The 120,611-nt window shown below is 33.2% G+C and overlaps 9 protein-coding genes, 3 long non-coding RNA genes, 2 other non-coding genes and 3 pseudogenes across 28 annotated transcripts; 11 read left to right on the forward strand and 6 right to left on the reverse strand.

Moving 5' to 3' along the window:
• Positions 1-3,287: 3,287 nt before the first annotated feature.
• Positions 3,288-3,369, reverse strand: TRNAS-CGA (transfer RNA serine (anticodon CGA)). The gene has a single exon. It is a non-coding gene; the product is annotated as a tRNA-Ser (tRNA).
• Positions 3,370-3,803: 434 nt separating this feature from the next.
• LOC146939156 (gamma-interferon-responsive lysosomal thiol protein-like) lies at positions 3,804-6,740 on the reverse strand (annotated as a pseudogene). Its single transcript, XR_015031567.1, has 5 exons — positions 6,461-6,740; positions 6,296-6,361; positions 5,652-5,792; positions 4,392-4,484; positions 3,804-4,278 (listed from the first exon to the last, which is right to left on the reverse strand). The product of XR_015031567.1 is annotated as a gamma-interferon-responsive lysosomal thiol protein-like (transcript).
• Positions 6,741-7,760: 1,020 nt separating this feature from the next.
• Positions 7,761-11,172, reverse strand: LOC146939157 (gamma-interferon-responsive lysosomal thiol protein-like). The gene is made up of 5 exons (XM_085752939.1): positions 10,895-11,172; positions 10,585-10,650; positions 9,787-9,927; positions 8,345-8,437; positions 7,761-8,151 (listed from the first exon to the last, which is right to left on the reverse strand). The coding sequence occupies exons 1-5, from the start codon at positions 11,144-11,146 to the stop codon at positions 7,942-7,944; spliced, it is 762 nt and encodes a 253-aa protein (XP_085609065.1). The 5' UTR covers positions 11,147-11,172; the 3' UTR covers positions 7,761-7,941.
• A 4,261-nt stretch (positions 11,173-15,433) lies between these two features.
• Positions 15,434-21,488, reverse strand: LOC146939158 (putative lipid phosphate phosphatase 4). 2 transcript variants are annotated; one of them, XM_085752940.1, is made up of 8 exons: positions 21,343-21,487; positions 20,043-20,243; positions 19,740-19,827; positions 18,125-18,234; positions 17,683-17,776; positions 17,387-17,575; positions 17,193-17,252; positions 15,434-15,795 (listed from the first exon to the last, which is right to left on the reverse strand). In XM_085752940.1, exons 2-8 carry the CDS (start codon positions 20,232-20,234, stop codon positions 15,665-15,667), a joined length of 864 nt encoding a protein of 287 aa, XP_085609066.1. In that variant the 5' UTR covers positions 20,235-20,243; positions 21,343-21,487; the 3' UTR covers positions 15,434-15,664. The 2 variants fall into 2 exon arrangements, with proteins under 2 accessions (XP_085609066.1, XP_085609067.1); XM_085752941.1 differs by lacking the exon at positions 17,193-17,252 and having other exon boundaries at positions 21,343-21,488.
• A 3,096-nt stretch (positions 21,489-24,584) lies between these two features.
• On the reverse strand, positions 24,585-27,644 carry LOC146939159 (uncharacterized). Of its 4 annotated transcripts, none has more exons than XR_015031570.1 (5): positions 27,195-27,644; positions 26,906-27,043; positions 26,677-26,726; positions 25,699-25,912; positions 24,585-25,099 (listed from the first exon to the last, which is right to left on the reverse strand). It is a non-coding gene; the product is annotated as an uncharacterized LOC146939159 (long non-coding RNA). The 4 variants fall into 4 exon arrangements; XR_015031569.1 differs by having other exon boundaries at positions 26,906-27,083; positions 27,195-27,618; XR_015031572.1 differs by having other exon boundaries at positions 26,677-26,793; positions 27,195-27,568.
• A 4,471-nt stretch (positions 27,645-32,115) lies between these two features.
• Positions 32,116-36,267, forward strand: LOC146939160 (O-Glycosyl hydrolases family 17 protein). Its single transcript, XM_085752963.1, has 2 exons — positions 32,116-32,548; positions 34,926-36,267. Exons 1-2 carry the CDS (start codon positions 32,202-32,204, stop codon positions 36,019-36,021), a joined length of 1,443 nt encoding a protein of 480 aa, XP_085609089.1. The 5' UTR covers positions 32,116-32,201; the 3' UTR covers positions 36,022-36,267.
• Positions 36,268-36,954: 687 nt separating this feature from the next.
• Positions 36,955-47,585, forward strand: LOC146939161 (uncharacterized). The gene is made up of 18 exons (XM_085752962.1): positions 36,955-37,154; positions 38,420-41,560; positions 41,943-42,476; positions 42,569-43,286; positions 43,388-43,536; positions 43,622-43,720; positions 43,814-43,915; positions 44,018-44,119; positions 44,219-44,350; positions 44,688-44,775; positions 44,866-44,894; positions 44,979-45,146; positions 45,279-45,371; positions 45,569-45,649; positions 45,741-45,872; positions 46,083-46,154; positions 46,476-46,596; positions 46,691-47,585. Exons 2-18 carry the CDS (start codon positions 38,420-38,422, stop codon positions 47,332-47,334), a joined length of 6,405 nt encoding a protein of 2,134 aa, XP_085609088.1. The 5' UTR covers positions 36,955-37,154; the 3' UTR covers positions 47,335-47,585.
• A 2,286-nt stretch (positions 47,586-49,871) lies between these two features.
• On the forward strand, positions 49,872-53,747 carry TAF15B (TBP-associated factor 15B). 6 transcript variants are annotated; one of them, XR_015031578.1, is made up of 7 exons: positions 49,872-50,230; positions 50,326-50,434; positions 50,954-51,641; positions 52,273-52,423; positions 52,525-52,606; positions 53,025-53,213; positions 53,328-53,747. XR_015031578.1 is itself a non-coding variant. In XM_085752964.1 (6 exons), exons 1-6 carry the CDS (start codon positions 49,927-49,929, stop codon positions 53,119-53,121), a joined length of 1,431 nt encoding a protein of 476 aa, XP_085609090.1. In that variant the 5' UTR covers positions 49,872-49,926; the 3' UTR covers positions 53,122-53,747. The 6 variants fall into 6 exon arrangements, 4 of the variants coding, with proteins under 4 accessions (XP_085609090.1, XP_085609091.1, XP_085609092.1 ...); XR_015031579.1 differs by having other exon boundaries at positions 49,872-50,224; XM_085752964.1 differs by having other exon boundaries at positions 53,025-53,747.
• Positions 53,748-57,461: 3,714 nt separating this feature from the next.
• Positions 57,462-57,622, forward strand: LOC146939163 (U1 spliceosomal RNA). The gene has a single exon (XR_015033609.1). It is a non-coding gene; the product is annotated as a U1 spliceosomal RNA (small nuclear RNA).
• An 849-nt stretch (positions 57,623-58,471) lies between these two features.
• On the forward strand, positions 58,472-61,567 carry LOC146939164 (protein DOUBLE-STRAND BREAK FORMATION-like). Of its 3 annotated transcripts, XM_085752970.1 has the most exons (7): positions 58,472-58,899; positions 58,980-59,187; positions 59,283-59,426; positions 59,612-59,759; positions 60,639-60,837; positions 61,162-61,199; positions 61,290-61,567. In XM_085752970.1, exons 1-6 carry the CDS (start codon positions 58,841-58,843, stop codon positions 61,163-61,165), a joined length of 762 nt encoding a protein of 253 aa, XP_085609096.1. In that variant the 5' UTR covers positions 58,472-58,840; the 3' UTR covers positions 61,166-61,199; positions 61,290-61,567. The 3 variants fall into 3 exon arrangements, with proteins under 3 accessions (XP_085609096.1, XP_085609095.1, XP_085609097.1); XM_085752969.1 differs by having other exon boundaries at positions 61,162-61,567; XM_085752971.1 differs by lacking the exons at positions 61,162-61,199; positions 61,290-61,567 and having other exon boundaries at positions 60,639-60,841.
• A 1,389-nt stretch (positions 61,568-62,956) lies between these two features.
• Positions 62,957-65,895, forward strand: LOC146939165 (uncharacterized). Its single transcript, XM_085752968.1, has one exon. The coding sequence runs from the start codon at positions 63,418-63,420 to the stop codon at positions 65,638-65,640; it is 2,223 nt and encodes a 740-aa protein (XP_085609094.1). The 5' UTR covers positions 62,957-63,417; the 3' UTR covers positions 65,641-65,895.
• Positions 65,896-68,406: 2,511 nt separating this feature from the next.
• Positions 68,407-70,408, forward strand: LOC146939166 (uncharacterized; annotated as a pseudogene).
• Positions 70,409-73,448: 3,040 nt separating this feature from the next.
• On the forward strand, positions 73,449-88,028 carry LOC146939167 (uncharacterized). The gene is made up of 2 exons (XR_015031580.1): positions 73,449-73,578; positions 86,851-88,028. It is a non-coding gene; the product is annotated as an uncharacterized LOC146939167 (long non-coding RNA).
• An 859-nt stretch (positions 88,029-88,887) lies between these two features.
• On the forward strand, positions 88,888-91,561 carry LOC146939168 (uncharacterized). Its single transcript, XM_085757913.1, has one exon. The coding sequence runs from the start codon at positions 89,318-89,320 to the stop codon at positions 91,382-91,384; it is 2,067 nt and encodes a 688-aa protein (XP_085614039.1). The 5' UTR covers positions 88,888-89,317; the 3' UTR covers positions 91,385-91,561.
• Positions 91,562-97,618: 6,057 nt separating this feature from the next.
• LOC146939169 (protein DOUBLE-STRAND BREAK FORMATION-like) lies at positions 97,619-100,783 on the forward strand. 2 transcript variants are annotated; one of them, XM_085757915.1, is made up of 7 exons: positions 97,619-97,758; positions 97,886-98,093; positions 98,189-98,332; positions 98,565-98,712; positions 99,607-99,802; positions 100,332-100,364; positions 100,481-100,783. In XM_085757915.1, exons 1-6 carry the CDS (start codon positions 97,700-97,702, stop codon positions 100,333-100,335), a joined length of 759 nt encoding a protein of 252 aa, XP_085614041.1. In that variant the 5' UTR covers positions 97,619-97,699; the 3' UTR covers positions 100,336-100,364; positions 100,481-100,783. The 2 variants fall into 2 exon arrangements, with proteins under 2 accessions (XP_085614041.1, XP_085614040.1); XM_085757914.1 differs by lacking the exons at positions 100,332-100,364; positions 100,481-100,783 and having other exon boundaries at positions 97,649-97,758; positions 99,607-99,983.
• Positions 100,784-105,638: 4,855 nt separating this feature from the next.
• Positions 105,639-107,038, reverse strand: LOC146939170 (uncharacterized). Its single transcript, XR_015031574.1, has 3 exons — positions 106,522-107,038; positions 106,298-106,442; positions 105,639-106,215 (listed from the first exon to the last, which is right to left on the reverse strand). It is a non-coding gene; the product is annotated as an uncharacterized LOC146939170 (long non-coding RNA).
• Positions 107,039-109,859: 2,821 nt separating this feature from the next.
• On the forward strand, positions 109,860-111,227 carry LOC146939171 (LOB domain-containing protein 12-like; annotated as a pseudogene). The gene is made up of 2 exons (XR_015031573.1): positions 109,860-110,040; positions 110,809-111,227. The product of XR_015031573.1 is annotated as an LOB domain-containing protein 12-like (transcript).
• Positions 111,228-120,611: the final 9,384 nt, after the last annotated feature.

Genomic DNA, 120,611 nt, shown 5'->3' on the forward strand with positions numbered 1-120,611 from the left:
TCCACTCCTCCATCATGGAAAAATCATCATCAATCTTTTCTCCTTGTACACACAACCTTTTCCAATGAGGGTATATATCATCCAAGACTAGAGGCAATTTTTTCTTGCTCTTCATGGCAATAATACACGCACAAGGTAACCCGTACGATGTCTTATGCACACAACCACAATCTTCCTCACCAAAGCAATGTCTTGGAGCGTTTCAATTCATCATAGATAAATCTCAATGCTTTTCTAGAAACATGACCCTCCAACTCTTTCATCATCTTGATTTTTTTTATTTGTGTTCAAAGACCGTTTTGTTCCTCCCAAAACTTCCTTGTATCTCACCAAATTGCACGACCAACATCTTGTGAATTTCATCCCAACATGATGCCAAATCACCCATGCTAATCCTCAAATATCTTTTCAACACTCCATGAGCCGATTCAACAATGTTGGTGGTTCTACACCCTAGATGCAAGACTTTATTCATCCATGCCCTCACAAATTTTTCCTTAAGGTTCAAAACCGTGGTTTCAACATATTTAATGAATTCCGAAAATGGCATGCATACCTCTTTGAATTTCAATAAATTACTTGCATATGATTCCTCCGTAGTAGATTCGACCAACTCTCTCCAAGCGATCACGACTTTCTCAACAACTTCTCTATTCTTCACCTTGTTCTTCTTCAATTCTTTCTTGTCAACTTTTGCACCCTTAGGAGGCTTTGGGTGAAATTTACAATTTGTGATGCACTTAGTCCTTACATTCTTCCCAATATGAAAATAACAAAGCATGGTGTATGTTTCAGGGAAAACTGTGCCAACGGCATTCATCAAAGCACCATCCCTATCGGTGACAATCACCTTATGCATGTTGTCTTTTGAGGACAAGAGACCTTTGAACATCGTAACTGCCCAAGCAAAGTTATCCTCTAGTTCAAAGTGAAGAAAGGCGAAACCAACGGAATACGTCATTTTTGTAGAGGTGCAACCAACTATCTCAAACAACGGCATTCTGTAGTTGTTGGTTTTGTATGTAGAGTCCATGACCAAAACGGTCGGAAAGGTGTTGAGCAATTTAATTGACTTCGGATGAGCAAAAAAGATGTCTTCAAGAGTGGTTTCCTCACTATTGCATCTTGTGTAATAGACGTATTTATGCTCCACCAACTTCAAAATCAAGAATTGCAACTCCATCATGTCACCTCTTTCCCCCTTGCGCCATCTTGTTCGCACATTGTACACTTGCTTGATTGTTGTCACACTTTCGTTGTTATTTTTTTTCAAATTGGTGAGAATATTCTGAGGCACCGTCAAGTTCTTTGTCATTTTGATAACTTTTTTCTTCTCCTCCGCACTAAGTCTACCCGCAATTAGGTGTCCTTGTAACTTTCCCTCCAAGTCATGGTTGTGCATTCCACAAAGCATTGCAAGCCACCAATCATTTGTATCTTTATCAAAGAAACCTTTCAACCTAAACGGACAATTACATTTCCCTGAGCCGATGCCTTCAAGGTTCGGTTTCTTCCTTGTCTTAGGTGGCTTGTATATCCCACTCCTTTCACATTGCATCGTCAAGTACGACCTTTTTAAAACAGATTTATTTATACAAACACCAAATCAGGCCTTTACCCCTTGTCGACGAACCCAAGTAAGCAACTCTTCTCGCTCTCTCCATCTTGCATTTGTTGTAAAAAATGAGGTGGTGTCGCGAGCTTCACAAATAACACCGATAGGTACCGGTTTAGGTTCTTCAATTTTACCAATTCGAGCTTGAATTGGAATTTGGACTTTAAACGGTTTCAAATTAATGGTTGGTTTGACATCGCCGGAACCTTCATTTTTGGCCGGTTTCGGTTCAACGTCATCATCCGCGACATTGTCAACCATCTCCCTATATATCTATTGAATAAAAAAGATTACAAAGGAAGAATAAATAAATTACTTGCGGAACAAGCTAACCAAGAACAAATGTGGCGCAAAAAATTCAAAAAACATGACTGCACAGTGGCGTGACTTAAGTCACGCAACACTTTAACACTTGTGGCAGTTAAGTTGCGCAGCCTTTACCACTTGCGCAAGTTAACTTGCGCACCTAGCCCTATTGCCTACGAAAACCAGACGAACCAAGTACAAAAACCAGCAAAATGAGATGAGTTTTGATGATACAATACCTGATATTTGGTGCTTGATGAGCGTAGAAACTTGCTTCCTGACGATTTGCAATTATTTGGGATGAGGATTTTGACCCACAAAATCGCACTTTTTGGGTTTTTGAAGGTGGAGGGAAAGAAAATGGTGCTTGGAGTTTGGACTGATGGGTTTTGTACGAAAACAGTAACACTGCGTCACTTAACTTGCGCATCGTGAGTTAAAGTGCGCAGCGTTACTTAAGGTGCGCAAGGGTAAATTTGGAACGGCTGCAGAGCGCAAGCAAAATGTGCTGGGTGAAGAGCAGAATTCTTGCAATAAACATAAACATAAGCCTTGGTATCATTTAAAATATTTTTGTGAATGTGTTTTTTTTTTTTGGTAGTGTTTGTGAAGGTGTTTCTATAAATTACAGCTTCAGGTTAATTTTATGTTTTCATTTTCTTGTACCCTACTATTTTGGTGCTTGATTTTGTGAACTTGTGACCTAAATGGCAGTTAAGACTTGAGTGGTGATCAAACACAGAAGCCTGTGTGTAAATGAATTAATGATATTGATAGTGGTATACTGGTATACATTTTCGAAAATCTTTATCCTACTTTTCCGGATTTGTTTCGAAAAAGATATTGATAGTTTTTCATGTTGTATCCAGAAATTTTGAAAGTGGGAGTAAAGAATTAAGGTGCAAAAATTTAAATGAAAAACAATTTTCATCTTTCATTAGTCCAATACAAACAATTTCATTGAATCACTGTTTTTGTCCTCTAATATATAAGAATCAAATAATTATATTCTAAATATTTTATAGTAAATATTTAGTTCTTCAAAATAAAGATTATTAGTCAATTTTATTCCTTCATCAAAATAATTTTATTTCTGTGCAATTTTTATTATTATTTTTTGGAATGTTCATGTAAGAAAAAATACAATTTTTATCATTATTTTTTGGAATGTTCATGTAAGAAAAAATACATTTCAAAAATCTCAAAATTTAAATTCTATTGAATAATAATAGATTTATTTTGAAAGAATTACAAACAAAAAAAATTATAATTTTGATAGTGGCACAATCTTTAAAGATATAATAAAGGGGGTTGGAAAATTGAAATAACGAGAAACTAAAAATAAATGAAAAAGGTAATAAAAAATCGTCGACAGCAGGATTCGAACCTGCGCAGGCAAAGCCTAACAGATTTCGAGTCTGTCTCCTTAACCACTCGGACATATCGACGTCTTGTTTGTTAATCCCTCGCTTATAGTATTATTAACAGGATAAACTTATTTAATTGTAGAAAAAAATAGCATTAACATTTTCTTTTGGAAACCTGTATCAAGATGTCTGTTTTAGTCACCATTTTACGTCAACGACACGTGGTTCCATTATTTGAAATCTTCATTTTATGTTTTTGAAAATTATCAAATTAATAATCATTTCCAATTTCATATTTATATATTTTTATAGTAAAAAGAAGTTCATATAATAATCCTTATTATTTAATAATGAATGTGCCAATTTTTCATTCCATGGAGGAATGGTTTTGCAACATTTTGCACTTTCTTTCATATCAAGCAACAGCAGCTGAAATTTTCAGTGGCCTATGGTATCTAAATATTTTTTTCCTTCTTATGAAACAACTCAATGTTCTTGGCTTTAGCCAGCCCTTTCTTTTGAATCTTTCAGTCTTTCCCATTCAATATTTGCACCCTTTTATTTCCATATGAGGGAGGTTCTTACAACTGAAACTAGGTAATAAGCAAAATATAGAATTGCACTTACAAATATCATGAAAATACATTATACACAACAGTGTTTAACTGCAAAAGTACTAGTAATTCATACTCATGACAAGTTCTATTTGCAGTTTCAAGGGATTATTACATGAGAACATGAAGAAACTAATTTTGAGTCACACACCGCATTGGAGCGTCTAGACTTCACCTAGAAAGTTCATCTGGCTCATCCATGAGGCAACGGTTGACCTTATTATTTCCCATGTTGGCATCACTCTTTCCATAACGCAAAACGAATGCTTAGCCTTCGCTTCCACTCCTCGAACAGTACTAAGTCCAAGATATGATGCTTGGGTGCATCGGTGCCTTGATAGGCCTTACAAATATAGGTTAAGAAGTTTTCATAATCCTGCAGCAAAAGAAATAAGCAAATTCATGTAAGTTCCAAGCATAGCGTTGTGTAAATTTCAAGCACTGAAATAAGCATTTGTGTCATGCCAGATACCGAATTGCAAGACTAACCTCGTAGAGTGGTTGTCCATCCACAACTACCCATGGAACATACTCGTGAGGAGGCTGAAGAGCATTTGTTTCATCTGCATACTTTAGCTCCAACTGCATCGAGATAGTAATTGCAGCTTGTGAGATAAAAAAGTTCAGCCAAACAATGAAATGGCTCAAACACTTGTCTATCATATCTTTATTTAGCATAAAAATACACAGAACTTTTTTCAAGATTATCATGAAGAAAGAGCCAAGTTAATTAAGAAGCAATAAATTGGTAGATCTGTAGTATACTTTTGTAGTGGTTGCAGCAAAGAAACACTTATCACCAATATTATAATACTTCAGAATTCCGTTGTAAATCAAAACTAGAGGAATCTCTACTATAGCAGGTTTTGAATTGATTTAAATGCTTCTTTAGATATATGCCTGATTAGCAGTAGACAAGGATACCATAAGGCTAGATAAAAGCATTGCCACTATCACTAGATTAACCATCACAATTTTGCTTGAGATGGTAATTGTTCCTGAATAAATAAACTTCAACAATGATATATAGACTCAGCCCATCTATAACAACTTAGTTACTGCCTGGATAACATTTTGCAAGTTAGGGATATGGAATATATCGAAAAAGGGATTTTTTCCAAATTATCATGAAGAGATATGACTGACTGTTCAGAAACTATAATAAATTGGCAGTTCTATTATATCTTTTGGTAGTAGAAGTTACAGCAAAGAAGCCACAAGTCATTTTACACTGCTAGTGTCCTGTAAAAAGCAAGGTTAGGACCAATTTCTTGAGATGATTATTGGAATAAGTAAAAAGAAACTGTCATTAGTTATTTTATTTTGTTGAATCAAAGAAAAACAAGCAGTAAATGAGCACATAACAAATGCCAGATCAAAGCATTGTCATTAGCACCAAACCACTATCCAAGTGAGGAGTGTATCCAACACACTATTTTCAACCACTTTTTATCATTGGGTGAAATTCAAAGTCGGGGGGTCCTCTCCCTAATCGGTAATACCTAAATGGGTTTCACTCAACGTAGTGCGTTGCTAGTGTCACTTCAATCCAAGTTTCACATGATAGAACCAGTAACAGCTAGTTGGCACTTGGCATCCGTACCGAGTTTTCAATTGAACATTCTTCTTTGTGCGAGTAAGACTTCAAGGTTCATACAAAAAATTATAGAATGACAGAAAATGGGAATTTACACACTATTATCTCAATGAGATCATGGTATTTCAAGGGAAACAAAATAAAAAACTAACCTCGTTTCCGCGTTCACTACGATAACAATCATTAACAAGTTTTGAATCCAGACCCAGTTTCTCAAAACAAGATTCCCACTTTGTGCGCTTACCCTGATACACCAGATCCTCAACACAATAGATGAAAGAGAAATGTTTTTCCTGCAAAAAGGAGACAATCATATAAATAAAATACCTATACGGCTATAATAATGAGATACATTATAATGAACCAAAAGAAAAATCTGATTAAGAAATATCTGCAACATTAAAAAGGCTTAATTCTTACTTTGGTCCCCTTTTTATCATGCTCACAAAAATTGAATGAACAATGAGGTACTATAATCAACTTAATTAAGCGTTAATGGCATAAACACTTATCATATGAGTGCTTATATATAAGCTTTTTCTATAACAAAAGATAAGATAAACTCAAATATTTTTCGTATAAGCTATAAGTTATTTTCGTAAGTTATCCTAATATGAAAATAAGCTGAAATCAGCTTACGAATATGTCATAAGTTCTTTCCATAATCTCTGTCAAACAATCTCACATGTACTTGTGCCAGTAGGTAAACTCAAATAAGTCAATCCACACATAATTTCCAGGTAACATATTTCATAGTTTTCACAATTCAATTGTTAAAGGGCAGAGAAATTGTTACCAATTGAGGCCAGATATCAATAGCACAAGCCTCAACCGTGTTCAACAAACACTCAAATTTACCATGCTGCAAACATTCAAATCCATCATCAAACAAGAATAAAATTAATAAATTAATAATCAAATATATAAAAAATTGGAGATGAAGGGAAATTGAAGAGTGTACCTGACAATCAAAGGTGGAATTACCTTTGAGTTTAGCATTACCCCATGGAACAAGTTTAAGGTCAACTATTGAGAGAAGATCATGTTTGAAGATTTTAGGTAGGTAATTAACAATGAAATTTGCACTGTAAGGACACAAACTTTCATAGTATAATTCTAAGGAAACTTTGTTGTGAGATTGAGAGGGAGAGAAGAAGGAAGAGAAAGAAAGGAATAAGATCAGAGAAAGAGAAAAAGTGTTTGAAGAAGAAGAAGAAGAAACCATAGCTGAACAGTGAACTGAATCTCAAAGTAGTTGAGAAGAATAACTATATTTTTTGCATACGTGGTACGAGTAGGACCCAACATTAAACACCTGGAACAACATTTTTCTTCTTTTTTGTCTTGTTTCTGAACCACACAAGATAGTGTTTTTTTTTTTTGAGTAATGATATTTTGACATCCATTTGATGACAACTTTGTTAACAACCTTGTTTTTCTCACTTCTTATTGGTCAAAAACAATGGAGAGAGAAAAAGGAAGAGAGAGGATAACAACATCATGTGAGTATGAGAGAGAAAGTTGTCCAAAAGTTGTCAAAAAGTGGTTGTCAAAATATCATTTCTCTTTTTTTTTAAGGTAATTTGTGTTTTTTTTAAGGTAATATGGTCATTTTTGTAGTTTTAACTTGTAATCATTTAGTAAAAATTTACTTTTTAACTGCATTCCTGTAATTTATGATTCATGTTGTTTTAGTCTCTATGCGTGTGTTTGGTTGTGCAGTATGAATAATTGTGCAGTATGAATAATTGATTTTGATATAATTAATTAGGTAGAATTGATTTTGGTTAAAAGTCATTCTCATTAAAAGTGATTTGTGTTTGGAGACAATCATGTAAAAATGAGCTGAATTATAAATTTGTCTGTGAAAATCAGTTTTAGAACCAAAAGTTGCAAATCCTAACTTCAAGGAAAATCAATTTTACTCGACGTCAACCAAACATGTTAGAATCAATTTTACATATCCAGAAATAATTTTGGTCCCTCTATATATCCAGGAACAACTTTGGTCCTCTAAAAGTGGAACCAAACATGCACTATGTCATGTTCTTTTTTTTTTTATTGGCTTTCACATCGGTTTCCGACCCACCAAAGGTGGGCGACTAATCCGGCTCGTGCGTAGAGGCATGCGCACTAGCCAAGTGTTGTACCCCCTGGGAATCGAACCCGGTACACTGATGATGTGGTACACTGACATGGATACCATGTTATCCTTGCAAACATCATGTAAATACATTATTCGCAGCAATGTACAATATATCTAACTGAGAAATATCCAAATTATTGAATTTCCCTTGCAAACATCATACATTATTTATACACAACAATGTTTAACTGAGAAAGTACTACTAAATCACGACAAGTTTTATTTGCAGTTTTCTAAGGATTATTACAAGAGAACATGAACAAACTGATTCTATGTTACACACAACATTGGCACATCTAAACTGCACCTACAAAGTTCATCCATGAGGTAATGGTTGACCTTATTTTTTCCAATGTTGGCATCACTCTTTCCTTAGCACAGAATGAATGCTTAGTCTTCGCTTCCACTTCTCGAACAGTACTAAGAAATGATGCTTCGGTGCAAATTTGTGGTGCATCGGTGCCTTGGTAAGCCTTACAGACATAGCTTAAGAAGTTTGTATAATCCTGCAACAAGAGAAATATGCAAATTCATGTGAGTTTCAGGACATATGTAATATGATCCATTACATAATATACACCATATATGTGTGAAATCAATTTTAATTGTCATATTATTTATTAGATGTATAGCGTTGCGAAAATTTCAAGCACCGAAATAAGGTGTATGTTTAGCTAGATATCAAATTGCAAGACTTACATCATAGAGTGGTTCTCCATCCACAACTACCCACGGAACATACGTGTGAGGAGGCTGTAGAGCATTTGTTTGAGCTGCGTACTTTAGATCCAACTGCATTAAGATGATAACCGTTAGTTACTTGTGAGCGAGAAAAAATTCAGCCAAACAATGGTATATAGAATCAAAAGCTCATCTGTCATATCTTTATTTAATCATCAAGATAGAGTGTTAACATTCTGCAAGTATTGTACAACACTGAAAAAAGGACTTTTCAAGATTATCATGAAGAGATATCCATGTAAAGAAGCAATTAACTGGCAGATCTATAGTATCTTTTAGTAGAAGTTGCATCAAAGAAGCGCTTATCACCAATATTACACTGTTTCGGAATTTTGTAGGAAATCAAAACCAGAGGAAGTTCTCCTATAGTAGGTTTAATATAGAATTGCCTTAAGTGCTACTTCATTAGATATGCATGATTAGATGTAGACAAGGACATTATAATGCTAGATAAAAGCATTGTCAATAGCACAAGATTGACTATCACAATTTTGCTTGAGATAGTAAAAATTTCCTGAAAAAATTTCAGCATTGATAACATTTTGCAAGTTAAGGAAGGACAGGCAATATACTGAAAAAGGATTTTGCAAAATTATCGTGAAGAAATATTAAATTATCTAACAGTTCTATCATATCTTTTGGTAGTAAATCACAGCAAAGAATCCACAAGTCCTCTAAGAATACAACGGAACTCAAATATCATATATTTCACTGCTTCAGTGTTTTGTAAAATTCAAAACAAGGAGAAAAACAAGCAATCTTGCCCATGTTTACTTATCTCCCGGCCAAACTCCGGATTACTAGGGCCCCTTTCCCCTAGGAACCGGAGGGTAAACACTGAAAAAAGAAGAAAAACAAGCAGTAGATCAGCAGAGAACAAATGCCATATTAAAGCATTGTTACTAGGACCAAATCTACTATTCAAGTGAAGAGTGTAACGAACACACACTCTCTTAACACACTATTTTCAACACACTTTTTATCATTCGGTGAAATTCATTGTTGAGTTCGCTACCTATTCGGAGAGACCTACCTGCATGGATTTCACTCAATAATAAATAGTATGTTTAGACTTCAATCCAAGTTTCACGTAATAGAACCAGTAACAGCTAGTTGAAATAAAGAATCACGAAGACCGCACCAATTCTACATTCATATGATCATTCAAACATTCTTGTTCTCAAGTTCCATAAGTTAGTTTCATTTAGCATTGTTAGTAAAACTTCAAGACTCATACCAATAATTATAGAAGAGAAGTTTTTCAAAATAATCCGCAACACCCAAATACATTTCAGAATGGCAGAAAATGGGATTATACACACTACTACTATCTCTGCGAGAGCATGGTATTTCAAGGATAAAAACTAAATCAGAAAAAAAAAAAAAAAAAAAACACTAACCTCTTTTCCATGCTCACTATGATAACAATGATCGACAAGAGATGAATCCAGACCCAGTTTCTCATAACAAGATTCCCATTCTGTGTGCTTCCCTTGATACGACAGATCCTCAACACAATGGATAAAAGGAAAATGTTCGCTCTGCAGAAAGACAAGAATCATATAAATGAAATTGCCATAACAATGAAATAAACACAAAGCATTGTTATAATGAACTAAAAGAAATAAGACCATTTAATTTCCCATTAGTTTGCATGCAAGACAAAACAGACACATAAAGAGATAAAGAACATAACTCCAAAGTCATTTCCAATATTAATTGGCCTTGAATGGATTATGAATTATACTATACACAACTTAATTAAGTGTTAATAGCATACATGCTTACCATAAAAATACTTGTGTATAGTTATAGTATATTTCTTTAGCAAAGGAAGAATAAAGTCAAACTGGCTTCTTATACTCTATAATTTGTATGCATAAGCTATCTTGTAAAGCTTATGGAAATAAGTTGAAATTAAAATATGGACATGTCATAAGTTGTTTCCACGAGCTCCACCAGACAGTCTCACAAGTGCTTATGACAGTAGGTAAACTCAAGTCAAATCAGTCAGTCCAAACAAGTCATAAGTTTATGAAAATTATGAATTACCAACCAACTGCTCTTTTTTTTTTCCAACTATTAATACTAATTATCATAGTTTATTTTAGAGAGAAATTATGATTAATAAAAGTAGCACTAATAACAGTCTCTATCTAGTATCTCTCTAATTATTGAAGGGGCAAAGCAATTGTTACCAGTTGAGGCCAGATATCAATAGCACATGCTTCAACCCTGTCCAGCAAGCACTCATCTGGACCATGCTGCAATTCTCATCAATCACCAAACCCAAATTAATTAATTAAATCATATATAATATACTACTCTCTCAAATATAAACAAAGAAAAAGTCAAACAAAATTGATGTATCTGGTTAAAAATTTGAACCAATACACTATTTTGTTTGACTTTTTTCTTTCTTATATTGGAGACCAGAGCGCAATATATATATATATATATATATATATATATATATATATATATATATAGGAGAAGAGAGGAAATTACCTGGCAAACAATGGTGGAGTTACCTTTGAGTTTTGCATTACCCCAAGGAACAAGTTTAAGGTCAACGATTGAGAGAAGGTCATTTTGGAATATTTGAGGTAAGTAATTGACTATGAAATTGGCACAGTAAGGACACAAGCTTTCATAATACAATTCTAAGGAAACTTTGTTGTGGGATTGAGAAGGAGAAAATAAGGAAGAGAAAGAGAGGAATAAGATTAGAGAAAGAGAAAACGTGTTTGAAGAAACCATGGCTGTAATAGTGAATCTTGAAGGTTGAGTTGAGGTAGATTAATTCGAGAAGTATAAGAAACTAGATTTTTGCATGTCAAGTGGGACCCGACGTATGACTTGAGACAAAGAAAGCAGGATGAAAATATATACGTGTCAATGAATTTGGTCCACATTAAGGGTGTATTCAATTCAGGATATTTTGTGACAAATTCAATATGATAATAGATGGATGATGTGAAATGAAATAAAGAATAGAATATTATCTAAATATTGCTAAAAGAATCACTCTAAAATATGAAAATTAGTGTAATAATGTGTCCATTAAGAAGATGTTTATATTATTGGTCCTCTCAAAAAATAAAAAGGAGATATTTATTGGCTTTCAGATATTTTTATAAAAAAAAATATCTTTAAAAATTTGTTTTTTGAAGAAAAATTTGTTAGTTGTACTAGTATATAATATTTACTACTCCCTCCGGTCTCAAATATAAGAAACTTTCCACTTTCTAGGTTCATTCAATAATTGATGTATGTGGTATATAATATGGACCACATACATCAATTATTGAATGAACCTAAAAAGTGAAAAGTTTCTTACATTTGAGACCGGAGGGAGTACAAAATAATCACCTATATTTACGAAATAAGAGTTAATATAAAATTCTATTTAACATGGACATTCAAAATCAACATTTTTTTAACTTGGCGATTCGGTAGCCTTTATAAGCTATTCAGAAGATGAAAGACGACGTGATTCATGAAATTTACTTCGTACTTTAGCACAAGATAATTCTCTTCTATAGTGTATTATGAGAGAATTCAATGATACTTTATCAAATAAAGAGAAAATGATCACAATGGGACACCCATCATGGCTTATAAGAGGGTTTAGGGAGCTGGTGCAGGAAAGCGGTTTAGTTGATATCCCGCTTATATGATATTAGTTTACTTGAGTGCATAGGAGGGAGAAGAGGGATAGGGTGTATGAGAGATTGGATAGAGCAATGGCTACACAATCATGGTTTCACATATTTCCAAATTCACAATTATCTAATCTGGTGGCATATAGGTTCGATCAATCACCGATCATTTTGCACTTATTTGAAGGCAATATAAGGAGAATCTAAATACCTGTCCGATTTAAGAACAAATGGATGAAGGAGGAAGGGTTGCATAGACATAGAGTAGTTACAGATACTCGAGCTAACGCTAGGGGTCAACATGTCTGGATCGTTTGAATCAATCCAGGACATAATTAGAGAAGTGGAGTAAGCAAATGCGAATGCGGTTTAGAAAGATAAATGTCGTAGAGAGTTAGAGAATTTAAGGGAGACTAAGGAAGATTGTTATAAATACTTGATTAAAAGTGTTGGAACAAAATATGTTGAACACTACCCTTTAGAGTTTTGATGATAACAAGGTATTAAAAATTGTCAATTGGATATGCTAATATTTGTTCAAGTGTACAGGACAATAGACAAAAATTTTATATCTTCATAAAGTTCTGAAAGAACAAAAGAGAGCAATGGAATCAACAAAATGAAGCTTGAAGCATCTGAAGTCAAAGTGCATCTGAAGTTAAAGTGCTCATGAAGTGATGTGATGACGTCATCAGAAGCAAGTTCATCAGAAGCACCTCATCAGAAGCTGAAGATCACCAGAAGTTGAAGTTCATCAGAAGATGAGAGACTTAAAGCTTCAAAGGTTGTTCAATGGATTTGATCTCATCTAAGCATTGCAGAAGACCAGAAGAGTGAAGCAACAACTATTTTGAAAGGATTTGAAGGCATTAGATGCTTGTTCTTTGAAGAGCGTTGACAAAGTACAATTGTACGAAGTGTACAACCACTACCTCCACTACTCTGTTTTTGTCACTGCTACAGGACAAGAAAAACAGCTATGCCTGCAACGATGTTCCTTCAGACTTGGAATGGATTTGAAATTGATCCTTCATAGGACAATAACCATATCAGGCAAAAGATCATTGGTGATTGATCAAAGCTTCAAACGACTCTATTTTGATGTGCTGGCAATTTCACAACGTCTCTTTCACACCTCTATATAAAGGAGTGAAGACTTAGAGAATGGCAAGGACTCAACAACAATTTACAAGTGCCAAAACTCTGTCAAAATTGTTCTGCATCAAAAGTTCACTTAGAATTTCTTAACAACTTTCATAGCTTAAAAATTCTAGAGTCTTAAGAGTCTGTATCTGATTTGTATTGTGAACACCACTGACTGTATATCAAGTGTTCAACCTCAAACATTTTTCTTTGTAATTCTGTTTGAATAGAAGTCTCTTGCAGTTGTGCTTGAGCATATGAAGTCTCTTGATTGTGTTCAGGAGCATAGGAAATCTCTTGCAGTTGTGCTTGAGTAGTTTTAAGTCTCTTGCTAGTTTTAGCAGTGAGCATTTGTAATCAGATATTACATTTTAGTGAACTCTTCTTGGAAGTGCAAGGGGACAGGACTACTTCCGGTTTGTGGAAGGAACCTGTATAATTGTTTTGTGTCTTTCTTCTCTCTCTCTCTCTCTCTCTCTCTCTCTCTCTCTCTCTCTCTCTCTCTCTCTCTCTGTTTTATCCGCTGCATTTAGTTCTGAACATCACTTCAGAAGTAGAACTCTATCTGCTTCTGATCAGTGTTTTCAGCTTAAGAGAAAACGAAGAAAAAGCTAACACCATTCAACTCCCCTTCTTGTGTTTTTCTCACCTTCAAAAAGAGACAATATGATTCATCTATTGGCTCAAAAGGATGCATTTTGGAGCATATAGTGTGTGAATTGAAAATAAAAACTATTGTTCCAACAATCTTTTAGCAGTGAACGAGAGTTCAATGCCGTTGGAGGAATTTTCAAGAGTTTGAGGTGCTTGTGAGCAATCATAGGTGCCTAATGATCAATTTTATTGAGGGGGGAGCCTTATTGGGTTTGCACAATCACATTAGGCATAGAGAAATCACACAAGTGAGATTGGACACCGAAGCCTTAAGGCATTGAATTTATGTGTCCTCTCACTTATACGTTATTCAACCTCGACATGTGAGACTTTAGCTCACATCTAACAAATCATATCTTTCCCTTAAGTGTGAGACTCTCCGTGTCCATGATCGAGCACCAGAAATCTCTCTCACTCGCCCACTTGGTTGGATCATCATATTGGACAAGAGCAACCACTCAAGTAAGATTGGACACCACATATTTACGTTAAAACCTTAAAGAATTTGATTAATGGATCCTTTCACTCTTATATTTCTCAACTTTAACTTTTTCATCAAATGTGGAACTTTAACTCACACTTGACATATCATACATGTTTATAATAAAAATTGTACATTGATTAAAATAATTAAGACTTAAGTGTTTATAGAAAGGTGATTCTACTTAATACCTTTCTCTTTCCACCCAACCTCGTTATATCATACTTCCCTCACAGAATTCATTTCACATTTATCCCTTCTCACTCTCATTCACATGGATATTTCCATTTTGTCTTTCCCTATTTCTCTGAGCATAAACCCCTGCACTCTTGGTCTAACCAATTGTTGTGCTAATTGTCTTTATTCAGTTCAAGTCTATAATTTAAAAGAAATGGCCAAAAAAACAAAGATATGGAAGGAAAAAAAAAGATTGGGGGAAATAGTGAAGACTTAAGCAAAATGTATCAATTTTTTTATTATAGGATCAATTTTTGAATCGACACTGATTTATTTATACCATTAGCAACTTAAACGAAATGTTAAAGTAATAGGACTAATGACTAAATTAAATGAATATTAAATAGTGAGTCCAAAATTTTATAGGGTAATGCTTGATTCAGCGAAACCAAAATTCTTGAAATTCCACTAATGAGCTGGCCAATTTCTATCCATTTGATTTTGCATGATGATTCAATGCTGCTTGATAATTATTTGACTGCACCGCTTAGTAAACACAGCACCCCGTTTTTTCCGGACAACACTCATTTTATATGGCCAAACAGTGATTCGGGACCATTTCGTGGGATATTCTCTCGGGAAATATAGCACTGCCCAATTTTATATTTATCGATATTTATTGAACAAAGTTATTTTAATGAAAATGTTTATTGTTATGAGAAAGTATTGACAAGAAAGACAAAAATCCTATGTGGAAGCATGGAACTCTTATTTTAATATTATGTAAATTGTAGGGTGGATATGTTTAATTAATGTTTTAATTAAGGTACAAATAAAGTAAGATTGAGAACACTCCCTTAAATAGTTGTTTTTTATGGAGAAAAAAAACTTGTCAAGTAATCTAAGTAATCTAGTGTAATAAGTGAAGTGTTTGGGATTCGAATCTCGATCCATATATATTTATACAATGTCTTTACCATTTGAGATAAATTCACTGAGACTTTATGAAAATATTTTAATAGTTATCAAAATGATGTTGTGTTTTTCATTTTTTAAGTTTAGAAGAAAAACGATGAAGATTTGTTGCTACTGCTATGCTATCATTAAACAATTAAGATCTCGTAAAAATAAAAATAATGAATAAAATCATAATCATGTACATTATTTCCCACGTTCCATTTTATCCATCTCTAAGGAGGAATCTTCTAGCCTTACAAATGATGGAGTTTGATTCTCTCTTTGGGAACTTTCACCCTCTTTCAACATGTAAAAAAATGCATGAGGAGCCCAACCTACACATTTAGATAAGACAATTGAAGTAAGAAAATCAACTATTTGATCACTATTTTAAAAAACTTATTCAATTTTTAATTTTTTTTCAATAAATAGTTATTAACAAATTAAAAAGAAAAAAAAATTGAGCCCAGAAGTTAACTTGTATTGTAAAAGTGTTTCATATTTTTAAAACAAAATAAAAATAGATAAGGTTTTATTTTATAAAACGGTTTTTAAAATTTATTTATTTACACCTTTTTGAGGAAATTTATTTATACATATATATATAAGGTGGATACATGGTTTTGAGATGGATTTTTCACCTTCAATTATATCCTTCATTTAAACTATTAAATATACAATTTTATCCTTTTACTTCATTTTTCAAATTGTTAATTAAAATTATTAAATCCCGTTAAAATAGGAACAACGCTACTATAATAAGAATTTAAAATAATTAAAAATTAGTTATTTTTGAGGAATTAAATTGAAAATTTAGTCAAATCCCATTAAAATAGGAACAATATTTGAAACAATTAAAATAGTTTATTTTAATCTTATTTTTCAAATATTTGATCATAGTATTTGCTCAAAATGATATCACATTTTGTATGCAATTAAGCGTACTAGAAAAACTGATAGATGGACATGCTAGTGTCCATCTTTCCGCTAGATTATATTAAAGTTTTTTTAGTTTTGGATATTTATTGTTCGTGTAAAGCAAATTATCACTAATATCCAATAAAAATCATTGACTTTTTAAGTCATGCACTTAATTTGAAAATACCCTTTTTTTTAAAACTCGGTATCGATCCAAGAACCGACTAATCTGAGGGGACCAATCCACCACTTGCGGGTGCCCCGTTCTAAACCAGAGCAAAACTCTGTATGGACTTGCCCACCGAAATTGACACCAGAGGGAATCGAACCTGAGACCTTGAGAGGAACACACTCCAATATCCCAAGCCAACCGCTAGATCAACCCAAATGGGTGAAAATATCCTTTTATTAGTTATGTGATATGACAAAATATTAAACATTCATTTTAAGTTAGTGGCAAATTAATTTACATTGCCTAACTACCCTTATAATCTATAGTTTAAAAAATACATCAAAACATAGTCAAACAATTCACTTACTTAACTACCATCTAACATATATTTGTGTATTTCCTCAACAGAAGAAAAAAAAAATATTTGTGTATATTTGGTTATTTTTCTCTAGTTGTATTAGAGAGTACTCATATTAATATTAACAATAAAGAGTACTCATAATTTGAATATTTGGAGGTACTTTTCAATGGAGAAAAGAAAAACATGGTAAATAAGATACTAGTGAAGATAAATTAAACGATATAATGCCACCACCTTTACTACTGTATTTTGCATCAATTCTTGTTTACAATAATACGTACCATGAGCATAAGTGGGAAATGGAAAGAGTAGTAAATAACATGTTGAAGACACGGTAATTCCTAAAAAGCAACACATCAAATTAGCGAGTTAATAAAACTGAAATTATTATAGAGAAAAAATAAAGATCAAATGTAATGCATTATATTATGAATCTAATTATGATGTTACAAGATAAATTAATGTAGCTACTGACCTATAAGACCTCCAGTAAACACATCAGTCCAATGATGCCAGTAATCATCTACTCGAGTAATTCCAACAAGGGCAGCAATAAGTAAAGGAAGCAAGACTATACTCAATTTGCCAATATGGCCCCTACGATCAAACACTCTAATTTTTCCTGATAAATACCATGAAAGGAAACCAAGACCAGCAAATGACCCTACATTTGGTTAAATCATTAATTAATCACCAAATTAAAGATCAATTCATTCCATTACAATAACAAAAAACAATATATTTTTTTTATGGATATGATCTACTACTTACATGATGTATGACCGCTTGGAAAGCTTTTGTATCCTTCTTTTATAACTGACTTAATCCCAGTACAAAGAACATCACCAGTTTCTTTGTCAAACACCTGATGAACCAATAAGAGTAAATATTCAACTTAGTTTAGGAAATTATAGGTTTATTCGATTTGATCTATAAAATTATATAGATTGAGCACATTCAATTGCATCAGTCCTAAGACAATTTGTCTGTCTCCCGAGAAGTCACTTGGTTGAGAGTTTCTCTCTTCAACCTTCAGAAACTCGGTTTGAAACCCGGTAACCAAAGTCCTAAGACAATTTCAGAGACTAAACTTACCAACATCAAATAATAAATTCAATTCTTACTACCACACCCTAATAATATCAATGCATAAACTGATGATTTTCTTACAAAATAAGTTTTAGAAAGACTAAGAGTAAGAACAAAAACATACCGGTATTTTGTTGGGAAAACACCTTTGAAAAAAGTTTGGTCTTGGTCTACCAACGGCATCTTTAATGGAATCCGTGATAACTCCAGTTATTAAGCTAGCAAACAAGAGACCTAAGTATACCAAACCAAATAAGTGGTTTCAATGTGACACAAAGTGTAAAACATAAACAATATAATAATTTGGTAAAATTGCTCTTGCGGTTCCAATCCTTTATTTTTTTCCGATTTAATTATTTATTTTTAAAATGTCAACGTCGTTATCCTTTTAAAAAAATTCATCTAAAAACACATAAATTTATCTTCATAAAAAAAATCCCAAAATTACAAAAATATTTATCTTTTTCATTGTCTCCAATCTTCATCTTCATAATTTTTGTTATTTTAAGCAAAGGAAAACACACAAGTGTGGCACCCCTTTATTTCAATCATCATACTCATTCACATGCCTAATCATAGAGCTTCCTTTTCTTCATTTGGTACCAACATTTGATTTCTTCAAATCCTTTGGTGCCAATATTTGATTTTTCTACAACCCATAAACTAAACTCTTCAAACCATAAAAATTCTACTCCATCCGTCTCACAATATTAGTCGTTTAAGGTTTGTGCACGGTTATTAAGGAAATGATTAATTGTGTTGATTTCAATGGTAAAATTAGTTACATTTACTAAAACACCCTTATTAATTGTAGTTAGTGGAGTAGTTATGTTGGATGAAATTCAATAAATAAGGGTATAATAATGGAAAAAAAATAATAAATGCTGCATTGGTATTGTAAAGTGACAATTATTTTGAGAAAAAGAAAAAAATGTTAAAGCGACAATAATTGTGACACGGAGAGAGTTTGTAAGGTCATAAATCTAGCCTATATTTTTTTTTATGATCCTGAAAATCATAAATATAATACATCTATACATCTAGCCTATATTTTTTTTTATATATATTTCCCACCTTACTTTTCACTAATACCTTTTAATCCAACCACACAATACTATCCTTTTTTTTTATATATATTTTCCACTCTATTTAGAACACTTGAAAGAAATCAGCAAGAAGGAAAATATCATAGCATAACCCCATTGAGAGTGCTCGTTTAGATTTTGGGAGAAATTGAGAGTTCATATGTGTCAATCTTGCAATTTTGGTGTTTCGTTATTGTCCACAAAGAATAAAATTTAGGTCATGTATGAGGATCTAAGTTTATTTATGATTTTCAGGATGAGTTTGTAAGGTTTTTAGATTTTTTATATAAAAAGGGATATCATTGACATATTTAAAAAGATAAAGGATCAAAATCGAAAAAAAAAAATATGAATGACAAGAACGTTAACTGTTAATTGAAATTAATATAAGAGACTACAAGAGCAACTTTGCCTAATAAGTTTTAGGCTAATGTTAACTTGTGCCCTCAAGGCACAAGTTAAGAAGTAAAAATAGAAATGTTTTGTTGTAATTAATGTATTTGAATTTAACTTTTTGAATTTTAACTAATTGAATGCACAAAATTTGAGAAACAATTTCTACTTTTAGGTTGCTTAACATGTGCCCTAAGGGCACAAGTTAACATGACCCTAAGTTTTAATAAAAACAATAAAAAATTGAGGATAAGAAAATACCCAATGTTGCATGGTGTAAATCATAGATATCCCCTCGGACAAAGTAAAATGCAATAAAGATGAGAATTGGGATGAAAATTGACAAGATCTGTTTCAAGGAATAACATTTAATAAAGGTTGTTTCCTTAAATTATAAAGTACATATTCAAAATGACAATGAATTTAGCATAATCACGGTGTATCACTGTGATTTTATCAAAAACTACAATTTAAAACCTTATCCAAATCAAGATGTCACCGTGAGTTTGCTAAATTTATTGTTAATCCAAAAACATGATCATTGGAATCAAAATAAGTACTTACTGGGACACCCCACATGGGTATAGTGTCTTGTTTAAATGGAAACATAAGATCTTGCATCATGTCCTTACTAACATAACGATGAAAAGGTTCTATCATATTCAATAATCCATCCATAGCAGCAAGGGCCAATATAATCAACCAATCACGCATATGAGCTAATGCCAACTTTGCTCCTGGTGACTGTGAAGCCATCTTTTCCAACTTTATTACCAAAAAAATTGTCATTTGATATTTCAGTACTAATATATGTGTTATATGTTAGTATCATTGAAGTATCAAATAAATTTTTATCATTTTTATCTTGACAACATATTTTATTCTTACAATGAACAATAGAGGAAAAATAAAATGGGTTCTACAACATAATTTAAAATTACACAGGTTTGCTTCTAAGCGCTTCAAAAATCTACATATAAAGACAATAAATACAAAATTAATAGTAAAAATTTTCAAAGTCTAAATGAATTTTAAGTTTCTTTCATGTTTAGAATCATGACAAGTTCGACGAAATTTTAATGGCATATTAATCATCACTATGTTTGTATTTGTATCCAATTCATTTTTTTTCCTTGCATCACAATGAAATATCGTCGTTAAATTTAGAAGATTACAAATGAAGCTTCTATGGAACCATGCAGTGATTACGTGGAAAGGGATACCAACCAAACACATACTATTCTGAAGTTTTAAAATTTAGTTGTTGCTGAAAATACAATGCACATCGTAATTATGGTAAACTTGCAACAAATATAAACATGTATAATTGACCTAAATCAATTTCATATTATGGCACAAGGAGTCCGACTACAACATATCAATTATTAAAATAGATATTCTCATACATATCCTCGTAAATATTGATAGACATATATTACAAATCTCATGTCGATGATTAGTGAAATTATTGTTATAGATTGAATAAATGCTAAATGTATATCTGGATTGATGGTAGGATTATCAAAATCAAAATTAGCCACAGTGAAGCTCTATTTTGTAGCTTTTAAATGTCATGGTAAATTTGCATTATTCAGCCTTGAAAATGATATTGTTAACACTGCTCCAAACATGTTCTTTGTAGATTCAACAAAATCACAGTGTCGCCATGATTTTTCAAAACTCATCGCTCATCCAAAGATAATCGTTAAGAGACATGATGATGTATTACTCGCAGACTGTACGAAAAACAAATTCCTCCTATGGCATATCACGTAAACATTGATGACATTGAGATTCAAAAGCATAGAAATAATTAAAACAATAAAATCGAAAGGTATTGATAAATTAGTTAAGAGATGCATACCTTAAAGATAAAAACAAACCTTTAAACACAAAGCTTAAGGAGAAATCTAAGGGACATGCGCTCTGCAAACCGCAAGGCCAATGTCCAAAGTAATGATGTGATAGAACATCACATAATGAAATAGTCTAATGAATGATTAGAGAAATAATTGCATCTTATCATCTAAAATTAGAATAAAGTGTTAATTACTAATCTCGATTACTATGCATTTATATGATATCTATTAATTATTTTAATTAATTCTTAAACTACTTATAATCAAATAATTATGAGCATTATTAACTCCCTCCTCTAAGATTTTTTTACGTACTCTCTCTCTCTCACACACACATATCTCTCTCTGTGTGTGTGTGTGTGTGTGTGTGTGTGTGGGGGGGGGGGGGGGGGGGGGGGGACGGTATAAGCCATGCATCCACTTCTATAAAGATGTATTTTACCAATGAACACCTTTTATGTTTAGGCAAAAAAACACCAACCTTTTTCTTTTAAAAAGCAAGTAAGATGAAGGGCAATTATGTAATTTAATAATTTAATATTAACTCGTTTCCACCCAATCTACTTTACACCAATTAATTAAAAAAAACTATTTTACACCATTACAATACTCTTTTGTTTTTAGTTTTCAACTCATTCTTTTTTTTCCAGTTCTTGCAACCAATTTATGTTTCCTCTTCTCTTCACAAATCTCATCCTCGATCCTAAATCTTTCGTTTCGACATCCTTCACTTCCATTGTCTTCCTCGCCGCTGTGAGAAAGTTGATAAAAAGTAGATTTGTGATCTAATGGATACTCAGTCTCTGACAACGAAGACTCTCGCAGTTTCGATGACTTCCATAAATTCTACGCAGTCTCAATGACTTCCATTTGCGTCGAAAGACCTTACAACTTATCAAAGGATGCACCGCCTTCGGAAAACCTTACAACTTATCAAATTGGAAACTCTATCATGTTTTTAGAATTGGCAAGGAAGAAAAAAAACAAATTACTTCTCCTCATTCAAATTTCAAGAAAAGGTGGAATAAGAAATAAATAAATTAAATTATTGAATTGCATAATTGCCTTTCAGCTCACTTGTTTTTTAAAAGGAAAAATTGGGGTTGTTTGTCCAAATATAAAAGGTGTTCATTGCTAAAACCCACTTTCATAATAGTGGTTGAGTGTTATAACATTCCCCTATGTATGTGTGTGTGTAGAGAGAGAGAAGGGACCCCTCGACTCTAAGAGTAACTCTTTATAGTTACTCCAAATCATAACCCTTCATTTTAATAGTAATTAATGACTATGATTAATTATGATAATTGTTGCGGCGAGACTTTTTCTACTCCTTCTTCCTGAAGTCTAAAGTCAGACCAATAAACACCATTGATACAAATCAATTTGCCCTCGAATAATTTAGCACATGGCGATTAATAAACCTGATGTGTATGTCATCTCCTTACAAGATTTTTTTATTTTTATTTTTTGACAAAATACTTTCATGAAAGAAAGATGTAATTGTATAGATTAAGAGAATTACATGTGAAGGGAACCACATGCCACTTATGATAGAAGCACAAATTACAATTTACCGAAGACAATATCCTAACTCAATTCACAATATGTGTTAAATAAAAATAGCTAATGAAATTGAAGGCAATGTGGTAATCATGTTGTCTTGCGAATCGAAGATGATGAAACGAGGTCTTACAACACACATCAACTCAATCTGTAGAAAAATAAAATAAAAAATTGTTCATCAATTAAACCCTAACAAGAAGCATTGTCAAAGGTTGTAAAGAGGATAAATTGATTTTCGAAAATTGAAAAATCAAAAGCGTTAAGAGACTAAGAGTACAAATATAATAGAATTGGGAATACACATGTTTAGAGATGAAAGAGCCTCATTGTAACAATTATTATAATTAATCATATTAATTACTATTAAAATGAAGGGTCATGATTTGGAGTAACTCTAAAGAGTTACTCTTGGAGTCAATGGATCTCTTCTCATATATAGTCAGGATCCTCTGACACCAGGTGTTAAACTTAAGTTAGACACCAAATCTCATTAATTGATTTTGTTTAATCGAAAGGCTCACAATTATTCGTTTAAAAGTGCACGGTCTCACCGATTGTATTTTTCTCACTGTTGAAAGTGACTCAAAATTCATGGTTGCAGGAGGGCTAAAATCAGCAGCCGATTTGGCAAAAATGGCACCCGATTTTGCTCAGCTTATAAGACTTACACCTGCTGTCAACGGATCTCTTCTTTTATATATATATATATATATATATATAGAGAGAGAGAGAGAGAGAGTGTAACAAAAAAAAATATAGAGAGAGTTTTTTGAATAAAAAATCAAATGATTAAATAAGGAATCAAACATTCAAAAAATAGTAATGAAAAACATAGTTCCATAGACTCTTTTTTTTAAACATAATACTATAGATATTTTATGATAGAGAAATATACTCTAAATTGTTTTTAATTTGTCATAGTTTATGTTGTTACCCTCGTAAACTTCCTATCATTATTTTAGACATATAATTTCTCCTTTCTTATGGTTGAATAAAAATTAACACTGAATTGGTTGTTGAAAGTACTCATGAGCTTGCAGAGTTTGAGGGATTCTATTGGCGGAAGCACAAATTACTTTGATTTCTCTCTTGGAATCGCTTGTGCTTTTTAAGCAGAGTTATAGGCAGACCTGTTTGATATCAATCGTGTTCATCAGAAAATTTAGTAGAAGCTTTGGTTCAAATGTGAGTGATCTTTGATGGTTGTTCTTTTCATCATTTGACCTAGTTTCTTAGAAGTATTCAGCAAACTAGAACTTTTACCCGTGCTAACGCCCGGGTCATAAACAATGGAGCTTAATAGATAAGAAAACAATTTAACATAATCAATATTTTAGGACATACAATAGTTGTTCACACATTTTGGAATATCTCTTTATACACTACATTTGAAGTGGTGTTGATACAATCTCCATTGTCATCCGTTCTATCGCACATGTCTATTAGAGTTGAAGCGCTATTGTTTTTTAACGATTAATCTTTCTCGTTATTTTTTTTTTTTGGTTCTATTTATAAGAGGTAAACATTACTTTTTTGTAAATTTATGAATCTTGTTATTAATACATTTAAAAGTCAAATTGGCATAATCCAAAAGATCACATAAATTGTCTATATAGTAAAGTCAAGACATCAAAATTAAACCAAGACTACATGCATATAAAACTCAAATATATGTAGGATCTGATTTCACTCCAAGAACGGGAATTGTCATATATTAAATGAATGGCTTGCAAAAGAGTTCCATCACCACCAAGGTACACCTATGTCTATTTTTTTTAAAAACCACTTAGTTCCTCTGTACATGCAAATAGATTAAGGATCCTAACAATCATGCTCAGATGTCTTTCAAAATTCATCCATCCAGGATTCCATTAGAATAATATAGGCTTTCATGTCATTGGATACACAAACATTTTAGTTGCCGTCACTCAGTGGTTGAACAATGGTGTTGTGCCATGGGTTTGAAAGGTGCTGCAAGAGGTTATCAAATGGTTCTTTGACTGTGACATTGTGCTGAATGATAAATCCCAAGAATGCCATTGCCAATCTACCATTAGCAATTTCCTTCTCTTTAGCCTCCAAAGTTGGTGCAAACTTCAAAAGGGTTAAAAATTCCACCGGGGTAACCAACCTCACCCTTTGGCAAGCTGTATTGCTTGAAGATAGGATCTTCCCTTTCTATTTTCCAAGTGTTAAGTCCTGCAATTTTCAAGCAGAATTAAAACAATCACTATGCTACATATACCAAGACTATTTCAAAATATTTATCTTATTGGGTTCAGTCTTTTCTATCAAGCATTTTGCTAATACGATCATGCAGAGTAATATAGCCTTGCATATACTAAATTTGATCATTAGAATTCATTAGATGGAAAAGATAAGCATTACGGTAGCAGTGCACACCTCCTTCACTTAAGTGACATTGATATAGCATTAGGCTTAATATGACCACATATAGGTTTCATTTATAAACTTTGACAGCAAAGCATGGTCATTTATAACGAAAATGGTTTCAGCTACACAAAGTGACATACATGTGCAGAATTATATATTTTTAGAGTATTCCTTCTTTGTACTATATAATACTCTATAGCAAGCACTTTGGTTGATTTGACTTGGTCAAAATTAATATAGCAGCACTTTAATTCTTCAAAATTAATATAGCAGCACTTAGTTGATTACACACTATATAATAATAAACATGCAGCCACAGGTTTGTAAAAAAATAAAATAAAATAAACATGCAGCCACATGTATAAGTTCACTCATAGTATTTCATTTAGATCATAAAAAGTCACCTTTTATAGCCTTTGTTGTTTTCCTGCTTCAAGGAATGAACACCCTCAGTTAGTATAGCAATAATGTTGTTCATGATGCTTTGTTGTTCACCATTTGATGAATCACTCAAGCTTGGATGAATGCCATTTAAAGTCTTCCAAAAATCAAAATATTACTTCGGAAAAATCATTAATAGAACTGACATGCCATCTTTATTTTCTGCTGGAGCAAAATCTGTTTGGAGAGCAAAGGAAGCAATAGTAAGATAACACTTACAAATGAACTAAAAATATATGCAAACACCAGTATGTTGGCTAATTGCTGCTTCAGAGTGCCCTATTACTTTTTAATTGCAGAACTACATCAGTTAGTTGGTAATTATCTAGCAAATTCAATTAGCAGAATTCTTATTGTGCATAGGAGCAAACATGATATTTTGGAATCCTCAAACAAAAATTGCAGATTTAACCATAAAGAAAGAAGGAAATAATCGATCATAGAATCTAATAAAGTAATATAACATAACAACAAACACAGGGACAGCAAAATAAACATCTTCTACAACAAAGATATCTTCCTGTCAAACAACATTTGATTCTAAAACTATTGCTTCATCCTATGGTAGTGGTTTTAATTTTTTTAACATAGAACACCAAACTCTAAGAAGATTCAAAAAGCAAGTGAACTCAATGTTCTCATAGCATCTTTGTAGAGATTTTCAAGCTCACTTTGTAACACTAAACTCAAATTATTTGCCATGATTAGAACAAAAACCAAAACAACCACCATAAGTAACAAAAAAGACGGGAAATACAGAGTTAAACATCATGAACAAACACGCAAAAAAGACATAATTGCATATTAGAAATTATATATAAAACAAAAACTCACAACCCCGTTAAGTTCTTCAACTATTTTCAACTAAAGCAAAAAAAAATTAAAAACAAAAATTAACAAATGATGAATCGAGCAAATTGATTGGTTCAAAACTCCAGTACCTTGAAAACCCAATTGCTATATTTTGAGTCTTCACCAAATAGTAGCATTTCTTGCCAAAGAAAAACTCAGATTTAGAATCCAATTTGATAGAAACATTGAGTAAGAAAAATTATGACCTAATAGAAGAGGAATTCAAAATTCAATTGAGTTAAAAACAAAATGTTTCAAAAATATAAGGTGGTAGTAGAGAATTTTAAATGAGAGGAAACATAGTGAGAGAGGGAGTACCTACAACTGATACACCATGTTCCATTCCATGTTTCTGCTACAATCTTGTTCCATTTCATCCCATACTTCTTCCCTCAACGGTCGAAATTGAATCGTCGCCGAAACAGAGAAGATGAAAGTGAATCGTCAACTATGACCCTGTTCTCGTCAGATACCCAAATCTGATTATGTTGTGAGCCTAATTGCAAATTTATTACCAATAATGAATGGAGTTGAAGAAACAACTGAGAGGTGGAGAGTGATTAAACTCAAAACACAATTCAATTCATATAAAGGGAAAAGTGATTACCTTGAGAGCAATATTGTTGATGAAGGGAGAGAGCAACGACGGGAGCTTCCAATCGATCGAGATTGCAAATTTCCATGGCTTCTTTCTCTTTATTCGAAGTGGCATGTTTCTGCGCTTCTTTTTGCTTGTCTGGCTGATACGATGCCGCAGACGGTGGCGGGGAAGTCGACAACGGCGAAGGTGATGTCGGAGTCGAGAGCATTGGTGAAGGGGAGTGGGAGGAGAAAAGACAACGGTGAAAGTGGAGAAGACATGGGAGAGATTGAAATTTCTTCATGTATGGTTATGGTTCATTGGCAGAGAGAGAGAATGGCAAAAGGCTGAACATGAATCTAGGAGATGAAAAGGGAACAGATAAAGTGGCATGGATGGTTGGAATAAGAGAATGAATTGAAAATGAATACTTTGGAAAACAAAACGCGTTGGAAGATGATACACATTGAATCTGAAATATGTATGGGATGTGTGCAAGCCATCATTAAGATTTGATCAAGGGCTGATATGTTAACCTTGCCTAATGACATAGATCCAACGGCCTGGATTGTTTGGCGCCTAAATAATCTAGGTTTAGGGTTTGCAAAGGTATTAGCAATGTTAATTAGGATTAGATATAAGTAAGATGGAGAATTTTTTATTTTTGTTTTCTTCCATACAAGTAAATGTCATTCACATTTTTTGAGAAAGAAATTCTCGTGACAATAAGATGACTTTTTTTTTCTGAGGTTTCTTCTTAATGCTTCAATTGTTTAAATTCTATCCAATAGTTTATTGGTTTAGAATTTTGTTCGCCAATGACTTCCATCACCTTCTTTTTATTTTTAAAATATTTTTATTTCTTTTTATTCTTTTATTTCTTTTTATTCTCTGGGTCAAGTTTATTTCCCTAAGTTCCTTTGTTTTTTTTTTGTCAATAATATTTGTTTGTGATTTGTTAGTTTGAGGTAATGGTCAATCTAATTGAGAGGACTAATATTTTTCGATGTTGTTTGCTTTTGAATAAAAAATTGTCATAGTTCAATCTTAAAAAGTAATCATCAAGCTAATCGAATTACAGTTTCATCTCTACTTAAATTTAAATGTTTCTTTAAGATGGTACATATTGTTGGAATAATAAAGTTTTTAAGAAAATATCTGGTAACTGCTTCAGTGTTTATTAAAGCAATAAACTATACAACTAGAGATGCCATATTGTTTTTTTGTAAACACATTATTCATCCTTAACATGGGTGATTAGAGAACGACTTCAAATGAGTTATATTTGCCCTTAGTGTAACACTATTTTTACTTCGAATGAGTCATATTTGTCCTTAGCGTAACATTATTTGACATGGGTGATTAGAGAACGACTTCAAATGAGTTATATTTGCCCTTAGTGTAACACTATTTTTACTTCGAATGAGTCATATTTGTCCTCAGCGTAACATTATTCATCCTTAACATGGGTGATTAGAGAACGACTTCAAATGAGTTATATTTGCCCTTAGTGTAACACTATTTTTACTTCGAATGAGTCATATTTGTCCTTAGCGTAACATTATTTTTTTTCAGATCACTTTGTACACCTTAGTTTGCACACGTCAGATAAATTTAATGTTTTATAAATCATATTGACATCAAATCTATTTCAGATGAGATTAGGTTGAACCTAAGGACAATTTAAATAAAATTATAACATGGTAATTCAATACGAATCTAAAAGATAAAAGTGAAATATTGATTTTGTTTAGAATTTTTTCATGTTTACAAACTTAGAACACGAATCTTACAATACTTTATTGCCAGTCTTGTAGATAAACTAACATGTATTTTTGATTAAAAAAACATCATTACCAACGTAATAGAGCTAAAAACTAAGAGTGCGTAAATTATTCCTAAATGTTGGTCGAACCAATTCTTTAGACTTTAACACCTCTTTAGACTCAAATAAATCCAGTGCTTTTGAAGGGTTGATCTGTTAGGTCCTACTCGTCGCCTCCAACATGAGTTCAAATGTACATATTTTAAAAATCACTAATGTTGTGCCGCTTATAAATATATTTATATTATCCGAAATCACACTTTAAAAATATATATGATTTTATTTTCTAGTGAGGAATATAAAAAGTAGCATGCTAAATTTTTTCCTGTATGTCATAAACTAAGACAAATTTTCAATCTACTACCCTATATGCTAAAATGCACTACCATAAGCGTGCCACCTTCAATGTTTTTATTTGTCAAATTATCGACAAGATAATTGAACCACAACAATTTCAACAATATAGTTCAACATAATTTCAACAACAACAATAATAATAATCGTGATAACATAATTAAACACAAACCAAATCATGGATGAACCAAACAAATTTCTTCATTTGGTTAATCCATGATTGCTCTTATTTCTTCATATGTTCTGGGGAAAATCAAGCTTGCTCGAATAGCATGAACGGATATCACTAAGATAGTGTCTAACTCATGTGGTCCCTTTGAACAATACTGACCAAGTATAGAGAACATAGTTCATACATCATCGTCGCTCTAGAGTTTCATCTTGATGAACGCAAAGCCTCCATTTGAGTCGATCGAAAAACAATGATACTCAACACACCATCCTTTTCATGTCGTCGTGGTTGAAACGACCATTAATTTTGTCCAATTGATCCTTTAAGTATGAGAATGTGACATCAATACAAATCCAAAATAGATTGGGTGGTTCTATTGTATTAAACTACAACTAACTAATGTCCATTTCTAATAGGTAAGTGTTCATTGTTTTATGGTCTGGAGTGAAAATGTATTAAACACACTAATTTATAGAAGTTTTGTGTGTGTGGACCACATAAACTTTTTGTGCCTAGTAGGCCACATAAAATCATGTCTTTTACAGGTTCGGATCATAAAAACTAAAACGTACCAAACCCCCAATTCATTAAACAAATTAGGCTATAGTAAATTGACAAGTTTCAGATTCTATAAACCGAACATGTAAATGATGGTTCGATTAATAGAATTTGAACAAGGGATGCACATGATTTTGCAACTTTTCAAATTGTTCTAAAGATATACACTTTATGAACATAATATAACAAAATATACCACAATATAACCCATAAGACAATCCAAAAGGCACTAACCAGGCATTAACTTCCAAAACGTAATACACGAGCGTTAAAACAATATCATAAAGAATATAATACGCATGCGGTCAAATAAAATCTGAATGAGTCAAGATTAATCTAATAATAGCAACAAGACCAGCTATTTAGCCAATTTATCAAAAGTAAAACAAAGAATAAATGCTTATGATGGAGAAAACCTACTCAGAGGTATGCCTTTCGACAAAGATGTATCATCGTCTTCATCTTAACGAGGTGATGAAAGAACCGCTAAAATAAGGATGATCATTGCAAAGGGTGGTCATAGGGACAATCACATTTATTAGAGGATGTAATTGGGCAAGAACCCTTAAAGCTTGAACCTTCTTTTCTTGATTTAATCTCTCTGTACAATGTAGCAATGGATTCTTCTTCATAATGGGGGTGAAAGCCGAGGAGTAGTAGACTTAATTATCTTCTTTATAACAAGGGGAATCCTGGTCCTTTCATATGGCTTTAAGGTGAACATATACAAGGACAAAATCAGAAGAAAAAAAAAATTGGCATTTCTGAACGTTTGAATTGTAGAAACTGAAATGATGAAGAATCCATTTCATATTCTATATATTGCAGGACATCGAAAATTCATAAAAAGTTCAATCGAACCATAAAAACTTAAGAAAATATGTACTAACCTCGTATGTGGTTGAAAATTGACACAATGAGTGAGATTTGATTTTTTTTTTTTGAGGGGGGGGGGGGGGGGGGGGGGGGGGAGTTGGGAGTTTTTTAAAAATGGAAAATGAGGAAAAGTAATTGAGCACTGTATATATTGGTATGTTACAAATTTTATAACCTGAAAAGTATTTTCACGTTTCAAATTATAAAATCCGAATGAAAGTGAAATTGAAAATTTAAAAACACACAAGAAACTTAATATTATCCAAATTTTCTCCACCTTAAACTAGTTCATACCACACATTAAATTTATCCTTCCAATTCAAACACCACTTGCTCACTCACCACGGACAAAAAACCTAAACAAGTCACCAGCCTCCAATGTTTTTTGAATTAAAGTCCTTGGATAAACATGTTTATTCAACAATAAGGTGGTGTAAGTAATAGTGATTAGTGATATTAAAGTAAGGTGAGAGTGTGCTGACTCAGCTTCTCGTGTCTGGTTCCAAACTGTATCATCCTTAATTTCTTCAAAAAAAATAAAATAATGATATTAAAGTAACCCAAGAAAATGTAATAATGGTATAATAATAATTTTTATTAAAAAATAATAATAATAAAAATTCACTGTAGATCCATTTTGACGAGCTTATTATTAAGGTAAAAATAATAAATAAGGGTACATTTTTGTCATGACTATAAAATTAATTTTTGAGATTATAGTTTTCCTAAAATTCCTATTAACTGGAACATTATTTTCACAATTGTGTTTGGTAAATTCTTGATAATTTTAAAAACTTATCATTAAACAATTTTTGTATTTTTTTAAAAATTAAACATGCAACTTTTAAGACAAATTTTTTATATGTATCGTGTACATCCTCCGGTCATTATTATAAGCAAAATTTCACTTTTTAGGTTCATTCAATAAATGATGTATGTGGTCTATTTAATGGACCACATTCATCATTTATTGAATGAACTTAAAAAGTAGATTTTTGCTTATAGCAGTGACCAGAGGGTGTACTCTATTTAAAAACATGATATTCCTAACTAAATGTGTTAATGTTAAATTGCTAACCTCGTTTTCCCATGAAAATTTTATGTTATGGTGGTAACCCTTAATCTTATACAAAAATTAATTACATTAATAAATTCAAATACACTTGGAACAAGATTTTCAACAAGTACAACACTTTTAAAACACCAACAACAAAAGTACCACAAAAACAACCAAACATTTTGCAGAACAATGTCCACTGTTTCTTCCTTCCTCACATTCACCTTCTTCTTCTTCTTCTTCACCATTTTCAACATCGCTTCTGTATCTGAAGCCATAGGTGTGAACTGGGGAACCATGGCTTCACACCCACTACCACCCATGAAAGTAGTGAAACTTCTGAAGTCCAACAACATCAACAAAGTGAAACTGTTTGATGCAAAACCTGATGTTCTTCAAGCTCTTTCTGGGTCTAACATTGGTGTCACTGTTGGTATTCCTAATGTTTTGCTCAAAAGTTTGAATTCTTCTAGAAAAGTTGCTGATACTTGGGTTCATGATAATGTTACTCGCTATGTTTCTAATGGTGCTAAAATTGAGTATGTCACTTTTCTTTCTTCCTCTTTTAATTCTATATTTTCTTATTTTATATTATTTATTTAATTTTTAATACATTGTTGGTTTTTATTTTTTACTTTTTTTTCTTCTCATATTTGTTGTTATGTCCTTTGGTAATAACGTAAAGACTCAGTAAAGAGTGAAACAAGAATTAGTCACTGAATGAGGAAGTTTTATAGATTATAGAATAAATAATGTCACAGGTGTCAACTGAATGTGGTTTGAGTACTTGATCTCTTGATGGTGCCAAAACCTATTAAGCACTGACACATACTCGTACAAGAGACTAACATGTGTCGTCAACAATAATAATTTAGGAAAATGAATTAATAAAATGTAACCAAATGTGTCGGAAACCGACACATGTCATATAAGAGACATCAGACACACTTTTGATCAGAAGTGTCGTGGTAGATGCCAAAACCCACAATTATAGAACAGACAATGGCATAGGTGTCAACTGAATGGGGTTTGTGTTATTAAAAGTTAGGTTAGGGAAGAGGTATGTAGTAGAGTTGGAATGTGTCAAAGATAAAATGTAGGTACTTTGATAACTAAGGGATAAAAGAACTAAAATTAGCTAAGTCAATGTTCATTGCAAATGAAAGCAGTGAATCAAATGCAGCAGTTTGTTAGAAACAGAAACAGATTTACACTAACTATAGAGAATGCACAATTCACACATAAACTAAGGAAATAAGTTGTACACTATTACAAGACAATTGCTATCCGAAAAATTTGAGAGTCTTTCTCTATTTATTCCTAAAATTAAACAACATACATAACTGACATCATAACTGCCTATAACTGTCATAATAAGAAGTCTAACACAGTTATGATCTATGGCATGAAACAGATCTAAGAGGACTGCAATTGTTAGAATAAAATGCTTACATTTCAGTGTTGAAGCGGCTCCGCGATGTAAAATCTATAGATGGAATTTGATTTTAAAACAAATCATTTTTTTTTCTAAGTTGTATGAGCTGAGAAAATTGGAAAATCAAATCAGTTATAATGAATTTATCACCTTTGTGAAGGGGTAAGATGACACACATATTATGATGGTAAATTTTCTGGAAACAAGGGATTCTCTTCAGGGTTTTGGTCTCTTCTAGCCTGTAAAATAACCACATTATTTTTAACACAATATTCTTTCAAATGGTGGGACCCCTTCCCGGACCCTGCGTATGCAGGAGCTTCAGTGCACCGGGTTGCCCTTTTTTATTCTTTCAAATGCAATAACAAAAGGAACTTGATCAAAAAATAGTAGCAGAAGCAGAAAATTATAAACTAAGTAGTGTAAAATTTCTGTAGAAGTTTAATTATATTTTCGACACCTAACAGTAAGAATTATTTATGGATTTTGCGATGACTTAAAACACCAACTTATCCCTTCATCCCCATATTTCTGTTATAGAGAATAATTTTATTCAAAAATTTAAAATTAAGATCCAAAATGAATATAATTAACAGCTTGAGTTGGCATGACAGCGTGGAAATCATGACTCATGATAAGACACATCACTGTTAGCTAGCATGCTACTAGGATTGCTTTGTTGGACACTCTTAGTATTCTATGTTTGCATTCAAAATGTGTCGTAACTACTAAGTCCTAAGATGCTAGATTGCCAAAGAAATTATCAGCTGACATATTCAGGATCTGTTTGGTTTGAGAAAATAAGGAAGGAAATAATACGACAATAAAAGCTAATCATGAAACAGGACAGTTATACAAAATCAAATCCCTATGATTAAGACTACAGAAGGTGTGTGTTGTTTTTCAATAACAAAGATGAATCGATGGCTGTTCACGAAAGAAGCAATAACCGGAGGTAGTGTTGTGGAAGAGTAGATTAGTGATACTGGTGTACATGATTTGTTGATACGATGACACTTTCAGCCATGTTGCAACTTCATTTTCACTTTCTAAGTGGAGTTGGGTGAGGTATTTCAACAACAAAATTTGTCAAAACTCTTTTCTTAGTCCATATAAGGAGATAATGACAGGAGGAGTTCCTAAGATATGTTGAACTAAATTTTTGCTTATATTTTGAATACACATATTTTAGATGGAAACTTTAATTTGGTCATTTTTCTTTTAAGAGTTGATTTTTGAACAGAATTAATGTTACTGTTTTCTCAGTGGTGTATGCTAGGACCATGAAATGCTAGATCAGTTAAATTCACTAGCCATAGAGTATCAAATAAGTATGCTTTCTCAAAGGTTTAATCAGCTAAAATTTGAACAAGTAATTGAAACTTTTGAAAAAATTTACTCTTAGTTGAAAAAAAATGGATATGTATTTCTGAAGTATGAGTCACTTTACATATATTGTTTTAAATTTAACTTATGTGCAGATATGTTGCTGTTGGTGATGAACCATTTCTTAAAAGTTACGGTGAACAATTCCATCCCTTCACAATTGGAGCTGCTATGAATATTCAAGCTGCTTTAAAGAAAGCAAAATTGGACAACAAAGTAAAAGTTGTAGTTCCATGCAGCTTTGATAGTTTTGAGTCAGGATCCAACTCGTCCACCGAAGCGCATCTCAGGTCTGACATCAACAAAACCATGATCGAGCTACTCACATTTCTCGACAAGCACGAATCACCTTTCTTTGTGACCATTTCTCCATTTCTAACCTTCCTTCAGACCAAAAACATTTCACTTGACTTTTCACTCTTCAAAGAAACTGCACACCCTCATAAACTTGGCCACAAAACATACAAAAATAGCTTTGATATGAGCTACGATACAGTGATCACTGTTTTATCAAAAGTAGGATTTCCTAATATGGAAATCGTTGTTTCAAAGATTGGTTGGCCGACCGATGGAGCTGCAAACGCAACCTCTTTCTTAGCCGAAACCTTCATGAAAGGCCTAATGAACCACCTTCATAGCAACTTGGGAACACCACATCGGCCACCACATGAAACATACATTTATAGCCTTCTCGACGAGGATCAAAGGAGCATTGCTGCTGGAGATTTCGAAAGGCATTGGGGTTTATTCACCTTTGACGGCCAATCAAAATACCACGTGGATCTTGGCCAGGGTTCAAAGAGCCTTGTGAATGCTCAAAATGTCGAGTATCTTTCTTCCAAGTGGTGTGTTGTGAACAACAACGAAGACTTGTCTAATGCAACTGCAAAAGCTTTAGAGGCTTGTGCAAATGCTGATTGTACTGCACTATCTTCTGGTGGATCTTGCTTTAACATCACATGGCCTAGTAATATATCATATGCTTTTAATAGTTATTATCAGGAGCATGATCAAAGAGCTGAAAGTTGCGACTTTGGGGGGCTTGGCTTAATCACAACCGTTGATCCATCAGATGATCGTTGCAGGTTTCCGATTGAGATTCACACGTCTAATGCCGAACTTTACAGGGTGTGTAGTTTTCAGTGGTTGATTTTACTAGTAACAACCCTCTTGGCATCTTTGAAGGTTTGACTTAAGTAAATGTTAGGATCATTTTTGCAGATAATTTACTGCAGTAATTTTGTTGTAGATGTGTATCAGTGAATTAAAATGGTTAGGTCTTCCTAGAATTAATTTATTTGTGGAATTAAAGTATTAGTGCTATCACTTTGGTTTGCCTGCTTCATGGTTATTCACTGCATGTGATTTAACATGAGATTACTATTTCCTGAAATTAAGATGTACTATTTCTTAAAGAAGGTTCTGTTGATTGTTAAATTTTCTCGCCAATAGTGTTTTAACGCTACCACATGCCTAATGCTGAATTCAAACCCAAACTTTGGTTAAACTATACGAGATCCGCACCATCTCATCTAAGCGTTTTTGGGTCTAACTCATTTTTTTCTTCTGTTACTAGTATAACCTGACAATTGATTTGAAATGTGGAGTAGATCAAGATTTTGAAGATGAATAAATTTAGTATTACATCCAAAAAAATAATAAAATAAAAATTTACTAGTCTTGAGCTGCAAAAATTTGTCACTGGGTGAGTGATTTGTACTCGTAGTATAATTTTTGATAGTACGATGTAGTTGCATTATTAATTTATTATATTGATAGAGTTTATCGTTTGGGAAGCACAAAATAAATAACTAAAATACCATAAAAACCAAGAATCGAGGTTTGGGAAGTATAAACACGAGATTAAAAATTGATTTTACAAGGTTTTGATAAAATAATGGATTTTTAAAATGAATGACCAGTGTGAAAATGTGAAGTTCGAAATGGGATTAATTTAAAAACGAAAAAGGTACAAGTAGTAGTAGACCAAGACAGGACTGAGTTGGTATTCACAAGTATTCCTGTGACTTTAATTTATTTTTCTGTGAGTGTGTCTGAAAAAAAATTATTATAAGAATCGTGGAGTGTGAGTGAGTATAAAAAATAAAATTCAGTGGAGTGTAGACAAACTGGTTGCTTTTTCTAAAGCCAATACTAGATTGTGGTTAGAAATGTTATAGTGTCTCTCTATCTGCTGCTATTGTTTGAGTTTCATGCTTGTGTTGCCAGCCTGCCGATTGGATAAAGAAAGGGGAGGAAAGATTCAATGTTGTGTGTCTGCTGCTAGCTGAACGTAACGGAAGTCGGAAACGGTAAATCAAGAGGTAACAAGCATTTCATTCCGATCACATTTTCTGTCCATTATACTTACTCATCTGCTTCTTATTATAAGAGAAAAAAATAATTTATAATATTTTTCTTATAAAAGAGACAAGAGAAAGTCATGGTTTAACTCAGTTGGTAGAGACATTGCATAATATATGCAGGGGGTGGGGTTTAAACCCTAGACACCACACTTCTCCACATTTAAAATATGCAAGCTTCAACCACTAAGTTACTTCACAAAAAAGAGACGAGGGAGTAGCCGTTAAAATGAGCTAGTTAATGTAGGTTGGCTCACCAATCCCGATAAATTGTTTGGTTAGAGCAATAAATTTTTAACACGGATTTTTTTAGAGTGTTTCAGTGTGACCTTTATTAGTCTGCTATCCATTCAGATTAGTCCATATGAGTGATGAGAAACTCGTTTAACCTGCATAACAAAAAATTGATATATAAAATGGAAAAAATTTATGTACAATTCCTTAGGTGCTTTTCGTATGATTCTTAACTAAAAATACATATTTTTTGGATATAACAAAGTCTGAGAAAATTATGGATTTGAGAGAATCATGGTGAATTTAGTTAAGAACCATACGAAAAGCACAAGGAATTGTACATAAGTTTTTTTTTCAAAAATGAGTACAAGGAGTTATTTATAGCTCTCGAGTCTAACCAACTCTAGCTAATCTATGTAACTAACTTCAAACAACCTTGCTGAATGCCGAGTCAACATAACAGAAAAGATAAAGTTATGCTACTCTATGCTAATGCCCTTAACAAGCCTATGGTTGAGCCAAGATTCTAACTAGAACAAGTAGCTTTTATGACAAGGCATCTCTATGCTTCTTCTAATTGCAAATTGTTTAACAATGACCAACTTCGAAGGAGAGGCCTAGTGACGAGTTGAGATACGATATATTATGTAGGAAGTATAAGGTTCAATATCTTCTACTGATAAATCACCATCTCACTAACGAATTAATCACCAACAATTTGCATATAAAAAAAAATTAGAACTACCATCCACGAAAAGCAAAAACCGTTGGCTTCTGAATCAACTAAATACAAACAAACCAGTCTATTTAGCGGATTAGGATTCTATCATGTTGAAAAAGACATGTAGTGAATTGTTATCTACTGTGATCCTCATACCTTTCATTCTATCTTTATTGCTTATAGAACTTTGCCTAAAAAATAAATCATGTCCATTTGAAGTTGGCAAACATTTATATAAATGCCTAACTTTGTTTTATTGAAAATGATTTAGATGGCGAGTTTTCTGTGTGATTTAGTGAAGCAATATGTGGAAAGAATGATAAATGGGGCAATAACAGAAGCGCGTCATGTATTTTGCTTTACATGCATTGTTAAGGATTTTGAAGAAGGAAGGGCTAGGTTGGAGCAAGAAAGGATAACTATGGGGCAACGTGTCAAAGTGGCAAGGGGAAAAGATAAAGATATTCAAGCTAATGTTGGTTTTTGGGAAGAAGAAATTGATAAGCTCAATAAAGTGGACATCAAAACAAAACAAACATGTTTTTTTGGATTTTGTCCTGATTGCATATGGCGATATAAAAGGGGAAAGGAGTTGGCAAATAACTTGGAGGAGATTCAACGACTAATAGAAAAGGGAGAGATACTTGAAAATATTGAAGTCCCTCGCCGTCTTCCAGATGTTGAACGCTATTCATCCCAAACTTACATTTCTTTTAAAAGCAGAGAGTCAAAATACAAAGAATTGTTGGATGCACTAAAAGATGACAGCAACTATATAACCGGATTGCAAGGGATGGGGGGCACTGGTAAAACTACATTGGCCATAGAAGTGGGTAAAGAACTAAAGCAATCTGAACATTTCGCTCATGTCATTGATACGGCGGTGTCATTTACTCCTGATATAAAAAAGATTCAAGATGATATTGCTGGACCTTTAGGATTGAACTGGGAGGATTGTAATGAATCAGACCGACCCAAAAGACTATGGAGCAGATTAACAAATGGTGAAAAAATTCTTTTGATAATGGATGATGTGTGGGATCAAGACCCACCTCTTGATTTTGATGCAATAGGGATTCCAAAACATGACAATCACAAAGGTTGCAGGGTTCTTGTAACCTCGCGTAGTAAACAAACATTTAACAAAATGGATTGTGATAAGAGAATTGAACTGTATCCTTTGTCTGAAGATGACGCATGGATCATGTTCAAAATGTATGCTGGTATATGCAATAGCTCCCCGAAAAGATTGATCGATATGGGACGTAAAATTGCAAAGGAATGCAAACAATTACCAGTTGCAATTGCAGTTATTGCTAGCTGTTTAAAGGGCCAACAAGATCGAGTGCATGAGTGGGATGTGATATTAAAATCCTTGAAGAAGCCTGTATCCATGGATGATGTTGATGATGATATGGTTGAAGTTTATAAATGTTTAAAGTTTAGCTATGATTATTTGAAGGATGAAAAAGCCAAGGGATTGTTCCTCTTATGTTCGTTATTCCAAGAAGATGTACAAATTCATGTTGAAACTCTAGTCAGAATTTGCATTGGAATGGGTATTTTTAGGGATGATTATTGCAGCTACAATGATGCTCGAAACCAAGTAGTTGTAGCCAAAAATAAACTCATTGATTCTTGTTTGTTGTTGGAGGTCAATGAAAGAAATGTAAAAATGCATGATTTGGTTCGTGATGCGGCTCAATGGATAGGGAGAAAAGAGTTTCGAGCAGTAAATTTGTCTGATAAAATTGAAAAGTCAATAATTGAAAGGGAGACAAGTATTAGACATTTATTATGTGAAGGGGATGACAAGGATATGTTTTCTTGTAAGCTTGATGGTTCTAAACTTGAGACTTTAATTGTCTTCGCACATGGATGTCCACGTTGTAAATGTATGAAAGTCCCAAATTCTTTCTTTGAAAATCTTACCAAGCTTCGAGTTTTGTATTTTGGATGTCATCACAAACTACCTCTATCATTAGCACATTCAATTCAGTCATTGACGAATATTCGATCTATATTGATCAAAACTGTGGATTTAGGTGACATCTCTGCTCTGGGAAACTTGCCTAGTCTTGAGGCTCTTGATTTGTTTAATTGCACAATCAATGAATTGCCAAGCGAAATAGCAAAACTGGAGAAATTGAAATTGTTGTTCTTGGTTGGTTGTGTAATTAGAATGAATAATCCACTTGAGGTTATTGAAAGATGTTCTTCACTTGAAGAGTTGCGTTTCATAAATAGTTTTAATGGTTTTTGTCAAGAAATAACCTTACCTGAGTTGCAAAGGTATCTTATCTGTAAAGGGTGTTGTCATACAGTGAACGATTCACTATCAAAATCTGTGTTTTTTGATGTGAGTGGTGATGAATGTTTTTTTTCAAAAGAAACATTCAAGTACTGTATGCAAACAACAGAGTATCTTTGGCTCAATGGTATGAAGGGGGGATGGAGAAATCTCATGCCTGAGATTGTTCCTATAGAACTAGGTATGAATGATATTGCTGAGCTTCGCTTGAATCGGATTTCAAAGTTAGAACGCCTCATTGACAATATTGGTTCTCAAGTCCCAGATGTCTGCTTATCAAAAAAAAGGAAAAAGAAAGTCCCAAATGTCTTGTCCAAGTTGGTCGTACTAGAACTAGAAAGTATGGAAGATTTGGAAGAACTATTCAGTGGTCCCATTTCTTTTTACTCTTTGGAGAATTTAGAGGAGCTATCAATCAAGTATTGTCAACATTTTCGAAGTTTGTTTAAATGCAAGCTAAACCTCTGCAATCTAAAGACCATCATCCTGGTGAATTGCCCGATGTTAGTTTCCCTGTTTCAACTTTCGACTTCTCGAAGCCTAGTGCTACTAGAGACATTGCACATAGAAAATTGCGAGGGACTGGAAAACATAATAGTAGATGAAAGAAGAGAGTTGGAATCAAGAGAAGATATAGATGGCGATGATAATGATAACAAGAGTCATGGCTCTATGTTTCCAAAACTAAAATTTCTGATTATTGAGGGATGTCCCTTATTAGAATATGTATTTCCTTTCCCCTCTGCTCAAGACCTTCCAGTACTGGAACGTGTCGAAATTATAAGATGTGATGGATTGAAATACATATTTGAACAGCATGTGGAACTTGGTTCACTAACACATTTGCAGCTCAATTATTTACCAAGTTTCATTGGTATTTTTCGAGAATGTTATCATTCCATGTCTTCCTGTGTGAAGGGATCATCTTCAACTTCCAATTGTGGTTCCAAGGCACAAACAGAATCGGAACCTATCAAATGCAGTATCTTCTCTTGGACTCATATATGTTGTCATGGTAATAAATTCAGACACAAACTCGGGAGTGCTGCAACTACTACAATCCCATTGGTTGATGGCGATCAACCGCAGCAGGACTGCTTAGTAAGCCTCTAACTTTTTCTATTACTATTTTTTTTTTTGGTAATTGAAAATGTTAACAAATACCTATGGGACACTTGTTAAGGAACTAAATATACTAAAACTATTTTGGAAATATAGCCATTATATACCTTTTTGGGTATCATTACCACTAGAAGTTGAATACTTTTTCAAGTGTTTAAAAACATCGACGCAGTAAATTAATTATAGAGAATTTTAAGGCCACCATTAGGCGTCGTATAAGAGAAACACTATATGTTGCATTTCCTCAATATTTGTGCACACCACAAGAATGTATTTTTTATTTTTTTTTGAATAAACACCACAAGAATGTTTGGTTTTACTTTGAGTTCTTTTAAATTGGGATTTTATAATTATATTACAGGAATCAAATTCATACTGCTCTAACATAGGGGAATGTCCTCAATGTCTTTCAAGACAATCAAAGATGCTGAGAAATATTAAAGAGATGGAATTGTTTCATGTTCCAAAGATAAAATGGATATTCATCTCAAGCATGTTGTTGGAACTTTTGATATTTAGAAACTGTGATGAATTGAAGCACATAATAATAGACACCGGAGATCATGGCAGTGATGGCAATAGTTGGGACAATGTCTTCCCAAAATTAAGAAGTCTAACAGTTGATAATTGTGTGCATTTGAAATACATATTTGGAAACTACATTGATGATCATCAAAACCACACTGAGATTCACCTACAACTTCCAGCATTAGAAATTTTCAGTCTTTGCAACCTGCCTAATCTAGTGGCCATGAGTCCCAAACAATATCTTACAACACTTACACCATTTAAGCACCTTGTACTCAGTGAATGCCCCCAACTTTCTATCAAATCTATTGCCGATTTCATAACTCCTCATTCAACAACAAGATCTATGGACGGTACAATCATAAAGGTATCCCTCTTTTCATATATCTTTGTTGTTTGTGATATTATTTTTCTAGTCTTATTTTATGCACATATTTATTTCCCATTCTTTTATTGCAGGAATTGAATGGAAACATAGAGCATTTTATCGCCATGGAAAAAATGATGGTAAAAAATTCCAAAGTAGAAAGTATCTTTTATCTCGATCAAGTAAATGAACAGCAGTTGACCTTAAGTTTGACATACCTTGAGTTGCAAGATCTTCATGTGATGACATGTCTTTTTGTGGGTCCCAAAAATTCTTTTGCCCTCCAAAACCTAGGCTTGCTAAAAATAGTGGGATGTGAAAAATTGGAAATAGTTTTCTCCACTTCTATTTTAAGATGCCTACCAAAATTGCAATTTGTAATAATAAAAGACTGTAAAGAGTTGAAGCATATTATCAAAGATGATGTGGAGAATATAAAAGGGTCAAATTATGTGGCTTCAAGGACAAGCTTTCCAATGCTAAAATTACTTGTTGTCGTAAACTGCACCAAGTTGAAATATTTATTTCCAACCTCCGTTTCTAAAGAGCTTCCTGAGCTAGAGGTTCTGATGATAAGAGAAGCTGGTGAACTAGAGGAAATATTCAAAAATGAAGGTGATGATCAGAAAGTCGAGATTCCAAATCTAAATGTTGTAGCATTTGTCGACCTACCAAGCCTCTGCCAGACACAAGGAATTCAATTTCAGGATGTAGAAAATCGTTTTGTACAGAATTGTCAAAAACTCTCTCTAACTTCAGCATCAACAGCCAATAGCATCTCTGACATTTCTGATGTAACTTTCAACTCAGGTACACACTATATCCAGTATTTTTCAAAACTATTACATGTTCGTTGTAATATTTACGAGTTGGTATATGATCATGTTAATTTCTATAATGTGTTACTATAGACCATGAATTGCGTGAGGATTTTCTGAATCTATTCAAACAATTACAAGAAAAGTCCAAAGGCGAAGATTCCTCTAATGAATATTCCGTAGATTTATCAGTTGAGATTGAAGTTGAAGCGGCATCAGCACACGGTTTGACTTATTCACAGGTCAATATTATTCAAAATTATCACACCTGAATACAATCATCATGACATTGTCTTTGAATCAAACATGTTATTTTTTTTTTTGTAGATACAAATGAAACAAACTCTGGAGGCAGAGCCTGAATTCGTTGAAGATGATCCTGATTTAGAGATAACATCAGTAGCAATATTACCAACAAATTCAGAAGTAATTATTTGCAGGCCAATGGAAATTCCCTTACTTAGTAAAAATGGATGTAACTGGTAGTTTCATATCACTAATGCTTCTGTTCATTTACAGGAGTTGATGAATGAACAATCATTGGATCAACAATGTTTGGTGAACCAGCAACGTGCACTTGGAGAAACTGATACTACCATCAAATATTCTCCGGGAAATAATGTAATGTAGTACCACCTCATTTTTCATATAAAGATATAATAGAAATGTTGAAGAAAATAAACTTCACTTCAACTAATTTACATTTTCATGCTGTGAAATCAGTTGGAGGGTTCGACGTCAGAGAAAATTGTAGAAACAACTTTGTCCACCACTTCAGGAACAAGGAATAAGCGGCCCATACAATTAGTTGCTCCTAAACAAAAGGCAATGATTCCCCTATTTTGCTTGTATTATTTTTGACACTTTTTCAATGCAAAAATTGAACTATACAACCAACTTAAATATCCTTTTAAATTTAAGCAGGGTATCGAGATAAGTGTTGAAGATGGAAACACATCAATTAATGGCAAGCCAATACCATTGTCAACTCATTTAGAATTAGTCAGTTCATCATCAGGTCCAATTGTTACTTTTGAGTACAACAGTTCTTCACAGGTGAGTTTATTGTATGGAAATTCCGTCTTCTTTGCAGTCGGCCCCACCTTCTAATGGTGGCATTTGGGTTGCCTTCATTGCAGTATCCAACAGACCAACACCTTCGTTGTGTTGGGTGTGAAGGGGTGTATTTAGTCTCACCACAAATTTTGATCTAAATTTATTGTTGCTCGGCGATTCTAAGTTCAGGCTTAAAACTAACTCTTTTGTTTTCAATTCCTTATTATTTCTATAGTGAAATCGTATGATTATTTGTCTAAATTATATTTTTTGTTAATTAGTGAGGCTGATCCTACAAATATTAACAATTTATAGTTCACATTATTTTAATGTGAAGGAATATGGTGATAGCCAAACAGCCATACCATCTCCTTCAATTTCCACTACAAAGCCGCTTGCCATTGAAGATTTTGATAATGATCAAGGTGAAGACTTTTTGGATCAATTTTATTTTCTTATGTTACCTCATCACCCTTTTGATTTTTGAACTCTCTTCTTTTCCACATGTTGTTCAGGTTCTCTAAATGACAATCCTCTCATGAAGGTAAACTCTAATATCGAGCAACATTTTCCTATGGATGATGAAATAATAGTTTCCGAATCAAGACTCTCTTCTATTGTGTCTCAGTTTCCAAATAGGACTGAAGTTCAAGCAACATCTAAACATGAGTTAACTTCTTCACATGAAAATGGCAATGAGTCGAAAGTTGTGGAGGCAAAAATGAAACAAACAGAAGAGAGAAAGCAAATATTTTCCCCCATACCTTCAGTACCAAATTCGCCAACAAATTCACAAGTAATTTTCCATCCATGTCCCTTCCTTCGATATTCTTCTTATGAAATCCTTTCTTATGGATATAATGAATGGCTAAGTATAAGGATGTAATTAGTAATTTCACATCTCTAACGCTTAATTTCCTAATCTCAGGAGTTGTTGAATGAACAATCAACGAGTCAGCAATGTTTGATGGATCAACAACATCCATTTGGAGAAACAGATACTACCGTCAAACCTTCTCAGGTACGTAATGTAATACTTATAATTCTAACTGAAAGTCATAGATTACAAAAAAGTGTAGAAAGTAAAATAAAAATTGTATTGATAATGAGTTAGTAACTAACTAATCGAAATTTTGATGATCTAATTTATATTGTCATGATATATAGTGTTTGAATGAAACAATGGATCAAATTATTCAAGAGTTCTCTACTTTACAGAAAACTGTCGCAACAACTTTTGCCACCGTTTCAGAAACAAGGAATGAGTCTACTATACAATTAGCTGCTCCTAAACAAAAGGCAACTATTCTCTTGACTCTTTTTCTACTTATATTGGAAATCAATTATGATACATTGCAACACACTGTAATATCTTTTTAATTTTATGAAGGTTATCAAGCTAACTTTTGAAGATACAACAACTATAGCTTATGCCAAGACAATAACATCACCAACTCATTCAGAACCAAATATTTCTTCATCAGGGCCATTAGTTACTTCTGAGCATAAAACATCTTCACATGTGAGTTTACTGTATGGAACCAAGCTTTCAAGCATTTACTTCAACTACTACTTCAAAATATCATGCAACTAATTTACGTTTCCATGGTTTGCAATTAGTTGGGGGGTTCTAAGTTAGGCAAAATAGAAGCAGCAAGTTCGTCCCCTATTTTGCTTGTATTCTTTTTTTACTCTTTTTTACAAACCTAAACAATCTTATAATTTTAAGCAGGGTATCGAGATAAGTGTTGAAGAAGGAAGTGCATCAACACATGGCAAAACAATAAGATCATCAACTCATTTAGTAAGTTCATTAGTATGTAACCGGGTCGAACCAACACATATTGTGAGGCCTAAGGCAAAATAAACAATGAGTTTTTTTTCTTTCAAATTAATAGTAAATTTATTATATTTTCTTTTTTTTTTTTTATTTTTTGAGCTTTTTGGAGTGCAAAATCATTTATTAAGTTATTGTATTCGATTTTGTGAACCATTTCTTATTGAATCGATAATAAAACTAATGTTTCGGTCAAAATAAAATAAAATAAAATAAAGCTAATATATTTTATCTTTGTTGGGATATTTCATTTGCGTTATAAACTCCAATTCAAATTAAAATTTATAGGAAGATGGTGATGGTAAAATATGCATACCCTCTTTTTCAACTGTCAACACAAAGCCTCCAGCCACCAAAGATGTTGATATTGGAAACTCTCAGGAAACTACTCATGAGTTTTATGATTCAGGTGAAGACTACTAATCATTGTATATTTTTCTTCCTAAAATGATAATGCTTCCATGAGAATAATAATCTTAATATAAATGAATTAACTCTTGCAGCAATGAAAGATATTAACAAGCTGATCGAAGAAGACCCGCTTCTTGCACTTGAGAAGCTTCTCACTGGACAAGTGCCAATTTCCTCCATTCAAATTTTACTTCAAGAATTGAAGACGTTGATGGACTCATCGTCAAACCTTGATCATCTCGTATCTAACCAAGAGTCCAAATCAAAATTGATTTCACTTCTTCATCAGCTGAATGAGCATCAAGAAATGTTAACTTCTGAGTTGAAGGACTTTGTTGAAAAAGTACAGAACTTCTTCAATGACAACATTACCAAACACACCACTGCTCAACAAGTATTCAACAAGCACAACCAACTTCTTGCTTTGAAAACCAATCTCATGAACAAACTTTGGAGTGCAAAGAGTACACAAACCCACATTGACAGTGAATCTTCAACTGCCAATGCTAAGATACATGAACTCTCTTTACAAATTGATGATTTGAAGTCAGTAGTGAACAAATGTGATGTTCAGAAGGAGAAGTTGAAGGCTGAATGTACCGAGTGGGCACAACAAAGTAAAGAATTAATTTCTGCACTGGCATCATCTGCGGTTGATGTAAGAGAAGCTGAACTTGTGAGGGATTTCGCAACAGAAGGCTTTGCAAATTTAAAATCATCATTTCCTACATTTTAGGAAGGAACCTCACATAAAAATACGAAAATTGGATAGGGTCTGATTAGTGTTTTTGTTAATGTCGTTTTGTTTATGTATGCTTAGTACTGCGCTCTTTTTTCCTTCACCTGGTTTTATCCCATTGGGTTTTACAGGTAAGGTTTTTAATGAGGCGGGCAGTTGTATCACATTGTTATTCCCTTGGGTATTGATTGAACTACTCCAAGTTGTATCTTCTGTTTAATCTTTATTTTAATTATTTTAGTGCTCCATTCGATAAGTGGTAGGATTGGATTTCCAACATAGTTGGATGTCTTTCTTACCATATGATGCTTTTACAATATTTTTTGTTAAAAGAGAATAATATATACCCGTGCAACCCGCGTTGCACGGTGGGAAAATAAAACTTCTGAGTTGAAGGACTTCGTTGAGAAAGTATAGAACTTCGTCAATGACAACATTATCAAACACGCTACTTCTCAACAAGTATTCAACAAGCACAACCAACTTCTTGATTTGAAAACCAATCTCATAAACAAGCTTTGGAGTGCTAAGATTACACAAACCCACATTGACAAAGAAACTTCAATTGCCAATGCTCAGGTAAATGAGCTCTCTTTACAAATTGATGAACAATCGGCAAGTCTTGAGAATCAAAAGTCAGCATTGAACCAATGTGATGTTTAGAAGAAGAAGAAGTTGAAGGCTGAATGTTCTGAGTGGGCACAACAAAGTAGAGAATTACTTTCTGCACTTGCTTCGTCGGAGGTCAACGTCAGAGAAGCTGAATGTGCAAGGAATTTAGCGAAAGAAAGCTTTGCAAATTTAAAATCATTGTTTCCTACATCTTAGGAAGGAATAATAAGTTGCAATATTTTCTTACATGCATGTTGCTTGTACTGATATCTTCTAGTTTGAACTTAGCATTGAAGATTAGCAAAAGCGCACTTTTTAGCAAGTAACCTATGTATTGTACATTGTTTATAACCAATATTTTTTAGCTGGTAACATGACCACAAGAACACCTTTCAGAAGAAAAAACCAATTGCAATTTTGCATCATAACTTTCTATGACAACACTAAGAATTGAATTATAATAAATATATATCTGATTTGAACAGCTTAACAACGAAAAAGAAAGAAAGAAAAACTGCAGCAAAGTCAAAAGAATATACACAAATATTGTGAACATAAGAAAAAGAATATGGAGAAAGTGAGTATTTGAGATTGATGACAAAAAGGATGAATCTCAAGATTTTTTTTTTTTTATATTGGTGACTACTTTGGAAAAATGGATTTTTTTTTTTTTAGAGAAATAATATTTTGACAACCACTTTTTGACAACTTTCTCTCTCATACTCACATGATGTTGTTATCCTCTCTCTTCCTTTTTCTCTCTCCATTGTTTTTGACCAATAAGAAGTGAGAAAAACAAGGTTGTCAACAAAGTTGTCATCAAATGGATGTCAAAATATCATTACTCTTTTTTTTAATAACCTTGTCAAGAAAATAAAGTTTTTACTTTTGTCTTAACAATGATTAAACCACTTTTTGATACAAATTTACTTATCTTAATAATTTAACCAATACTTCAAGGACACTCATTACCACTCATTACCATTCTCCTTAGTTTATTCATGAAAGATTTTAATTTAGTCTTAAATTTGAATCACCATGATCTTGTATTAATGAACATAAAATTTTAACTCGAGAGAAGTTTTATTTCCCTCTTTTTGTATGGTTGGCCGTGATGCCTATGTTTGTTGCAGGATGAGTTTTTCAATTTTCTTTGTTAAAAGTATAGATCCATGACTCTTAGTAGGAGATCTTAATGAAAAAATTGATTTTTTGATCATGTCATAAAACGTCTTAAAAAAAGTGACATAAACCATGACTCATATCAACAATCTCATATGTGGATGGAAAATAAAATTTAAATTATTTTTTGAATATTGTTCCAACAATGCTTCATCCAAAAATATATATTTGGATCCTAGCCAATACCACAAGTATACAACATGAAAAATCTCGTGCCATTGGCAAACCTAGGAAAAAGTTACTCCAACCTTTCCACAATAACGAACACATTTTCTTGTTTCATACATATTAAGAAGCTATAAATGAAAAAATAAAATAAAATATTTACAAAATTAACCTAGCTAACCATTGCAAAGTGTAGAATAATAATTTAGAAGTCCACAAGTCCTAACTCAATTGATAAAAATGCACATATTGTTAGGCCAGACGTCGTTACTGAGGTTCAAACACCATTTTTTTTTTACTTATGTGTGTAAATTTACCATGACTATTGTCATTTCATCTATTTATAAAAAAATAAAAATAATAGAGGGAACACTTGAAAAAGTAATTAAATTACATTAAAGTGATAATATTTTTTAGAATTTTTTTCAATAAAAGCGATAGTTATTGTGTCATAGAGTAAGTAATAACTAAGGTGTAATAGAAAAAATAAGGGTGCGAAAAGTCGCTCCCATTGTTAAAACGGAAAGGCCCAATATTTCAGAGTTACATTCTACAATATTTCAGAAGCTTCACTGCACGAAAAAAATCTCACTTTCTCTCTTGTGGTAGTAGCGAACCCTAGATCGAATCATGTCTGGAGGGTACGGTCACGATGCCGGAGGTGGCTCTGCGCCACCGTCTTATGGTGCTAGTGGTGGTTACGGAGGCGGAGGAGGTGGTGGCTATGCTGGTGGATATGGTGGGAATGAAAGTGGCGGTGGTTACGGAACAAAAGGAAGCGGAAACGGTGGTGGAAGAGGCTATGGAGGTAACGATGGTGGAGGTTACGGTGGAAGGAGTGGATATGGTGGAAACGATGGCGGAGGGTATGGTGGAAGAGGCGGTGTTGGTGGTGGTAGAGGAGGTGGTGGTGGTGGAGGATATGGAGGTCGAGGTTTGTTTTTTGATCTATATTTTTTTTTTCTTTTTTAGTTAATTTTCATTCTTATCGTGTCTTTAATTGCTGTGGATTGACCTGATTTTAAACAGGTGGTGGCGGTGGTGGTGGCTTTCAAGGTGGAGATCGTGGTGGCCGAGGTGGTGGTGGAGGTCGTGGTGGAAGTGGCAGAGATGGAGATTGGCGTTGCCCTAATGAAAGGTATTTGATTTTGTTCTGTAGAAAAATTTATGATTTTCAGTGGTATTTTTTATTAAAAATAAACCATGTCTCCAAACTATGTGAATACATATAATTAGTAGTACTAAAGTATATAAAACCCATCAATTTAGTTCCCGCAGTTAAGATATTAGGGGCTAAATTGACGATTTTTATGTACATTTAGGGACTAAATTAACGAATTTTATATAGCTTAGGGAGAACTTATTATATTTACATAGTTTAGGGACTATATTGACAACTTCATATAGCTTAGGGACAACTTATTATATTTACATAGTTTAGGGACTAAATTGACGGATTTTATGTACTTTAGTTAGTGAGTAGATTGTCAAATTTCATAAAATTTAGGGACAACTTGTTATGTTTACATATTTTAGGTGCTAAATCGGAGAGTGATAGTTTAGGGACTAAATTGATGATTTTTTCTTTCATTTAACTTTATTGCTGTTGATTTGATTCTTACGTTTCTTATCTGATTCAATATTGTTATATATATAGTTGTGGGAACAATAACTTTGCTAGAAGGAATGAATGCAACAAATGTGGTACCCCATGTCCTACCAGTGGTAATGACCGCGGTGGCGGTGGAGGCGGTGGATATAATAGAGGAGGAAGTGGTGGAGGATATGACAATAACCGAGGAGGTAGGTCTGAGAACTATGGAGGTAGAACTAATGATTATAATGGTGGAAGGGGTAATAACAATGATGGAAGAAGTGGAGGGAGCAATAGGGGTGGCTCGTATGGCGGTAATCAAGGCAGAGAAGATGGTGGCTATGGCCAAGCACCTCCTCCTGTTGCTGCTGCTCAGTCGTATGGTGGTGCTGGTGGAAACTATCCACCCACCTATGGTGGGAATGCAAATTATGGAACAGATGCCGTTCCTCCACCTACAAGCTATACTGGTGGACCTAATTCATATCCTCCTTCATATGGGGGTAACACGGGTGGTTATGGTGGAGGTGATGCACGGAGTGGTGGCAGGGCTGCGCCTCAAGCTGGATATGACAGTGGTAATCGCGGTGGATTTGGTGGAGCTCCTGCTGAGCCAGCTCCAGCAGCTCCGGTGAAGCAGTGCGATGAGAATTGTGGAGATACATGTGACAACTCTAGAATCTATATCTCAAATTTACCACCCGATGTGACTGTTGATGAATTGCAGCAACTTTTTGGAGGCATTGGACAAGTAATGTTCTGATCTGTTGACTTGGCACTTTTTATTTGTTGCAATTTTTTTTTATCACGAATGGATATTTTATATGAAAGTGCCAATTTCAGAGTAAATTCAAGTTCTCAGTTTGATACATAACCATATTTTTGAGATACATATTGAATTGTGCTTTGTGTAAGAAATATAATCCTGTTGTACTTGTGGTAATAGGTTTACATTTTCATTTGAGGCTTCAACATCCTAGACATTTTGTTACGTTTGTTTTAACTTCCTATGTTGGAAGAATAAAGCAGAAAAGGGGAAATAGGTTTATTTTTTTAATTCTCTTTGAGAAGTATTAGAGGCCTCAACATTCTATCACCAAAAAAAAAAAAGGCTTGAACATTCTAGACGTTTTTTTACTCGCGTTTTAACTGCCTAGGTTGGAAGAATAAAGCAGAAAAGAGGTAATAGGTTTATTTTTTGATTCTCTTTGCTAAGAATTAGAGGCCTCAACATTCTAGACATTTTGTTACATGTGTTTTAACTGCCTAAGTTAGAAGAATAAAGCAAAAAAGGGTACCAGGTTTATTTTTTCATTCTCTTTGGGAAGTATCAGTGGCCTCACCATTCTAGACGTTCTGTTACATGTGTTTTCACTGCCTAGGTTGGAAGAATAAAGCAGAAGAGGGGTTATAAAGATCAATGGCCTTACAACATTAAAATTTACACTGATGAAAACGGAAAAAACAAGGGTGATGCGTGCCTTGCTTACGAAGATCCCTCTGCGGCTCACTCTGCTGGTGGTTTTTACAACGGTACTTCTTGTAACTGCTTTTTTCTTGCTATATAAATTGATATTATACATTGATATTATTTCTCATACAAAGTTGAACTAATCATGAGTCTGCATTTTCAGATTATGATTTGAGGGGTTACAAAATCAGTGTTGCAATGGCAGAGAAATCTGCACCAAGGGCTCCTCCAGCAAATAACCATGGGTATGCATTACACACTGGATCTATCCGTTGGAGATGAATGATATGCTAACGTTGTCGATTTGGATCGAAAACATGGTTTATTGTCATAATAACTCAAAAGTGTTCACTTATTCAATTTCTATCCATATCTTTTATTTTATTTTTCATTTTAAGCATAAATGTCGTAAGTGGGGCGTTGAGCTCATCCATCTTCTAATCATCATAACGTTAATGTAAAGGATAAATGATTTTCAAATTTAGGTTTTTTTTCAATTTGGATTTTTGTACTTTACATTTATTTGGTATATAATTTTTTATTACATTGATGACATAATACATCAACTGACCATGTTATACATTTGAGTGTTTTCTTATGTGAAAATGAAAATTTTACCCCTTTTTTGAAGTTCTAAACTAATTGTTTTTCTTTGTTTTATAGGGGCAATAGGGGTGGCTATGGTGGAGATAGGCGCAGAGACAATTCTGGTCCTGATAGGCGGGATCATTATGGCGGGAATCGCTCACGCCCATACTAGAGCTTTGTCATTGAACGTTTTATGTACTGTGAAATGTGGTCTAAGGGATTTATTATTTCAGTTGGCTGGTTTCTTGAACTGGATGCTAAGAGGTAGGTTGTTCACTTAACTTGAGCAAGACCTCTTCGCTCCTGTTTTTTCTGTTGTTAGCTGGTGGGTTTTGATTTTAATCAGGGATTAATTTGATTATATGAATGTTTTTATAGAGGCATGTGGATAGTCTCCAAATAATTGCTGCTAAGGTAGGTTGATTATTTCAGGTGAGTGCTGTTTTCATGAAAACATGCTTTATACTTGCTTGAAATTAAACCAAGTGTCATCATGTGGATAAATGCTTTACATCCCTGGCTCGTCCCATGTGGCATCTGGTACAAGCCAGCGAATGAATTAATGAATAGAATACTGTATATCAGTCATATTTTGATGGATCCATTAATTCCATTTAGTGTGTTTCAAGTGCAATTTGTTTTACCAGGATATTAGTGATTCTGTCTGTATTTATCTTCAAAATCTTTCACAATCGTTTCATTACAAGTTATATACTGTTTTGAAAGCAAGGCATTGTAATTTTTGTACGTCTTTTATTGCTGCTAAGTTACTTCGTCACTGTTGACGAGTTTTGATAACTAACTGGCTGTCAAGCAGCTCAAGGTTAATGTGCGATGTTGATAAGTTAATTTTACACAAGCCTCAACAGACTTTAAAAGTTTTCTTTCATGTTTTTAAAAACAATTTTATTACCAGGAATATCTTGAAGCATGTATGGCATATAGCAATGAACATGCACGGCTTACCTCTGATGAAGACTTGCATATTTTTATGATAATAAAAGGAATTTGACTAGTTAAGTTGCTTGTTGTATGCAAAAAACATGATATGTTTTGTCGCGGATTTTTTCAAGTAGTAAAACTGTTTTTTTGGATGAAATTATGGGACGGAATTGTTTGTCTTATTGTGTTTTTGAGACATTCAATTGTCAAGTCTTTCAAATTTCAATTGATATAGTTGATCTTTTTGGAAACATGGTAGTAGAAGTGAAATGCATTGGCAAGCAATATAACTAGATATAAAATAGTATGCCTTTTTCTAAAATTAACCTGTTGATGTGGGAGCATCGTTGCATGTTACATCTTTCCATCGGTTGATATTTGTTTCACTTACCTATTTTTTTTAAATTTTCAACTCCATAATTTTTCATTGGTATAATTACAATTATTATATGACTCATCGCATTGGGTATCCATTCTTAGTTATAAACATTATAGCTGATAATATTTTGTAAGATTTTTCGGTGAGTTAGTTTGGCTTTTAAGAAGGAAAAAAAAAAAAAATTTCGAATATCTTCTACCATTCAATAGCTTATGTTGATTCTTATACACCCCATCAATTGGAAGTCAATTTTGCTTTCACCTGCTGCTTCTTTGCAATAGAAGTGTTGTGTGTTTTGGCATCGTACGGTCCGTTTTGATGCTTTCTTCCTCGCATTTCTCCTCACACTGTCAACACTTGACATCATCTACAAGCTGAAATTGATTGAGGAGTGACAAACTTGTTATCTGTCTACCTAGTATGTTGTTGAATGATGAGCTAGATTTTTAGTGGGAGCTGTATGTTTTATTGCTTTCTTTGTCTTTGGTAGGTCTTCCAGACTGGTTTACGTGTCCTCTGTTTGGTGCAATGTCTTTGGCCTTTCTTCAACATTGTGTACATTAAATATACTTTTACCAGATTATAATCATGTGCCAGTTACTTTGAATCACTATAATCTTGTGCCAGTTACTTTGAATCACCAAATGTCATAACTTTTCGTTCGATGCTTGTTTATTGCTGTTTTTGAAAAAACTCCCACACGATCGTTTCATTTGATGTTAGTACAGTGACATGTTATTAGTAAATAATTTAGCTGATATCACCGATCAGATACATTTTAACTTCCAATTTTTTTCACCTTTCTCTCGTGTATGATACTTTTTTAATTTTTAACTAAACATAAACGTTTTTCTTAAAGAAATAGCGTTGAGTGTAGTATTCTGCCGAAAAAAAAAAAGATTTTAACTTAACGCATAGATGAACAGTAACAAACACTTCATAGAACAACAACAAATATTGGCCTTAAGATTTGTGACAAACCGGGTATCCTGCGTAAATCCACTCTTTTATAGAAATATTCCAATCGGCTAAATTTTTGTGTAAACTGGGTATCCTTTGTGTCTCTTGTGAGGTTTAAATGGGCGGCAAACTCTTTAAGAGTTAACCGGGTAGTTTATTGACAAGGTTGTTGTAGAATGTTCGAATATATTCAAAATAATATACCAAATGTCTATGGCCTTTTGAGGATAAACTTGAACGTCATTGGCTAAATTCATCCATCTTCACAAAAAGACGTTGATACATCTTAGTAGGAGTCTATATTTCACCAAATGAGTCGAAGCTGTAGCCATAAAAGGTGCTAACAAACATGATGTGATTTAACAATATGAAGATTTAAGATCCCACAAGCTCATGCTCTGGCTGCTGACCAAAGAACAATTTTTGTTGGTATGAAAATGGTTGAATTATTGAATGCTTCGAATCAAGATCGATAAAAAAAAAAAATGACGCCAACACCCTAGTATTCCCAAGCTAATGGCCAAGTTATGGCCATAAATAAAGTTGTCATTGGTTTAATATAAAAAACACTCCAATCAGAACCCAAGTAATGAAGTAAATAACATAACACTTAAGAACAAGAGTTTTGGGCATTTAAGAATTCTCTGAGGAAGTTGAAGGACTCCTCGCCTTACATTACATGGTGTATAAAATGGATGTTGTCTTGCCTGTCGAAATCAGGTTGCATTTTGCCATGATTCAAAAACAAAATGAGTTACGCACGGGAGATTATTGGAATCTTTTTTCGACGAATTGAATGACTTGCAACAAAAGAATATCGTGACATTATAACATTTGGTTAGACAAAAAGAGATCAGGTTATATAACATTCGAGTTAAGCTCAAATCATTTCAAGTCATAGATTTATTGTGGACAGTTATTTTGTTCAGAGATAAAGCTTGTTGAGAATACGTGAAATGGTCACCTAAGTGGAAATGGCTTGGCCTTTCTGAGTCACTCAAACATTTTATGGGAATGCTTATTCATAGTCGACATTCATTGAAAGCTTGTAACTACTAGATTAATGGTAAGTATTGAAAGAATCATGTTCCAACATGTATGAAATAAATAAATATTGACAGTTATTCTTTTTAAATAGTATTTCATTTTGCTCAAAAAAGTACATGCGATTACACTGTTGAATTCGATAAAATAAATTACCATGCATCCACATACTTACGATCTTGGAATAATGGAATTGGTAGTTATCCCCAAACAAATGAACAGTAAAGGGATTACAAGTTATGTTTTTGTACCTTACCTGTATAAAATAAACACTCGATGAGTTCATACAATCACAACTAACTACGCCAATATTTTATTTTCTTTCAGTTTACCAAATGGTTCAAATTATCCTTCGGTATACACTTACGGTTTTTGTAAAAGTAACTTTGTTCCTTAAATTCATATCAAAATAATTTCTTTTAGTCCTAACTTATAATTGATAGAAGATTTTTCATTTTTGTAGATACTAAAAGTTTGAAAGTGAATATTTAGAAGACTTATTACACATTTTGTGTATAAAATAGGTTGAACCATTTGAAAGGGGGAAATAAAACAACTTGTCAACACCAATCAGCTACACAATGAGTCTAAATCTTTATCATAGCTCTAATTATTGACTTTGTCACAGCAACACCAGTTCTATCATCTCGGACTAATGCAAGTTTCAGAAATAATCAATTCAACAAAAATTGTTGCTACCTTGCATCTGCATACTTACAATTTTGTACTCTGTAGTATTTATCCCCAAACAAATGCATAACAAGGGGATTATAAGTAACTTTTTGGGTACCCTACCTGCATAAAATAAACACTTGATGGAAATATATCTAATATGTTGAATCCCAAAATTGATCATAGACAAGGTTACAAGAGTTTAATCTCCTTGGTGATTCAGGATTGGTAGTTTGAAGTACACAACTCTAACATTGAATCTTGGATATAAATTCCTTCTAATTTACTAAATGGAAGTTGGTCTTGATAAAGATTCTTGTTAACTATATCAGTAGCCATTACAATATAGCTAGAGTGATCCACTTTTTAGTAAGAATGTTCACAAACATTTGTAGTAGTAGCCTCCAAAGTCCAAACTTCAAAGGAACTTCTTCTGACGAGTCCCACATCGGTTAGATTGGACAAAGTAGTTTGGAGTATGAGGTATAAAGTAGAATTGTGTGACACATAGTTACATACTTACCTGGATGGGGTCGATGAGCGATCAAAAAAGCCCATGGCCTAGGCAAGTGACCTTCATTGCACTTAGGAGAGGTGCTAGCCTAAGGTCTACTCAAGTGGTGGAGCCTACATCATAATTTGTTGCAGTGGGGGCCTGCGTTCGTGCGGCCCCTTCCATTTATAGTCTAATTTTTGTTTGATTGAATTTGTATTAATTTTTAAACATCATTAAATGTTTGTTTGTTGTACCATTTTTCTTATGATTAAAATTTGTTATTTGTAATATTTTGGAAGAAAGCTTATAACAAAATTTTGTTAACAATCAATAATTATACATTTATTCTTTTTCATACGACTTATGTCCTTTAAGTTATTAAACTGAAACAAGTTAATCTTGAAGTATTTTTCGTACCACTTAGGCCATTTAAGTTTTTTAATTATAATTTTTAAACATTGATAACTTACATTTTAAAATCTGAAATCCCTCAAATTGTTACGGTTAAATAACTTAAAATATTTAATTGGTACCGAAAAAAAAACTTAAGTTCCGGAATCCCCCAAACTGTTACGGTTAAATAACTTAAAAAACTTAATTGATATGAAAAATTTTAAAAGACAAACTTGTTACAACTACTTAATTTAAAAGACCTAAGTTGTAAAAAAAAAACTTAAAGAATCAACTTGTTACAAATTAGACCTTTATGCTATGTCAAATCTTATGTTCATGTCCTTTTCTTTCTTTACTTTCTTCTATCCTTCAATTTTTCCGTTTTTTTATTATCTCCCTAAATGTTCTATTTTTATAAAAGTAGTGATATTTGAACAACTATCTGAGACAACTTTGGTGACAACTTTCTTTTTCTCATTTTTATACAGGCACCTCATTTTGTTTTGTGTGAATAGACTTTTTCGCCCTTAAATTTGTATGCATCGGTCAATTTCGCCCCCAATTTTTCGAAATAGAAATTAGTAGTTCAGGACTGGGGAATAGACATATTACAACCAATTACATTATTTTCTTCGAGTGTGCTCCAAAAGGTCTCAGACTGAAACTGATGTGAGTCACATAACTTTATGTGGAACCTATTTTTTAATTTGTGGAAATCGTATGACTTTGATCAAATAAAAAAGTGAGTCTTAAAAAGATAGTTGTTTAATGCGCTCTTAACTTACTCCCTATGATCCTTATTATAAGAAACAATTGACTTTTTAGGTTCATTGAATAATTAATGTATCTCGTTATAAATATAAACTAGATACATCGTTTATGCAGTAAATCTAAAAAGTTAATCGTTTCTTGTAACAAGGACATGGAGTATTAAAGTTGTCATTCTCAGGAACGTTACCTTCTTCTTACCCGCAAAATTTCAATTCACCCTCTCTCCCTCCAAAAATGTCACACTCTGTACAACAGCAACTCTCCCTCTTTCGCTACCTCATTCAAACCAGAAGGTAGGTCCTCTCCCCCTCCCACTCTCTCTCTCTCTCTCTCTCTCTCTCTCCCCGTAGCTAACATTTTGATTTCACCGCAGTTTCGGTGATTCCACGCTCCGCTTTCTGGATTCGCTCTTGGTTTCCAAAGACGTGAAATCGTTAGTTGAAATTCGATCCAGCTTGAATCAACTCCTCAAATCTGGATCTCTTTCCATCATTCAATCCATCACTGCAGAATCCGTCCACAATAAGCTCATCGTTCTCGATTTCTTCGTCCGCGCTTTCGCTCTCGTCGGAGATCTAGAGGTACATCTCTAATGATTCAATTTCTATAACAAATGCTTGTTTAACAATATGTTAATTCGTTTTTTCCTTTTGCGTTTGGAATTTCAATTTTGAAGAGTTGCTTGGCATTGAAATACGAGGCTTTAGTTATGCGAGAACTCAAATCTGCTACTATTCAATTCCTACATGTTTCGCCATTAGAATGGTTAAATTTTGTGGAAGACGCTGTGAAGAACGGTTTTCATGCAGTTGCGGTGAAGGTAACGAGTTTTGCATTTGTAGTGTTTGTGATAATGTGTAATTCGTGATATAGCTTCTTTGATACTTTTTTCTGAAACGGATTTGTTAGTTTTGATAATTATGTAGTTTTTATCAGTTTTAGTTTGAAATTTGAGTTTGTTTTGTGTGTTTGTATGTTTAATTAGAATTACTGTTTGGTGAATAGGCATGTGAAAATGCATTGAGGTGCATTGGAAATAACGATGTTCAAAAGCTTGGAAGACACGCGATTCCTGATAATTTGAAGACTAATACTATCAGTGAGATTACTAGGCTCAGGAACCTTTCACTGACATCGATTACTTCACGTTCTGGTATATCTCCATTCGTTTGCATTGAACATTCAAATACTGTTTATTGCACTGGCAAGCACGTTTAACTTTAACTACATTACGTACACATCATTTTCAGAATACGCTATTCGAAATTTGAGTAGAATAGTTTTTAATTCTTGATTTGATATAAGATTTTTGTTGCAATCTATGTAGCAATGACACTTCCAAATTGAAGGCTTGTCCAGTGTCTGATACCGACACGGCACCAATAAATGTGGTTACATTCAATTATTCTATTTTCTTAAATTATTACCAGTATCAACGCGTCAGTGTCCTGTGTCCGTTTCTATATTGGTGTTTCGTAGGCTGCAACAAGGTGTCAAAATTCAATGGGAGTGTGTCCTTTCTGCTTTTATTATGGTGTTGTATTTGGTTAGACCAGAAATCTTTGGCTTGACCTTCAAAGAATCTTTTCTTAGATTATACTTCTTTCTTGCTCCCTGCTCAGAGCTGTCATGAGAATATTTCCATTCATGCAAGGTCAAGATGCTAGACAGCTTGGTTACATTCTCGATTCTATCTCCTTGTTCTTTTGTTGTTTCTGTTCTATGAAATTATTGAAATTTTTTATTGACTTGTCATTTTTCATTGCTTGGATGTTATTAGTACTGGTCAATAGTTTTTCGGTATTAGAATTTATGGGTGCGTGTGAAAGGCCATATCGTGTGAAGTAATAAACTTTTTTTTTGGGTATTATGCGGAGATACTGTACTAATTGTCATATTTTCCTCCTTAGTGACTAACTTTATGGACATTTACATTTTATCTTTAAGGTTGATTTTCATTTTCTATCAAGAATTGGATTTGTGCTTTATAAATATTCATTGCTTAACTACAAATGATGTTTTGTTACATCAGTTCAAGTGCAAACAACAGAGTACCTAGAGAGGAAAACAAGAGAGCAGCAAAAGTTGGACTTACCCTACAAAGAAAAACGATGTCTAGCATGCACTTCATTCAGAAATGGAATTAAGAGACAGAATATGCGAAAGCTATATGAACGACAAACCCTTCTGCATGTCAATTCTGAAATGCAAGGACAGCATCTGAGTTTGAGGTAAAATCAGTTACTGTCACTAATCAGTGGCTTCTTTTTGGTGATCTATTTCATTGTTTGAGCATAGTTTCAAATTTCAGCCTGTATTTGGATTGCGGGACTAAAGTGTCTAATGTTTGTGATGTAAGGGATTTAATTGAAACAAAAATTTAAAGGACTAAAGTGAATTTGTTTTTTTTTATCAGACTAGAGTGAAACTTAAAAACAACTTAACGGACCAAAAATGTAATTTAATGAAAACAAAAACTATGATTTTATCCTTTGAAGACATAAATTGCAAATATGAGTTTCTTTTAAACTAATATCTTTTTTTTTTTTTATCAGTTGAAGCCAATAGTCTAGTGCAGATTTCAACTTCCAAGGTTTGTAATTCATATTCCCTTGTACTTTGTTGATTGATTATTAATTTCATACGATATCCGGACTCTGACCATTCACTTCTGTTTGGCTAGTAAAACCTGTGGACTCATCCACATTGCTCCATGTTAATAGTGGGTTTTGTCCCACCGAAGTAGTAGTATAACTACTATTGTGCATGTTCTTTTGATTTCTTTTTTTACCAGAAGGTCTTTTGACAACAATACCTTATAATAACAAGTCTGAAGATGTGTATCTTAGTAATGCTACAATTCACATTGAGTTTTAGTTTTCAGATGTTTAAAATAACACAACCTGAAAATAGTCATTTTAATCATTAAATGTGTAAGATGTTGTCATTCTAGTTCTTAAATGTTTCCAAATTAGGAAAATATAATCACATATTTGTGGATAGAAATTGATTAACGAAAAAAATACAGTTGAAATCCAAACTAAAAAATCACCAATGAAAGACGTATTTAAAAATGTCTTTGTATATCAATAAGAGACTATTATAACAATGTTTTGCTCCTCTCAAAAAAAAAAAAAAAACAATGTTTTGCTTATTCAATAACCAAAATGACTGTTTCCTCAAAATGGATATTGTCACTTCATTTTTGAAGGGAATATTGTTACTTCATGTATCTATAATAGATAATGGTCAAAATATACTATTTAGACATATAGTATAAATGTAGATAGATCAAAATACCATGTAGAGGTCAAACTATCACTCGATGTTTTAATATTCATTTCTTTTAACACTGTGATAATGCAAGAACAAGTTTTTGTTCTTGACTTCTCTCCTAACACCTACAATAGGCCAAGCATTGAAATTTTTACTTTTTAGCACGATTATTGGAAACCATTTTTTTTTATTAATTTTATTAAACTTTTTTTTGGTAATTTTATTAAACTTTTTTTTGGTGGTGGCCGGGGTTTGAACCCCGGACCTTGCATATATTATGCATTATCCATACTAACTGAGATATGCTCACGAGGACAATTTTTTTTTTTTTTTATTAAACTAGTTAGATACATATGTGTTCGCATGGTTCCTTTGGATGGTTATATTTCAAATTGGAAATAACTAAACGACAACCAAAAATATAATGTTTTTTTTTTTGGCTAATTCATTTTGACGTGGTTTAATGTTTGATTTGATTGAAAATCATTCTACTTTTAATTAGTGAAAGATCACATTCTAACTAATTGATCAACGAAAAACATGTGTCACATGCATGATATGAAATAAGTTATGATTAGTGTATTATATTTTGGTTTAAATTTTTATTTAAAAAATATTTATAAAAAATATTTAAAATAAAATAAACACATTTTTTTGTTTGAATTAATTGGTTAGTTTTTTTACTGGACTAAGAGTGAGGAAGACATCAACGAGAAGTTTAGACACCCCGACTAGGTCGGCACTCCCACGAAACCCCCATCCTCTGCCACTCAATCATATAAATATTATTAAAAAAAAGGAAAAATCTCTACAAGAGAGACTAAACCAAAACCCTCTATAAAACAAGGAAGAAAGAAAAGATGAAAATCAAACAAAATTATGAAAAATGATAATTTGGCATGTCATATTTGTTTCTAAAGAAATTCAAATTCTATTTGTGAAGGGTTGTTTGGACTAAAATAACAACCGAGTCAAAGTTTAACATTTGTGAGATATTTCTTCCAAGTGTCTCATATTTGAGTTTAAGTTGATCAACAAAATATATATTTTTATAAGTATTTTTTTTTAATGTAACTAATTTACTGGTAATTTTAATTAATGAGCATATATTTAAGTACTGAATTTTATTAGTTTCATTTTCATCACACCAATAAGAATGTCACTATCACACCAATAAGTATTATCTGTCAAGAAAAAAGAATGTCGCTATCACAGTTGTACCGGAAAAAGGGTAATGCCATTACACACACCACGAAAGAGAAGTAAAGGACAAGAATACCAAGCAAGGAAAAACACAAAATTGCCCCTAAACTCAATTAAAATGGCACGTTGTTTGTTTTGAAAATTACTAGCAGCAAAGGATACATCTGGGTTTTCACACATTCCCCGTTCATTCTCCCTTCCTGTACAAAAGGATGCTCTAGTGAATTTTCCCCTTAACATGCTACTGTTGTACTACAAATTTTGTTGCCAACAACGTAGCCTTTGCAAAGAAAGTGGCCATTTTTTTCTTTTGAAAGTTGAGTGTGATACTCATGATGAAGGAACAAGCATTGGAAGATACTATTATGGAGGTGAAGGAAGATCACATGATTTCACCAGCTGGGGACAGTGCACCAACTCTCAGAATCGGCCATTTTTTGAAACCAATTGCAAACTCCATTCATGAACCAGCTTTTGAGTTTAAACAATCATCACCATCTTCTGTTTTTGAGCCAAAGGAGTGGCCTTTGAAAATCAACTTCACTGGGTGGCGCCACCCACACTTGAAATGGATTAGGTGGGTTGATCAACTTAAACTCAAATATGAAACAGTGTGGAAGAAAGTTGGCATCTTTGAAGCTATAATTAGTACCAAGTGCCGTATAAAGAAAAATCATGACTTGCTATACAGGGTTGTTGAGAAATGGTGTTGTGACACAAATACCTTTGTGTTTGCCTTTGGTGAAGCAACTATTACTTTGGAGGATATCATGGTTTTAGGGGGTTATCCTATTATTGGTGATCCTGTTTTCACTTCACTTGAAGACCAAGAAATGAGAGAGGTGGAAAAGAAACTGATCCTTGCAAGAGAGCAACTTAAGAGTAAACACGGTAAGGCTAGAATATCATTATGGATGGATAGTTTCATTGATAAAGGTAGTGAAATTGAACATGAAGCATTCCTTTCTACTTGGTTGTCGGTTTTTGTTTTTCCTCATCTAATTTTGGTGAAAAGTTGTTTGTTTCCTATTGCTGTTCATCTTGCTAGAGGGAATCCGATTGCTTTGGCACCGGCTGTTTTAGCTAGCTTATATAAGGATTTAAGTTTGTTTAAGAAAACACTTGTTGATTTGAAAAAGATTTCTGTTGGTGGTGATAGATATCCTTTGGAAGTTACTCTTCAATCACCCTTTTACTTGGTTCAAATTTGGGTGTGGGAGAGGTTCAAAAATTTACAACCACAACCCAATTGGATCAACCAAGGAGACCCTTTGTTGTTTAGGTGGCGTAAGGTTAAGATCTTGAAAATTGACAATGTTAAGTGGGCACTAGACTCGGCTGTTGATGATTTTCTTTGGCGTCCTTATGTTAGATATGCTGATAAGTGTGGATTGTTTTATCCAAATGATGAAATTTCGGTACCATTTAAGAAAGATTTGGTTGATGAACAAATGCTCTCATTTGTTATATGCTTGAGAGTTTCTGAGCTTGTTGGATTTGACTCTATAGAACAGTATCTGCCACATAGAGTTGCTATGCAATTTGGAATGGATCAAGATGTTCCGAGTGATGTGCCTCGATTCAATGAGACTAAAGACATTGCTTGGAAAAACTACTGTAGACGCATATCTGATAGGAGTTTGTATTTCCCATCTAAATTTTTTGAGGCAGATGTTACTACCCGTTATGCAAGGTGGTGGAAGCAATCAGTATTGGGTGGTGACGATTTTGTCCTGAAAATTGTGCAGCAGAAACGAAGTGCAAGTTCAAGGAAACATAGAGCTTGTGTTGGAAAAGCCAACACAGGTCGTAATGATGTTAGCGTTCCACCTGGTTTTCCTCCCAATTTCGTTGACACTCTTATTTTTGGAAAATTTTGTGATTATGGTTCCAAAACTAAAACTAGGAAGGTTGCTGATTTTTATGCTGACGTTCCTTATGAAAATGCTGTTCATAATTGTTTGAAAGCTGATGAAAATATTGATGCTGATGTTGAGGATTGTAAGCCAATGTTGGTAGAGTACAAGTGTGGTGGCAAAATCCATGAATCTAAGCATTTATTGGACCAATGTTGTTCAGCCTCTTCAGCATATTATGAAAAGATATTACCACTGAAAAGGCCAGTTTCAGTAGATAACATTGAACTCTCAATAGAGAGTTTGGAGGATGATTTTGAAGATGCAAATGGGAGCAAACAAGCAAGGATGTCTAATGACAGAGTCTGTTTATCTGAGACTCAAGGTGAAAGCAAACACTTTTTTATCAGTAAAAAAGTCTCTTCGTCCAAAAATGTAACCATTGTACAGCGAGATCCTTCAGCTCAAGCAAAAGCTAAAGAAGCGGTTGAAGAAAAAGGAAGGAAAGAAAGTGATCATGAAGTTGTGGTTTTGTTAAAAGAGCTATACTTGAAGAACCAAGAGGAACTCAGGCGTCTGGCAAGACAACAAGAAAAGATGTTTCAGTTAATAGATTTGAAGGAGAAGAGGGATGAAGAGTTGAGGCAACTCCTCACTAGTGTTCTAAAGAATCAACAACCACCATCATCTTTTTCTTAAAACTTTAATTTGTTTTTTGAATTCTCTTCCTGAAACTCATGACAGTGGCGCTTTTTCATACTCTCAATTTTGTGGATAACAAAGGAAGGAGAAAGTAGTATTAGTTTTAATGAGTTATGATGTATATTTTTATCAACTGATATGCTTGTGTTATTATTTATCTATAAGTAGCATTGGCATGACTAGCACATTTTGCTAAGTATATATTATCAACACTTGAGCTTCCTCTCTGAAGTGAAGCATAACTCTTCCCTAATTTTATCATGAGTAATTTAATGTAGCTTTTATTTCTCTTATACAGCCAAAATACAAATTCTCAAGTCTTAAATCTGCTTGACAAAAATTAGAATGGATCTAGATCCTCTGCTGTAGATTTGTTTCTGCATCATCTTTCATTTTTCTCATGATTTCTGCTGTTTCATATAATAGTGCCTTTTTCTTGTATAACCTGTGATACATAATATCTTTCATTGATAGTAATTAGTAGTGGTGAGTAAATGTGAAGGGACTGAACTTGAGTCTGTTATGTAGATCATGGCAATATTGAAGTCAATGAAGATGTCGATTTTGTTATATGAAGAGCATAATCTAGAGTATCACTTTTTTCTGTTGACTAAAATAGTTTTAGGAGCATATTTTGCATTTGCATTGTTGAGAATGAAAGATGATAGATGATTCTTCCATTTCACTGGTGTGGCAGGTTCTAATGTGTTTAATTTTGTTTCCCTTTTCGTGAAAACTATTTCGCTAGCATCATTCTCATTACAATTTCAAACTTCTTTTAAAAGAATATGTAATTCAACTAACCTCCTCATCTGTTGTTTTCTTAATCTCTTATCTATTTCTTAGGTTAATCATGGTTTAATTTCTGGTTTATATATTGTTTTACATCAGATGAAAAAGCATTTATTGTTGATCAAGTAGAAGTTCGTGTAGGTTAACACCATTTTTAAAGCCTACTTTGCCAAGGGTGAATGCGTTCCTCCCAACAAGCCCTTGACATCAAACACGGAGTGTGAGAATAAAATAGTTGAAACAACATAGCAGAAGAGGGTAAATGTCTTTGTATGATTTTTTTGATCAAGGATTTCAGGTCTGGGGCCATTTAGAAATTTATATCTTTTATTCTTATTGTAGAAAGATGTAAATGCAAGAAATGATTCAATTATTGTTTACTCTGAAAGTGTAATGTCTGGCAGCTGTTAAGTCCCTGAAGTGTGCAGTGCAGTGTAACTAATTTTGGATACCTGCACTATACTAAAATTGCATTGTAAGATCCATCATTATTGTTTCTGATTCTGTCTATTGCACTCTTCATTACAAGATCAGGGACTTACGTATAGCAGCTTTTATACCTGCACTATACTTAAGATGTATATCTTTTATACCTGCACTATATGAAAGTTGCTACATTATGGGACTTAACAACTTTTCTCCTAATGTAGCAACTAAAGTGTAGTGAAGAGTGTGATTATATTTCTCTTACAAAAGTGACAAGCATGCTTCAATATGTTTAGAGTTGGATTAGAATACTTTTTGTTTTATCATGGTGTGAGTAGTTTATGTTTTGATGTTGCGTTTAAAATGTCGATGAAAAATCACTTTCAACTAGAGCTATTTCGTTTGTTCGGTCCACAAATTTGACGATTAAAATTTTAAATGACGAAGATGTAGAAGACCAAATATTGAACAAAAATTTAGTAGATACTTAAGTAGAAAGGATGACATTTTATAAAGATTTATAATATATTTAAATCAAAAGGAGACCATGAAATTAAAATGAGATGATAAGGTGTAGCTGCTGTGATTCAGTTGAAGCAGATAATACATATTGCAACCTCCAAGTTTTGTAATTCAGCTTACATCGGCTGAAAATCAAAACCAAAAATAAAGTAAAAGGACAAAAACATCAAGTGACAGAGTCCAAGACAATTTAGAGGACTAAGGCACCAACGATTCAAATCATACTTAAAGTTCTTAATTTTGGATTTAAACCACCACCAAGCAAGAATTTTGATATGATCTAAAATATGTTATACTGAGGACTCTTTTTAATTAAAAAGTTGCTTATTACGTTCTTTCCACGGTTAATAAAAATGTTTTGCAACAATATCCTTAGAACATTTGTTAACATGACTCGTTGATTATAATAATTTTATAAAACGATACTCATTTGTCTCGTTACAAATGTCTTATTTGAGTTGTGTGCAATTTTTTAGAAAATTATTAGTTTTCTTATTAATATTATAACACTTGTTCACAAGATAATATACTAGTATTTTTTATTTTTTTTGAAGGAATATACTAGTATTTGTTATTAATCACCTATTATTTGTGTCATGATTGAAAAAGTGTCACTAATTTTATCAACTCAATAAATACACCCTCGTCCCTATATGTAAGCACCATTTTCCTCTAATAAAAGGGTGCTTAGATATAAAAACGGAGGGAGTAGTAGATTACTTTATACGAGTATATAGTCCTTAAAATCTGGAAATTATTAGAAAAGTACTACATGTAGCAAAGGGCAATTTGGGTTTTCTACCCATTTACATTTTCTGTCTATTATGCCAATTTTTGTGCCACACTGTCACTACGTACCTTACCTGCAAAGTTTGTTACAATGCAAAAACCACTCTGAAGCAAAACACCACTCTGAAAATAAAAATAAAAATTGCTACTTGTTGGTGAAGTTTCAATATTCAAATTCATTTATCACATTCTCATTAAAGATCATAGCTTTTTATTTCTTCTTCATAACCAACCATGAATCATCAAGAACCATCCGAAGATACCATCTTCGAAATGAAGGAAAGTTCCATGCTTTCACTAGCCGGTCATACCGAACCAACTTTCAGAAACGCGCATTTTCTTAAACCTATTGCAAACTCCATTCTTGAGCTTAGCCTTAAACCTATTGCATCATCATCTTCTTGTATGTTCTGTTTTCAAACCAAAGGAATGGCCTTTGAAAATCCGTTTCAACGGGTGGCGTTACCCACACACGAAATGGGTTAAGTGGGTTGATCAACTTAAACCCAAGTATGAATCAGTGTGGAAAAAAGCTGGCATCTTTGGACCTATAATGAGTACTAAGAGCCGCGTAATGAAAAATCAAGACTTGGTTTATGGGGTATCTGAGAAATGGTGTAGTGAGACAAATACATTTGTTTTTCCTTTTGGTGAGGCAACAATCACTTTGGAGGATGTCATTGTTTTGGGGGGCTACTCTCTCTTTGGTTATCCTGTTTTTACCCAACTTGATGATCCGGAGATGAGAGACGTGGAAAACAAGTTGAAACTTGCAAGAAAGAAACTTCGGCAAAGTAAAAAAAGTATGCCTACCACATCAATATGGATGGATATTTTCATTGATAATCATAATGAAATTGAGCATGAAGCATTTCTTGCTACATGGTTGTCAATTTTTGTTTTTCCTAGTAAAAGAATGTTGGTGAAAACTTGTTTGTTTCCTATTTCTGTTCATCTTGCTAGAGGGAATCTTGTTGCTTTGGCACCTGCAGTTTCGGCTAGCTTATATAAGGATTTAAGTTTGTTTAAGAAAACAATTAATGATTTGAAAGAAAGTCCTGATAAATTTTCCTTGTTGTTGGAGGTTAATGTACAATCACCCTTTTACTTGGTTCAAGTTTGGGTTTGGGAAAGGTTCAAGAATTTACAGCCACAACCCAAATTGATCAGTAATGGAGATCATGTATTGTTGAGATGGCATAAGGTTATGGCTTTGAAAGTTGACAATATGAGGTTGGCATTAGATTCAGCTATCAATGATTTTATTTGGCGTCCTTATGTTCGGTATGCAAATAAGTGTGAAGTGTTTTATCCAAACGATGAAACTTTGGTACCATTTAAGAAAGATTTGGTGGATATACAAATGCTCTCGTTTGTTAAATGCTTAAGAGTCTCTGAGCTAGTTGGATTTGAGTCTATTGAGCAATATCTACCACATAGAGTTGCTATGCAATTTGGAATGGATCAAGATATTCCTAGTTATGTGTCTAGACTAAATGGGACCATAGCCATTGCTTGGAAAAATTACTGCAGACCCTTATCTGATACATGTTTATATTTTCCATCTAGATTTTTTGAGGCTGGTGTTGCCGTGCGTTATGTCAATTGGTGGAACAAATCGGTATTATGTCCTCAGGGTTTAGTTAACAATGTTGTGCCGCAGAAGAGATGTGCAAATTCATCAGAATGTAGATCTCATGTTCAAATTCCACCTGAGTTTCCTCTTCCTAAACTTGTTGGCTGCACAGTTACTATTGTAGAATCCTTTGTTGGTGGTGCAAAAGCTAGCAAGGGTGGTAATATTGCTGCTGCTGATGTGCCGTCTGGTTCTGTTCCTAAACTTTTGAAAACTGTGTACTCTGAAAAATTTGTTGATGATGGTTCGAAAACTAGCAAGGGTGGTAACATTGCTGATGATGATGTTCCGTCTGGTTCTATTCCTAAACTTTTGAAAACTATGTACTCTGAAAAATCTGTTGATGATGGTTTGTTAGCTGAGAAAAATGTTATTGCTGATGCTCCTTTGATATCTGTTGAGGATTGTAAGCATGTCTTGGAAGATGGAAATGAGAGCAAAGAAGCAAGGGTGTCAAGAGATACAATCTGCCAATCTGAGACTCAAACTGAAAGCTATCGCTATTTACTTGAAGCAAGTGTAGCAGAACTTGAATGTAGAATTAGCCGACTCGAGAAAGTCCATGCAGAATTGAAGATGGCAAGGTCAGGCCATAGCTGAAAACATTATTAGGTCATCAAACTAAAACCTTATTGCTTTACATATGTTACTTATTTCTTATTCTTATACTAACTAAGCTACATGACAAGAATGTTAAAAAACAAGACCAAATGAAGCTCTTCCTATTAGGACATTAATGTTAGTACTTTGTTATGCTTTTACTTTGTTATGCTTTTACAGAAACACGTAGTTATCAATTGTTACCTACTTGTACAAACTGATTGTTTATGCTGAGAAATCAAAGTTATTTTATATTAATGTTGGATATCTGAATTTATATCAAATAAATATAAATCATGGGCTGAATGATATTGTTCCAGTCGGGGAAGCTAAAACAATACCATTTTCATTTGCTATAGTATACTCTACTAATAGCATTGAAAGTGATTTTAAATTCATATCAATTATGTAAAATCTGTGAAATTATCATTAGCACATTAGAACCTATGAAGTGTTCTTTTATCTGCTGGTCCAAATCTCAGGTAGCCGCTGGCACATTCAGCTATTTGTGTCTAAAAGTTATGATCATTCCAAATTATATAATTCTCAGTTTTGAAGTATTGGTGTGTTCTTTTGTGGCTTGACAGAATGGAGGGAAGGTAATTCAATGGCTGGTATTTTGCATCAAAACATGTAAGATGAAGTTTAATGATTGGATTGTTCCATTATGAAATAATTACCTGATTTTCATATCGAAATATTCTGTTACTTTATTTCTCAATATGCACTGTTTTCATTTTCTTTGTTTATAGAAAATTGAAAAAAATATTTAAAATTGTTACAATATAATGTTTTTCTTTGATTTATATCAAAAAGCCTGTTCATTAAGGTTGTGAGTAACATCCTAACTAATTAGTACCGTGATATACTGCAGGTTGTTCCCTTGAAGCAACTTGACAGAAATGGATTCAAAGATAACAGGGAGTTTCTTGTAGAGCTTTTGATTTGGAGTCTTTTACACCACCCTAGCCTTGTCAACTTGGTAGAAGTAAAGATAGCAAAGTTTGGTCACAGTTGAAAATATCATTATACTAGTTAAGCTACATGAACTTTTACTTGATTTATTGTGTTGGTTTGGTAGAATATGCAAGTAGGTATTATACATGATGGTTAGACAAAATGGTTGAGTTGGCTTCTAATTTTATGAATCTATAGTCCATAATATTTCAATTTGAAATTCTCCTATTTAACAGAGTTCAACTAATGGTTTGTATCAATGTCACTTAACTCACTACAGTAATGTGGCTTTTTATATTTGGGAGAAGGTACTTGAGTGTTCACATCATTTTTCTGTATGCCTGATTAATTCACTTTTATTAGGCTTTATGTATTATACATATTTTTTCCAAAGTAATTTAAGACATTACTACTAAAGTCTTACTCAGAAGTTTGAAAAGAAAAAGCATATGACATTTCTTTATTAAAAATGTGTTTAATAAAAAGAGGCATCTCAACCATGATTTTGAAACTAGCTAGAGATATGGCCACCTCAGCTAGAGCGAGAGCAACCTCATTGGCTTGTCTCCTAACACACTCAACACAAGAGTGTTCGTAATAAGTGGAAAACAAAGTTTTACAATGACGAATAATATCATCAAACTCCATAACATCGTGCGTTTGGGAGGAAAAATGTCAACAACCATGTTTGAGTCTAATTTAAAATCATTTGGTCTCAAACGTAACTTGTGAACCCATTTAATCGTCGATAGTAGACCAAAAGCATCTCTCACCTAAACTACACAAATATGTGACCACAATTTAGTTTTAACCAACTCAAAATAACCATTTTCGTCGCTAATACAAATGTCAATTTCAACTTTGTTGCGATTAGATTGATTAATTTGAGGGTCCAATTCCCCACCCATTTGCGGAGGCCCCATTTAAAGCCAGAAAAAATCTCTATATGGACTAATTCACTGAAATTGTCACCGGGAAAAGTCGAACTTGAGACTTGAGATTGAAATCCGTAAGAATTTTGAATCATATACCTCCATCATTATTATCTTATGCATTGAAAGCTTATCCTAAGAAAGTCAAGGAATACCTTTGTTTTGAGCATCTGAGTGATTCCACCAAAAGGAGATCGTCATCTTCTCTATTTCACCAATCAAAGACACCGGGATGAGAAAAATACTTTTATTTTTTGAACAAAGGAATGAGAAAAAAAAATACTTATAAATTATGTGGAATAGATTGAAGCACATCTTTGATAAGAAATTCTCGTCCTGCCTTAGAAAGATATTTTCTACTCCACACATTGTTTTTTTCTCTCCAAATTCTCTCTTTAATGAATGTGAAAATAACCTTCTTGCTGCGCCCGATCATAAATGGGAGACCCAAATATTTATTTATACCAAAAACTGGCTTAACACCACGAGCATTAGCAATGGAATCCTTAACATTATGAGATACTTCTTGGTCCCAAAATAAAAGTAAAAATGGGTCAACATAAGTTGATGTATATGATCCAAATTTTGAATCAAATACATTAACTTTTGTTGATCAATTTTCGCTTATATTTTGGGACAGAGGGATTACATTTTAGCTAAAAAAACTCAAATTTATGAAAATTGACCGTCTTCCATGAAGCTGCTACAAGAGTATCTAAAATATCGATTTTGACTAAAAAAATGGATAGAAATGACTAACTTATTACCATTTAATCAAATTAAAGGACCAATACACACATTTTTTTTTTGTAACGGGACCATTATGAATTCACAATAGAGATAAAAGACTAAAAATGTGTTTATGCCCAAAATTTTAGAGTAAAATTTTGTCATTTTTAACAACTAAAGCATACTAATAATTCACATTGTTGGAGTGCACGTCATCAACTAACATCTTACCTTTTAAATGACCCCCTTTAATAACCCAAAGTTGTGATCCACTTAAAATCAACACAATTAATTTATTTTTCTTTATTTTTTTGTTTTTTTTAAGGATTTATTTTTTTGTTATTATCTCCATATTTAAACCAAACGGGTTCAAAATGTCACAGAACGTTACCTTACCCGCCAAATTTCAACTCTCTCTCTCTCTCTCTCTCTCTCTCTCTCTCTCTCTCTCTCCAAACGGGTTCAAATCCGCTACTATTCAATTGCTATTAGAATGGTTAAATTTTGTGGAAGACCGCTGTGAAGAACGGTTTTCACGCAGTTGCAGTGAAGGTAACGAGTTTTGCATATGTCGTGTTTGTGATAATGTGTAACTCGTGATATAGCTTATTTGATGCTTTTTTTCTGAAACGGATTTGTTAGTTTTGAATAAATTAAAATGATTGAATCCATTATGATAATATAACTGTTTGAAATTTGAGTTTCTTTTGTTTTTTGTATGCTTAATTAGTAATTAATTACTGTTTGGTGAATTGGAACTTGGAAATAACGATGTTCAAAAGCTTGGAAGAGACGCGATTCCTGATAATTTGTAGGCTAATACTATCACTGAGATTACCAGGCTCAGAAATTTTCCACTGACATCAATTACTTCACAGTCTGGTATATCTCCCTCCATTCATTTTCATCGAACATTCAAATGCTGTTTATTGCACTGGCAAGCAGGTTTAACTACGTTACGTACTCATCATTTTCAGAATACGCTATTCGAAATTTGAGGAGAATAGTTTCTAATCAATGACTTGATCTAATATTTTTGTTGCAATCTTTGTAGCACCGACACTTCAGATTGAAGATGAGGTTACATTCAATTATTCTATTTTCTAAAATTATAACCAGTATCGACGTTTCAGTGTTGCGCCCTGTGTCTGCGTCTGTGTTAGTGTTTCGTACATTGCAACAAGGTGCCAAAATTCCGTGGAAGCGTGTCCTTTTTGCTTTTATTATGATGTTGTATTTGGTTAGACAAGAATGCCCTGGCTTGACCTTGAAAGCATTTTTTATCAGATTTACTAATAGTAATGTGCTTATAGCTTCAATTTTGCACAATAATCATAGATGTCTTAAGAATGTTTCCATTTATTCAAGGTCAATATGCTGGATGAAGGTGAGAAAAACACAAGAAGGGGGGGTTGAATTGTGTTTTGAAAAAATTCTTCGTTTCTCTAAATAACTGAATACACTGATCAGAAGCTAAGTGAGACAGCTTCTGAAGTGATGATCAGAATCTAAATGCAGCGGAAAAAATCAGAGAGAGAGAAGAAGAACGACACAAAGCAATTATACTGGTTCCTTCCACAATCCGGAAGTAGTCCAGTCCCCCTTGCACTTCCAAGGAGATTTCACTATGAGTAATATCTGATTACAAATGCTCAAGCACACAAGCAAGAGACTTCCAATGCTCAAGCACACAAGCAAGAGACTTCCTTTGCTCAAGAACACAATCAAGAGACTTCCTGCTCAAGCACAACTGCAAGAGACTTCCTAACTAAACAAAATTACACAGAAAATTGTTTAAGGTTGAACACTTGATATACAATCAGAGGTGCTCACAATACAAATCAGATACAGACTCAATGGACTTAAGAATTTCTAAGATATGACTTTGAGACACAGAAATTCTAAGTGAATGCAGAACAATTTCAGCAGAGGTTTGGTACTTGTGAAAATCTTTGTGAGTCTTTCGTTCAGCGTTCTTGCATTACCAATTCTCTAGGTCTTCACTCCTTTATATAGAGGTGTGAAAGAGACGTTGTGAAATTGCCAGCACACCAAAGAGTCGTTGTTGAAGCTTGATCTTTCACCAATGATCTTTTGCCTGATTTGGTTGTTGTCCTATGAAGAACAAATTTGAAATCCATTCCTTATCCAAAGGAACATCTATGCAGGCGAGACCGTATTCTGGAGCTGTTTTCTTGTCTTGAAGCGCAGACACAAAACAGAGTAGTGGAGAACGTGGTTGTACAATTCGTACAAAGTACAATGTCAACGCTTTCGTCCAAATTGCAAACACACGCCTTCAAACATCTTGAAATGACCGTTGCAAATTCCACTAATCCTTTGTTTGTGTTTTCGAATCCAATAGACAGCTTTTGCATTGATAATTCTTCAATTCTTGATTCTTTGCAAATCCAGTTGATACTCAGCTTCTGGTGAAATGGCTTCTGATGAGGCAGCTTCTGATGATGCAGCTTCTGATGGTTCAGCTTCTGATGAGATGACTTCTGCAGCTTCTGATGATGCGGCTTCTGATACTGTGGCTTCTGGACCTCTTGTCTTCAGAAACACTATTCTTCAGGAGCAGCTTACTTCAGGAGCGGCTTGACTTCAGGAGCGCTTTTTCTTCAGGAGCAGCTTGACTTCAGGAGCGCTTAAGCTTCAAATTTTTGTTGTTTCCATAGCTCTTTATTTGCTCATTTAGAACCAATGATGATGTAACTTTATAATTATGGTCCTGTACACTTGAACAAATATTAGCTAGTCCAATTTACAATTTTTAATACCTTGTTATCATCAAAACTCTTTAAGGTTTATTGTTAAACACATTTTGTTCCAACAATCTCCCCCTTTTTGATGATGACAAACAAAAGTATTTAAAATTGATCAATTGTTGTTAATCTAATTAACAAGTTGACTTTGGGGTTCTGAGGTTTGTAAGCTCAGAATCTGAGGTTTGTAAGCTCAAACTCCCCCTGAGTCTGATAGTCTTTAAGGTGAGGTTTGTAAGCTCCCCCTAAGTTCTATCCAGGTTAATTAAATTCATTTTACGCGCAATAATTATTATCAGAGCTTAAAAGCAAAACTGAATCAATGAAAGAATTTACTTATAGATAAGAAGAATGGTTCAATTAACTTTACTTGAATTTTGATACTCCTTCGTTCATTCATAGCTTATACCAATAAGGTAAAAAGATAGAAGTTTTTCAAAAATTTCAAATGCCATTAATGGGGCTCAGAGCCTTTAAATACTAGTCACATATACTCCCCCTTTTGTCATTATCAAAAAAAATTAAAATAAATCTAAGCACAAAAGACAAAAAGATATGAGAAAAACTCAAACATGAGAGAGTATACTAAGCAATGAACTAAATAAATCAGAGCAAAAATCATGTATATTCAATTGTCAGAAGCAGCTAAACAGTCAGAATCAGTAAGCAAAAGAAATAAGACAAGATGATTTCAGAAGCAAGGACTAAGAAATTTTAAAAACAAACAACAAACAAAGAAAAACACAAGGGTGTGCAACTAAGGGTTGGTTTGTTGTTGTTTCTTCATCTCTTCCATTTCTTCAATCTTCTTCTTCAACAATTCTTCAAGTTGTTGTTGCCTCTGAAGAAGAGCTTGTTCCCTTTCTTTGGCTTCTTGCTGCTGTTGTGCCATCTGTTTCTTCAGAAGCTTACACAACCTTGCTTCTCTGGTCAAGTAATCTGTTTCAAAGAAGAAAGGCTGGTTTGCCAGGAGCAGTGTAGAGCTTCTTACTCTCAGACTCTGATTCACATGCTCCATTACCCTTCTGACTGAAGCTTGCTTGACTCTGATGCATTTGGCCCTTATGCTTTCAATTAGCTCAGTTGCCCGGTTCTGAAGAGATGCCCAGGAGTCTTCATATGCACCTGTGAGATCAATTGTCCTTCTTTGATCCACCAGATTGTGCATCTGACTCAAGATTGTCAGAAGCTCAGAATTGATATATCCAGATTCCAGGATGTTTGTGGGTGGATGTTCAAGGATTTCAAGATCAGAATCACTGATTTCTAAATCTTGAATAGGGTTAGGAGCTGGAGTGGTAAGGTGTGTTTGTGTGTTAGAAGATGAGGGCTGGTCAGAATCAATGTGTGAGGTGGAGGTTGAGGCTTGAACATTGACTAGAGAGATGTCAACATCCATGGGAGTTGGTTCAGGAGAGTGTTCAGGTAAAGATTGAAGTTCAGTTTCAGTTGATGGTTGATGTGGTGAAGTTGTTGTTTGATTGTTGAGTTGGGGGTCAATGATAGCTATTGGTGATTGAGGGGGTGTTGTGGGTTTATGTGGTTCAGGTGTTTGTTGATGGGGGTTTTCTGAAACAACATTTTCAGAAGCAGCTGCTTCTGGAGTTGTTTCAGAGGCTTTTTCTGAGGTGGACTCAACATTTTCAGGAGAAATCATGTTGAGAGGTTGAATGCAAAGGGGTTGAGGGTTAAGGCGAAAGATAGAATCAATGACTCTTTCTCTTTGCACAGCCAGTTCAGCTAACTTCTCATTAACTATGTGGCCAACTGGTTCATAAGAAGTTGACGAAGAGGGCTTATCGTTGGTTTTGGTTGATGTTGATTGGCTTTTTACTGGTTTTTGAAAAAGTTGAGCTAAGGGTACATCATCATCAGAATCATCAGAATCTGATAATGATGCGGATGCGGAATCTGAAGATATATTAATTACCTTTTCTGGTTCAGGATCAGAATCCTCTTTAGCAGATTCACTGGACACCTGCAACAGTTGCTTGGCTTCTGAAACTACAGACTCTCGTAGCTCAGCAGCAATTTCCAGAACTTTTTCAGCGGCTGCTTTCTTCTCTTGTAACTCTTTTAACTTCAAATCAGAAGCAGCTTGAGCTCTTAAGGTGATATGAGGAAAATCCTTGGTTCTCCTCAAGGCTGGCTTTCTCTTCCTCTTTGGTATAGCAGGTTGATCAAGAGGAATGTCAACACCCATGATCATCCTGGAGTCCATGTCTTCAATGGCTTCTTCAATAGAAGATGCTGATGAACTACCAATCTTGAGCTTGTCAGCAGCAACTTTTGCCTTTTTAGTAGTTTGTTCAACCTCTAGATATTGCTCTGCAGTCATCTTCCTTTTTGACTTTCTGCCTCTGGCTCGTGGCAGAGCACCACCATACATTTCCTCTGGAATATCTTCCAATCTGATTCTCTCATTGGTTGCCTCAAAATGTTCCTTGATATAGTACAATTGCACTTCAATGGGATCCTTCTTGCAGATGGGTGGAAAGTCCTTCATAAGATCAGACATAACAAGTGATTCACTTAAATCAGTTTGAAGTTTGGTGACTTCACTGATTAGCTTCATATTCAATAGAGTATGAGCATTAATGAATTTTCCAGTTTTTGTGTCAAGTAGCTGATCTGTGAAGCCTTGAGATTGACTGAGACTGTTCAAGATACCTCCTTGATAGAATATCTCTGAGAGGAGTCTTCCATAAGGTACCCAGGGTTTATCCAGTAGCTGACTCTGCTTCAAACACTCTACCAAGTACTTGAACACGTATTTGGGCACATTCACCTTTTCCTTCTTGATGAAGTGCTGGAGAAGGACCTTCTGAGCTAGATTTGGTTTCACACAGTCACCAATTGGAAACAGGGTCTCATTCTGAATCTTCAGAAGCATCTTGGTTTCCATGCTCAATTCAGCATATTTCTTCTCCTTCTCAGAATTGTAAATCACCAAGTTGGCTTGCTTTTTCCAAATGCGTTTTTCAGCAGCATCTGAAAGATCAATTCCAGAGTAGTATCCAGAGGCTGCAGCCTTGAGAACATACTCTATGTGCCATTGTGCAATTCTTATTGGAATACCACAGATGCTCGACCTGATTTCATCTTCAACAAATGGCGCAAGACCCATTTCTTCTCTTGTTTTCCCTTCTAATTCAGGATACATTAGCACCATTTGACTTTCCTCAGATAAAGATGCCGCTTTGTTGTAAAATTTTGCTCTTACCCAGAAGTGTCTAACCAGAGCTTCATATGTTGGTCCATTCAACATTCTGAAATAATCCATGAGTCCTTGCTCTTCATAGTAGCTTCTGATAGAACACCCATGAAAATTCAGAGAATCAAAGTCCACTGGATTCTCTATCTGAACTTGCAAATCCCATTCTTCCAATTTCATGCTTCTTCCTCTGTAGTCATATTCAGGGACCATTCTTGAAGTAGATACTGAATCTTTTCGTTGCGAGCTTGATGATGCCATTTGATGATTGACGAAGATTTGAAGAAGATGAAGATTTTAGGGTTCTAAGGTTGAGAGAATGCGCTTACTTCGCAAAAGGTTTGAGAGCAAATGTGTTTGTTGTGAGTGAGTAGTGTGTGAATTGACAAAGTGTTAAAAGTAAAACGATTGCAATTCAAACGGGACAAACAAACATAACATTAATGACAAAATTGGGGGCGCATGAAAAGTACTTTCAAAGCTTTAAAATCATCATTGCCCTTTTAGTTATACACCAACACATACAGGCCACGTAAGAAGTTCACAGAGTAACTACCAAGTTAGTGGGCCAGAAGTTACTTTAAAAAGTAACTCCCAACGTTTCCACTAATTCAACTATTCAGAAGCAACAAATCCAGCTTCTGGACTTCAGATGCTGATGTCATCATCAGAAGCGAGTTTTCCTCAGAACCTCAATAAAGAGCTTCTGATGGACTACCGCTTCTGAACTAACTTCAGAACCTAAAATCCTATTCAGGAGCAAGCAAACATTTAATCAGACACGAAGTGCATGTTCAAATTTTTCTTTATAAAATCAAATCTTTCAACAGTTAAAGGCTTAGTAAATATATCAGCCCATTGATTTTCAGTATCAATGAATTGTATATCTAAAATTCCTTTTTGAACATAATCTCTGATAAAATGGTGTTTGATTTCAATGTGCTTAGCTCTTGAATGCAAAATTGGATTTTTAGACAAACAAATAGCAGCAGTATTATCACAATAAATGGGAATACTGTTAGCAGTTATCTGATAATCTTCCAACTGATGTTTCATCCAAAGTAGTTGTGTACAACAACTTGCAGCTGAAATGTATTCTGCTTCTGCTGTAGACATAGCAATAGTTGTTTGTCTTTTGCTAGCCCAGGATATAAGATTATCACCCAGAAATTGACAATTGCCACTGGTTGATTTTCTTTCAATCCTATCACCAGCATAATCAGCATCACAGAATCCAATTAGCTTATAATCTAAGGATTTCCTATAAAGGAGTCCAAGATTAGTTGTTCCCTTCAAATACCTGAAGATTCTCTTGACAGCAGTCATATGAGATTCTCTAGGATCTGATTGGAATCTTGCACACAAGCATACACTGAATAAAATATCTGGCCTAGATGCAGTGAGGTATAACAAAGAACCAATCATACCTCTATACAGCTTCTGATCTACTTTAGCTCCTTCATCTTCTTTGCTCAGGTTGCACGTAGGATGCATTGGAGTGTTCATCACTTTACAATCTTCAAGTTTGAACTTCTTCAGAAGCTCCTTTGTGTACTTTGATTGATGAACATAGACTCCATCTTTGCATTGATTGATTTGAATGCCAAGGAAGAACTTCAGCTCTCCCATCATGCTCATTTCAAATTCATCCTGCATTAACTCAGAAAATTCCTTGCAAAGAGATGCATTAGTAGAACCAAATATTATATCATCAACATATAATTGCACAACAAGAATATCTTTCCCAAGGGTCCTTCTGAAGAGTGTAGTGTCAACCTGTCCTCTCTTAAAATCATTTTTGATTAAGAAATTACTTAGTCTATCATACCAAGCTCTGGGAGCTTGTTTCAAGCCATATAGTGATTTCTTCAATTTAAAAACATGGTCAGGATATTTAATATCCTCAAATCCAGGAGGTTGCTTAACATACACTTCTTCTTCTATGACACCATTGAGAAATGCACTCTTGACATCCATCTGATATAATATTATGCCATGATTAACTGCATAGGAAAGAAGTAACCTGATTGCTTCCAATCTTGCAACTGGAGCAAACGTTTCAGTGTAATCAATGCCTTCTTGTTGACTATACCCTTGTGCAACAAGTCTGGCTTTGTTTCTTGTTACTTCACCTTGCTCATTCAGCTTGTTTCTGAATACCCATTTTGTTCCAATAATGTTCTTGTGCTGAGGTTTGGGTACCAGATCCCACACATCATTTCTTTGAAATTGATTCAACTCTTCTTGCATAGCTAGGATCCATCCATCATCTGAAAGTGCTTCATCAACTGTTGTAGGTTCAATCATTGAGATTAGTCCAATCATTGACTCTTCTTGTCTGAAATGTGATCTTGTTCTTCTTGGACTATCTTTGTTTCCAATGATTAGCTCTTCAGGATGTGAAGACTTGTGTTTGAATGTGTTTCTGGGAGGATCTTCTTGATGTGAGCCATCTTGTGCTTCATCAGAAGCAGTTTCATCTTGCGCTTCTGATGTGGGTTCAGCTTCTGGACTATCTTCAGACTCAGCTGTCTGATCAGGTTCTGGAGTAGCTTCAGGAACCTGTATCTCTGCAAAACTTTCACCTTGCTTTGAAGTTTTATCTTCAAGCTCCTTGTCATCAAATTTAACGTGCATAGATTCTTCAACACAGAGTGTTTCTGAATTATACACTCTGTATGCCTTTGACCTTTCAGAGTAACCTAAAAAGATTCCTCTTTGGGCCTTGGCATCAAATTTCTTTAGGTAGAGCTTGTTGTTCAGAATGTAACAAGTACATCCAAATTGATGAAAGTAAGAGATATTGGGTTTTCTTCCTTTAAAGAGTTCATATGCTGTTTTCTCCAAAATAGGTCTAATATAGATCCTGTTTTGAACATAGCATGCTGTATTCACTGCTTCTGCCCAAAAATGTTTTGGTAAATTGTTTTCATGAATCATGGTTCTGGCCATTTCTTGTAAAGTTCTATTCTTTCTCTCTACAACCCCATTTTGTTGTGGTGTTCTAGGAGAAGAGAATTCATGGAAAATTCCATGTTTTTTACAAAAAGCTTCAAATGGCTCATTTTCAAATTCTCCACCATGATCACTTCTGACTTTCAAAATTTTTGACTCTTTTTCAGATTGAATTTGAGTGCAGAAGCTACTGAATACATCACACGCAACATCTTTACTCTTTATGAATTTCACCCAAGTCCATCTGCTGTAATCATCAACAATGACTAATCCATATCTACTTCCATATAAGGATGCAGTACTCACTGGTCCAAATAAATCAATATGGAGTAATTCTAAAGGTCTTGAGGTTGAGACAATGTCTTTGGTTTTAAAAGATGATTTCACAATTTTCCCTCTCTGACATGCACCACAAAGTGCATCTGAATGATAGTCAATGTCTGGTAGCCCTTTAACAAGTTGTAACTTACTAAGCTTAGAGATTAACCTCCAGTTAGCATGTCCCAACCTTCTGTGCCACATCCATTTCTTATCATTCACTGATAGTAGGCAAACCACCTTCTGATCAGCCAGTTCAGAAAAATTGATTTTATAGACATTGTCAACTCTCTTTCCTTTGAACACAATGGATTTGTCTTCCTTGTTGATTACTGTACAGTTGGGTTTTTCAAAAAGCACATCATAACCATTATCACAAAATTGACTAATGCTCAAAAGGTTATGTTCAAGACCATCTACCAACCATACATTATTAATTGAGGTAGAGGAATTACCAATAGTTCCTGTACCTATGATCCTGCCTGACTGGTTGCCTCCAAATTTCACATTTCCTCCCTCTTTCATTGTTAGGCTGAGGAACATGGACTTGTCTCCTGTCATGTGTCTTGAGCAACCGCTGTCTAGGTACCATGATCTTTGCTTTGGCACTGCTCTTAGACATACCTGCATCATTGACATTTTTAGATTTAGGTACCCATTGTTCTATGGGTCCTGGAAGGTTAGTACTTAAGGCTTTACTCTTCACTTCTTGTACCTTGTGCTGTGAGTTGGGTTGCTTCTGATTAACCATCACCTTAGGTTTTGGTACTTCAGAAGCAGCAACTGTCTTCTTCTGAAACTTAGACTTCAGAACCCCAGATTTTGGTTTCACCAGACTCTGAGGAATAGGTTCTGATCTTTTCAGGATCCTAACCTTTGAAGTTTTGGAATCAGATTTGATCATAGCCTTTGACTTAGAGTTCTTTGGCTTTGAAGTAATCTTAGCCTTAAAACTGGAAGCTTCAGGTTCTGATTGAACAACAGTTTCCAACTCAGCCCCTTCTGGTACAAAGAATGTTTTCAGACCTTCCTTGATGCATTCACAACAAGACTTTAGATTGGTTTTCTCCAGTTTCACTTCTGGAAAACCAATTCCTCTGCCATTGTTCTTGTAAATGCTATAAATCATAGAAGCCACTCTGCTTCTGTCAATGCCAGATATAATGAAGTCTTCAAGAGCAATTTCATGATTACTTAAAGGTTTTTCATTACACTTTTCTTGTAGCTTCTGACATAAGAACCTGAGCTGGTCTTCATATGTTTTACACATGAAGTCAAAGCCCCTAAGTCCCTGTTCAGAAGCTTTCAGATCCAATAGAGTTGATTTTTGCTGTTGTACCAAATCAGCATATTTTTCTTTTAAATCCTTCAACTCATTGGTTCTTACTTCAAAATGTGTAAGAAGTTCTTTAAGTGACTCAATAAGTTCATCTCTGGGAATTTTGGAATATACCTCATTTTCATCTTCTGAGTCTGAATCTGATCCAGCTTCTGAAGTTGCTGTTGCTACCAACCCAACAGCTACCTTTGCATCTTCATCAGCTTCCTCTTTATCAGATCCAGATTCACTACCCAAATCATCCCAGGTTGCCATTAAACTCTGCTTAATCTGCTTCTTGAGTTTGCTTGGTTTGAAGGTAGACCTCTTTGACTTGTCCTTTGACTTTTCTCTTTGAAGATCAGGGCATTCAGCAATGAAGTGACCTGGCTTCTTACAGTTGAAGCATCCCTTCTGATCTTCTTTCCTTGAGCTTCTGGAGTTACCCCTTCTGGAGAGAAACTTTCTGTTCTTCTTGGCCAGATATTGAAGTCTGTTTGAGAGCATGGCCATTTCTGCAGCATCTGGTTCAGAATCTGAACTTGACTGTTCTTCCTCTTCAGATTCAACCACTTTGAGAGCTTTTGATGACTTGCCTTTGGATGGAAGAGCTATTGATTTACTCTTCTTAGTAGACTCATGTTCATTAAGACTTAACTCATGAACTTTGAGAGAACTAACAAGATCTTCGACACTTAAAGTGTTTAAATCTTTAGCTTCCTCAATGGCAGTCACTTTTGGTCTCCATCTGGCAGGTAAGCTTCTGAGTATCTTGCTTACATGATCAGAAGCAACATAGCTCTTCTTTAGAATCTGTAGACCAGAAACTAAGGTTTGAAACCTTGAGTACATCTCCTCAATAGTTTCATCATCCTTCATTTTGAATAACTCATACTGATGTACAAGCAGGAGAGCCTTTGCTTCTTTGACCTTCTTGCTCCCTTCATAATTTGAACAGAGAGAAGCAAACATAGCTTTAGCAGTGGATTTGTCACTCATCTTCATGTATTCTGCTTTGGGTATGGCAGTGACAAGAGCTCCTCTGATAATATGATGCTTCTTGTAAAGTTTCCTCAGTTCTGGAGTATGTTTCTTTCTATCCACAGCAGCTCCTTCTTCATCAAGGACTAAACTACCAACGCCGTCTTCCAGAATATCCCACAATTCTTCATCTAGGCTCATGATGTAACTGTAAAAATTGGTCTTCCACCAAGAGAACTCTTCAGCATCTCCATTGAACTTTGGAATTTTTCCAACACTGGTTTTCTTACTATCACTATAATCATGTGAGACATTTTTATAGCTAGTATCACCATCAGGAGGAGGAGTAGTCATGTTTTTCTCAGATCTTTGACTGTTGCACGGTTAAGTGATACACAACAGACCAAGGCTCTAGATACCAATTGAAGGTGAGAAAAACACAAGAAGGGGGGGTTGAATTGTGTTTTGAAAAAATTCTTCGTTTCTCTAAATAACTGAATACACTGATCAGAAGCTAAGTGAGACAGCTTCTGAAGTGATGATCAGAATCTAAATGCAGCGGAAAAAATCAGAGAGAGAGAAGAAGAACGACACAAAGCAATTATACTGGTTCCTTCCACAATCCGGAAGTAGTCCAGTCCCCCTTGCACTTCCAAGGAGATTTCACTATGAGTAATATCTGATTACAAATGCTCAAGCACACAAGCAAGAGACTTCCAATGCTCAAGCACACAAGCAAGAGACTTCCTTTGCTCAAGAACACAATCAAGAGACTTCCTGCTCAAGCACAACTGCAAGAGACTTCCTAACTAAACAAAATTACACAGAAAATTGTTTAAGGTTGAACACTTGATATACAATCAGAGGTGCTCACAATACAAATCAGATACAGACTCAATGGACTTAAGAATTTCTAAGATATGACTTTGAGACACAGAAATTCTAAGTGAATGCAGAACAATTTCAGCAGAGGTTTGGTACTTGTGAAAATCTTTGTGAGTCTTTCGTTCAGCGTTCTTGCATTACCAATTCTCTAGGTCTTCACTCCTTTATATAGAGGTGTGAAAGAGACGTTGTGAAATTGCCAGCACACCAAAGAGTCGTTGTTGAAGCTTGATCTTTCACCAATGATCTTTTGCCTGATTTGGTTGTTGTCCTATGAAGAACAAATTTGAAATCCATTCCTTATCCAAAGGAACATCTATGCAGGCGAGACCGTATTCTGGAGCTGTTTTCTTGTCTTGAAGCGCAGACACAAAACAGAGTAGTGGAGAACGTGGTTGTACAATTCGTACAAAGTACAATGTCAACGCTTTCGTCCAAATTGCAAACACACGCCTTCAAACATCTTGAAATGACCGTTGCAAATTCCACTAATCCTTTGTTTGTGTTTTCGAATCCAATAGACAGCTTTTGCATTGATAATTCTTCAATTCTTGATTCTTTGCAAATCCAGTTGATACTCAGCTTCTGGTGAAATGGCTTCTGATGAGGCAGCTTCTGATGATGCAGCTTCTGATGGTTCAGCTTCTGATGAGATGACTTCTGCAGCTTCTGATGATGCGGCTTCTGATACTGTGGCTTCTGGACCTCTTGTCTTCAGAAACACTATTCTTCAGGAGCAGCTTACTTCAGGAGCGGCTTGACTTCAGGAGCGCTTTTTCTTCAGGAGCAGCTTGACTTCAGGAGCGCTTAAGCTTCAAATTTTTGTTGTTTCCATAGCTCTTTATTTGCTCATTTAGAACCAATGATGATGTAACTTTATAATTATGGTCCTGTACACTTGAACAAATATTAGCTAGTCCAATTTACAATTTTTAATACCTTGTTATCATCAAAACTCTTTAAGGTTTATTGTTAAACACATTTTGTTCCAACACTGGACTGCCTTGTTAGTTACATACATTATTGGTCATCTCCTTGTTCTTTTGCTGTTTTTGTTCTATGATTTATTTTCTTAGACTTGTCATTTTTTGTTGTTTCTATGTTATTTAGTGCTCTATAGTTTGTTGATATTAAAATCCATGGGAGGTTCTATCTCTAACTCTTTATGTGTGCGTATGAAAGGCCATGTAATATGATGTAATAAACTTTTTTGGTGCGATATTTTGGGGATATAATGTACTAATTGTAATATTTTTCTCCTGAGTGGCTAACTTATGGACATGTATAATTTATCTTTAAGGTTGGTGTTTGTATTCTTTCAAGAATGGGATTTGTGCATTGTAATTATTAATTGCTACACTACAAATGATGTTTTTTCGTATCAGTTCAGGTGCAAGCAGCAGAGAGTGCCTAGAAAGGAAAACAAGAGAGCGGCAAAAGTTGGATTTACCCTACAAAGAAAAACGATGTCTAGCAAGCACTTACTTTAGAAATGGAATCAAGAGACAGAATATGCGAAAGTTATATGAATGACAAACCCTTCTGCATATCAATTCTGAAATGCAAGGACGATATCCAAATTTGAGGTAAAATCAGTTACTGTCAGTGGCTTCTTTTTGGTGATCTATTTCATTGTTCCTAAATGTTTTGGACACGAATTTTGACATCAAAGACCGTATAAATATACAATTTTTTATCAATATTTTCTCTCTTCCTGGATGATGATGATGATCTGAAAAAGGAACTAACTCAGGATGTATTGCATACTGTGTCCAACTGACCCTTACAGTTTTGTGTCCAAATAACAGCTATGTTCATTGTCTGAGCATGTGAAGTTTCAAATTTCAGCCTGACTTTGCATTTTAGTGTTAAATCTTGATCTGTATTTGGTGTTTTCACTTTTCACCAGTTGAAAGAATAAGTTGTTTACACTTTACACCATATAATAGTTGAAAAGGTAATAAAGATAATACTATGTGATTTTGTTGGGTTATATATTGGATGGGTTGGTTTAGAAGGTATGAGTTTGACTGATCAGGTCATGGTTCAGCTCCTTCTACTAACTATTAATATCAGCTCCTTCTCGGTAAGGGTGGAGCTGATTTTGCCCTTTGTGGACAAAAATTGCAAATCTGAGTTTCTTTTTTATCTGTGATCAGTTGAAGCCAACAGTGCAGATTGTAACCTCCAAGGTTTGTAATTCATCTTTACTTGTATTTTGTTGATTATTGATTTCATACGATAACCGGACTCTGACAACTCATTTGTTTGGCTAGTGAAAACTATGTGTACTCATCCATAGTGTTAATAGGTGGTTTAATCCCACTGGTGTGATCACTTTGCAGCATCCATGCATAGGCATTACAAAGTGGTGTCAATTGATTCATTAATCTTCGTTATTATGCATGTTCTTTTGATTTCTTTTTCTTTTTTTATCAGAAGTGCTTTTGATAACAAGACCTGGTAATAGTCTTAAGATGTGTATATGACTAATGCTACAATTCACATTGAGCTTGAGTTTTGGATGTTAAAAATAATACAAACCAGAAAATTGTCATTTTAATGGTCAAATGTGTAAAATAAGGCCAATCTAGTTATTAAATGTATCCAAATTAGGGACATATACTCTAGGGTCTTCTCTTGTAATTTCAGGAGAGAAATTGATTAACGAAATAATACATTTGAAATCCAAAAGTAAAAACAAAAGACAAGTAAAAAATGTCTTTGTATCAATAAGAGACTATTATAACAGTGTTTTGCTTATTCCGTAATCAAATTGACTATTTATCAAGATAAATATTTCTACTTCATCTCTAGTAGATAATGGTCAAAATATACTATTAGACATATAGTATAGTATAAATATAGATAGATCAAAATACCATGTAGTAGATAACCAAGTTGCTTGGGCTCTAGTGGCAAGGAGCTCCTTCCAAGGACGTACCCGGGGAATATCGGGTTTGATTCCCAGGAGGAACAACGCTTGGTCAGTGCGAATGCCTCTACGCATGAGCCGGATTAGTCGCCCACCTTTGGTGGGTCGGAAACCGGTGCGAAAGCCAAAAAAAAAATACCATGTAGTAGACAATGACAATGTTTTATAATATCTAAAAACACCGTATGGATTAAATATATATTTTTGTTTGAATTAAATGACTAGTGAAAGTTTGTCTTTTAACCAATTGACGAGTGAAAATCAAATAAATTACAAGTATAATTAAACTTTGTGAGACATTTCTACCAAGAAGTTTCAAATTTGAGTTTAAGTTCATCAACATAATATATTTTTTTACAAGTATTTTTATTTTTTTGAAGATATAAAAATTTACAAAATAAATCTAATTTTTTGAAATGTACTGGTAAATCTTTTTTTTGTGGTTCCTGGGGACTTGCATATATTATGCACTGTTCCTAACAACTGAGCTAAGCTCACAATTACATTTACCGATAAATCTAATTAACGCGCACATATTTATATTTAAGTACTAATTTTATTATTGTCATGACACCAATAAGAATAAGAATATCATCACAGCTTGTACTGAAAAAAAATGGAATGCCATCACACACACACACGCCAGGCAAGAGAAGAACGGACAAGAATACCAAAGAAGGAAAAACACAAAATTGCCCTTAAACTTAATTCAAATGGCACCTTGTTTAGTGTGAGAATTACTAGCAACAAAGGATACATTGGGGTTTTCACACATTCACCATTCATTCTCCCTTCGTATGCTCTGGTGAATTTGCCTCTTAACATGCTACTGTAGTACAATTTTTGTGCCCAACAACGTAGCCTTTCCAAATTAAGCAAAGTAACCATTTTTGTTTTGAAAGTTGAGTGTTATACCCATGATGAATGAACAAGCATTAGAAGAAGATACTATGATTGAGGTGAAGGAAGATCACATGATTTCACCTGCTGGTGACAGTGCACCAACTCTAAGAATCGCCCATTTTCTGAAACCAATTGCAAACTCCATTCATGAACAAGCTTTTGAGTTTAAACAATCATCACCATCTTCTGTTTCTGAGCCAAAGGAGTGGCCTTTGAAAATCAACTTCACTGGTTGGCGCTGCCCACGCGCCAAATGGGTTGATCAACTTAAACTCAAATATGAAACAGTGTGGAAGAAAGTTGGCATCTTTGAAGCAATAATGGGCACAAGGTGCCGCATAAATAAAAATTATGACTTGCTATATGGGGTTGTTGAGAAATGGTGTTGTGACACAAATACATTTGTGTTTGCCTTTGGTGAAGCTACGATCACTCTGGAGGATATCATTGTTTTAGGGGGTTACCCTATCATTGGCCATCCTGTTTTCACCGAAGTTAAAGACCAAGAAATGAGAGAGGTGGAAAAGAAGCTCAACATTGCAAGAAAGAAACTTAATAGCAAACAAGGAGGTGTGGCTAACACACCAACATGGATGGATATTTTCATTGATAAAGGTAGTGAAATTGAACATGAAGCATTCCTTGCTGCTTGGTTGTCAATTTTTGTTTTTCCTCATAAAGAATTAGTGAAAAGTTCTTTGTTTTCTATTGCTATTCATCTTGCTAGAGGAAATCCTATTGCTTTGGCACCAGCTGTTTTAGCTAGTATATATAAGGACTTGACTTTGTTTAAGAAAACAATTGTTGGTTTGTCAAAATATTATGTTGGTGGTGATAGATTTCCTTTGGAAGTTAATCTACGATCACCCTTTTACTTGGTTCAAATTTGGGTGTGGGAGAGGTTCACAAATTTGCAACCACAACCCAAGTTGATCAATAGTGAAGACCATTCATTGTTGAGGTGGCATAAGGTTATGCCCTTGAAAATTGACAATGTGAGGTTGGCATTAGACTCAGCAATTGATGATTTTCTTTGGCGTCCATATGTTAGATATCCTAACAAGTGTGGAATGTTTTATCCAAATAATGAAATTTGGGTACCATTTAAGAAGGATTTGGATACAAAAATGCTCTCATTTGTTATATGCTTGAGAGTTGCTGAGCTTGTTGGATTTGAGTCTATAGAGCAATATCTTCCACATAGAGTTGCTATGCAATTTGGAATTGACCAAGATGTTCCAAGTTATGTGGCTAGGTTCAATGAGACTAAATACATTGCTTGGGAAAACTACTGCAGGCCTATTTCTTATAAAAATTTGTATTTTCCACCAAGGTTGTCTGAGGCAGATGTCACCATGCGTTATGCAAAGTGGTGGAAGCAACTGGTATTGGGTCATGGAGATTTTGTTAAGAACATTGTGAAGCGGAAGAGAAGTGTGAGTTCAAGGAAACCTAGAGCTCATGTAGGGAAAGCTAGCAAAAGTGGTATCGATTTTAGTGTTCCACCTAGATTTCCTCCCAATCTTGTTGACACTCTTATTTTTGGAAAATTTTGTGATCATGTTCCTGCTGAAAATTCTGCTCATGATTGTGTGAAATCTAAGCATTTAATTAACCAATGTTCTTCAGCCTCTTTAGCAGATTATGAAGATTCTGAAAAGATATTACCACTGAAAAGGCCAATTTTAGAAGAGAATGTTGAACTTTCCCCATGGGCCTTAGAGGATGATTTTGAAGATGCAAATGGGAGAAAAGAAGCATGGAAGTCTAGTGACAGAGCCTTTTTATCTGAGACTCAAGGTGAAAGTTATAGCTATGCTTTCAAAAACAAAGTAACTGTTGTGCAGCATTCTGATATGGCTGAAGGAGCTAAAGAAATTGTTGAAGAAAGAAAAGAAAGAGATGATGAAGTTGTGATTTTATTGAAAGAGCAAAGCTTGAAGAATCAAGAGGAACTGGCACGTCTAGCAAGACAACAAGAAGAGATATTACGATTAATGGATTTGAGGGAGAAAAGAGATGAAGAGTTGAGGCAACTTCTCACTAGTGTTCTAAGGAATCAACAACCACCATCATCTTAAAACTTTATATTTGTTTTTGAATTCTCTTCATGAAACTCATGTGTTAGGTGTCCCACATCGGGTAAATGAAAGTGCTTGATGTGGTGGCTTAAGTCCTAACATCATGACAGTGATGCGCTTTTCATATTCTCCATTTTGTTGATAACAAATGGAAGGAGAAAGTAATTCTAGTTTTAATGAGTTATGATATATTTTTATTAACTGTTATACGCGTTATTATTTATCTATTAGTAGTATTGGCATGATGACTGACACATTTTGCTATGTGATTAAGAATATATAGTGAAGTGCAGAAAAGAGAATTATTGAAGTGAATCTAAATTCAAACTCATGTATATATTATCAACACTTGAGCTTCCTATCTGAAGTGAAGCATAACTCTTTCCTAATTCTATCATGAGTATTAGTGTAGAGTTTCTTTCTCTTATACAGCCAAACACAAATTCTCAAATCTTAAATCTGCTGGACACAAATCAGAATGGATCTAGATCCTCTTCTGTCAATTTGTTTCAGCACCATCTTTCATTTTTCTCGTGATTTTCTTCTGTTCTGTATAATATTGATTTTGTTATATGAAGAGCATAAATCTAGAGTATCAAATTTTTTATTTGACTTAAATAATTTTAGGAGTATATTTTGCATTGGTGCTAACCAAGAACTTGTGCATTAGAAGATAGAATTGTTCACTTTCTTGTCACTGCTGACTGATGTAGCATCAGGATGTAGCATCACATCTGCAGTGTTGGGAGTGAAAGATGATAGATGTTTCTGCAGTATCACTGGTGTGGCATGTGCGAATGTGTTTCGTTTGTGTTTCCCTTTTCCTAAAAACCATTTTGCATACTCCTTCCAATTTCAAACTTCTGCTAAAAGAACGCATAATTTAACTAACCTCATTTTTTGTTTTCTTAATCTCTTGTCTATTTCTTAGGTTTATTATGGTTTAATTTGTGGTTTAAATATTGTTTTACGTCAGAGGAAAAATGCTTTTAATGTTGATCAAATAGAAGTTCATGTAGGTTAAGCTTTTATTGATGCTATGCTGTTGCTTGCCAAAGGTGCTAGAGACACCTTTTTTAAAGCCTACTTTGGTTAATTATTGATTGGCAATGGGAGATGCATTAGCTAAATGTTATTCTCCTAACAAGTCTTTGATTTCAAATACTAAGTGCGAGGATAAAATGGTTGAAACAACATAGCATGATTTGTTTGATCAAGAATTTGAGGGCCGAGGCCATTTAGAAATATATATCTTCTATTCTTATTCTATTGTTTGATCTGAAAGTGTAATATCTGGCAGCTGTTAAGTCCCTGTATTACTTCTAATTCACTATGAAGTGTTCAGTGCAGTGTTACTAATTTTGGATACCTGCACTATACTAAAACTGCAACGACGATCCATCATTATGTGTAATTCAATTACTTTTGGGAAATTTATCGTTCTGTTGTTTCTGATTTTGTACAGCAGCTTTTATACCTGCACTATACTTAAAGATGTCTATCTTTTGTACCTGTACTATATGAAAATTTCTACATTACGGGACTTAGTAACTTTTCCTGTAATTGCTAAGGTGTAGTGAAGAGTGTGATTCTATTTCTCTTAGAAAAGTGACAAACATGCTTCAATACATTTAGAGTTATGATAGCACATTCGTCATGATCTTGGATTAGAATACGTTTTGTTTTATTATGGTGTCTGTAGTATATGTTTTGATGTTGTTAATCTAACTTTCGTTTAGAATGTCGATGAAAAATCACTTTCAATTAGAGCTATTTCGCTTGTTCGATCAACAAATTTGATGACTAAAATTTTAAACGGCAAAGATGTAGAAGACCAAATATTGAAGAAAACTTCGGTATATACTTAAGTTGAAAGGAGGCTAATTTATGAAGATTTATAATGTATTAAACCCAAAAGAAGACCATGAAATCAAAATGAGATGATAAGTTGTGATTGTTGTGATTCAGTTGAAGCTGATAAAACAGATTGCAACCTCCAAGGTTTGTAGTTCACCTTTACTTGTACCTTGTTGATTGATATTGAATTTCATAAAATAATCACAACTCATTTATGTTTGGCTGGTGAAAACTATGTGGACTCATCCATGGAGGAGGTTTAGTCACACTGGTGCGATAAATTTATAGAACTATGTGACGCAGGGGTGTCTAAGCAATTATGTGGTGTTAGTTAAGCAAGTTATTTGATTTTTTGACCAGAAGGTCTTGTGATAACATAACCCTGTAATAACAAGTCTTGTGATCACATTGAGCATGAAATTTGTGATGTTTAAGAAAATACAAAATAGAAAATAGTCATTTTCAGGTGTGAGATATTGTCACTAGTGTCTTTTATTGGTATTGTAGTTTGTGGGAACAAATTGAGTAATGAGACAATTACATGCTATAAGTATGAAAAATCTCAAAACCAAAAAACCACAACAAAAGAAATAAAAAAAAAAAAAAACCAACAATGCACCACACCCCTTATCTAATAACACAAAATTACACACAACCAAGAGTTGAGGTTATCAATAAAATCAAGACAATTAATAAGATTATTCCAAATGGTAATCAAAACATTTGATCTTCGTTTTAAAGAACGATCAAGATTGAAGTTTGATATGATCAATAATATATATCATGAGTGATTATTATGTTTTTTCCAAATTGTCCAAATGCAAGCCGACTAAATAACATAAAATCAATCTCTTGCCAACTAATTTTCAATTGGTTTCCCCTGCTGCTTTTTTTGCAATACAAGTCGTTGTGTCTCCTGGCATTATTTCCCTCGCATTAATCCTCTTCAAGCTTTGGACATTATTTCCCACGCATTAATCCTCAGGTTAAGATATACTCCCAATGTTCCTTCTAATAAGTCTCCTTGACCAAAAACACAAATATTAAAAAAAGTTGAGTGTAATTAATGTGTGTTATTTTGTATATGAATGTTATTAAATTGTCTTGCTATACAGAGATGATGATTATGATGAGTATCTTACGAGATGAGGGGTATAATTTTCTCTATATATTTAACTTTTAGGAGAAAAGAAAGTACTCCCTCCATTTCAAAATACATGTCCAAGTCAACCACTTCACATATGCCAATGCACAATTTTGACCGTTAATATCTTTAATTATCTAAAGTAAAAAATTATAAAAATTTAATATCTTGAAAATATTTGCCGAGACAAATCCAACAACACGTTACATGCTAATATTTGTATTTATACATTAGTTAAAAAGTATTGTCAAAGTAAGTCAAGTGAATAGTGCACATTATAAAAATTGGACATGTATTTTGAAACGGAGGGAGTACAACTTAACATAAAAGAAGTTGAAATATAATTCAAACTTTATTCAGTGGAAGGATTTACTCTAAAAACAAATAAGAAATATAATATGAAAAGAAATTGATATCCAAAATGGTGAATGAATATAATAAGTTAAAATTCACTTATTCATTATTGATTATTTTTTCCTTGTGAAAAGTCTGCAAGGTTTAATCATTATACGCAAGCAGGGGAATGAGTAACACAACAACGACAATTCTCAGACATACATAGATTAATGCATTCAAAATAGATACATCGTTCTTTGCACTTCATCTCACAATCATTACAATATTGTATAGTACTAGTATCTTTAGATATAGTTGCTTCACATACTTGAGTTACAATGAGCATAGACATTAACATCATGATTATCAACATGGTGATACTTTTTTTCAGCTCGTTCACTGCCATAACTCTTCTTAATGTTTGTATTTCCTCAACTTGTATAAAATTTATGAAAATTTGTACGTTTTAAGTTTTAAATTGTAAACAAAGTTGTCACATGATCTTATTTATAGCCATAAATTAGTAAGTTACATTTATTATACATTATAAATATTTTAATTATAATTAAAATATAATATATTAATGCTCTTAATGAGAGAAAAAGAATCCTCTGTTTTTTTCTATTATGTTAGAAGTCTCAATCTTTGACTCAATAAATGTGCATTCATTGATCTGACTCAATAAATTGATTTAATCTAGAACAGACATTTAAAATATGATTCAAAGGTAGACTCTTTCCATTTTTATTTTTTTTGTAAAAAATGAATTTTTGAATAATAGTAAATAGAAAACATATATAATATTTTATTTAAATTTACTAAAAATAATAAAGTCAATCTTTGGTCAGATCCATATTAGACACCTCAATAAATGTGAATACATAAAGAATATTAAAAATAAAAAATACTCCCTCCGTCTCAAATTATACATCACTTTGGAAAAAAAATTATCATAAATTATATGTCGCTTTATAATACCAATGAAAAATTAATGTTACTTTTTCTATTATCATTAACTATTTATTACTCTCTTTTCTTTCAATTCTTTCGTTTATCTTTCTAATAGGAAAATTTCTTGGATTAGTTGGAATATTGTTTGTTTACGAAAGGAGTATGGAGGGTTGGGGGGTTAGGCAGTTGAGGGAGTTCAATAGTGTTTTGTTAGGAAAGTGGTGTTGGAGGATGCTAGGGGAGAGAGGTGGTTTTGGTGTACGGTCTTGGTTGCTCGTTATGGTGATGAGGTAGGGAGGATAGAGTTTAGGGGCCGGAGTGTATCTTCTTGGTGGAGGGACGTGGCAAAAATCTGTGATGGTGTAGGTGTTGAAGGTGGATGGTGGTTTGACGAGTGTGTATCGCGGAAAGTGAGAGATGGAGTAGGTACTTATTTTTGGCAAGATAGTTAGGAGGTGTTCCTTTTTGTGTGCGATTTAGGCGTTTATTTGAGTTAGCTGTGAATAAATCTTGCTCGGTGGCGCATATGTTCTCTCTTGGTTGAGAGGATGGGGGCACGACGTGGAAGTGGAGGGGACGTTTGTGGGCATGGGAGGAAGATATGTTAGGGGAGTGTGTGATTTTACTTCATAGTGTTCTTTGTGTTTGGATAGTTTGGAATAAACGCAATAATAGATTATTCAAAAATATAGAAAATTTCATACCTCAATTATTGGATAAAGTAAAATATTATTCTTTTTGGTGGCTTAAAGCTAATAAAGCCAATTTTGTTTATGACTTTCAGAGGTGGTGGTCGAACCCGTTCATGTGTTTGGGTATTGGTTAACTATTTTGTGTAATTATTGTTTGGCTTTCAGAGGTGGTGGTCGAACCGGTTATGTGTATGGGTATTGGCTAACCATTTTGTGTAATTATTTTGTTGATAGCTTGTAATTTTTAATGATTTTCTTGGTATACCTTGTGCTAAAGAGACTACTCTGTTACTATTAATATATTTCATTTTTGCTTGTTAAAAAAAATTGTGAAGTTATTTAACATGTGACCTTGGACAGGTCACAATACAACACCTCATTTAGGTGCTTAAACGAGCCCATCTCTACACGTCATTCGTTTTTAAACTAATATTTAATAATGACACAATCTCTCTAACCCAACACCTAAAAAAAATTAGTAAATTGGTCACAACAATAACTTTGTATCATCAAATTGTAAAAATAATTTAACTATCCATTCATAATTATTTAATTTTTGAAATATTAAATCAATTCAATTATAACTTATAAAAAGTGTATTATTTTATAAAATTTATTAATAATTCAATTTAAAATGGTGATGAACTATTTTAGTTGTAGTAATAAAAAAAGCCTTTGATTGAAAATTCATTCTTACATTCTTAATTGATCGATCAGAAAGAACACTTACGTTCATTCTTAATTTAAAATGGTGGTCGAACCGGTTATAATTGATCGATTAGAAAGAACACTTATATTTTGTAAACGTGAAACAAACGTCCCCCTTGAAAACACATGTAATTGTGAGATTTAGAGTTTGAACAATGAATTATTCGGTTTAACTATATCCACATTATCAATTGAATTAGATTTTTTTTTGAGGGAATCAATTGAATTAGATGATTATCTTGTCTTGTGTTGTACTCCCTCCGTTTCAAAATGAGTGTCGCTTTAGCAAAAAAAAATTGTTTCAAAATGAATGTCACTTTCGGCTTTCAATGCAATAATAACTTTTTCTTTTCAATTGTACCCTTCAATTAATGCTATGTTACACTACTTCCAAAGTATTATTTTTTCTTTAATGAAAAACAAACCAATAGTTGATTAGGATAATTTGGTAAAATTGTTATGACATTTGACTACTTTATTCTATTCCTTAATCTGTGTGCAATTGGCTAAAGCGACACTCATTTTGAAAACGGAGGGAGTATTTAAACTCAAACAGTTCAAAATTTCAAAGTTCTCATTCTCAAGTTACCCTCCAAATTCCAATTCTCTCTCCCTCACCCTCCAGAAATGTCAGACTCTGTAGAACAACAACTCTCTCTCTTTCGCTACCTCCTCCAAACCAGAAGGTTGCTTCTCTCTCTCATCTCTCTCTCTCTCTCTCTCTCTCTCTCTCTCTCTCTCTCTCTCTCTCTCTATCTATCTATCTCTCTATCTATCTATCTCTCTCTCTCTAACATTTTCATTTCATCGCAGTTTTGGCGGTTCCACGCTCCGATTTCTACATTCGCTTTTGATCTCCAAAGACGTGAAATCGTTAGTCGAAATTCGATCCAGTTTGACGCAACTCCTCAAATCTGAATCACTTTCTATCATTCATTCCATCGCCGCAGAATCAATCCACGATAAGCTTCTGGTTCTCGATTTCTTCGTTCGCGCTTTCGCTCTCGTCGGAGATCTAGAGGTACTTCTAATTTCACATTCTTCAATAGACGTCGAAACATTTCAATATCCTAATTCATTTTTCTGTTTTTGCTTTTCCGAATTCCAATTTTGAAGAGCTGTTTAGCTTTAAGATACGAGGCGTTAGTTATGAGAGAACTCAAATCTGCTACTATTCAATTGCTACAAGTTTCGCCATTAGAATGGTTGAATTTTGTGGAAGACGCTGAGAAAAACGGTTTTCATGCAGTTGCAGTGAAGGTAACGAGTTACGCGTTCTTCGTGTTTGTGATAATGTGTAATTGAAGATTTAGCTTAGTTAATGCTTTTTCTGAAACGGATTTATTAGTTTTGAATAAATTGAAATTATTGAATCCATGATGATGATATAAAATTGTGATGTAAAATTATGTAGTTTTCGTCACTTTTAGTTTGAAATTTGAGTTTGTTTTGTGTTTGAATGCTTAATTAGTAATTACTAATTGGTGAATAGGCATGTGAAAATGCATTGAGGTGCATTGGAAATAACAATGTTCAAAAGCTTGGAAGAGACGCGATTCCTGAAAATTTGAAGGCTAATGCTATCAGTGAGATTACTAGGCTCAGGAACTTTGCACTGACATCAATTACTTCACGTTCTGGTATAACTTCATTTGTGTGCATTGAACATTCATGCTGTTTTTGTTCTGTTAATCTATCTATTGTACGTGCAAATCATTTTTAGAGTATGCTTTTCAAAATTTGAGAAGAATAGTTTTTAATTCATGATTTGTTCTAAAGATTATTGTTGCAACCTATTATCATCGACGCATTTTAGTGTCGGACACCGACACAACACAACACTGACACATGTGGTTACATTGAATTATTCTATTTTTCCAAATTACTACTGTTGTCAACATGTTAGTGTGGTGTCATGTGTCTGTGTTTGTGTCAGAACTTAATAGGTTTCAAAATGGTGCCAAAATTCTGTGGAAATGTGTGTGTCCTTTATGCTTTTATTATGGCGTTGTATTTGGTTAGACGCAGTATCCTGGCTTGACCTTGAAAGCATCTTTTCTTAATTTTGCTATGTAATAGTAATGTGTTTATAGCTTCTATCTTGCACAATACTCATAGCTGTCATTAGAGTGTTTCCATTTATTGAAGGTCAATATGCTGAAAAGCCTTGTTAGTTACATTATTGGTTCTCTCTATCTCCTTGTTCTTTTGCTGTTTCTGTTCTATTAAGATTTTTCTTAACCTATCATTTTCCATTCCTCGGATGTTATTTACTGCTCTAGTTTGTTGATGTTAAAATTCATGGGAGCTTTTATGTCTAACTTTATGTGTGCGTGTGAAAGGCCATGTTATATGAGTAATAAACTTCTTTGGTTGGGTATTATGGGGACATATTGTAATAATTGTCATATTTTCCTCCTAAAGGGCTAATTTTATGTTTTACCTTTAAGGTTGATTTTCATATTCTTTCGAGAATTGAATTGTGCATTGTAAATATTCATCGTTTCACTACAAATGATGTTTCGTTATATCAGTTCAGGTGCAAGCAACAGAGTACCTAGAAAGGAAAACAAGAGAGCAGCAAAAGTTGGACTTACCTAAACATAAACGATGTCTAGCAAGCACTTCCTTCAGAAATGGAATCAAGAGACAAAATATGCGAAAGTTATACGAAAGACAAAGCCTTTTGCAGGTCAATGGTGAATTACAAGTTCGACATCCAAATTTGAGGTCAAATCAATTTCTGACAGTGACTTTATGATGTTCTATTTCATTGTTTGGTCATGTGAAATTTCAAATTTCTGCCTGTCATTTCAAATTTCTGCCTGTCTTTTCATTTGAGTGATAAACCTCGATCTGTATTTGGTGTTTACACTTTTCACCGTTGAAAGAACAAGTTAATTGCACTTTACATCATATAATATTTGCAAAGCTGATTTTGTGGGGTTATAAAGTGGATGGATTGGTTTAGAAGGTAAGAGTTAGAATAATCAGAAGGTAATGATCCCGCTCCTTCTAACTACTAATATTAACACATGACCGGCCCAAGGGTAAGGTCACCAAGACAATTGCCTTAGACTGCTTTTGTAATAAAAAGGCCTCATATTTAAATTCGCTAACCTCCTACTATGTTGGGCCGGCCCTGTATCAGTATCTTTTGGGTAAGGGTGGATGTGATATTAAGGTTTGTGGACAAAAATTGCAAATCTTAGTATCTTTTATCAATACTAACATTTTTTTCCTTCTGTTTTGTGATCAGTTGAAGCCCATAGTGCAGATTTCAACCTCGAAGGTTTGTAATTCATCTGTACTTGTACTTTGTTGATTGATTATTAGTTTCATACGATATTGTAATAAACTTCTGCTTTGCTAGTGAAAACTAATTGGACTCATCTTCCATGTAAATAGGTGGTTTAGTCCCACTGTTGTGATCACTTAATAGTATCCAGCTTGGGCATTATTAAACTATATATGACCAAGGGGTGTATAAGCAATCAGCGGTGTTATAGAAAAGAACTTTGTATCAGTTGATTAATTAATCTTCGTTATTAAGCAAGTTCTTTGATTTTTTTTTCTCCAGTAGTTCTTTTAATAACATGACCTTGTAATATCAAGTCTTAAGACATGTGTATCCGAGCAATGCACAATTCACATTGAGCTTGAGGTTTTGGATGTTTAAAATAGTACAAGCTAGAAAATAGTTGGTTTTCATCGTTAGATTTGCAATCACCAAATGTATCCAAATTAGAAAAATATACGTCTTTTGTTGTAATTTCAGGAGCAACATTGATTAACGAAAAAATACATTTGAAATCCAAATTAAAGAAAGACAAATTCAAGGATATGGTTCACCAAGGAAAGACATTTAAAAATGTCTTTGCATCAATCAGAGTCTATTATAAATTTATAACAACGTTTTACATATTTAATAAACAGAGAGACTATCTACTCAAAACGAATATTGTTGTTACTCCACATGCTCTTCACATCTATAGTTGATAATGGTCAAAATATAGTATTTATACATATAGAGTATAAATCTATATGTGGTCAAAATAACATGTAGAGGTCAAGCTATTCAGAACAAGTCGGTGTGCTTAACTTCTCCTAACACCTACAATAAGTCAGCATATAACATTGAAATGTTTTAGTGCTATTGTCAATGTTGGAAAATTGGTTAAAATAGTTAAATACTCATGCGTTCGCAGAGTTCTTTTGAATAATTGGTTATACTGTATTCAAATTGAAAAATCTTTTCTTTCAAAAATAAAAAACTGCAGATTTAATTACTTTTTTAATTATTTTTTTAAGAAGTTGAATTAGCCTGCCTAAATTGCCCATCCAAATTGAAAATCAAAGCGGTCATTAATTTATGACATTTTTTTTTTGTACAAATGAATCATTTATCGTAAGACAAAGATAGAAGAAGTAAGGCATAAACTTAAACATTATAAACTAGAAAAAAAAAAACCCATAAACCCATGAGAAAAATTGATATAAATATGTCTATTTTGATTATATGAATTTATAAACTATATGTAATTCGTTATAAGCTCAAAACTTGGTCTTATTAAACAAGGGTCAAGATTTTTTGCATTAATTTATGATATTAAAGTTTACACGCAACTGTGTGATCTTAAATTCAAATTCGGATGAAAGCGTTTAACCGAAAAATTTCTGCATTATCAATTATACTAGTGATTTTTCTTTATAGATTACATAAATCACTTATTCAATAAATTTGAAAAATGGTTTTTTTTCTTCTTTATAATAATGATCGGAGTGAGTATTATGAACAAAACATGAAGAGTTCTGTTCGAAAAGAGATACTTCATTGATCTTAAATATAAACATATGTCTTCGTAAACAAATGTCCTATCAAACATCATACCCTATTTGACTAAATTTAAATCTTATGTATTTGAATTTTTAAATAAAATGTATTTGACTTTTTACTTGTATTTAAGATGGAAGAAACTATAATGCGTCAATATTTGTAGTTCTCAAACATATTTGTTTTAGAAACTATAATGCGTCAATATTTGTAGTTCTCAAACATATTTGTTTTATAAAGACCAAATACATCACTTATTTAAATAAATCTAAATTTTTTTTACTTATAATAATAATTAGATGAATTACATCCTACCAAGCATCATACCGTCCAAAATAAGAGCCTACTAATTTCACTTGAGTGAGATTGTTGATGATAGTCGAGTCTCTACCAAATACATCTTATTCAATGTAGCTAAAAAAAAATGGTTTTTTCTTATAAATGTCCTACCAAACATCATATTGTCCAAAATAAGAGCCTACTAATTTTCACTGAATGAGATTGCTGGTGATAGTCAAGTCTAGAACAGTTTGAGACCCACCCATGTTCACTGCCACTCTAGATTTAGAAGACCACACTAATCTCAAAAATCGAATCTTCCTCATCATCGATGCATGGGACTGGCCATGCATTAATTGTTCTGAATGCTTGGCATGTTTTTCTCTATGGAGTCCGGAGCAATTAATGCACTAATCGAATCTTCCTCACTGAGAGATGTTTGTTTTTTCACTATTCCTTGGTAACCCAAATTTATGAACCCGACTGTTAAAAAACTGAAAATGTTAAAAGAGTGTTCTAAGAAAATAAATAGAGAAATTTTGTGTTTGAAAAGTAGTGTATTCTACTACTATTTGAAATGTATGTTTTTACTTTAAAAATTGTAAATTTGAAATGCAAAATTTCTATTTGTTAACATGAAGTGATTGAGTTATGATAAGTCCAACCTTTCCTTACCTATTACTCAATGGGTTTGTAAATTTGTTATTGTAAAACTACCTTTCAACTAATCAACTTATTAAATAACTACTCCTTATAAGGATTAGTACACAATTAAACAATATAAAAGATGTACCAAAACAATATAAAAGAAACATAAATCATATATAGTAACAAGATGGAAAAATAATTAAGGCATAAGATCCATCATATCATTAGCATTGAATTACACAGTCATGGTAAACGTAATCCGAGCAAAACCATAAAATAATATGATGATAAGAAAGAATCAAAACCATAAAATAACATAAGGGAGAAAACTTTCAAGTGAGTTTAACTTAGTTGGTTGAGGCGTTACATAATATATGCAGGGGTCATAGTCAGAACCCTACACCACACTTATTCTCCTTGAAAAAAAGAATTTTTAGCCACTAAGTTACATGACAATATGTAGGGACTGAGGTTCGAACCTCAGACACCCCTACTACTTATTCTCCTTAAAAAGAGAATTTTTAGCCACTAAACTACTTAACAAAATCCTTAAAAAAACTACTTAACAAAAAAAAACATAAAGTAGAAGATGAAAATCTCGAGCAAAGTAGTGAATTACTAAAGTGATTAAATATAGTTCAAGAAAACATATAGTTGTTCGAAACATGAAATTTGAAGTCTCATAAATATAGCTCAATTGGTAGCTATCAGGGACATTATGTGCACGAGCTGGGGTTCAAACCCTGGATTTTTCGCTTTTCCTCACATAATATGTATGAATCTAGTCACTAAACTATTTGGAAAAAAAAAAAAAGAAACATCAAATTTGAAAAGTAGCATCATAGCAAGTGAAGGAGTGAACCAGAAAATAGAAATTCAATTGGCCCCACGCCTATTAATCTCTCATAATATAAAACAGGAATCATCGATCGATGGAAGAGGAAAACAAGGACTTTTTTCTTTTTTTGACAATATAGGAAAACATAGACTTGGTACATTTTTTTTTTTTTGAACAAGAAGACTTGGTACATAAGCCAAAGTCATATGCATGTTTTTTTTATTAATATTCATTTCCAATTAATTAATTCAATAGAGGAAATTAAGCTTTCCTCCTCGGAACAGAAGACTAAATTAAACTATAGGAATCATGTGGAGCATTTAATGCAAAGAGAAGGGATAGGTCATAGGGTTTCACAACTACGTACATGCAATTTTGAATTCAACTAGACTTTTCACCCGTGCTGTCGCACGGGTCATATAAAATTGGAAAACTTAATTTCAACTAATATTATTCAATTTCTAAAAACCTCTCGATACACCACTTTTAAAGTTGTGTTAACTAAGTTGCGATATTTATCGGTGAGCAAAATCTTCCAACAACTTCATTTAGAGCACCATTATCGGCTGTCTTTTGAGTTTAGGTCACCCTTTGTGTCAGATAAAAGGCACGGCACCTGTGGATAATTCACCAAGTGTTAATTTCCAATTTTTAACTACGGTAACCAACAATGGACACGGTTCCATTCATTTATTTCAAAGCTTTTGGAAGTAAAAAATTAAAGAAGTAAAATAGTGACACATTTCCACTTTGTTTCAATTACACATTTTATATATCAATATAAAATATAAAGTTTGAGTATATTGTAGAATTTAGTGGACCCATTTTAGAGTTTTAGATAAGTGATATTAATATTTGAAAAATGTAATTGAGTGATTTAAAGAATTGAGAAGTGTGACTCCTTATCCCATGCAATTTCATTTGAGATGTCAATACTCCCTCCGGTCCTTATTATAAAAAATAAAACTAAAAAACATCAAAACAAATACAATCATTAATTAATGAAACTTTTTGAATATTTTTACAAATATACCCTCATAAAAAATTGAGAAACATTACATAAACCCACTAATATTAAAATGAAAGTATTAAATGAGTGATAGAAAAGTCTTTTAAATAATAACTACGCTTTAAAAGTTGTAACATTTTCTTATAAATATGACCATTTTTTTTTTTTGAAAATTTTCTTATAGTAAGGACCAAAAGAAGTAATATATTCGGTGGAGTCAATTTGTACCATCCATACATACATGTACACCCTCCGGTCACTAATATAAGCAAAAATCCACTTTTTAGATACATTCAATTAATGATGTATGTGACATATAATAAAGAATTGAATGTATCTAAAAAGTGGATTTTTGCTTATATTAGTGACCGGAGGGTGTAGCATGAATGTGAATGCTCTTAAAATCCACAATTCTCAACATGATAATTTATTACCCCATCCACGGTTAAGAAAGCTTAGTATATTGAGCTTTGTAGTCTTGAATGCATACAACTAAATACCTTCACACTAAACACGCCAACAGTTGGTGGTGCATTGAAAACCGCTGGCGTTGATGATTAGACTACACCTCGTTAATATATATTGATTGATATTGATATCTCAAATGAAATTTCATGGGATAAGGTGTTTACACTATTTATGTGACTTTAGAAATACCAATGTGTATATACACTTATATACTATAATAATCATCAGAAATACATTGCACAATTTTTTAGAGGAATACATATCGTTTGGATATAGTTGCACATCACAGGAAGACTCCTTGTATTATTCATAATATAATCTTGATGGTTTTTATATGATAAAGTGAAAATTATTAACATGAGACAAATATAAATCATATATGACAATATTTTTTTATGAAAATCTAAGATGAATTTTAATAACAGGTTTATATATCACATGATATATATATATATATATATAAAAATTAAATTTATGTATCCCTAAAAAAAAAATCAACTAATGATATTAGTTGTTACGTTGCAGTTTAACAATTAAATTGCACATTTGTCTCCATTTGTGTCAAATGTTTCTGTTTATAAAATGAAAATAATTGACATGACATATATATAAACCAAACGACAGTTTTTTTTTTTCTTCATGAAAATATAATACCAATTTTAATCGTAGTAGGTTTTGGTTAATACTTTGCTCAAAAAAAAAAGGTTTTGGTTAATACTTTATCAATAAATCGACCATATCCTTTATCAATAAGATCAAGCATTGAAACAGCAACCACTAACCCACAGACCATGCAAAAGCACTACCCAGGACTACTAATATCGAATAATTCAAAAATACAGCATCTCGTTACTCCCAACAGCAAGTTCACCCACCATAACATGAGAACCTCACGTAGCCTTCTTGCAAAAACCAATCGTTTAAAACCACCGCCAACTTTAAAATGGTCATATGGACATCTACCAAAACTGAGACTGCAATCTTACCTTCCCACAGTCATCCATCAACCTCAAAGCAGTAGTCCTTATATCAACTGCGAGTTCACAAAATCCATTGTAAGCAAATTCCTGGTAAAATAAAACAGCTAGTTATCATATGAAAATATACCCACGTGAAGGATGGATTAAAAAAGTCATGTAAACACCTTACCAAACAACCATTCTTGATATCTCAAATGAAGACAACCTCTTCTCTTACATGCTCAACGTCGAACTCAACCACATATGTTCGACATTTCCGGCAAAGCTTGTTAACCATCGTATCAAATCTCCAACGGGGTTGGGATCCAATGGCACTGCAAAATCACCAACCAAATCAGAAATCTTATGCCAATACAAATAGAAAAACAGACTAATCGAACTTTATAGTTTTACCAGACAGGCAATGGTATGATAGCAGTGTTTGGATATCTCTGTTAGGCATGGCACAACTGATAAGAAGAAAAGCCAAAGTAATGCATGCTGATGTGGGAATTAGAGCATGTATATAGACACATAGGTGCGTGGAAAATAACATCCTTATATAGGCATAATTAGCATGGAAGGCGTGTACCTAGGTGCATGACAGAGCTCATTGGTACTCACTACATTGGAAACACGCACATTAGCATAGATGGAATAGAAAAAGCTGGACCATGCATTTAAGGAGTTAAATAAGCTGTAGTTGGAAAATTTGAAATTCAAATTTGGATATTTTGTTTTGCTCTTCTGGAAGTTAAACGTGGGGGACAAAGCATGCCATTTAATTATTTTTTTTGGTAGTGGAAGCATGCCAGTCCCCATTTAATTAGCCTGAAACAATATTGGTAATTGCAATAGTTTTGGGGGGAAATTTTTAGGGTTAGGGTTATGTAAGGGTTGTTTGCAATGGTACCTTTGGATTAGATATAAAGATCTCTCTGGAAATTGGTGTTCTTTTTGAAAATCCATGGTGCTTAGCCTAATGTCGGATTGATGCAATTAGTTAATAGTCTCTCTGCTTTGTAATAACAACTGTGATACTTGCAAAATAAGTAAATTAATTAACCCTCTATCCTTACATACCAAGAGTGTATTTGATATGATAAAAGATAAGTACTAGATAAAATAACACAAGAGAGAATAATATAAGACAAAATTTTGAAGTATTGAATAAATTTTTTATCTTGTTTGATATTTGGTAGATTAATTAAGGTTGGTTTGGTCTTTTAGACAAGAGAAATAATATTTGTATAACCATGTTGAAAAAATTATCTCTCATACTTACAATATATTCTTACTTCTTTCTTCCTCTTTCTCTCTCTATTGTTTTTGTTCCAAAATAATAATGAAAAAAATAATCTAAAAAATTATCACAAAATAGTTGTACGTTATCACAAAAGTGATTTAGTGAGGGGGAAGAATTTTAATTTTTGTTCAGTCTCTTGCCACCCTAAATTTCTTTTGACATAAAATGGTGGCTTAAAATTAATTTCTATCATTTGTTTTACGCGAAATTAATTTCTATCGTTAAAATATTTATTTATGTTAAATGAGTTAAAGTGTACTATATATTGAATGCTTAAAAGAGCATAATGTAATTTGATATCGAGTGGTAGGAATAATGGCCTTTGTTGAGGAATTTTTACGGATAGAATTTTTGTACCTTAAATGTTGGTCTAAGTATCCTTTTATACAACTATTGGTGTAGCTATCGAGATAGACGTTGGAGGGTTATTACAGACAACAGATTTTTGAACCGTCATCTCTCAAAAAAAAAAGATTTTTGAACCGTCAAACGTTAGAGGGTATTGACGGTCGGAAGCGTTAGGAACTTCTAGAGGTGAATTTAAGCCTCATAAGTGTCGAACATGGTTCATTTGCCTGTCGAGAACATAATTCAAGTATATATTAGAAGAGGAGAGTATAATTTACTCTACATATTTACTTCTCAAGGAAATGTAGCTTGTGTTTTAATTAATTTTAACATAAAAAGGGATGAGAGTGTGTTTACACCTAAAAATAAGTAACTTCTTTACCCAAAATCAACAACCGAGAGATTTAGGGTTAAAGATCTTCGCTCAGCCAACTAAAAGTTAGGCAAGTGCAAATACATTTGATTGCAACTAAAAAGGGCTTCACTAATTCAGTTGAATCCTAACACATGTACCTTTTATTCTTTTTCAATTTTCAGCTTAGTGATTTTATCACGGCTAACCCAAGGGAGTTAATCTTCAGTTGATGCCTCAGATCAAAGCGGACATATTTTATCCGAACGATTAGATACATTAAATGGTTATCCAACATATATTACTTGTAATCAAGAAGAAGGGTTGGGTTAGATACTCATGTTATTATAACCAAATATTTGTAGCCGAAGAAGGAACCCTAACCCTAAGCCAACTTTCAAGGTGTCCAGGAGCACTTGAAAAATAGTTAGCCTTCAAATGTTGACATTATTGAAGTATTTATGTACATATCGATGAACAATGCATCAGCATGAAATTATTTCTCTCCCACCTAGCATTGGTTTTGGTTTCGTGTTGTGCCTTGCTAGTTCTGAATAAATAATTTACGCATTAAAAAGAGAGAGGTGGTTTCGATGTGAAAGCCATAACCTACAAACATTCACGTTGGTCCAAACCCTTATCTCTAGGGGGTCTCGGTCCATGTTAATTAGGATTCCAATTTACTTCTCTTTTTTTGACAAAATGATTCCAACTAACTTAAACAAAAGGAAGCTAACTATAACTAATTTTTTATATATATAATATGTATCCAATGCTAACAGCTGTATTAGAACTTGCAATTTGAGTGTGAAACTTCAAATTACATACACATATTGTGTATTACACAAGTATATAGTATACAATACAATATTATGTGTATATATTATTAAAATTGAAGAGTCAATGTGTACGTAAAATCTACACAACTGCGTGAATTGCCAACCCATCACGCTCTTACGCTGTGTTTGACCACCGCCAAAATAGTAGTATATGAATTTTTTCACTCAATTAAATTAAAATTTAATTAAAACCACCATATTTCATCACTTCACATGTAATTTCTCTTCACTGTTTGACTTTATATTGCTCCCTCAATATTATGTTAATGTCTCAATTAACCTTCTCCTCACATTGAAGTTTTTATTTTGGAGTTTTGCTAAGTGCTACAAGGGCATTGTTCAAAGAACCCAAAAAAACAAAAAATTTGTCTTAAAAATACAAGTTAAACACATGTAAAAGTCATAACTATACAATTTTCAATGTAAAAGTTATTATTTTTAAATGTTTAAAAATGTCTTAAGTGTTTGTTAGCATTTTCCTTTATTTAAACCTTCCTTTTTTAGAAGAAATATATGAGTTTAATAATTCGAAGTTCCGTTAAGTAAAACTAATTAAAATATAATTTCTATCAAAATTAAAACTTGAAGTTTTTCAAATGACTTCGGTCATTTGATTACATTAACATGTGAAATGTATATTTCATATACTTGTATTGAAGAATACTAGAAGCGGTTTCTAACTAATTTCTTCTTAAAACATCAACGTAATAATAATATATTATTATCAACTCATACTTTACAAGAAGGACATGTGCATCTAGCTTATAATAATATTTTATTTTTTATTAGGCAACCAAGTTGAAATCTTACTAGCCATATTATAAATACAAATCTTAGGTTCATTCTCCTTAACAATAATAATAACAACATAGTTTCTGCTTCATTTTGGTTTTCTTAATATTCAGATAATAATCTTTATCTTTCACCAAATGGGATCAGGTTCCTCACCTTGTGCTTCTTGCAAATTGTTGAGAAGACGTTGCACACAGGAATGTATCTTTGCTCCTTACTTTCCTTCTGATGACCCACGCAAGTTTGCCATTGTTCATAAGGTCTTTGGTGCTAGCAATATCAGCAAAATGCTGCAGGTCTCATCTCTATACTTAATCATCATCCTTTTTGTCCAATGAATTTTTGTAAGGGTTAATTTGTTACATATACTATAATATATGTGCATGTTTGAAATAAATGTTATATATGTTATAATATTATACAAGTATGTAAGCAATAAAATCATTCATGTATATTTCTACCTAAGAACTTAAGGTGTTTTGGAATAATTAATTTAATTTAGTCACAACATGACATGGTAGCAAAGTTTGTATGAGGTACATACATTCAATGTTTTAAAACACAGCAGTGATAACAAAAGTGTCACAAATCTTAATTAAAGAGAATGATGTTGGAGTCATTCAAAATACTGATGTTGGAGTCCAAATCCTAATCATATACCTTTATTTAAAACCCTACACATATTGTTCCAAGTTTCAAGCAAAAAAACTCTTGGCCATGTGCTAAATTTGAGTCTACATTAAGTAAAGGATTGTGGCTACTAAAATATTTATTTTACAATATAAATATTTTAATTACTAGTATCTTTTTATTGTACTTGAGAGGGAGTCTTGGCGCAACGGTAAAGTTGTTGTCATGTGACTGAAATGTCACGAGCTCAAGTCCTGGAAACAACTTCTTGTATTAAAAACAGGGTAAGACCCAAAATGGTGGGACCCCTTCCCGAACCCTGCGTATGCGGGAGCTTTAGTGCATCAGACTGTTTTTATTTTTTATTTTTTATCTTTTTATTGTACTTGGTTGTGTAATAAACATGACTCAATATTGGTATGTTTTGTTTGTAGGAGCTTCCAATTCATCAAAGAGCAGAAGCAGTGAACAGTTTAGTTTTTGAAGCAAATGCAAGAGTGAGAGATCCTGTTTATGGATGTGTTGGAGCCATATCATACCTTCAAAGTCAAGTTTCACAATTACAAATGCAACTTGCAATGGCTCAATCAGAGATTCTTTGCATCCAGATGCAACAAGACTCTACTACAGTTACCAACTCATTACCAACACATGTTGATCAAGATGACAAATTGATGCTACTATCTGAAAATAGTAATTGCTATGGAGTTCTTCCACAGTATATTAACTTTCCTTCTTCTTCTTCTTCATCTTCCAATGTATTCCAAGATTATGAGCCTCTTAAGAGAGAGACTTTTTGGACTTAAATTTGACAACTAATTTCTTCAATGAAAATTTAAACTTTTTTATTTCACTTATGTTGCTCTAATTAGAATAAATTACCTTTTTCTCTTCTTAATATACTGAATTTTTTAATTAATTTAAAATTTAGTCAAGAGATACGCAAAGTGTAGGTAGAGATTGTTTCAATTAAAGATTGAATTTATGTAGTACTATGTAAGCAGATTTGTTATTGCATAAAACCCATTGCTAGTTACTTCAGTTCAACCTTAATTGAAAAAGAATTTGGAAGGCCTAACTCAGTCGACAATGTTAGGTTGGACATTTTTCGTGCTTACGCGGGTTCGAATATGAGTTCTCTCCTTTGTATGTTTGAATTTTAAGGTGTCCTTTGTCGCTCCGTCTATGGATAAAAAAAATCAGCCCAATCATGTTTTTTGTGTCTTTGGTTTATATCATATTTTTAATTAACTATTATGTTTGAACATCCATAATTCTCAAACACCCATTTAACATCTCGTTTTCTCTTTATTTCTCTATTCCTATAGCATCACTTTCTTATCACATCTATCATGCACACACTTTCTCAATCTCTATCACTCTCATGGTGTCAAATGGATGATAGGTTTACACAAATAATTTTCATTTTTTAAATGATCAACATTAATAATTAGAGGAGTGTTATTTGAACAACCATTTGGTGGACAACTTATGGGACAACCATAATTTACAAAAAAAAAAAGTAGGTATTGGCACGAAAATCAAAGCAATAGAGAGATAAAGTAAAAAATAATGTGAGTATGAGAGAGAAAGTTGTCACAAAAGTTGTCAAAAAAATGGATGTTCAAATATCATTTCTCTAATAATTAATTGTTAGATTAATATTTTTATCTCTCGTCCGAGTTTGAACTCGACACCTTAAACTCCTTAACCTTTAACTAAAACCAATTGAGTTACCCAACCTCCGATTAACAAAATCATTTTTGTCACATCCTTTTAAAATGTCATTTGATTTCAACCAACTTATGTTTAACGGTACTCAATAAAAGTAATTACATTTTTCAATTTTGCCACTACAAAAATTAGACATTGTTTAGCTCTTAAAAGAAAGAAAGACAAGTCGCATGCCCCATTGAGTGTTGTAAGTAGAGGAGTCATGTGACTCCTCTATTTAATACAATTACATGTTTGTATGTAGTGAGAGGAGTCTCATGTGTTGTAAGTAGAGGAGTCGTGTGACTCCTTTATTAAAGTGAATCACTTGTTTGTCAAAATAGATGAGTCACATACCCCATTAAGTGTGTTGTAAATAGAGGTGTCAAATGCCCCAATGAGTGTGTTGTATGTAATGAGAATGTTAAAGATTACTATATATGCATGCGCTTCTTACTTGTGCCTATTTTGTTCAAGTGTGGTGTGAAGCGAGTTTATAGACTATTATAGAACACACTTTGAGTAATTACGATGATATGGCAGCGGTTGTGTTTAATATATTGCAACAGCCAACAGCTCCAACCGTCTCAATGCACTCTTTTTGCCACCATCCTTTAGAGTTTATGGAAGCCCGAAAATTTAAAATTATGGCAACATGTTAATGAAACAACTTCCCAAGTTGTTGAGTGTGTTGTGCACATGTTAGAAAGATTGGAAGCTTTCACAGCATTCCCAACCAAGACCAAGTCGTACGCACATTATCAGATGACGGAGACCCGCTCCATGTAGACTTAAATGTATTGTTGATGCCTCCTTTTCATCTGATCAAAATAAGGTTCGTACTGACATGTGTACTCATGATGTCGTCGATTGTTATGTTGCAAAAACAGCATGATTCTTTTCATTATGTTCGGTGGATATAGGTGAAGCACTAGGTCCTTATAGAGCTCTGCAGTGGGTAATTGATTTGGGTTTTGACGATATGAATTTTTCACTTGACTCCAAAGTAGTGGTCGATGCTTTCAATAGTGGCAGTAACAATAACACCGAGTTTGGAAGCATTATTTAGCAATGTAGGCAATTGTTTTGTGATCGGTCCTTTTCACAATTCTATGGTTGAGTTTAGCCGAAGGCAAATAAATAAGATCGTTCATGAGTTAGCACAAGAAGCCCCATTAAACACTTTGCTTCCACTTGTTTATTGATGGAGTGTCATGTAACTCTGACTTATTATCTAATGAAATGCTTTCGGTTTTAGTCCGCTAAAAAAATAGAAAAGAAAGATAGAGGACAGAAGGATAGAAGAGTATGTAATTAACAAAATATGAGAATATAGAAAGAAAAAAAGTATTTTTGTGAAGTTACATAAATATTCATAGAAAACAATAAATCTATCTTAATCTTGATTTCAATCTTTATCTTTATAAAAAAAATATATATAAAGCTTTCATAGGTAATTTTTTTACAAATATATTAAACAACATGCATTGTTGTCACATTTTTTTTTTTTTACAAAGTAAGGATTGGGCAATATTTTTTTTATTCTTTTTGTTTTATAAATTGGTCTTAGGCCTGGATAAAACAAGTACTAAGAGCTTGACAAAATCAGAATTTTTTGTCCCTCACTAAATTATGGAAAACTTTTTGATCTAACTACAAACTACCAAAAACATCAAAATATCATCACATCATAAAAATTAGGGTTAATTGTTGAAATTCATCATGTAATATACGCAAAGTTTGAAAAATAATCCTGTAAAAACAAAAACACATCTTCTAGCCTTATGATTTGAAATTTTTATTTTTGACCATGTAATATACGCGAAGTTTAGAAAAGTGAATTAGAGATTGAATGTTTTCATCATTTTATTTGGGCATGTTTAGGACGTTAAAATATAGTTTTCCATATTAAATTAGAATTTTCTGACAAGGGACAAATTAATTATGAATTTTTAAAAGCGTCAAAAACTATAAAAAAAAATAGAAAACTTGACCTAGAAATCAAACATTAAGTTGATTATTTATAGAGACATCCATCAAAACTCAGAAAGGATATGAAAATTTTCATAGCATTCATAAGACGTCTTGATTTATTTTGATTTTTCAACTAATACGTGCAAAATATCAATTTTGTTCCAAGTAAGCATATACTCACGGGTTAAATTTCATTCCCTAATTTCATAGGCATGGTTAAAACATCATAAAAACCTTCAAAACTCAGAAAGGATATGAAAATTTTTATAGCATTCATAAGACGTCTCGATTTATTTTGATTTTTCAACTAATACGTGCAAAATAGCAATTTTGTTCCGAGTAAGCATATACTCACGGGTTAAATTTCATTCCCTAATTTTGTAGGCATGGTTAAAACATCATAAAAACCTTCTCCATTAAAAGGAAGGATGAATTAATTATAAATTCTTTAAGTAATTCTTAATTATGGGAAAATGAAAATTCATTATTAATCCTTCATTATGTTAGAAAATTCTAATTTCTTGTGAAAAGTCATATTTTCAAGGTCAAAAATAAAAAGAATCTCAAATTACATGGATAGAATATTTGTTTTCATTTTTAAGACTTTGCGTATTTTATAGGGTTAATTTGAAAACTGGTCATATTTTGAAGACCAGTCATTTGATTGAATTTGTAATTGATTGAAAACGAACACCACACCTAGACTCGATATCAACAAACGCCCCAACAAGAAGAAGAACAAAACAACATCGCACCGAGACGACAAAATCACCAAAAAAAAAACATATATCTATGTTAAAATCACTTATTTGGATTGAAAGATAGAGGAAAAAGATGAAGATCGGTGATATTGGGTAAAAAAAGATCCAAACACAACCCCTCAATAATAAGCACAAATGCGTTCATTTGTATCATTTGTTTTGAAAATTAGTCTTCTCACTTAAGAAATTGCTCATTCACTACATTAGCGACGGTTAATTGCCGCTCGACATTTTCCAACAATTAATTGTCACTGTCACTTTTAAGATCAGACGAACCGACATAAAAAGTGATTAAGACGGTCTTAAAAATACCAACTGTAGTTAAATGCCTTTGAAAAATACCGAGTGATAGTTAACGGATGCTGCTGATGTAGTGAATAAGCAATTTCATAAGTGAGAAGACTAAGTCTTTCTAAAACAACTACTGAAAAAGGATCAAAGCCCATCAGGGCCCAGTTCAACAATATACAAAAGAATCAATAAAGGGAATTTTTTCTATCCACACCCCCTTTGGAATGAACAACACGCTTTTTAACAAGAGAGTGGGCCAGATTATTACTCCCACATTTAATTAAAATTTCCATTTGTATATGAATGTTTTATAAGTTACTTTTTATCTTTCAAGACACTTTCCTTCAAAAAAAAAACTTTCAAGACACTTAATAATAATAATAATAATAATAATAATAATAATAATAATAATAATAATAATAATAATAATAATAATAATAATAATAATAATAATAATAATAATAATAATAATAATAATTAAAGGTATATTCTAGAAGATATAATTACTTGTATGTCATGATTTGAGATTTGACGCATATTTAGAGACGATTCTTTTCTTTAAAAGAAATTTATTTTTATTTTTTTAAAATTCGGTATTTGATCCAAAAGTCAATTAGTTAAAGGGGTCAATCCCCCACTAATTAACAGATTATCTAAATGAAGTCAGAACAAAATTTTATATGAACTAATTGATACAACACGAGTTATTAACATCTAAAGAATTCAAACTTAGAACCTTAAGAAAAACATATTTTGATATTTCAAATCTACAACATCATATCAATCTATAGGTTAAAAAAATCTTATTCTAAAGAGGAGTGCAGAATAAATTATCAATAGATAAAGAGATTAAATAATGATAGAGCAATAATAAGTTGATTCAGGCATCCACTAAATTTAAATTTTTGCAACAAAATTAGTTTTTTTTTCTTGTATTTTATCCATAAAAAAATAATCTTATTGAAAGTTGAAACAATCAGAAGCTGAGACGTGGTTGGATATCCAAAATGTACTTTGCTTTCTTGCTTAATTGCTTTTGCAAGCCACTCACTCACTCACGTCCTCTGTTTCATTGTTACAATTATTTTTTATTGATTCCATTTTTAGTGATTTTGACGTAGTAAGCTTTTTTCATGTGAGTTACTTTTGCCACTTATCAATTTCCAACACGTGGTTCACCTTTTGTCATTTTATAATTTGCTGCCTTTTGTTTTTTTAGGATAAAAAAAGTTCCAAAATATCCCACCCATTATTTTATGTGATTTGTATAATTCTAACAACTTTTCTTGCAAATATTTTTTTAAAAATATATATATATATATATATATATATATATATATATATATTCATTCGTTCAAATTGATAAAGTACATCGATGCAATATAAATTCAAAATCGCTAAAAACAAAAAGGATGAATATGTGAACAAACTCACAACATCAATGTTAATAACATAAAACGACATAGTACATATGCATACAAATATGACTATATTCAAGTCTCTGGAATACTCATGTCTCTGGATCTGCAGTGTTGTCGACGTCAAAGTCATTGATTGGATCTGCACTTGATCAAAGATAATATTTCAACCTGAATCAAATAAACACTGCATTAAGACGGAAAATAAAAACACACAGCACAAAGACGGGAAATCAAAACAAACAAAATAAAATAAATAAACGAAGACGAAAAATATGTGGTAATCACTTATTTAATTAAAAGAAAAAGAAAAATAATTAGGAGTGGTGATTTCAGATTAAAACTCACACTAAATCACCCCTCATTGTAAAGTATTTTATAAATTATAATTAAGGAGTAGTGCTTTCAAGATACCCTTTAAGAAATTTAAATGATAAAATATTATTATAAAAGACCTAGTTTTAGTCTCGAAGAACAACTAAATTTATTCTTTTCCCTCAAAAAAAAAAATTTATTCTTTTTTTTTTGACAAAAAAATTTATTCTTTTTGTTGATCTCAAATGACCTAAAAAATAAACAACTTAAATCATGTTAAAAAGCTAATCATTACGATATTTAATGTTGTTATGAGATGATGAAAAACTTGCTTGAATCAATCAACAAAGATGAGCATTTTAAAAATCTACCAAACATTAATGAATTCATGTTTTATTATTTAAAGAAAAGATGAAAATATAATTAATTTAAAAATCAATTTTGAACATTAGATATATCATACATAACCTGATTTTTCTCATTCTTATGAATTAAACATGACTATTGAAGTCATACATTTCAATTAGTATATCTTGAAAAGAATACACATCTCTCTTGTTATTCATGTATTAAATATGACTTTTGGTGTTATGAATTTAGAGCACAAAAATCACAACAAAACATGCATAAATAACCAATATATCTTGCAAATATACATATCTCACTCATTTTTCAAGTACTAAATATGATTCTTTGAGTCATGTATGTTATGTGAGAATAAATATTATATATGTTAGAAATACAAATTGGTTGTAAATTTTAAATCTTCTTATATCTAGGTATTATGTATCCATTGTCTATCTCATAACTAATTTCATTTAATTTTATTATAAATAATGGTATAAAATGTTGTCACATTTATTTTTTATTGGATAAATTATAGGGCTAAATTTGCTCAAAAGAATTATAGGGTTATATAAGTTTTTAGTCACTATAAATATATGAAATTTTGTTTTTAGTCCTCATACAAATTAAAAAATGACATGTTTTAGTCAATATAAAAAATATCAACATGAATTCAAATTTGTTTAATTATTCTTAGACTTTTAAATTTTTGAGTGATTTTTTTAAACATGTTTAGAACATTATTAAAAACATCACCTGTAAAAAATGAGCTCAAAATTTAATTTCTAGGTTCAAATTTTCATTACTTTTATCTTGAACTTATGGAAGTTTAAAAAGTTCATATTTAATTTATTTCATGTTAAAAGAATATAGTTTTTGTGGAAAAAAAAACATTTTATAAGGTTCTAAAGATGCATGTAAAAATTCTTTAAAAAATTTAAAAGTCTAAGGATAATTAAACAAATTTAAATTTAACATGAACTAAAACTTCACGCTGAGAAAAAATTTTAGGGACTAAAACATGGCACTTTTTTTTTTTTCTGAGGATAGAAAACAAAATTTGATATATTTTTAAGAACCAAAAAATTATTTAACCATAAATTATAAATTAGATTATTGACTACTTTAAAATTAGATAAGAAACGTCAAATACGTAAAATACATAAATTATATTTGATCTCTCATTTGTGTCAATCTATTATTTTCTATTTTTTTTTTGCACAAATACGTAACATAAAAGACATTTTACAAGCGCATAAATACAAAAAATTATTACCCTCCAAACTATTTTTTTTGAGGGATATTACCCTCCAAACTATTAACATATACTACTATAAAAAAATTAGTGTCATTTATATATTTATACATACTATATGTATGTATTGCTAAAAAAAAAATTGGTGTCACTTTATGCATGAGACAGGTTAGAAATTCACGGGAATTGTTAAAACTTTTTTTTTTTTTTTTTGCAAAATGAGGTAGCTAACAAAGAACTAGCATACCAAAATATATATTAATAACAAAGGAAAAAAAAAACAAAGGAGGGGGACAAAAAACCAAAACCTAAGTAATAAACCTAAATTCAGGTAAACTTGTTTTGTTTCTTGCAATGAAATATCAAATACAATCAGAAGGGTTGAGCCAAACCATTGGATGAGTAACATTTAACCCTTAACGAACATGAATTTTATATGAATTATGAATTTGATATGGAACAATGAAGTTGATATGAGCCACGAAGTAAACTTATCGGAATAATTAACAAACTCAGTGAAGCTAATCAGTGAATAATTAACAAACTCGTCAAAGCGAATCATAAAAGCAAACATACTCGAAAGTTGAATCTGATCTCCATTGAACTCAGAGAGATGGAGATGAGGATTAGCGATCATTTTTTTATTACCGAAATTTCAAATCCTACTTTAATGTTTATATCATTTTCTCTGCAATTAAAGATAGAGATTAGAGAGAAAGAAAACGACCGGATGAGAAAAGTCGAGGGAATTATGTATTTTATAGGTAGAATTTAAAATTTCAAATATATGTTTTATTTTGTTTCCTATGTTTGTTTTTTGACTCTGACTTTTCCAACGCCACCCACACCATGTGTTTGTTTATGCGTTTTGAATTCTCATAGAAAAAAAATTCTAATATTTCAAAAAGCAAGCATTTATTGATTTTTTTTTTTGATGAAATAAATCAACATAATTTATAATAAATAATTTATATATTTTGTACCTTAACATGTGCCTTTAGTAAGAATACATGATAACATTTTCCTTATTAGAAAATATAACATGAAATTCACTAGAAATTAACATGACAACACTTGAATTAAGAACTAATTAAGTGATTGACAGAGAACATTTAAAATGAAGTCAAATGCGATCGTGAGTGAAGAAAATGGATTAACTATAAATCAATTCAATTAAGAACTTAACTCACTTCAATTAAGTTAACATAAATCACGTCTATTAGGAAAGTGAATCAAATGAGGTTAAATTGAATCAACTAATAAAATTAACAAACGCCTACTCTTTTTTTTTTTTTTGAGAGAAACAAACGCCTACTTGAAAATTAAGAAATGCAGAATCACAAGAATTATGAACTTAATATCAAAACTATTCGGTTCAAGATTCACTTAATTAACATTACAATACTTGAATTAAGAAGTAATTAAGTGATTAAGAGAGGAAATTAAAAAATTAAGAAATGCAGAATCACAAGAATTATGAACTTAATATCAAAACTATTCGGTTCAAGATTCACTTAATTAACATTACAATACTTGAATTAAGAAGTAATTAAGTGATTAAGAGAGGAAATTAATTAAGTCAAATGTCTCAATTAGGAATAAAGAAGGAATTGAATTAACACATTAAAATTCACTGAATTAACATAAATCGCCTCAATTAAGAATAAGGAAGGAATTGAATTAACACATTAAATTCACCCAATTCAATTCAAGAGAATTGCTAATATCAAACGCTCAAACACACGCCAATGGACACTCGCTTGTATACGCTGCCATGACACCCCTTCTTGTTAATCATTAAACTTGCAACCGGCTTCACCTGTTCTTCAATCTCGCTCTCAAAGAACAAACAATCAAAATCTACAGTAACCAACATCCATGCTTTTTTGTCTACCAATGTCTTGCAACTAAATTTTTTACATATTATTAAACCCTTTATATCTGACACTTACAAATAATTAGAAATTTAAACTGTGGATGAACATTCAATCGACTACTCGATGACGGAGCTGTTGGCGGTAGCGTCAAGTTTCACGACAGCAACAATTAGGCTTCCCTCCAGCGACACTCTTTTAATCATGCACTGTCTATTTCAGGAAGCACCGCCATGAGAAACCAGCACCCATGACCCAACCACCATCACCAACTTCCACTATTCTTCCAAA

This window comes from Medicago sativa, chromosome 3 (genome assembly GCF_051527215.1).
Source record: "Medicago sativa cultivar Bolivia chromosome 3, Bolivia_mono, whole genome shotgun sequence".
NCBI classification, from domain to species: domain Eukaryota; kingdom Viridiplantae; phylum Streptophyta; class Magnoliopsida; order Fabales; family Fabaceae; genus Medicago; species Medicago sativa.

Bases quoted from the DNA above. Each gene is read 5' to 3' on its own strand.
- LOC146939165 (XM_085752968.1), top strand. From the start codon at position 63,418: ATGATGAAGGAACAAGCATTGGAAGATACTATTATGGAGGTGAAGGAA.
- LOC146939157 (XM_085752939.1), bottom strand. From the start codon at position 11,146: ATGGTTTCTTCAAACACGTTTTCTCTTTCTCTAATCTTATTCCTCTCT. The intron at 9,928-10,584 runs GTAACAATTGCT...GTCTTTCTGCAG, and splicing joins TTGATATCTGGCCTCAACTG to AGCGAACATTTTCCTTTTAT. The intron at 8,438-9,786 runs GTTAGTGTTTTT...ATCTTAATGCAG, and splicing joins ATAGTGAGCATGGAAAAGAG to TTGGATCTAAAGTACGCAGC.
- LOC146939158 (XM_085752940.1), bottom strand. From the start codon at position 20,234: ATGGCTTCACAGTCACCAGGAGCAAAGTTGGCATTAGCTCATATGCGT. The intron at 19,828-20,042 runs GTAAGTACTTAT...TCCTTGAAACAG, and splicing joins TACCCATGTGGGGTGTCCCA to ATCTTGTCAATTTTCATCCC. The intron at 17,777-18,124 runs GTATGTTTTTGT...TTGGTTCATCAG, and splicing joins GTTTTCCCAACAAAATACCG to GTGTTTGACAAAGAAACTGG.
- LOC146939164 (XM_085752969.1), top strand. From the start codon at position 58,841: ATGTCACACTCTGTACAACAGCAACTCTCCCTCTTTCGCTACCTCATT. The intron at 59,188-59,282 runs GTACATCTCTAA...TCAATTTTGAAG, and splicing joins CTCTCGTCGGAGATCTAGAG to AGTTGCTTGGCATTGAAATA. The intron at 59,760-60,638 runs GTATATCTCCAT...TTGTTACATCAG, and splicing joins ATCGATTACTTCACGTTCTG to TTCAAGTGCAAACAACAGAG.
- TAF15B (XM_085752964.1), top strand. From the start codon at position 49,927: ATGTCTGGAGGGTACGGTCACGATGCCGGAGGTGGCTCTGCGCCACCG. The intron at 50,231-50,325 runs GTTTGTTTTTTG...GATTTTAAACAG, and splicing joins TGGAGGATATGGAGGTCGAG to GTGGTGGCGGTGGTGGTGGC. The intron at 51,642-52,272 runs GTAATGTTCTGA...TTCACTGCCTAG, and splicing joins TTTTTGGAGGCATTGGACAA to GTTGGAAGAATAAAGCAGAA.
- LOC146939160 (XM_085752963.1), top strand. From the start codon at position 32,202: ATGTCCACTGTTTCTTCCTTCCTCACATTCACCTTCTTCTTCTTCTTC. The intron at 32,549-34,925 runs GTATGTCACTTT...ACTTATGTGCAG, and splicing joins TCTAATGGTGCTAAAATTGA to ATATGTTGCTGTTGGTGATG.
- LOC146939161 (XM_085752962.1), top strand. From the start codon at position 38,420: ATGGCGAGTTTTCTGTGTGATTTAGTGAAGCAATATGTGGAAAGAATG. The intron at 41,561-41,942 runs GTAAGCCTCTAA...ATTATATTACAG, and splicing joins AACCGCAGCAGGACTGCTTA to GAATCAAATTCATACTGCTC. The intron at 43,916-44,017 runs GTAATGTAGTAC...CTGTGAAATCAG, and splicing joins AATATTCTCCGGGAAATAAT to TTGGAGGGTTCGACGTCAGA.
- LOC146939169 (XM_085757914.1), top strand. From the start codon at position 97,700: ATGTCAGACTCTGTAGAACAACAACTCTCTCTCTTTCGCTACCTCCTC. The intron at 97,759-97,885 runs GTTGCTTCTCTC...ATTTCATCGCAG, and splicing joins TACCTCCTCCAAACCAGAAG to TTTTGGCGGTTCCACGCTCC. The intron at 98,094-98,188 runs GTACTTCTAATT...CCAATTTTGAAG, and splicing joins CTCTCGTCGGAGATCTAGAG to AGCTGTTTAGCTTTAAGATA.
- LOC146939168 (XM_085757913.1), top strand. From the start codon at position 89,318: ATGATGAATGAACAAGCATTAGAAGAAGATACTATGATTGAGGTGAAG.